General features: G+C 47.9%; 3 protein-coding genes and 1 pseudogene across 11 annotated transcripts; 1 reads left to right on the top strand and 3 right to left on the bottom strand.

Annotated features, from left to right (window-relative positions):
- Positions 1–20,148: 20,148 nt before the first annotated feature.
- On the bottom strand, positions 20,149–42,393 carry SLX4 (SLX4 structure-specific endonuclease subunit). Of its 4 annotated transcripts, none has more exons than XM_007181551.3 (16): positions 42,308–42,393; positions 40,198–40,351; positions 39,585–40,089; positions 37,923–38,144; positions 35,892–36,081; positions 33,898–34,110; positions 31,632–31,840; positions 31,202–31,524; positions 30,440–30,680; positions 29,946–30,034; positions 28,885–29,031; positions 28,026–28,195; positions 24,807–27,070; positions 22,698–22,800; positions 21,729–22,145; positions 20,149–21,270 (listed from the first exon to the last, which is right to left on the bottom strand). In XM_007181551.3, the coding sequence occupies exons 3-16, from the start codon at positions 39,928–39,930 to the stop codon at positions 20,874–20,876; spliced, it is 5,331 nt and encodes a 1,776-aa protein (XP_007181613.1). In that variant the 5' UTR covers positions 39,931–40,089; positions 40,198–40,351; positions 42,308–42,393; the 3' UTR covers positions 20,149–20,873. The 4 variants fall into 4 exon arrangements, with proteins under 4 accessions (XP_007181613.1, XP_007181612.1, XP_057385940.1 ...); XM_007181550.2 differs by having other exon boundaries at positions 39,585–39,981; XM_057529957.1 differs by lacking the exon at positions 42,308–42,393 and adding an exon at positions 41,929–42,291.
- Positions 42,394–42,452: 59 nt separating this feature from the next.
- DNASE1 (deoxyribonuclease 1) lies at positions 42,453–69,805 on the top strand. 6 transcript variants are annotated; one of them, XM_057529960.1, is made up of 12 exons: positions 42,453–42,575; positions 56,816–57,257; positions 59,461–59,613; positions 66,388–66,474; positions 66,933–67,080; positions 67,451–67,539; positions 67,720–67,803; positions 68,102–68,217; positions 68,416–68,528; positions 68,615–68,769; positions 69,140–69,236; positions 69,457–69,805. In XM_057529960.1, the coding sequence occupies exons 5-12, from the start codon at positions 66,934–66,936 to the stop codon at positions 69,508–69,510; spliced, it is 855 nt and encodes a 284-aa protein (XP_057385943.1). In that variant the 5' UTR covers positions 42,453–42,575; positions 56,816–57,257; positions 59,461–59,613; positions 66,388–66,474; position 66,933; the 3' UTR covers positions 69,511–69,805. The 6 variants fall into 6 exon arrangements, with proteins under 6 accessions (XP_057385943.1, XP_028022128.1, XP_057385941.1 ...); XM_028166327.2 differs by having other exon boundaries at positions 66,388–67,080; XM_057529958.1 differs by having other exon boundaries at positions 65,578–67,080.
- On the bottom strand, positions 69,766–124,297 carry TRAP1 (TNF receptor associated protein 1). Its single transcript, XM_007181959.2, has 18 exons — positions 124,153–124,297; positions 94,672–94,836; positions 93,702–93,784; positions 92,371–92,511; positions 88,102–88,173; positions 86,441–86,601; positions 85,517–85,626; positions 84,885–84,958; positions 83,932–84,087; positions 82,659–82,779; positions 82,141–82,210; positions 78,680–78,827; positions 75,958–76,143; positions 75,356–75,494; positions 74,870–74,955; positions 73,401–73,546; positions 70,268–70,340; positions 69,766–70,063 (listed from the first exon to the last, which is right to left on the bottom strand). Exons 1-18 carry the CDS (start codon positions 124,226–124,228, stop codon positions 69,962–69,964), a joined length of 2,109 nt encoding a protein of 702 aa, XP_007182021.2. The 5' UTR covers positions 124,229–124,297; the 3' UTR covers positions 69,766–69,961.
- LOC130704946 (tigger transposable element-derived protein 1-like) lies at positions 106,299–108,740 on the bottom strand (annotated as a pseudogene).
- Positions 124,298–125,823: the final 1,526 nt, after the last annotated feature.

Here is a 125,823-nt window from a genome sequence, read left to right as displayed (position 1 = left end):
CTTAAGAAGAAAAAAAAGAAAGAAAGGAGGAGCCAAAAGGGAAGAGAGAGCTGGTTCAGCTACTCAGCTACTTCTCATTTGTGTTCCTGGGGCCTCTGGGAAGCACAGAGGCTCCTGACCCGCAGGCAGCACTGTTTTCTGCTGGGAACAGTGATGCCGAGGCGCTGAGAGGCAGAGCCCCACCTGCTCACGTTCCTTTCCCTCCCTGGGGACTGGAGTGGATCCTGTTGCCAAGGCTGGCCGCCCCCATGTGTCCCTCCGTCAGCTAAGGTGGACACTTGAGGACCCTGAGCCCGCCCCCAGCCGCTCCTCACCTGCCCCAGGCAGGATGTCCAGCCCTCGGCAGCCCCTCCAGCAGGGCCCCAGGAACTCAGGGGGCGGGGGTCGGCCATCCTTTGTCCACGGGTCTAGGAGAAAACAGGGCGTGTGGCTGGGCAGAGGTCATGCCTGCTGCTTCAGGTGGCAGCAGCTCATTGAAACAGGTCGACCCGCACCCTCCAGCCCTGCAGCTCTCTGGGTCCCAATGTGATTCATTTAAGAGGGGGCCACTGGCTACAGCCCCTAGGATCCAACACACTCGCTGACCTTGGATTTGAATTGGGCTTCCCAGGCATTTTAACTTGAGATGAACCTTTCTACCTGGAAAATGCTAAAAGAAGCTTGGCAACAAGTAAAACAGCATTTTCTAACCATTCAGTTCACGGTGATATTGAAGAGTTAGTGCAATGAATTTGAGGTAGGTGGTGCGCAACCGAGCTGACTAAACTATTCTGGGAACTTCAGAAATAGGCCAGGGTGAGGCCATGCTCCTTACACTTTTTCAGGACCCTTCTGGCTGTTTTATTTTATTTTTCTAAATGTCAAAACCAAGGAGGAAAAAAACTGGATGGGGTGTTGGTTTAAGTCATGTTAATGTGCACAGATTAATGGAGGTATTATTGAGGTTTTTCTTTAGATCTTTTGCTAAAACTATATTTTTCTTTATCTAGATCTTGCCAATTTCTTCTTTGTGTCTAAGTATTTTTAAATAGTTCTTGTTGTTATTATGAATTTTGTTGGTGTCAAAGAAGGCAATTTTTGTGTATTTTATCTTGTATCCCACCAACATGTTAAGTAGTCACATTAGTTCTCATTTTTCAGTTAACTCTCTTCAGGCTTTTGGATTACTGCAATGCAAATAATTTCATCTCTTATTTTGAACAATTTCTCTGCATGGTCCAGCCCCACCGCTGCCCCCAGCAATGTTGAAGGACAGCAGTTGTAGCAGGCATCGTTTTCTTACTCCTGACTCTCCCAGGAGTGGTTCTAGCCCAAACCATTAGACCTGATGTTTGTGACCGGTTTCTAATTAGTTCTCTTCTCCTCTTGGAAAAGATTCCTTCAATTCCTCCTTTCTTATTGCCATTCAAGTAACATTATATAATACTTGTTGAAGGCTTACTGTGTTTCAGACATTCTGTTAAGCACTGTACTTACATCATTTCATTTACGCCTTGTAACAACTCTCATTACCATTACTTCTCGCATTTTATAGATGAGGACACTGAGGCTCAGAGAGTTTAAATGACTTTCTCAAGGATCCACGAGTGGGAAGCAGTTGTGTTGGAATAGAAACCAAGGCTTCACTGACAGCAACACTTGTGCTGTATAATCTACCTGCCTCTTAAGGTATGTTGACACATGTTATAAAAGTTTTAGGCATGTCTGTTAAATGAGCAAAAGACTTTTTAGCAATATTGATATAATTGCATGATTTACTTCCAATCATTCATCCAGCTGGCAGATATTTATAGGGGGCCTGCTGTGTGTTCCAGGCACTGGTGATGTAAAGGTGAACAATTAGACAAAGTTCTTACCTTGTGAGTGTGGTGGGGGTGGAGGATAATGACAGTAAAGAAGAAAGCAAGTGAATAAGCAAGGCAGTTCTGATGGTGATTAGTGCCTGAATAAAATAAACCGTGTGAGTGATGGAGAGGGTCAGGGTCCAGGGGGAGGGGGTGCTTTAGTTTCAGTGTCCAGGGAAGGACTCTGTGAGAAAGCTACATATGAGCAGAGATCTGAAAGGTGAGAAGGAGAGAGTCATGCAGAGAGCCAGGGGAACAGCAAGTGTAAATACCCTGCGTGTTAGAGCAGCAGGAAAAGGCCAGAGTTGCTGGAATGCAGTGAATGAGCACGTGGGCTCACAAAGGGGGTTGGGAGGGAAGCTCAGAGGGGCTTGAGACCTGGTCACTCCCCTAAGGAGTTTGGATGCGTTTGAGTGTGGTGCGAAGCCACTGGAGGGAGCAACGGGACTGATGTATATCAGATCTCTCCTTTATTTTATTTTATTTTATTCTATTTTTATTAATTAATTTATTTTGGCTGCGCCAGGTCTTAGGTGTGGCATGTGGGCTTCTTAGTTGAGGCATGCATGTAGGATCTAGTTCCCCAGCCAGAGATCGAACCCAGGCCCCCTGCATTGGGAGCGTGGAGTCCTACCCACTGGACCACCAGGGAAGTCCCTCAGATCTCTTCTTTAAACCGTGAACTACACTGGGACTTCCCTGGCAGTCCAGTGGTTAAGACTCTGTGCTTCCACTGCAAGGAGCACGGGCCTGATCCCTGGTCAGGGAATTGTATGCTGCGTGGCGCAGCCAAAAACAAAAAAACAAAACAAAACTGTGAGCTATGCTAATAGATTTTCTAAAATCAAACCAAACTTGCATTCTTGAATATAATCTTCCATTAGTATTAAGCTATGTATAACAGGGTGGGATAGCACAAAAATAGAAACATAAGTCAATAGAACATAATGAAGAGTCCAGGAACAAATATATATTTATATTATTTACATATGAAGGAATTTGGTAATATGACAAAAATAACATTTCAAGTCAGTGGTATTGGGCAGCCTATGAAAAAAATTTTTTTGAACTTTACTTCACATTAAGTGCCAAATTTAACTTCAGTTTGGATTAAATACAAAACCATAAAAACACAATAAGAAAATATGAGAGAATATTTTAAAATATTCTTTCAGTAAGGGAGGCTTTTTTTTAAGCAAGCCATAAAATCCAGGAGTCATGAAGGGGAAGACTAACAGATTTGCCTTAATTGAATATTTCTAAATAATAATAGATGCCACAAATAAAGTTGGAGGAAAACCTCAAGCCAAGAGTCAACATTTGCAAATATATGAAAGAGCATTAATATCTTTAATGTATAAAGAACTCTTAAAATCAATAAGAAAGAAATAGAAATGAATAGAAATAGAAATAGAAATAGAATGATGGACACAGACAGGTAATTGTGGACCCAGACAGAAATAGAAAAAAGGACATAGATAATTCATAGAAGTATAAGTGACTATGATATTGAAAAGATGCTCAATCCCACTAATGATCAAGAAAAAACAAAGCAAGGAGCTATTATAATGACATAACAGGCTGCATTGGTGAGAACGTGGGATTAGTAGGAATCTTAGTGCATAGCTGGTGGGAGGGTAAATTAGTATGATTCTGGATCATAATGTATCATTATCTATTGTCATTAAATATCTTTGATCCAGAAGTTCCACTTCTGGGAATTTATGCTAAAGAAATAATTGGGCAAGTGCACAGAGATGTGACTATAAGGATGATCCTGAAACATTGTTTACAACAACAAGAAATTGAAGGGGAAAAAAACTAAATTTCTATCCAAATAGGATTGGTGAAATTATTTTGGCGCAGTTAAACAGTGGAAAACTATGTGGCCATAAAAAATAATAAGGTCAAACTGGAAATGTCCACAGTGTATTTTTTTGTCTCTTAATGTTATAAAGGTTTTTTTTAAAATTCATTTATTTATTATTTATTTATTTTTGGCTGCGTTGGGTCTTCGTTGCTGCGCATGGGCTTTCTCTAGTTGTGGTGAGCGAGGGCTACTCTTTGTTGTGGTGCACGGGCTTCTCATTGCGGTGGCTTCTCTTGTTGTGGGGCACGGGCTCTAGGCACGCGGGCTTCAGTAGTTGTGGCGCACGGGCTTAGTTGCTCCGCAGCATGTGGGATCTTCCTGGACCAGGGCTTGAACCCATGTCTCCTGCATTGGCAGGCGGATTCTTAACCACTGTGCCACCAGGGAAGCCCTGTTATAAAGGTTTTAATCACTTTTTTGAGGTATAATTTTTTCTTAAATGAGAATCATATATATATATATTTTAAAAATTATTTATTTTATCATTTATTTGGTTGCACCAGGTCTTAGTTGCGGCTGGCAGGTTCCTTAGTTGTGGCATGCGAACTTTTAGTTGCGGCATGCACGTGGGATCTAGTTCCCTGACCAGGGATCGAACCCGGGCTCCCTGCATTGGGAGCATGGTGTCTTAACCACTGTGCCACCAGGGAAGTCCTGAAGTATAATTTATATAAAATAAAATGCACGCATTTCAAATAGAGTTATATGAGTTCTGACAAATGTATACACCTGTGTAACATCTACCACAATCAAGTCACTGAGCATTTCTTTCTCCCAAAAAGTGATCCCTCATGCCCCTTTGCTGTCTACCCCAACCACACCCCTCTGGCCCTGAGCCATCCATCTGCTTTTTTCACTATAAATTAGTTTTACCTTTTCTAGAATTTCAATTTTTTTTCCACTTTTTAAAAATTGTGGTAAAATTCATATAACATAATTACTATCTTAACCATTTTTAAGTGTACAGGTCAGTGGTATTAAGTGTATTCACACTGTTGTGCAACCATCACCACCATCATCCCCTTAACTCTCTTTATCTTGTAAAACTGAAACTCTATACCCATTAAACAACAACTCCCTATGCTCCCCTCCTCCCTAGCCCCGGGCAACCACCACTGTACTTTCTGTCTTTATGATTTTGATGACTCTAAGTACCTCATATAAGTAGAATCATACAGTATTGGTCTTTTTGCATCTGGCCTCTTTCACTGAGCATAATGTTTTCCAGGTTCATCCATATTGCAACATGTATCAGAATTTTGTTCCCTTTTATGGTTGAATAATATTCCATTGTATGTAGGTACCATATTTTGCTTATCCATTCACCTGTCAGTGAGTACTTGGGCTGCTTTTATGTTTTAGCTTTGGTAAATAATGCTGCTACAAACATGGGTGTACAAGGGTGAACTCTTTAAGACCCTGCTTGCAATTCTTTAGGGTTTATACCCAGAAGTGGAATGGCTGGATCATATGGTAACTCTATTTTTAATTTTTTGAGGAGCTGCCACACTGTTTTCCAAAGCAGCTTTAGCATCTACTTTCCCACCAACAATGCACAGGGTTCCAATTTCTCCACATTCTCACCAGTACTTCTTGTTTTCTGGTTTTTTGATAGCAGCCATCCTAATGGGTGTGAGGTGGTATTTCACTGTAGTCTTGACGTGTGTTTCCTCAATGATTAGTAATGTTGAGCATCTTTTCGTGTGCTTATTGGCCATTTATATGTCTTCTTTGGAGAAATATCTATTCAAATCCTTTGCCCATTTTTCAATCAGGTTGTTTGGGTTTTTTGTTGTTGTTGAGTTTTAGGAGTTCTCTATATATTCTGGATATTAAATCCTTATCAGATACATGATTTGCAAATATTTTCTCCCATCCTGTGGGTTGTTTTTGTACTCTGTGGATAGTGTCTTTTGAAGTACAAAATTGTTTAATTTTCATGAAGTCCAATTTGTCTAATTTTTCTTTTGTTACCTGTGCTTTTGGTGTCATAGCCAAGAAGTAATTGCCAAATCCAATGTTGTGAAGCTTTGTCCTCTGTTTTCTTCTAAGAGTTTTATTGGTTTAGGTCTTACATTTATCCATTGTGAGTTAATTTTTGTATATGGTATTAGGTAAGGATCCAACTTTATTCTTTTGTATGTGGATATCCAGTTTTCATAGCACCATTTGTTGAAAAGACTGTCATTTTCTGATTGAATGGTCATGGCACCCTTGTCAAAAATCATTTGACCATATACATGAGGGTTTATTTCTGGGCTCTCTATTCTATTCCATTGGTCTACATGTCTGTCTTTATGCTAATACCATACTCCTTTGATTACTGCCACTTTGTGGTAAATTTTGAAATTAAGAAGTGTGGGTCCTCTAGTTTTGTTCTTTTTTTTTTTTTAACACAGCAGGTTCTTATTTAGTTTTGTTCTTTTTCAAGATTGTTTTGGCTATTTGGGGTGCCTTGAAATTCCATGTGAATTTTAAGTTGGGTTTTTATATTTCTGCAAAAAAAAAATGTCATTGAGACTTTGATAGGGATTGCACTGAATCTGTAGCTAGCTTTCAGTAGTATTGACATTTTAACAATATTAAGTCTTCAAATTCATGAACATGGGATGTGTTTCCATTAATTTATGTCTTCTTTAATTCAGCAGTGTTTTGTAGTTTTCATTGTACAGGTCTTTTACCTCCTTGGTTAAGTTAATTCTTAAGCATTTTATTCTTTTTGATGCTATTGTGAATGGAATCGTTTTTGTGATGTCCTTTTCAGGTTGTTCATTGTTCATGTATAGAAATGAAGGTGAATTTTGTGTGTTGACTTTGTATCCTGCTACTTTGATGAATTCACTTATTAGTTCTAACAATTGTTTTGTGGAATCTTTAGGATTTTCTGCATAAAAAATCGTATCTGCAAACAGATGATTTTACTTCTTCCTTTCCAGTTTGGATGACTTTTCTGTGTGGCCTTTTATGGCCACATAATTTTCCACTGTATAACTTGGCCATAATAATTTTACCAATCTTCTTTGGATAAAAATTTCATTTTTTCCTCTTCAGTTTCTTTTTCTTACCTAATTGCTCTGGCTAGAACTTCCAGTACTATGTTGAATAGAAGTGGTGAAAACAGGCATCCTTACCTTGTTCCCAATGTTAGAAGAATCACTATCAGTCTTTCATCATTGAGTATGATGTTTGCTGTGGGTTTTTATTATGTGGAGATAGATTCCTTCTATTCCTAGCTTACTGAGTGTTCGTACAGTGAAAGGGTGTTCAATTTTGTCAAATGCTTTTTCTGTGTCAGTTGAGATATTCATGTGGGTTTTTTCCTTCCTTTTGTTTATGTGGCATATTACATTGGTTGATTTTCCTATGTTGAACCATCCTTGTATTCCGTGAATAAATTCCATTTGGTTTTTGTTGAAGATTTTTGCATCAGTGTTCATAAGGGATATCTATATTTTTCTTTTCTTATAGTGTCTTTGTTTGGCTCTGGTATCAGTGTAATGCTGGCCTCATAGAATGGGTTGGGAAATGTTCTCTCCTTTTCAACTTTTCAGAAAATTTTGAGAAGGATTGGTATTACTTCTTTAAATGTTTGGTAGGATTCACTAGTGAATATATATATATATATTTTGCCTGCACCACATGGCATGTGGAATCTTAGGTCCTTGACCAGGGATCGAACCCACGCCCCCTGCATTGGAAGCACAGAGTCTTAACCACCGGACTGCCAGAGAAGTCCCTCTTTTCTAGTTTTAGTAATTTGAGTCGTCTTTTTCCTTAGTCCATCTAGCAAAAGATTCGTCAATTTTATTAATCTTTTTGAAGAACCAACTTTTGGTGTCATTGATTTTTCTCTGTCGTTTTTCTATTCTCTGTTTTATTTTTATTATTTCCTTCCTTATGCTAGGTTTGGGTTTAGTTTGTTCTTTTTTTTCTAGTTTCTTAAGTTGTAAAGTTAGGTTGTAGATTTGAGATCTTTCCCATTTTTTAATATAAGTACTTATAGCTATCAGTTTCCTCCCTTAGCACCACTTTCACTGTGTCCCATAAGTTTGGCATGTTGTGTTTTCATTTTTATTCATCTCTGAGTATTTTTAAATTTTCCTTGTGCATTCTTCCTTAATACATTAGTGATTTAAAAGTGTGTTGTTTGGGCTTCCCTGGTGGCGCAGTGGTTGGGAGTCCGCCTGCCAATGCGGGGGACATGGGTTCGGGCCCTGGTCCGGGAGGATCCCACGTGCCACGGAGCGACTGGGCCTGTGTGCCACAGCTGCTGAGCCTGTGCTCTGGGGCCTGTGAGCCACAGCTGCTGAGCCCGCGCACCGTAATTACTGAAGCCCGAGTGCCTGGAGCCTGTGCTCTGTGACAGGAGAGGCCACCATGGTGAGAGGCCCGTGCACTTCAGCGAAGAGTGACCCCTGCTTGCCGGAACTGGAGGGAGCCGGCGCTCCGCAGCAAGGACCCAACACAGCCAAAAATAAATAAAAATAAAATAAATTTTAAAAAAATAGTGTATTGTGTAATTTCTGCAATTTCATGAATTTTCCAGTTTTCCTTCTGTTATTTATTTCTAACTTCATCCCACTGTGGTTAGAGAAGATACTTTGTATAATATCTATCTTTTAAAGTCTCTAAAGACTTAATTTGTAGCCTAACATATGGTCAGTTCTGTTAAAATCCCATGTGCAGTTGAAAAGAATATTCTCTTGTTGGGTAGAGTATTCTGTGTGTATCTGTTAGATCTAATTGTGTTAAGACTTCTATTTTGTTATTTGTCTTCTGTCTGGTTGTTCTATGCATTATTGTGAGTGGGTTATTAAAGTATCCAACTATTATTTTGGAACTATTTCTCCCTTCAGTCCTGTCAGTTTTTGCTTCATATGTTTTAATGGTCTTTCATTAGGTATATAATGTTTATAATTGTTATATCTTCTTGCTGTTTTGAATCTTTTATTAATATAAAATGTCCTTTGTCTCTTGTAACTTTTTTTTTTTTTTAATTTATTTATGGCTGTGTTGGGTCTTCGTTTCTGTGCGAGGGCTTTCTCTAGTTGTGGCAAGTGGGGACCACTCTTCATCGCAGTGCGCAGGCCTCTCACTATCGCGGAGGCTCCAGACGCGCAGGCTCAGTAATTGTGGCTCACGGGCCTAGTTGCTCTGCGGCATGTGGGATCTTCCCAGACCAGGGCTCAAACCCGTGTCCCCTGCATTGGCAGGCAGATTCTCAACCACTGCGCCACCAGGGAAGCCCTCTTGTAACCTTTTTTGATTTTAAAGCCTTTTTTGTCTGATATCAGTATAGCTTCCCCTACTCTCTTTTGATTACTATTGTCATGGAATGTATTTTTTAGTTTTTTTGGGTGGGGCCATGCTGCATGGCTTGTGGGATCTCAGTTCCCCAACTAAGGATTGAACCTGAGCCACAGCAGTGAAAGCCCGGAATCCTAACCACTAGGCCACCAGGGAACTCCCCATGGAATATCTTTTTTTGTCCTTTCATCGTCAACCTATTTGTGTCTTTGGATCTAAAGTTAGTCTCTCATAAAGTTAGACATCATGTAGTTGGATCACATGGTTTTCTCCATTCTGCCAATCTCTGTCTTTTGATTAGAGAGTTTAACCCATTTAGGTTTAAAGTAATTGCTGATAAGAAGGGACTTACTTCTGTCATTGTGCTATTTGTTTTTATTCTGCCTTATTAATTTCCCCCCTCATTTCTTGCATTACCGTCTTTTGTATTTAGTTGATTTTTTGTATTGAAATGTTAAAATTCCTTTTTCATTTCCTTTTGTGTATATATTTTAGTTATTTTCTTTGTGGTTACCATGGGTTACATTTAATATGCTTAAGTTATAATACTCTAATTTAAATTTATACCAGCTTAACTTCAATAACAAACAAAAACTTTGCTCCTTTACAGCTCTGTCCCCACCCCTCTTGGTTGTTGATGTCACAGTATTACACCTTTATACATTGTGTGCCCCCCAAACATAAACTAATAGTTTTAAAAAATTCTTTAGTCTCTTATATTATGTAGAAAACAAAATTTGGAGTTACAAACCAAAGATATAGTAATATTAGCTTGTACACTAATAATTGGTTTTTTTCTTTAAATACATTAGTATCTTAAATCATGTAGAAAACAAAAGTACAGTTATAAACCATTGTTACTAGCGTTTATAATTGCCCATGTGTTGACTTTTGTTGAGATCTTTATTTCTCCATATGACTCTGAGTTACTACTGTCTAGTGCTCAGGACTCCCCTGAGCATTTCTTGCAGGGAAGGTCATGGTCATGAACTCCCTCAGCTTTTGTTTATCTGGGAATGTCTTAATTTCTCCCTTAATTTTTTTTTAATAAATTTATTTATTTTATTATTTTATTTTATCTATTTATTGTTTCTGGCTGCGTTGGGTCTTCGTTGCTGTGCGTGGGCTTTTCTCGTTGCGGCGAGTGGGGGCTACTCTTCTTTGCAGTTCGCAGGTTTCTCATTGTGGTGGCTTCTCTTGTTGAGGAGCATGGGCTCTAGGCGCACGGGCTTCAGTAGTTGTGGCACATGGGCTCAGTAGTTGTGGCTCATGGGCTCTAGAGCGCAGGCTCAGTAGTTGTGGCTCACGAGCCTAGCTGCCCCACAGCATGTGGGATCTTCCTGGACCGGGGATCGAACCCATGTCCCCTGCACTGGCAGGCGGATTCTCAACCACTGCGCTACCAGGGAAGCCCCTCCCTTAATTTTGAAGGGCAGTTTTGCTGGATATAAGACTCTTCGTTGATAGGTTTTTTTCTTTGAGCTATTTGAATATGTCAGCCTACTCTTTTCTGGCCTCCAAAGTTTCTGATGAGAAGTCTGTTGATAATCTTATTGAGGATCCCTTGTGTGTGATGATTTTCTTCTCTCTTGCTGATTTCAAGATTGTCTTTGTTTTTTGAAGGTTTGATTATAATGTGTCTTGGTGTGGGTCTTTTTGAATTAATCTTACTTGGAGTTTGTTGAGCTTCCTGTATGGTTTACAATGTATTAAAAAAAAATTTTTTTTTAATTAATTAATTTTGTTTATTTTTGGCTGCATTGGGTCTTCGTTTCTGCGAGCGGGCTTTCTCTAGTTGTGGTGAGCGGGGGCTACTCTTCGTTGCAGTGCACAGGCATCTCATTGCGGTGGCTTCTCTTGTTGCAGAGCCTGGGCTCTAGGCATGCAGGCTTCAGTAGTTGTGGCAGGTGGGCTCAGTAGTTGCAGCATGCAGGCTCAGTAGTTGTGGCTCACGGGCTCTAGAGCGCAGGCTCAGTAGTTGTGGTGCACGGGCTTAGTTGCTCCGTGGCATGTGGGATCTTCCCGGACCAGGCCTCGAACCCATGTCCCCTGCATTGGCAGGCAGATTCTTAACCACTGCGCCACCAGGGAAGCCCTACCATGTATTTTTATGTGGGAAAAAAAATCAATGTGCAGAGGAGAATTATGATAGGATACCTTTATGTTTTAAAAAGAAAATAGGATACTGTTTTTGTCTGGCTAGAGATTAGCTGGAAATATTTGACAGTGGGATTAAGGAATTGTTTCTTATTTTGTAAATTTTGATTGCTTAGATTTTGCTAACTAATGTGTATTGCTTCCCCTCATTTAAATAGATTGCTTATAGAATTATAAAAGTAAAACATTAAAATCATTTAAATAATACAAAAGTAAGTAAAGTATATACCTCACTTCCACTCCCCAGGGGTGACCTCTTCTAGGTGATGATTTTTTTTTTTTAAAGTAGGTGCTAGTGCAATAGGGCAAATGAAAGAAATAAAAGACATCAAGATTGGAAAAGCAAAGAATAAAACTGTCACTATTCACAGTTGACATGACTGTATACTTTGAAAATCCAAAAGAATCTACAATAGAACTATTAGAACTAATACATGAACTTAACAAGGTTTCTGGACACAAGGTCAATACACAAAAAGATCAGTTATATTTCTACTTACTAGCAACACTCAAGTAAAAAGTAAAAATTTTAAATACCATTTAAAAAATCAAATATATAAGAATAAATCTAGGGACTTCCCTGGTGGTCCAGTGGCTAAGACTCCACGCTCCCAGTGCAGGGGGCCTGGTTTTAATCCCTGGTCAGGGAACTAGATCCCACACGCTGCAACTAAGAGTTCACATGCCACAACTAAAGATCCCACATGCTGCAACAAAGATCCTGCGTGCTACAACTAAGACCCAGCATAGCCAAATAAATAAATAAATATTAGAAAAAGAATAAATCTAGCAAAAAAATTTGCATGACCTCCACACTCAAAACTATAAAACAATACTAAGAGAAATTAAAGAAGACCTAAAGTAGGGATTTGCCATATTCATGGATTGAAAGACTCAGTATTATTAAGATGATCTATAGATTGACATCCCAATCAAAATCCCAGCAGGCTTTTTGGAGGGGGGTGGGGAGGGTGGAAATTGGTAAGCTGATTCTAAAACATAAACAAAAGACCCTGAAATAGACAAAATAATCTTGAAGAAGAAGAACAAAGCCTGAGGACTTACACTACACAATATCAAGACTTAGTATAGAGCTATAGGTATTGGTACAAGGGCAGACAAATAGACCAGTGCACTAGAATAGAGGGTCCAGAAACAGACCCACACATATATGGGCACCTGATTTATAACAAGGCCTCCACTGCAATTCAGTGGGCATTAAATTGTGCTGGCTAATGGGATATTCATATGGGAAAAGTGAACCTTGACCTCTACCTCACACCGTACACAAAACATTAATTCAAGCTGATCATAGATCTAAATGTGAATGCTAACACAGTCAAGCCTTAGAAAAAATACAGGATCAAAATATCTTTTTGAACTTGGTCTAGGTAAAGATTAAACAGAACACAAAAAGCACTAACCATGAAAGAAAAGAACAATATATTGAGATTCATTAAAATTAGGAATATCTGTTCATTAGAAGACAGCATTAAAAGGTGAAAAACCAAACCATGGACTAGGAGACAACATCCCCAACACATTAATCAATCAGTAAGAAACAGACACCTGATGATAAACTGAGCCAAAAATTGAAAGAATGTCACTGCAGAGAATATCATTAGTAATCAGAAAATGAAAATTAAGATCACTCTGGAAAAATGTTTGGTAATGATAAGACTAAATATGCATATTTCTGTGACCCAGTAATTTCCCTCCTGGGTATATACCCAACAGAAACGAGTGTTTATGTCCACCAAAACCCAGATCAGAATATTTATGTCAGCTTTATTCATAAAGTCCAGAAGAGTGGAAACAACCAATGTCCATCAACAAAAGATTGAGATTTTTTTTGGAATGTTCATACAATCAAATCCTACATCATAAAGAAACAGAATAAGCTGCTGATATCCTCAAAACTATGACTGACTCTCACAGACATTGTGAGTGAAAGAAGTCTGACAAAAGAGACACACTCTTGTGATTCCATTTGTAGGGAGTTTAAAGTCAGGCCAAACCAATCTGAAAAGATAAAAGTCAAAGTAGTGGTTACACTTGGAGGCGGTTCTGACTGGACAGGGCATGAGGGAGCCTTCTAGGGTGCTGGAAACTTCTATCTACTAATCTGGATGGTGTACACACAGGCGTACACATATATAAAAATCCATTGAGCTCTCTTTACTAAGTTATACCTCAATTTAGAGAACGTTATGCTAGCAGCTATCTAAACGTTCAAATGTATGTAAACCAAAATGAAGCACTGTTACTGCAGCCTGTTAGTGCATGAGCTGGGACACTCAGGCCTCTGTCCTGCTCTCAGGGCAATGTCAGGGTGTGGCCCAGGGCTGGACACAGCCTCCTGCATTGGATGTCCAGGTACACCCACCAGGTAAAAGACTATGCCTCGGTGGGGGTGGGGTGGTGGCCTGGAGCATGCAGGACCATGTTGAAGAAGGGCCAGGCTCAGTGCCTCTCAGCTCTGGCAGGACATTGTCTGGAGCACTATATATTTTTTTAATTTAAAATTTTTATTGTGGTAAAGTATACATAACATAAAATTTACTATTTTAACTATTTTTTAAGCATTCAATTCAGTGACATTAAGTACATTTATAGTGTTGTGCAACCATCACCACCATCCACCTCTAGAACTTTTTCATCCTCCCAAATGGAAACTCTGTACTCATTAAGCACTGACTCCCCAGCCCCTGGTAACCACCATTCCACTTTCTGTTTATATGAATCTGACATCTCTAGGTACCTCATGTAAGTGGGATCACACAGTATTTGTCCCTTTGCATCTGGCCTCTTTGAGCATAATGTTTTCCAGGCTCATCCAAGTTGTAACAGGTATTATAATTTCATTCCTTTTTAAGGCTAAATCATATTCCAGTTTATGGATGGACCACATTTTGTTTATTCATCCATTCGTCAATAGATATTGTACTTAGGTTGTTTCCACCTTTTGGCTCTTGTGAATAATGCTGCTGTGAACGTGGGAGTACAAATAGCAGTTCAGGGCCCTGCTTTCAACTCTTTTGGGTGTATACCCAGAAGTGGAATTGCTGGATTTTATGGTCATTCTATGGAGCACTATTTTTAAAAAGCCACTGCTTAGCCCAACTGCACAGAGATTTCACTGGTCTGGGGTAGAGCCCCCACATGGATGCATTTTAAAGCTACCCAGGTGATTCTAATGAGCAGCCAGAGTTGAGAACCACTGGGCCAGAGAGAGGCTAGGAAAGTGACAAAGAAGGGACAGCAGAAGGCGAGAGTGAGTGGGAGGAAGAGGCTGGCCTGCGTGTGCCTGGGAAGGTGGGAGGGTGAGCTCCTTGCCTCTGGGTCCCATCAGCCACTCAGCAGTGGGGCCAACATTCCCTCCTGATCAGACACCCATCTTTCTTGCCCCACTGAGCTCGCCTAGGGTTGCCAGATTTAGCAAATTAAGATACAGGACGCCCAGTGAAATTTGAATTTCAGACAAACAACAAATAATTCTTTTAGTATATCTTATGTACTACTTGGGACATGCTTATACTTAAAAAAAAAAAACCTCATTGTTTATCTGAGATTCAGTATTAACAGGGTGTTCTGTTATCTGGCACCCCTACGCAGGCCCCACTCAGATAAGAGCCCCCCCAACCTGGCCTTCACCTTTGGACACCTTGTCCCAGCAAGAACAGAAGAGGAGACCCCAGCAGTTGGCCCAGGAGCCACACCATTCCCATGACCTCCCAGAGCCAGCAGCAGCTGAGGGTGGCTACCTGGCCACCTGTGTGGACAGCCCTGCTTGCAGCCCCAGATGCCACCCTCACAGGGTGGAACCTACCACAGGCTTCTGAGCAGGGTGACATCCGGTGGCCACACATGCCACCAGGGACAGCCAGGTAGACCCTGCCCAGTGTAGACAGTCTCTGGTGAGCAGCAGGAGGCCTGAGAGCCCAGCTTAAAGGGAAGAAGACTGAGGGAGGGTGGGCCTTGGATCGCCTTGGGGGCTTTTAGGGCCAGAGGGCGGCCAGTCTGCAGAGGGTCTGTGCTGTAGCAGGCAGGGCAAGGCCAGACGCAGGGCCGGGGGTCCACGGCCACCTCCCTGGAGTAGGGCTTCCCCGCTCCCATGCATCCTCCAGTGCTTCATCCATGGGGCAGGACACAGCTAAGGGCCTGCGCGCCCTTGTGCTGGAATCACTCAGACCCTGTCCCTCAGGCTCCACAGCTGGGCTTCTGTCTCATCCCTGAGGCTCTGGCCCCGATTTCCTCATTGTCTCTGCCAACAAGGCCTGGCTTGTCCTACGCTTTCCTTCCAGGGGCCCCAGTCCCGTCTGCCAGGCCTGTGTGAGAGCAGCCGGCCTCCACTCTGCCCACCTGCACTTGGTGACTGTGGGGCCTGCAGTGCTGCCCTCCCTCCTGGGCTGCCCGTGTCCCAGGCCACAGCTTCTCGGATGTTCCTGTCTCCTGACTCCTGCCCCTGCCCCTGCCCCCCAGGGCCCGAGACTTCAGTTCTCAGCCCTCTTAGGTTGCGCCCCCCACCATGACCGCTGACCACCTGAGACCAAACAGCCTTTCCCAGAAGAGGGAGGAAGCAGTGCCTTCACCGCGAGACACGGCTCTCCTAACTTCACTGCCCTAGAACCCTCTTGGGGACCGGGACAGGCTGAACCCTGGGGATCCTGGCACCCCTGGGACGGAGGAGGAGGTGCCCAGCCTGCACCCCCACCTGGGAGCCAGCTGCAGGTTTCCCTGTAATGGCCAAGGGTGAGCCTAGGGCTCAGGGAAAGCATGTGTGTCCTTTGAGGGGACGGGGAAAAACCCCGGGACCCAGGAGCCTGGCCGCAGGGAAGGGCCCTATGACCAATAGCCACCCTGGACCCGCTCTATGGCACCTCTTCTGAGAAAGCCTCTGTGATTACCGTCCGTCTCAGAATGATGAACCTCACCTCCATCCGAGGGCGCAGCTGGGAGAGGCCCCTGGGGACTGCTCACCCAACATTAGGGCGACATTTATGGAGCAGGCACTGGGTGATAGACCCCCACCCCACCTGCACCACCTCCCTTGGTCCTCAGGACCCTGGGCAGGTCTGGTATTGTCCCCTCCATCTTAAGGGAGGAAGGGGGATGCTAGAATGGTGCCCAGGTCTGCTGATTCCAAGTTTAACCACTGGGCTGCACTGCTCAACATCACCTCTGCCTGCCTGCAGCACTTTCCAGCTACTTCCTGCTCCTCCTGTCCCATCATTGGTACCTGGGGTGCTGGGCTTTGTCGCCTTGGCCCATTGTGGGCTGTCCTTAGGCATCTGTTTGCTTATTTCACACCGTTATCTAGTCCTTCCCAGCAGCTCCTGGCACCCATGGGGACACCTTCCTGGAGTTGCCCCAGCCACCACTCCACAGAGTGGCTCAGGCCTTCAAAGTCATGGTCCTTTCTGCCAGCTGTCTCCTCTTCCTCCCCCATCCTGCACTGAGGCAGTCTGGACTCGACTTACCTCCCGGGCCTCATTGCCCCAGGGATGCCACCAACGCTGGGGGGCCGGGGGGGGTCCATCCCAGCGCTCCTGGGCTCAGCCCTGCTCCAGTGGACAGAGGCAGCTGGGTGGGTGTGAGGATGTCCTGGGAATCCCTGTGGCTGGTCACCTGGTCCCCGAGCCGTCAGGATCTGTCCAGGGCAGGAGTGAAGCCCTGTCTGGAGGGATCAGGAGGTGCTGACCGTGCAGGGCAGCAGGGCCGCGGCCTGCCAGCTCCCGCACTCCCCCGAGCCCACCGGCTGTCACGGCAGCCGGGGCTCCTCACCTCTTCCTGTGCCGGGCTCCACCTCAACCCTCCTTCCTGTCTGATTTCAAAAGCCAACAGCCTTACAGACAAATCAGTGAGCTGCAGCTGCCTCGGGCCAGCTCTCTGGCTTTGTCACCACCCTGTAAGTCAGAGGCAGGGGTGACGCCAGGGTCTTGTTTCAAGGACTGAGTGCCCCTGCAGACCTGATGCTCAAGGGAAAGTGGTCCAACCAAGGCCACAAAGGAAAACAGACTCACCATCAGCAGACCTTTGCTTTTTGGGGGTTGGTAGGGAAACCAGGCAAGCTTGGGGGCATTCAGTGACTTCCTCAAAGCCACACAGCAGGCAGCTGACCTCGCTGGGGCTGGAACTGCATCCTGCCACTCTAGGCCGGCATGCTCTGATACGGTGTGTGGCCCTCCTCACCCCTTCTTCTAACCGCCCTTGCTTTCCTTCTCTCTAGCACCCAACAGGCACCTTTGCCCCGGCTGTACCCCACAGTGTCTTCCTGAGTCAAGGGCCCCCAAGGCAGGTCAGCTGCACCTGAAACAGCAGAATGTGGCAGTTCACTCAGGCCCCTGGAGGTGGACCTCAGCACATGCGCTGCATTGATGGGGAAGGACACAGCCCAGAGTGAACAACATGAGAAAAGTTACAGTAGAGGAAAAATACAGGACAGCCTCTGGTGACAGGGAGCAAACCACGTCATGTGAAACCACTGAGAGAAGCAGATGACAAGGTGGGAGCAAAGTGATGGGGCCTCAGATTTTCTCAGCGAGCAGGTGGGAGCCAGCAATGGTTATAGAGCAGGAGAGTAGTAGGTTCAAGTGCATGTAGCAGCTTGTGTGTGAGGGGAGTTGGGAGGGGGCGTGTGCTTGTATTAGCCTGTCCTCAAGAGCCACGTGGATGATGGAGGGGAGGGTACCAAGGCGGCAGATCAGAAGTGCTTCATAGAATGCCATCCTCCCATTCCCCCCTCACTCCCTCTGTCCCTTCCATCAGCGCTCGCCAGGTGCTGGGGGGACACACGGTGGCTACCCTGGAGAAGCCTGCTGAGGCTTCAGGCAGGCAGAGTGCAGACTGGCGGCTGCAGCCCTGGCCAGAGGTGCAGCGAAGGCGTTTGAGAGCAGGCCGCCCACAGGATGTTGGAAACCACAGGGGCTGGGTGGGTATCTGTCACACGACAGAGGCCAGGAGGCCCCTCTGCTCCTCCCTCCACGGCTCAGGGTCGATGGATCCTGAGCACAAAAGGAAACAGCATCCTCTGTGGGGAATCTCGGGGCACCCCTGAGTCAGCACTGCCCCCCACCTTTCCTCCCCACCTAGAAGGGATGTCCCATGGCTGGGTAGGGCTGGGCCCCAGGCTCCCTCTGCCAGCTCCTCTAAGAAGTTCGGGGCCTTCTCCTGACTCTCCTGGGGGTTTTTGTACGTTTGGGGTGAGGTCTCCCGTGGTCGTTCTCACTCTGGGGCTTTCTATCCACCCAGAGTTGTGGTCAGCTGGGCAGGCCCTTCCCAGCTCAGCAAAAACCTGAGGCTTCCTGCCTGCACGGGCCTTTCTGGGGTTGTGCAGGCTGCAAGGCCCCCTTGCTGGGGCCCTGCTCAAGCTGGGCTGTGGCTGTCCTTTGATTGCCTTGAGTGACCATGTCCAGGCCGAGGCCAGGCCACAGGAAGCGGGACCAGCCCAGGAGGTCACATCACAGTGAAGCGTGGGTGTCTCATCGTTTTCGCTGATGGGTGAACGTTCCGCTGCCCTGGAGCTCAGCTCATGTTCTTCCTATGCTGAGTCCCCGTGGCGACTGGCAGAGCTTCTGCACGGGAACGCCTGTGCCTGCTGCCCAGAATGAGGCCATGGCCGCTGGCTCCTCCAGGCTCCCTGTGGGTGCTGGGAGAGGGCAGCTCATCATCGGCTCCTTTTCAACCAGTTAGCTGGACCTAATTCTCTAGCTCCTGAGTCAGGTTTAAATCCTCTGGAAAGGTCATGCTTTCCTGGGTGCCGCCGATTTTCTGGCTGTGGTGGTTTCTTTTCTTTGTGGCTGGTTTAACCCTCTTTCCTTGCTTTTGCACTGGCCGATCCATGGCCAGGCCCACTGCTGACCCCTGCTGGCCTCCGGGGACGCGCTGCACAGACCCGACGGGCCAAGGTCTTCAGTCCCCAGGCCCACCTTCCCTGCCTTTACCTGCTGGTGGCTTTTTATCAACTTTAACCCCTCCCCCAAAACCTCCTTTTCCACCTGGAGTTGGTAGCGTTCTTGGAGTCAGGACACTGTCCGAGGAGTGAGGCTCCCAGGCCTCCCCCCAGGGAGTGCACCCGAAGCTGCATGGTCTCCCCCGCGAGCCAGTGAGCAGGGTAAGGACCCTGGGTCGGCTCCCTCCTTCCTAACTCCACTTCATTTCCCTGACACAGCCCATACTCGGGAGGGGGCGTCAAGCCCTTCATACAAGAAACGCATGGTAGCTTCTAGAACAGGCCAGGCTCCATCTTCAGTCTGATCAAAGCGGTGTGATCTGAGCCGAGGCTTCCCTCTAGCCGTCTGCCCTTGGGCAGCAGACACGGGGAAGGCTGGGTCCCCTCCGCCTGGTCACAAATCAGGAAACACAGTATGTGTTCAAGAAGCCCCATTTCACCTCCCTGAATGCTGCACGCCGCTGAGGCCCAGTTCACAAACCCCCTTTTCCAGGAAGCTGTCCCTTTGGGCCATCTGAGCACTGACCCTCGCAGCTGGCACAGAGGACAGGCCAGTCTGTCTCCTCCATTAGATGACCGGAAGTGCCGGCCTGTTCCCCTTTCTCCACAGGGCCCAGCACACAGGCCAGAGCAGGCTTCATAAACTCATCCTGTTAAAATGCAGATTCTGACCCAGTGGGTATGGGCGGCCCAAGCCTGCATGTAACAAACCCCGGGCAATGCTGCTGGGCCTCGGCCTCTCCTGGATCATCGAGGGTGGGAGCTCAGCGCCTGCTGAGGGCTCTTAACTGTAGGCGTGCGGGGTTTGGGGGAGGGGCGCAAATGTGTGGATGAATGAGTACCTACGAACCAGAGGAATGAGCAGCAGCAGGCCTGGGCTCCCCCTTGAGATGAAGAACAGGCACAGGCCTTCGGCAGACACGAGTGTGGGGGCAGCAGGGGCACGGTGGGTCCCCTCCCCACGGCCCGTTTCCCTCGTTATTTTCTAGAGTACAGCATCCAGAAGGTTTCTATAAAGTCTTTTTGTTTTTATTGCACATCATATAAAACGAACTGCACTGTATTTAAAACAGACAAGACATTCACAAGGACGCAGAGACCCAAACTTTCCTTCTTTTCCAGCCCTCACCTGCACTCCACAGGCGGCTGCAACACATACTGGTGGAACCAGTTAACAAAGAACGTGCTTATTTTGGGGGCTTCAGAGCTGTACTGGGCCTTCTGTACTGTCCAATTCAGAGACTGCTGGTGACAATGACAAGTGTCTGGGCAGGACAGCTGGGCCAGCAGAGCACCTGGGGCCTGGCAGTGCAGGGCCTGTGGACAGCTGGTCTGCTGGTGGAGGCTGGGATTACAGCCCAAGTGCTGAGAAGGAAGACATGGGCAGGGGCAGCCTGGACCCAGACATCCACCTCAGGACACGGACACCTGTGACTGGTGGGCAAAGAGAGTGGAAGACTCGGCTGAATCAGGCCTTGCCCTGGCCAGCTGGCAGTGGCCCACCCCCTCCTGAAACACATGGGGCCCAAGGGGGTTAAAGGGAGACAAACTGTGGGCACCGATGGAGGGAGGGGCCAGGGCCCCTACATCCAGCGGACGACACACTCCGAAGGCCACTCTAGGATACGAGGTCAAGAGGAAGCCGATCTGGGTTGGTGCTGCCGTTATTCACAGGGGGAGCGGTGTGGTCAGAAAGCTCAGAAACACTGTGGGGGCCTGGCTGGCTGATGGGGGCCGCAGACCCTCACAGGCTGCTGATGGCCAGGGGTTGGGGGCGGGGGACAGGCCTGCGGGTTCTGACCCCCGTCTTCTTGCCCACGGGCTGCCGTCTCTTCCTCTCAAGCTTCTCCTTGCGGGCGGCAGCTGTGGTGAAGGTGATGCACTGGGTGTCCAGGAAGTCCAGCAGCTTCCCCGTGGCCACGTGGATGCCTTGCTGCTTCAGCTCGGCCTGTAGCTCTGCCAGCTCCAAGGGCTGGTACAGCAGGACCTTGCGGTAGAGGGCTGGCTTGGAGCAGATGTAATGCCTCACGGCCTCCTCTGTGGCCGCTCCCTGGATGGCCGCCTGCGAAGCACTGACACTCTCCTCATCCTCCTCATCTTCTCCTGCAGACTCCAAGGCCGCTCCAAACTCACAGGAAGAACTGAAAAGAACCAGACAGTAACATCTAGCAACACCCTTTCTTTCCAGCCTCTACCCCGAGACCAGGAGCTTCTTTGAGGGAAGGAGTGTGTTTCTGTGTCCCCTGCGGAGCCTGGCACGTGGACGACCCCCAGGGCAGTAGGAAGCCCCAGGCTGCTGTGTCCCTGGCACTCTAGCCGCCGGCCTGAGCAGGATCGCACCCTCAGCCAGAATCTAATGCCGAGGGCAGCCGTGCTAGGCTGGCCCTGCTTGTGAGAGAGGATGTGGAAGCCCCAGAGGTCTGCCCAGGAGGCCCACAGGGGGCTGACCTTTAACCCCACCTGGGTCTCTGGTCGTTCAAACCCAGAAGGCAGCTGGGATTTCTGAATGTTGGCCATCAGGCCTCGCTTATGCCAATTCTCAAAACTCACTTGTCAGAGGACCTATAAAGCCACTGGCCCTGTCCTTCCATCTGGTTACCTTTGTGAGCTGCAGGAGCTGTCACTGCTGTCTACAGAGGTGGCCATGGATTCCTGGGAGGCCGGTAGCTGGGTGTCACCATCAGGGCCTGGAGGCCCCTCCTTGGCTGGTGACATGCTCAGGGCAGGGATGCTTCCACCAGGCTGCATCTTTTGATGTTGGGGGCCCTTGTTCTTAGCAGGTCCCTTGGACCTTTGGGGAACAGGACCAGAAGTGGCCTCCAGCTGGGTGCGGCCAGCTGCCCTTGAAGCCTTAGAGGTCTTGGTGGTGTAAGTCTGGCTGCAAGGAGCCTCCAAGGGCATCTGTGAGGACTGGCTCTCTTCCTCGGAGTCTGACTCCAGTGTCTGGTGAGTGTACTGGAATATCTCCTTCAGTTTCAGGACCATTTGGCGTTTGGGCAGAGGGCGGACCCCAAACCTGAATGGGAAAACAGGTGAATGTCAGCAAAGAGCAAACAGTTATCAACTAATTAAACTAGTGGCTTTACATAACTGAATCTTAAATGCCTGACTTATGAGCATTCAGAGGTCAATATCTATCCTGCATACCCACTGAGCTGACTCAGGAATATTCCGGAAGGGCTATTCCCCCTGAGTTCTGAGTGGTGGTGGTAGCAGTGACCTCCCCAGTGTCCAAGGTGAACAGCAGAATTCATTGGAATGTGAGTTTTGATGTTCTTTTAAAAAATCAGGTGTCCCTCCTCAGACTGTTAAGGCAAGGGTCCCATTCCCATCCACACGGCACATGGAGACCTGCCACCTGATGGGTGACCTGGAGGAGTGTCATTTCTTGGCCCTAAGTCACTTGGGGAACAGTATGTGGAGAGCTGGGAGTCACGCACGCCCCCCCACCAACCAGAGGCTCCTGCCACCAGAGCCCAGAGCCGTTCTGCTCCCCGCTTCACTAAGCCTGGACACAGGCACAGGAGGGAGGGTCTGCTCAGAGCAAGCTTTCCAGAACAACACCAACCTGTCCAGTTCTTTCTTCAGCACCGGGGTCTCCATGATGGAATACCTTGGCATTGGGGTTATGGGCACTTCGGGGGGCAAGTTCTTCTTCCGATTAGCACCTTCTGGGTAGAACAAAAGAAACAAACGTTTCAGCACGAGGGCCCTGGATTTGCCTCTTCTGACCCTGATAGTGTCACTTAGAGAAATGCTGCCCTCGCTCCAGGACAGCAGTGATGTCCACCCTTCACTGTTTGACTCTGGAGTCCTGTCTTCCCATTGGAAAGCATCACACAGCACATGGTGAGGGCCACGGGCTTACGCGGTGCTGATGCTGTGAAGGGCTCGAAAGCAGGTAGGCGGTTGCCAGGGGCTGGGGTGAAGGGGCAGTGGGCGACTGCTAATGGGTGTGGGATTTATTTTGGGGTGATGAAAACATCCTGGAATTAGACAGTTGTAGAATACTGTACTAAAAAGCCATTGAATAGTACATTTGAAAGGGTGAATTTTATGATATGTGAATAACATCTCAATAATGCTGTTATTTAAAAAAAAATCAGTATTTTAAAGACAACTTAGGGACAACAAGTACATCTGGACTTTGGTTCTTATCCTTTTTATGAACATGGAGTCCTTTGAGATGCCAATGAAAACAACAGGATCTGTCTTGTGAAAAATGCACAAAATTCTTTATATCATTTCAGAGAGTTTGTCACCCTCATGAATCTCCCCTCAGATTCTGACTAAGGTCCCCTGTTCTCAGGTCTCCTGCAGCGGTTCTCACACACCACCTGGGAACCTGTTAGAAATGCAAACTCTTGGTCACACACCAGACCTCCTGAAGCAGCAGCTCTGGGGTAGACCCCGGCCACGAGTGTTTTAAGAAGATCTGCAGGCAATTCTGACGCCCACTCAAGGCTGAAAGCACTGGTTAGTGATGCCCAGCTGGTCTAAGATTTTAGGGGGACATGAAATGGCAGGTCACAGGCAGATGCTCTGCCCATAGGCTCTGCTTCCCTGTCACCAGTCACGGCTCAGTGTCGCCTGGTCCCTTCCCAGACTCTCCCTGGATCAGTCCAGCTGGAGGGGGTAGCGGTGGGGAAGCAGCACCTCAAGGGGCCAACACCAACACCGGGGGCCTTGATTTTCCCCTGTGACTGAAATAAGCTGGGAAGTGGGGTCCCTCCACCAGTGGGGCCGATAAGGCTCACAGCAGACCTCCCACACTCACCCCATCTGGTCTTTTAATTGAGATGAAATTCACATAACAAAATTTTAAAGTGAACAGTAGCACTTGGCACATTCAGTGTTGTGCAACCACCACATCTTTCTAGTTCTAAAACATTTCATCCCCCAAAGAAAGTTCCATGCCCGTCACTCCCTGTTCTCCTCCCCCACAGCCCCTGGCGATCACTCATCTACTTTCTGTCTCTATGGCTTTGTCCATCTGAACGTTTCATATAAAAGGAATCATATAATACATGGTGGCCTTTTGTGTCTGGCTTCTTTCACTGAGCAGCATGTTTTCAAGTTTCATTCTGCTGTATCTGTGTCAGTGCTTTATTCCTTCATATGGCTGAATAATATTCCACTGGATGGATGGACCACATTTATTTATCCACTTATCAGCTGATGGACATTTGGGTTGTTTCCACCTTTTGGCTGTTGTGAATATTGCTGCTGTGAACATTTGTGTACAGGACTCCTGATCTCAAATCCTTTGAATGTATATGTAGGAGTGGAGTTGCCTGGTGGTAATGGCAATTCTGTGTTTGACTACTTGAGGAACCACACATGTCTGCTCTTAAGGTGCACGTGAGGTGCCTGTCACAGCCTCTCGGAGGTGCTGGTCCACTATTCTGGAGTGGAGCCACAGACAGGGATCTTGAACAAGTACCCAGGCGAGCCACAGGATCCAGGCAGGTTTAGGAAGCCCTGACTTACTGGCTAAGGAGTGTATGTTTGACAGCAGGCCGATCCTCCCCAACCGTGGAGTGGGGTCAGGCAGGCAAGGGGAGGGCTGGCCGCGGGTCAGCAGGCCCTTTAGCATCACTGCCCCGCACTGTCGTTACGACCTTCCACGCCCCTTAGTGTAAAACAGTGTAAAAGACAACACCCTCCCACTACTCACTTGGCGTCTGTAACTCTTGCAATTTCTGGGCTCCATCCGCGCTCGGTGTCTGGGGCAGAGGAAGAGCCTCTGGGGACTTCTGTTCTCCATCCCAATCGTCCCACAGAGCTGAGTTCAGAAAGCTCAGCCTGCTGCTCCCAGGGGAGCCGGCCCCAGGGGATTTCTCTTGAGCCTTCCTCTGGCCAGTGCAGCTTCCTCGGATGGGGGTGGTGCCCAGCAGTGCTGGGGAGCAGCAGTCACCGCTGTCCGGGGCCCCCTCCACCCTACTGCCAGGGCTACTGGTGCTCAGGGGGCCGGTCCACTCGAGGTTCAGGTGGTCGATCGGAATTGGTGAGAGGGGCTCCACATGCCAACACCAATCGTCCGCTGGCATCGGGGGGTCACTACCCGGCAGGGGGATGTTGCTCGCCTTTCGGGAGGCCACCTCCTGCTCCTCCTCACTGTCCTCAACCTCCACCACTTCACTCGCAGTGGCCTGAACCCCTGGGCTCGGCACAGGCGGCGGGTGCCTCTGGAACTGCCCAGTGAGATCAGCGAGGCCTCCTGAGCTGGAACGGGGAGCCAGAGGAGAAAAGTACTGGTGGCATCTGGGGTGGGGACTGGACGGGCTTCTGCAGACCTGCCTTCTGCTGTCAGGGCTTCCGGGAGCGACGTGGCCCAGGAGTGAGGATGTCTGAGGCACGATGACCGAAAACTTACTCATGGCTTCCGGTTCGTCCCTGTTCTGTAACAGGGCCCTGGGCTTGGGCTGAGCCAGTGGGTCTGCTGAAGGCCTGGACCTGAGGCCTGTGATTTGGGTCTGCGATGAACAGTCACGGCTTCTGCTAGCCAGTGGGGTGGCGGGCACCAGCCACGAGGTATCTGTCGTGCTGTCCTCGTCGCCACTGATCTTGGGGTCGCAGAACAGCTGGGGGGTCCCTCTGTCCCCGACAGAGCCCCGGTTCCCCAGCGGTCCCTCCACCTCCTGCTGTAGCGTGGGCTCTCTTCCTGGTGGGCTTTGGGAATGTTCCTGCTCCGCATCGAGGTCAATGATGGAAAACAGCTCAGAGGACTTGGTGCTAACTTCAAGAACTTTCCTTTCTTCCGAGGGACCATTCAAAACTGACTTTATTTTGATTTGTTCCAGCTCCAGCTCTTCATCTGAATCCAATAAAAGGATCACCTCATCTTCTCTGTTCACGCTGGATGGAGAGTTCTGAGACCTGGCACTCAAGCAGCCAGGTTCTGACTGGGTTAGATCCATGGGAGGAGACTTTTCGGGGGAGATCAGGACCCCTTTACCTCTGTGTTTGAACACGGAACTACATTCCTTGTCTTTCTGGCCTGGATCCTTACGTGACATGGGAAGGCTTCTGGCCCTCTTTGGCTTTGGTGATGAGTTCTGGGAGGCCACCCTGGAAGCCGTGCCCTGCAACTGGGGTGTTGGCAGGGATAGGTCACTGGTGTGACGAGAACGAAGATGTGGCCGGCAGGGACTCCTGCCTTGATGGGGATGTGATGGGAAGAAGGGTGAGTGTGAGGGAGGTGCCTGCTGGTGAGCAGGGGGATGGGAACTCTCTATCTCCCTTTCCCATACGGTGCAGTTTCCTTCCTTGCGATCACTTGTCATCTGGGAGGGTTCAGGGTATCTGGCTTGAGGCGATGAAAACGACTGTTCATCATCATCAACATCAACTGAGCACAAAAAGGTGCTTTCCTGCTTCTCTGCCCGACCCCGGGCAGGGCTGGAAGAGTAGGGAAGAGCCAGTGCTTCCTTTGGGGACTCTGCTTTCTTCTCCCTGTCCAAACCCTGGTCCCCGGGGGGCAGGAGCGTGGACTGTCTCATGTTTTTCCATTTGTCTGGGGCCTCATCTCTTCCTTGCCCAGATGATTCCATCTGCTCTGCATTTTCTGACTGTTCTTTATTGCGAACGCTTGTGAGGATTCCCCCAGAAACTGGACCGTCCTCCCTGAGCTGGTCAGTTTCTTCCTCCATCGCTGGAGCTTTCTCCCCCTGGAGCAGCTTTCGCTGAGTAGCTGCAAATTCATAAATTTCTTCCATCTCTGCCTCATTCACCTTTTCTCTGTCTTCTTCTCGGCCCTCGGATATCGGCAGAGCCTCTGCTTCCTCCTCCTCCCCCCGCCACACTGACCGCAGGAGTTCTTGGAAAGTCTCCACTCTGCTTTCACAATCCTCGTCTTCCTGCTCCTTCTGCTGTCCACCCTCGGCATCCATCAGGACGGGCACCTGTTCGCACAGGTGAACAAGCTCAGTCACGCCAAACCTGCAATGGGAAAGCCATGCGTTACCCCACCCTGCGCAGAGGCGGCAGCTGGGTGTCCAGGTGCAGAAGGCTCGGGGCAGGAGCCCTCACGGGGAGGATGGCCGTGACTCACCCTGGCCTTTCCCCTGCTCCTCTACGGAGACGGTTCCCGTGCTCATGCCCAGCTATGCCCCAGGCTGCTCAGTTCTGGAAACAGAGCCTTCAAGGAGGGCCACTAACCCTGCTGTGCAGACCCGAGTGCAGGCTGAGGGGAAATGGCAGGGATGGGTGGTGCTGTGACCGGGAGAGCACCCAAAGCGCTGTGACTGATGCAAACCGGGACACCCAAACCTGTCACAGGTCAGCCAGGCCTAGGGCCACACCAGCCTGCCACCTGCTTGACGGCTCTGTGGTCTAATCGGTACCTTTGAAACCCCAGAGGCTGAGCCCATCCTTCCCAAGAATGCACCTGAGAGATGAGCAAGGTTTCATCCCACAGGCCCTCGAGCCTTATCAGGAAGTAAAACACCTATTTTTTGCTGAGCTACCTGCCACCTCTCCTGAGATACTGGTGTGGACAAACCAGGTAGGTGCAAATTCATGGGAGTTAGATCAAGCATCCTACTCACTTCCATCTTCTGGAACTTGGGAAAGGACGGCTGTTGTTCAGCTTTGGTGGCAGAACCACCAAGGAGCGGCAGTGTTTGGGGGCTGAGGTTGGGACCACCCTCTCATCACGCCCAGGGATCGAAAGCCATGGGGGGCCCTCCTCAGCCAGCACTTGGCTCTCCTGCAAGTGTTCATTCTGGCCAGACTTCCAGTCAATACACCCTGTTCAAGGTCACCACCAGGTATAAACTTGGGATTAAAAGGTACAGGAAGGACTCAGCTCTGACCTTCCCACGGGCCATCAACCAGATAATCCTTGTCAGTTAATGTCAAAAGCTGTGAAGTAAATGGGAAGAACAATCCGGACCTGTGGGCCAGAGAGCTCAGGTCAGGGGCCAGCTGGGGAGTAAGGGCAGTGTCCGCAGCATAGAGATAACGCAGGAACATCCGGGCAGCCTCGGCGCTGACATCACTCAGCAGAACGCGCTGGGTCCTCACGTCACCATCTTCTATTGCAAAGAAGCCTTCACTGTTTACCTGAGGGAGAAACGCGTGCAGAAGAGTTACCAATTGGACAGTTGTGACTTGGGGCAAAACAGACCTCAGGGAGGTTCTGGGAGCCTCTGAGCTTGTCCTAGGACAGGTATTAGCCAGTGTCACTCCATTTAGTTGGCCAGGAATTCTGCAGGTTAGGCCACAAAACTTGTCTGTTTCCAAAATCAAGTCAGTGATAGATGCTCAAGAACCCAGTCAGTCCCCTCTTGACAGGCATATCAAAGGCACTAGAACTTTCTGACGAGACTGACAGCAGTTTCTGGGATTCCTGCAATGCGATGTTCAAGTCAAATGCACAACGGCACAGAAATGTCACAGTAGCTCGACCTTAACAAGGTTCTTTATAAGACTTTACAATTATGCAAATAGAGGAAAAGGGAACAATTCTGGGGAAAAAAGGATTTTTATTCAACAGAACAAGAAGTCTGATGTTTCCCAAAGCTCATCTCCTCATAGAGCTTCCTGACCTCAAACCTGTCTTCTCCATGGAAGCATTACCTTGATGGCAACAGAGGAAGAATGTTCCAGGGCAGTGGGAGGAGAGCTGGGGTTGGGGGAGGAAAGGGGGCAGGAAGACAGAGGGAGAGGCAGGGCACAGAGGGAAGAAGAGGGGAGGAGGGAGAGGAGGGGGGAGGGAAGGGGGTGGGGAGGCAGCTTGGCCGCACACTTACGTGCTGCATGAGAAGTGGGCATCGGGCATAGAGCACAAACTTGTGGGCATAAAGCACCTCCCCGCCGTCCATCTGAAACTGGATGTCGCTGAGGTGTGGGTTGTTGACCATGGCACCGAAGTCGGCCACCAGCAAACCGAGGGCGAGCTGAAATGAGACGGGGAGAGCAGCCACTGCCACCTGTCGCCCGCCTAACCATGCAGGCCCAACTGACGGGGTGCAGGTGGCCAGTCAGGGCCCCGTGCTGCTCCCCACAAGGTCCAATGTTGGGCTCCACCTTTAAGTTACCTTTAGGCCCTCAGGGACACGGAACAGCAAAACCCAGTCCTTTCTAAAAATCTCCATCACACCCAATTCCCTGGCCTAAATGGGAGCCCCAGCCCATGGAGAGGTGTGCTTGATAGCCTCACCGGGATGTGGCGGCAGCATCAGCACCTGCTGAGGGCTCCGTGGGCCAGGAGGTGTGCGGCCCCACAGGAAGCTACCAGCCCAGCCTGCCGTGACAGATGGCACCTGAGCCCAAGCAGGTACGGGGCTGGCCGAGGAGCTCCGTGTCCCTCTCTGACATGTGCCACGTCTCCAGGGAGACCTTGGTGAGAAGTGCTTGGCTGATACCAATGCACTCACGGGATGACACCCACTCTAAGGAAAACCCAGCTTCTAACCCAATTTGTCACCAACACAGAACACGAACTATTAGCTGGAGGCCTCCAGGACTCACACATGAGGGCACAGCAAGTCCTGAACGAGTGAATGGAACTTTGAGAGATGGATGCTCAGAGCCGTCGGCTGAAGTGAGGCACCCTCACCGAGCAGGGGTGCTCCCCAGGCCCCAGGACAGAGCAGGCTCCCAGGGCCGGGCTACTGAGGTGCCCCAGGGTTCAGCGACAAAAGGGACAACAGCCTCATGGCAAAGCCCCGCTCAGTTCAAAGGCCGTCAAGGGGATCAGTGGACTCGAGAAGGGGCCTGGAGGCTGGCAGTGAGCTGGCAGCACTGAACACACAACAAGCCCTTCGGCCAAGACCATGGATGGAGCCGGGACAGGGCCAGACATTCTTACCGAAGCCTGGCCGCTCCTCTCCAGGCACTTCTCCTTGGCTGGCAGGACAAACCCAGTCAGTGGAAGGCTGCTGGGCAACAAGTCCATTCCTGAGAGGAGGATTTGCAGGTTAAAAGAACAGCACCTCCTGGCAACATCAACCACCAGGGAAAGAGCATCACCTGGGCTGACCCGAGGACGTCTTCATGGAAAGCGAACTGCCCACAGACCACCTTCACCACCACCCCCTCCCAACAGAGAGGGACTCGGGAGAGAAAGAGCCGAAATCAGCCCTCATGACCACTCGTTCTGGCAAAAGGCTCTGTCCCTGGTCAAAGTTGAAGGAAGACTATGACAGACTCACCTAAATCCCATTCACCTTTGAGGAAAAATGAAAGCACCTAGTGAGACTACATTCTCCCTGTCACATGGGGATAAGCCTGGCAACATCGGATCTGAGCAGCTGTCACGGCCCTGGTCCCAGGGAGGAGAGGCCCCGACGGCCAGTGTCTCACCTGTGGCCCCTCCTGAGCCGGCCGGGCCCCCGCTGCAGGGCCACGGGCTGGCGCTCAGCCCCTCTCCTGCCAGGTCCAGGAGGTCCTGCAGGGCCTGATGCTCCCTCTGGCTGGCGGAGGGCGCTGGGCTCAGGGGGCTGTGGCCCACAGGGCGGGTGCCATGGACGGCAAGGGGTGTTTGCACGCCAGGCTCTGGCTTCTCAGGCAGCTCCAGTGGCAGCGTGGGCTCCTGTGTGAGGCCCTGAAAGAAGTGGGAGAGCCAGAGTGAGCGTGTGGCTGCCGCAGCAGGCTCCCCAAGGGTGTGAGCCCCAGCCCAGCGCGACCCTGGGAAGCTTGTCACCATTGCTACCTGTCAGCAAGCTCGTCTGTCACAGCAGAGGCCATGCCTGTGGCCTCCACATCTGCAGAAGGGTTTCCAGGGCCTCCGCCCTCCTAGTATCGTCTGAATTGCTTCAGGCGGGTGAGTACCAATTCCAGACACCTGCATAGGCCAGTCTGGTTCCTGCCCTCCATCACAAGCAGGTCATACCCGGTCCGGGAGAAGGCCCTGGGACTCTGCATTTTAAACTCTCCAGGAACATAACACACTTGGGAACCAGTGGTCTCCCTGTTCCTACCAGGGGAACCATCTGGTTGCTGCAAAGAAAACACACTAGACCACACACGATGCTCCTTGGCTTCTCCCCCCTCCCATCTTCCTCCAACTTTCTGCCGCCGCCCTCTCTCCTGAGCCCACCCGTGCCAGCTCGGAAGGGAGCGCACCTCGGCGGGCCGCTGGGGCACCAGGGGAGGGACCAGGCTGGCCGTGTAGAAGGATTCCAGAGCCCAGGCCCCGGTCAGGGCGCTGCCCTCCCACAGAAAGTTCTGCTTTCCTCCAGGTGGTCGAAGACCCCGCCTGCCCTTTTCCAGCTCTTCCTTAAAAATTCTGCTCGCAGGAAGCGGTGGCGTGCCAGACAGCTCCAGCTCCTCTGCCAAGAGCTGGGCCACGCGATCCTCCATCTGTCTCCCTGTGGTCTCTGCGTCCTGGACTAACAACTGCGGGGGCGTAACGGGGGCTCTCTTCTTGCGGCTTTTCTTCTCTAGAGCTAAACAGAAGCAACACGGAGTCATCCTCCCCCCGAGGCCCCCAGCTGCTCCTTTAGCGGCTGCCGTGCGGCGAGGCTCCCCTGGCACCACCCTTGACCACACGTACCTGCTCCCGGTCTCGTCCTCCCAGAAAAAGCGTTTCCCAGCCTGAGTGCCGCCGGCACAGCCTCCTGCTCCATCTCGGACCGGGACAGAGCCATGGCCACCAGCAGGTCCTCGGACGGCGCCTCGGGCTTGGCGACCTTCCGCCTCTTCTGCGGCTCCTTCTTGGCAGTGGCTCCCTTCCGCTTCAGACCTCCAGCGTGATCCCTGAGGCTTAAAAGGCAGCCACACCGAAAGGTTAGTGAGGCTAGAGGTGCGAGCACTTCCTGTTATGAGGTGGTCCCCACTGGACCCGAGAGGGCTCACCCTTTCTCCTCGGTAGGGGGGGCGAGAGAAAAGGGATAAATGTGCAGACAGAAGCATCAACGGCTTCTGTACTCAGTCACTGTGCTCACTCTGTGCCTCACGTGAGCTCGCCTGATCCTGGGCCATGAGTGCAGCACAGTCCAGACATGGGAGGGTCTGGGTCCTTCCGGGTGATGCTGCCCAGCAGGGTTCTTGGCAGACACACAAAGCCGACAGCAGCACCCGCATACCCCAGACGTGGCCAGACCCTTCCGGTGGAGTCAGCTCCCCGGATTCCACCCACTTCTGCCCATCCATACCTCAGATGCCCTGAGGCGGACCCAGCCACACTGGCCATGAAAAGATCCCTTCCCTCCTGCGGGGGCCTTAGGGCGGCACCTCTGCCCAAGGCCTGAAAGGCCTCCCAGGTTAGGCCACCAATGTGGTCAGCTGACTCAGAGGTCAACGTGCAGCATGTCATTTGGGTTGGAGGATATTTATTTAAAGGATTTTCTGACTGGAGGGAACCTACACTGCCTGGTGAATTCCAGTGGTCTGGGTGAGAGGTGGGAGGTAAAGGTGAGACAGATGGAGAGTGCAGACCCAGGACCACCTTCCCTGCACCTCAGGGCAGTGTGCAGGAAGCACCTCTGGTTTGGGTAAAAGCTCGTGCTCTCCACCGGGCCAGGGATGGCTCCAGAATCTCAGGTATCACCTCAGAGATCTCAGCGAGCCCTAATTCAGTTCCAACCTCCTGGGAACCCTGCACGATAACCACAGCCTCCAAGAGGGGAAGGAGCCACCCTAACCTCCAGGCCCTGCTGGCAGCTGCTGCAGACTGTACCTCAGCCCAGCGGGCAGGGCCTGGGCTGAGGTGAAAGCACGCGAGGGGTGCAGGAGCAAGTGGGGTGCTCTCACCAGCATGTGTGCCCTGGCTGGGGAGCTCTGACTACCCCGGAGTCAAAACGCCCTGGGTTTGGCCGTATGGCAGGCAAGGCTCTTCGTTTGCTGTGGTTTTCTACTCTAACAACCTTCCAGAAGGACCCACACACATCTTGTCTCACTTCTTGGAGGTATTTAAAAAGCAGATATATTTTATCTGAGTAGGTAGCTTCAGTCTAGTCCTGCCAAAAGGCAAGCAATGGCTTAGATGACATCTATTCTAAGGACTTAAGGCTTCTGAATCTGTGATGCTAGTGTTGATGTGCTAAAATACGGACAGGCTTGCAGCTAAGAATCGACCACCCAGTCTCAGCACTGGCCCCCTTCAGAGGCCCATCACCTGCGTGCAAGGCAATGGCTGGAACAAACAGAGCCACTGCCCTCGGCCTTCCCTTTGCCCTCAAGAGCTGCCGAGGGAAAGAAGTCCCGAACCTACAGAAGTCCAGGGCCCGCGCTACTCTGTTCCCTGTAACACTGGGACCTACCCAGGCAACCACAGCGGCAGAGACGATGTGGAGGGAAGCAACCCTCTGCCACTTGTTTGTGGTTTGCATGCCAAGCACTTGTTTCTGGGTATCAGCAAGGCCTCCCATTCAAACACTTAAGCATTTAATTCATGCAAAAAAATAGGCCTATGGTTCTGTCTCATCAACTTGTTGAGCTATGCTGAGTAATCTTACATTAATAGTATGAAAATCAGACTACACTGAGCTGGAAGCCATGCTGTACCCCACACGAAATGGATGAGGTTAAGAGAATTATTGAATTCTTAGCTGCTCAGGATGGTGGGGATGGGTAAATCTCAGGAAGGCCCTCGTGGAAACCAGTCCAATCCATCTAGTCCATTTCAAAGCCTCCGATGATAGAGATCTGTCCCCTCCTCAGTCCCTGTGGAGACTATGCCCAATTTCTTCCCGAAATATTTCATCTCCAGAATCAGAGAGGGCTCTGTTGTCTTCCAACACTACAAAAGGCCTTTTTTCTTTTTTTTTTTTTAAGCAAATCAGACTACTTTGATTTTTCTTCCTTTTCATCTGACTCACCTCGATGCCAGTGTGCCAGAGGCCCCCTCGGGCTGAGCTGTCTGCAGCCGCACGGCCTGGAGCAGGAGCTGCGGGCCAATCTCCATCTTCACCGCACACTGTTTCAAGTGACTGATTCTGCTCTTTGGGGTGAGAAATGGCTTGCCGCAAATTGGGCATTCAGGGATCTGAGGCACGGAAGGTCTCAGTGCCTTTTCAGCCTCATCCAAGCACCTGGAGGAAGACAGCAAAGGTAGAAGAACCACCCTCCCTGGTAATATGATTGTAGATAGGGATTCATGTCAGCGTGGACATGCTGTGGGACAAAGCCTGTTCCCCCTGAGCTGATCCCTCCACACAGCCTACAGTCAGCCTCCAGACATTGAATTCAGGTTTCTGTTAGCAAAGGTGTCTGAAGAAAGCAAGGATACGCTAAACACAGAGTCATGGGAGTAACCATATGGCACAGTGATTCTACTCCTAAGTATATGCCCCAAAGAGCTGAAAGCAGATACTCAAGGGACTTCCCTGGTGGTCCCAATGCAGGGGGCCTGGGTTCCATCCCTGGCTGGGGAACTAAGATCCCACATGCCACAACTAAGCCCGCGTGCCGCAACTGGAGAAGCCCGCTTGCCACAACGAAGAGCCCACACAGCCAAAATAAATAAATACGTTAAAAAAAAATGAAAAAACCAGATACTTAAGCAAATACACGGAAAGCATGTTCACAGCAGCTCTATTCATAAAACCCAAAAGGTGGAGACAAATGTCCACCAATGGATGAATGGATAAACGAGATGTGGTCCATCCATACAGTGGAACATTATCTAACCTTAAAAAGGAGAAAAGCACTGACACAGCTACAGCATGGATGACCCTTGCCAACACTGCTGAGTGAAGGAAGCCAGACACAAAAGGCCATATATTGTGTGAGTCCACTTATGTCCTGAACGGGCAAATCCACAGACATAAGGCAGATCAATGGTTGCCAGGGGCTGAAGAAAAGAGGGAAATGGGGGTGCCTGCTTAATGGGTCTGGGGTTTATTTTAGGGGTGACAAGATGTTATCAAATTGACTGTGGGGACTTCCCTGGTGGCGCAGTGGTTAAGAATTCGCCTGCCGGGGCTTCCCTGGTGGCTCAGTGGTTGAGAATCTGCCTGCTAATGCAGGGGACACGGGTTCGAGCCCTGGTCTGGGAAGATCCCACATGCCGCGGAGCAACTAGGCCCGTGAGCCACAACTACTGAGCCTGTGCGTCTGGAGCCTGTGCTCCGCAACAAGAGAGGCCCCGATAGTGAAGAGGCCCGTGCACCGCGATGAAGAGTGGCCCCTGCTTATCGCAACTAGAGGAAGCCCTCGCACAGAAATGAAGACCCAACACAGCCAAAAAAAAAAAAAAAAAAAAAAAAAAAGATTACTATTAAAAAAAAAAGAATCCGCCTGCCAATGCAGGGGACACGGGTTCGAGCCCTGGTCTGGGAAGATGCCACATGCCGCGGAGCAACTAAGCCCATGTGCCACAACTACTGAGCCTGTGCGCTACAGCCCGTGAGCCACAACTACTGAGCCCATGTGCCACAACTACTGAAGCCTGCGTGCCCAGAGCTCGTGCTCTGCAACAAGAGAAGCCACCACAATGAGAAGCCCACGCACCACAACTAAGAGTTGCCTCTGCTCACTGCAGCTGGAGAAAGCCCATGCACAGCAACGACGACCCAACGCAGCCAACAATAAATAAATAAATAAATTTATAGGGAAAAAAAATTGTGGTAATGGCTGCACAACTCTGTCAATATATTAAGTAAACACGATTGTACTGTTCACTTTAAATGGGTGAATCGTATGGTATACGAATTATATCTCAATAAAGCTGTTTAAAAAGAAAAGCAAGGATAGATTGACACCGATACTGAGGTACTATCTCAAGATTCCCACCACGGCCACAGGAGCCCCGGAGCTGGTCACACCCACGGGAGAGGTGACCGCAGACAGGTGACGGCCGAGCTGCTCCTACCGGTTCACGTGCTGCTCCCTCCGTGTCACGGTCATAGCTGAGAGGTTCTTTTGACAGATCTGGCAAAAGAACAACCCCTTCTCCTCCAGGCTGTCATTGTGTGTGGATGCCCGTTCTGGCCCAAACTCGTGCTGGAGGGCCAAGGCCACTGCAGTGTCGCTCTCTGTGGCAGGGAGCCTGGGCCCAGACCCTGTGGAGGCACAAGCACCCATGAGGACCAGCTTATCCTCAGATGTCGAGGAGCACGGACACTGGGTGTATCGTGAGGAATCCAGACCTGGCACCACTTGGCTCATGTGTGGCCCCATCCAGGGAGACTGGACCCCGAGTGGGGCCCTGAGAAGGGTACTCCTTAAACTTTAACAGGTACAGGGACCCCCAGAAAGCTGGTTGAAATGCAGGTCCGGAGGCTGGCACTCTGGGGGCCCAGGTGGAGCCTGAGATTCTGCATTTCTGACAACTCCAAGGCAAGGCTGATGCTGCTGGTCCAGGACCATTCTCTTGAGCATCAAGGTACTAAAGAACTTGCCTTTCATTTCCCATCTCTGCTAAAGTCGGCAACCCTGGGCATTCCAGGTTTATAAGGCTTCTATTCCAAAAAAATCTAAGTTTTCTCTTCAAAGCTCAACCTTTCCTACTACTCTGACTTTTTCTTGCCCATCCTAGAAGAACCAGGTCAGAGTGAAATGCCATTCTCGGTTTTTCTCAGCATCAGACCAGAGGATGGAGTGACTCTAATCTTGAGATGGCTCTCAAGGTGGTCATGCCCACTGCTGCGGCCCTCTGTCACATCTGACGTTGCTGGAGCAAACCCTCGGCACTCATGAGGGATATGCCCTGAGAACAAAGCCAGAAAAGCATCATACTTCATTTTGGTCCAATGTTTTTTTTAAACAAAGAAATGGTTTATCTCTCCTGAGTATTACTGGGTATAATGTGACGATTTATGGAAACAACTGAGTCGCATGTAGGGCAGGTGCTGGGCTTATGCACTGGCTGAGTGACTCCTCTGCACCCCTTGGTGCCACGTGGACCAAGGACTGACGCCACAGCAGATGTCACATTGCTATGTCACCTGCATGGACCTTTGGGGTAGCCTGAGAATCCTCAGTAATCCTGAGGTGAAATCTGCAGGTACAGTACCAGGAGACTATGTATTTACTAGCCGTAAGTCTGTCAATACAGTTTCTTCCTATTTCTTTTCCTTTTGTATATTTTCACCAGGGATGAAAATTCCTATTGTTTAGGGGATAAAGTGTAGTACCACCTGACATTACAAGCCTCAAGAGGTGGTGTAACATGCAGTGCACGGCACTTCCCTGCAGGAAAAGGTTAAATGACAGCAGGAGGAAACAAGCAAATCCAGAAAGGGGGGAATTTTAAAAGACAATTGTCCTGGACTTTTCAAGAAGTTAGTATCGTGAAAAAACAAGGACAAGACAAGGGGACTGGTCTCGGGTCTAGACCAGAGAGACTACTGAGCCACAGCCACATGTGTGTGACAAATCCTCATTCAGAAAGAGAAGGAGTCCAGCTACAGAGGCTATCCTTGGGACAACCAGGGAAATTTGAATGTGAACTGATACCAGGCAGTGTTACGGAATCACTTGTGTTTATGGTATTGTGATTATATAGGAGAATCTAGGAGTGAAGCGTCATGATGTATATAACTTGCTTTCATATGGTACAGAAGAAACGTATATTTATAGAGACATAAAAAAATGTATGGCAAAATGTTGACAATTGTTAAATATAGGTTGAGGGCATAGGGACTTCATTGTAATATATTCTTCTGACTTTTATGAATGGGAAAATTTTTGTAATAAAAGGTCAAAATAAAAAAAAGAGGAAGCGGTACCTTGTCAAAGAAGCTAAGTGAGAAATGACCCAAGGGACCCTCTGTTCTCTGGCCAGACAGAGTGGCAAAGGTAGAGCGCCACCCCCAGCAGAGACACAATGAACACGGGCTCCTTCCTGACTCCCTTCCCCGAAAGTCATCCCTATTGGGAAGACAGAGGACTCCCATCATACCGTTCCGTGCCATCATCTCTTGAGGGCCCTTTGGGACGTTTTCTTCAAGTGCAGCCTCTAGGGAGCACCCTTCTGAACCGTGTTTCAAACGCTCGGGGTCTGCTCTCTTGAACTGCTGCATTCGCTGTAGCACCAGCTCTGCCGCCCGGGGTTTGGAGGGACTGGGCACCATCACAGTCAGACAGGAAGGAGGGGGCTGGGAGCAGCTGTCAGGAGCAGCCTCTGGCAAGGAGGAAAACATTCACATGCATCAGTTCTAGCCGGAGGAACCAAAGACTCTTCCAAAGTTTCAAACACCTCAAGTTTCAAAGGGGTCCTTTACTGACTAGTTTAGGTTTAACTCTTAAGTGTGAATAGTACTGATTGTTTTTTGGTAACCTCACTGTTTGTGGTAATATAAATACCCCTGTCATAAATATCTATGACAGGAGGGGGCATGGGGAGTGACTGCTATTGAACATGGGGTTTATTTCTGAGGTGGTGAACATGTTCTAAAATTAAGTAGGGGGGACGGTTGCACAGCTCTGTGAATATACTAAAATCACTGAGCCATACACTTTAAAAGGGTAAATTTTATAGAATGTGAATTGTATCCCTATAAAGCTGTTATTAAAGAAATATTAATGACAAACACTTATATCTTTCTAGGTCAGAAGTTCTCCTTTAACTTGGTGTCTGTAGATGACCTCCGGGTGGGGGACCCACGAAGCCCCTGAAGTTATATGTCAATTTTGCAGGTGTGTTCGGGGGTGCAGTGTTCTGGGGGAAATCAAGCATAGCTTTCACTAGACTCTCAAAGGGCGCATGAAGGACCAGTAACATTTCAGCAACATTAACAAAGCCTTACAACAGTCTCTTTACCACCACTGCACTGGGAGGTCATGCTGACCACATATTATTTAAGATCAGGAAGTGAAGGTGAGAAAAATTTAGAAACAGAACTCAGGAGCCCAAAGATCTTGTGCTGTATTATATATGCAAGACTGGTTTTCAGTTCTGCATGAAGAATGTATGCTAAGCATATGGTTTAGTACACCAAGGGCAGCAGGATAAGAAAGCTGCTTTAAACGAACAAACCAAAAAAAAAAAGAAGAAGAAGAAAAAGAAAACAATAAAAGGTGTTTGGAGGAGAAAGGAAGGACCAGAATATTCTCCTGGGACTCAAACCCACACGGCACCCTCGTTCTACCTTTCAGCAGCTTAACCAAATTGGCTGGCCCACTGCAACTTAACCACTTTGGAATGAACTCAAGAAAGTGAGAGAAGCAGCATTATTTTCATGTTCATGTAACTCATGTCAACTGTGTGATGTAAACATTAATAGGAAACTGAAAGAGAAGAGGGTCCCAAATATATCATGTAGAAAATTCACACGGGTTATATTTTTTATGACTATTGTTTAAAACAGGAGTTGGCAAACTACGGTCCTCGGGCTGGCTGCCTGTTTTTGTTAAGTGAAGTTTTGCTGGAACACAGCCCACTCTATTACATACCGTCATAGGGAGTTGAGTAGTTTGCGACAGAGACTGTACAGCCTGCAAAGCCAAAAAAATTTACTAGCTGGCCCTTTTCAGAAAGTTTTCCGACCCCTGGTTTAAAACAGTACAAATCACCTCTGGTTTCCTCTCTGGAAAAGCTTTGGCAGCCGTTTCAGCTGGTTACCTGTCTGGGTGCTCCATGCACTGTCTTGGAGCACAGCAGAAGCATGCACGCCTCCCTCCCCATTTTCAGGGGGAGCTGGTTCACTCTCTGGCCACTTGGGTGCCCCTTGCTTTTGAGTCCGCAGGACCTGGCTGCCAGAGCGAGTTTTCCTCTCAGTGGGGCCTTGAAGGGTTTTGCTCTTGGAAGCAGTTGGTTTGGTCCTTTTCAGTTTGCTTCTTATCTGGGTGCTGTCTGAGGCCTTTTGTGTCTTCCTTTCCCCCGACACTTCCTTGGGGCCATTCTTTTTCACCCTTTGGAAAAAGCTGGCACAGAGTTCCTTAAAGTCATCGTCTGACTCATCCATCATCTGACGGGTTTGAAGGCTTTCAGGCTGGTCTTCGGAGGAGTGAGGGTCAATCTGGGGTCATGTGGACAGATGAGAAAGTGAACCCGAGTGTGAGCCTAGCCAGGCCTCGTTCGCACTCGCAGCTTCATTATGGTTCCTCTCTACTTCTCACTGAGGTACCTGGAGGGTTTGCACAACTGAGCAGGAAGTACTGCTCCCCCTGACATAATGATTTAAAATGTCTTTCTTCAAATTGAACCTGTGTTAAACAGCACGTTTAAAGCTTACCTTTATTAAAGTTCACAGCTGAGAGCTTCTGTTGTCCAGTAGATGCCTCTGAGAGTACATGTGACCTTGGTGCTCAGGTGATTCTCCAAGATCTCCACGGTGATAAAGCACATTTGATTCATTTAATTTTTCACTCGTGGAAAACCAAAAGCATCTAAGTGCAATTAGACAGATATTGTCATTTTATGCCATTTCTTCCAGGAAGGTACAAGAGCATGTGGGGTATGAGAAAAGTCTCCAGAGGAACAATACCCCTGTCAAATAATCAGCTATAGCCTGGTTAGCACAAACTAACTGTCCTACAGGCTACCACAACACAACAGGGGAGAGGGATCTAAAAACCTGTCAAAGCATGTTCTTCCACAGGCAGAAAAATGTGTGCATCTTGGAAGAGTAGAGTTTTATTGAAGCCTAGGGAATAAATCCCATGAAGAGCAGTCACCACAGAAACAAGATGGCCCCGGAATCCAGAAAACCTATCTCTTAGGGCTGTGCTGGTCCAAGGCCTCCAGCTCTCAGAGGCTCTATCAGCAAGCAATGTAATGAGAGAGAGAAAGAGAGAATATGCACTTGAACGCTCACGAAGAAACAAAAGATAGGAACATAGCAGGCTCTCTTTCACTGATACAACCAATTTTTCCAAATCAGAAATAGGTCACTTTTCTCCATTCTCTCACCCCAGCAACTCTCCTAACTCAGGTGACTAGACTGCTGCTCATATGCAAAGGTTGGGCCTTATGGGCATGATTATTTATATTGGCACAGTTTAGTGGAGTTCAGAAATCAAAACTGAATAACCCAGTGGTAGAAAGTTCATTTCAAATACCATAATGAAATCTCCACTGTCCAAGTAATCCAATTAATCACCTAGTTTTCCAAAGCTGGGCAGACACACATACCTAAAATCTACTTTGCATAGCTGGCTCATTCTCATCTTACATCTCCTTAGAGAAGCTTGCTCTCCGTCTTTATCTAAGCGAACCCTCTCCACTCCCATTATTTTCTATCATTACATGCTGTTTTCACAATGGCACTTATCACAAGTTATAATCACATGTAATAGATTTATTGAATGCTTACTGAATGCAGGCAGTGGTCCCAAGTGCTTTACAAGTCAAACTTGTTTAATACTTACAACAACTCTACTGGGTACAATCTATTGACACCCTTTCTTTACAGCAAGGAACCAGGCACAAGAATGAGGAACTGACTCAAGTTGACACAGCTTTTCAAGTGGCAGGGCTGGGATCAAATCCAGGCAGTGTGGTTCCAGGGCATCAGCTCTTACATTTTTATTCATTTACTTGTTATCTGTCCCCTACTAAGCTCAAAACTTCAGGTTGGCACACACTCATCTCTATTTTGTATTCTCTTTGGCTGACAAGGTGCATGACTTGTAACAAGTGCTCGATAGTTATCTGTTGAATTAATTAACTGCAAAGAGTTTGGTACAATAGGGAGCGAAGAGGAAAGTGGTGGGAGAGAAGGCTGCAGGGAGAATCCGTGTCCGAGAGCCTGGGACGTTAGGCCAAGCAAACTGTTGGATGTGGGCGCTAGAGCAAACTCCACCCTCCACACTGCCCGGAGTCGCCATATCTCTGCCGATACTAGTTTAAAACGGTGCATCTCCTATACGTGCTCAATCAGTATCTGCTGAAGGAAGTAATGGATCCTACGAGACGGCAAGTTTCCAGAAGGCTGGGGACTGTGCCTACTCAGCTTTGTACCTACCGCGGCCGGGCTCACCGCAGACGCTGAAAGAAAGAATGGGCAGGTGCGGGACTGACCCCCCGCCTCGCCCAACCCGGTGACACACGGGTTGTCACCTGGGGAAGGGCTGCCAAGGACTCTGGAGGCTATAAAGACAGACGGCGAATTCCGATCGCTAGTCGGACCCCCGGGCTGTGCCCCGTGGGTATCCGGATCCCCCCACCCCTCTTCCGTTCAGACAGCCCTGGACTCCTCCACCCAAGCCCGGGTCCTGCCTCTAACCGCGGCTGGCGGCGGGCGAGAAAGCCTCTTCGCCCTCAGAGGAGCGAGAAAGGCCCGAGGTGGCTGGACCTCCTCTCCCGGGTGCAGACTCCCGGCCCCAAAACCCGGCTCCTCCTACCTCCCGCACCGCCGCAGCACCTTCTCAACGGAGACCAACGCGCCTGCGCCTGCGCCGCTTGGCGCCCCGGCGGCGAATTGCGTCTGCGCAGGCGCAGAGCGATCCACAAGGGTCGCTTCCCATCCTCCTCCGGGGCCGGGGCAAGCAGCAAAGAACCCGCCCACATCGCGCAGGGCGGGACTAGGCGGAGCTTGGCGCCCGAGGGCCATGTGGCTGCGTTTCTAGGCGGCGTCCGGCAAAGTCTATTAAGTGTTGAGGAAGACTTGGGGTGAGTTTAGGGCTCCGCCGCAGTTTTAAGTTGAAATTTGGGTGCACCACGGTTCACACAGGAAATGTATGCGGATTCATTGGCGGCCCCTCAGAGCGTACCTGCCTGAGGAGCCGACGGGTAAACGGAGGCGCCAGAGCTGGGGGCGGGGGGTGGGGGGTGAGGGAAGATCTTCCTGACACGCTTGCGAGCAGGTTGAGGCCTGGAGGGCGGGTCGCCCATTGCGGGCCGGGGCCGAGGCGATACCCACCCTCTCCAGGCTGCCAGGTGCAGGCTGTCCGGGCGTGAGGGGAACGTGAAGCTGGAGAGGTTCACCGCGGGCTGAAGTCTGAGAGACTATAAATCTCTTAAAGGTTCTAACTTCAACCTGGGGTTATTGGGAGCCGGTAAAGATTTTGTTTTTAAAGGAGGTTCTAGTTGCAATGTAAAAATTGATCTGGAGAGGCAAGCCCGGAGGCCAGGAGACCCATTAGGAAGCTGCTGTAATGAAGGCGAGAAATGAGCGCGGCCTGAATTAGGAGTTGGAGTGGGGGAAGGGAGAGATATTAAGACGTTTGAATTGCCGTGACCTAATTAGTTAACATTTGTAGGTTTTTGGAAAAAAAAAAAATTATAGGTTTCTGGCCTGAGCGTCTGAGTAGAACGTGGTCCTAGTTACTGAAATAATGAACATAGGAGAAAGAGTAGTTTTGGAAGGGAGCTAATACATTTAGCTTTTTTTCCTTAAGATATAATTTACATATTTTAAAATTCACTCTCTTAAAGTGTTGGTTATTAGTATATTCACAGGGTTTTGCAACCATCATCACAATCTAATTCCAGAACATTTTATAACCCCAAATAGAAATCTCTGTACCCCTGAGCAGTTACTCCTCATTACCCCTTACTCCCTCTGGCAACCACCAATCTACTTTCTGTTTCTATGGATTTGCCTATTCTGTATATTTTATATAAATGGTATCGTACAATATGTCGCCTTCTGTCTGGCTTTTACTTAATGTAATGTTTTTAAGGGTCATCCATGTAGCATGAATCAGTTCTTCAGTTCTTTTAATGATGGGGTAATATTCCCCTTTATGGATATATGACATTTTATTTATCCATTTATCAGTTGATGGACATTTGGACTGTTTCCACGTTTTGGCTATTACAGCTAATGGTCATGTGAACATTCGTGTATGAGTGTTTGTGTTTTTGTTCTCTTGGGTATCTACCTAAGAGTGATTGCTGGGTCATACAGCATTTAGTTCTGAGTGTTGTGTTTCAAATGCTAATAGGACTTCGAAGAACTTTCTGTGTATGAAGGTGCTAGGAGGTGTTACTTGCTCTCTGGTTTTGGAAACCTAAGTTAGTTTGTAATATGGTTTCCAACTGGATTAGCTAAGTAGACAGCACAAGAGTGGTAGGGGTGGAGTGTCTGATCTGTACCAGTGGGATATTAATTTATAAGAGGTGACTGGGTGAGAACACGGAGAAGCCAGTGCCATTGAAAGAAAAATGTATTACATTTCCAGAGAGAAGAGGGCATGCCATGCCACACAGGGAAGGTTTTGGTCAGGAGACAGAAGCAGGAATGAGGGGAAAGCCTAGGTTGGAGTCTTATTCACTGAAAAAGGCAAGACAGGGCAGGGTAAACAGTTTAGGACTAGCTAGTTTGAGTAATTATGATGGGCTTTGGGCTATAGGGATGGTCCCTAGTTGGCTGGTACCTGGCCTGGGATGATTCAGGGCAGGGGCAATATTGACTTCATCTGTGAGAGATAAAGGAATTGATGAGTGTGCATATGAGAGGCTGCTCCCAAGTAAATTGATTACTATCTTTGGGAATTAGCTAGTCCTGGGAAGGTTAGTCTCTTCCCCACCAGTGAGATTTTTAAGATGTCAAAACATCATACAGTACAGGGAAAAAAATTGATTAATGCATGGGGACATGGCTGGGATGATGTGAAGGACAGTTGTGAAGGTGATGCGTATTTTTCTCCAATTTAGGATTTAAATCTCTTAGAAGGCTGGGGAAGAAAACTCTGTTCCCTTTCTCCCCTCTGTCACCTGCTCAATCTGGCCATTTTAAGCAAAATGAATTATTGAAGTGTAGTTTAGAGAGGGGAGTGTTCCTTAAACCTTAGCTTCTCAACTGATTTACCTGTGGAATATTTTAAACTGGAATACTTGGACACCACCCTTAGACCCGCTAAATAAATCTTGGGTAGGGTTCCCAGCCTGTGTCTTTTGAAAGTTTCACAGATGATTCTGATGGTCTCTAAGTTAGAGACTGATGGTCACTACATTTAGCCAATACCTACTGAGCAAATCCTATAGGCTAAATATAAAAGAGATGCCAAAAGCTGAGTGAGGGGTGATTGGAATTTAGAGTTAGACATGATTCCTCCCTTCAAGGAACAAAGTTCTGGGGCAGCTTTCTCTTTGACCCAAGGTGAACCATGGGAGCCCCCTTGACCTGGACCCAGTTATTACTTAGCTCCAGCAGAAGCTCTGAGGTTCACACTCTTCCACTGGAATTACAGGAGTCACCCAGTGTGACTAAGCTGAGGGACAGTATCCAAAAACAATGTTATCGAGTCCATGTTATTTCAGTGGGAATACTGCATGTTTGCTCCCCGCCAGCATTTGTGGCAGAACTTCCCTGCCAAAACACTAAAGCCAGCGACATGAAGGAACATTTAATATATTAAAAGGTAAGAATTGTCCTTATGTTTGATAAACTTTACATGGTTTTTCAGAAAGAGAATAGATGCAGAAGTGTGTGGAAAAATTTAGACACAATGTAAAGAGTGTTATTCCAAGTAGAGGCTCTGTTTTCCAAGCCCATAGAAGCCCATAGGAGTAGATTTGGGGTCCAGGGGAAACAGGCAAAGGTTGAATATGCTATGATTATTACTTCATTACTCTCCTGGAATATTTCCTTTTTGGAAACTTCTGGCATCTTCCACAGAGTTAATGTTTTAAACAGTTCTGTGGAAGAAGTGAAAGGCCCTTTTCCCAGGTCTGTGGTTTGGTTATAAATCACAAAACCAAAACCTGCCCAGCTGCCTCTCATTTATCTTGGCAGGGGTTGGGGAGAGGGCAGATTGAACAAGGGAAGGGTTGTCTATATTCTCAGTTCTTTGGTCATATAAGCTTTTATTTACTGTTGTATAATCCTGTTTCCTACACTGCCAAAATTGTTGAAATCCAGAGGGGAAATGACTGTTTCACATGTCAAAGTGTACAAAAGTCATTCTAGGTTATGCTGCATTTCTGTCTACCACTGCTGCCATTTGTGTGATATATACTTCTGTTAATTTTGCTAGATGAGTTTGAGGGGAGATTGCATGCAGACGTACTGACCTCAACTGCAGAACAGCATTCTCCTTAATAAAGTTGATAATGCCACTCATAATTTTGATGTTAAAATTAAGTCATCTTCCACTTAATATTGTTAAGATAGCAATACTCCCCCCAAGCAATCTACAGATCAGTGTAATACCTGCCAAAATCCCAATAGCCTTTTTTGCAGAAATGGAAAAACTTGAAGTTCATATGGAATTGCAGGGGGTCCTAAATAGCCAATCTTGAAAAAGAACAAAGTTGGAGGATGCACACTTCTGATTTCAAAACTTACTTACAGAGCTACAGTAATCAAGACTGTGCTACTGGCATAAGAATAGACATTCAAGTCAGTGGAATAGAATTAAGTGCCCAGAAATAAACCCATACATTCATGGGCAATTGATTTTTGACAAGAATGCCAAGACCATTCGATGGGGAAACAGTAATCTCTTGAACAAATGATGCTGGGACAACAGAATATACACATGCAAAAGAATGAAGTTGGATCCTTACCTCATACCATATAGAAAAGTTAACTCAAAATGGATCAAAGACCTAAATGTAAGAGTAAAACCATAAAACTCATAGAAGAAAACCGGTAAATCTTCATGACCCTGGATTTGACAGTGGTTTCTAGATAGAGCACCAAGAGCACAAGCAAGCAACAAAAGAATTCAGTAGATAAACTGGACTTCATCAAAATTTAAAGCTTTTGTGCATCAAAGAGGACTATCAAGAGAGGGGAAAGAAAACCCACAGAATGGGAGGAAACATTTTAAAATCATATATCTTATAAGGGTCTGGTATCCACAATATACAAAGAGCCCTTACCACTCAACAACAAAAAGGAACAACCCAATTAGAAAATGGACAGAGGGACTTCCCTGGTGGTGCAGTGGTTAAGAATCTGCCTGCCAATGCAGGGAACACGGGTTCGATCCCTGGTCCGGGAAGATCCCACATGCCGCGGAGCAACTAAGCCCATGCACCGCAACTACTGAGACTGTGCTCTAGAGCCCGTGAGCCCTAGAGCCCGTGCGCCACAACTACTGAGCCCATGCACCACAACTGCTGAAGCCCGCGCGCCTAGAGCCTGTGCTCTGCAACAAGAGAAGCCACCGCAATGAGAAGCCCACCCACCGCAACGAAGAGTAGCCCCCGCTCGCCACAACTAGAGAAAGCCCATGTGCAGCAGTGAAGACCCAACACAGCCAAAAAATAAATAAAATTTTAAAAAATAATAATCTTTAAAAAAAAAAAAAAGAAAATGGGCAAAGGACTTGAATAGACATTTCTCCAAAGAAGATATATAAATGGCTAACAAGCACATAAAAAGATGCTTAACATCATTAGTCATAGAGAAATACAAATCAAAACCACCGTGAGATACCATCTCTCACCCATTAGGGCAGCCATTAAAAAAAAAGCCAAAACCCCCAAAACAGAAAACAAGTGTTGGTGAGGATGTGGAGAAATTGGAACCCTCATACATTCCTAGAGGTGCAAAATGGTGCAGCTGCTGTGGAAACCAGTTTGGTGGTTCCTTAACAGGGTAAACATAGAATTACCATATGACCCAGTAATTCTCTTCTTAGGTATTTGCTCAGAAGAGTTGAAAAAAAGGTGTTCAGGACAGAGTGGTGACTTCCAGGCTCCTCACATGCGGAACTAGAAACCAGAAGTCCTGTTGCTGGTAGATAAGAAAGCAACTGACCCTTGTATATTAATCTTTTTTTTTTAAATAAATTTATTTATTTATTTATTTTTGGCTGCATTGGGTCTTCGTTGCTGCATGCGGGTTTTCTCTAGTTGTGGCGAGTGGGGGCTACTCTGTTGCGGTGCACGGGCATCTCATTGCGGTGGCTTCTCTTGTTGCAGAGCACAGGCTCTAGGCGCACAGGCTTCAGTAGTTGTGGCTCGTGGGCTCTAGAGTGCAGGCTCGATAGTTGTGGCACATGGGCTCCAGAGTGCAGGCTCAGTAGTTGCTCCGCGGCATGTGGGATCTTCGCGGATCAGGGCTTGAACCTGTGTCCCCTGAATTGGCAGGTGGATTCTTAACCACTGTGCCACCAGGGAAGCCCCTTGTATATTAATCTTGTATTGTCCAACTTTGACATAGTCATTTATTAGTTCTAGGAGGGTTTTTTTTATTGATTCGTTGGGATTTTCTACATAGAGAATCATGTCATCTATGTACAAAGACTATTTTATTTCTTCCCTCTCAATCTGTATAACTGTTATCTCCTTTTCTTGTCGTATTACCTAGGACTTCCAGTAATGGGAGTGGTAAAAATAAGGCATTCTTACCTTCTTCCTGATCTTAGCAAGAAAGCATCTAATTTCTCACTGTTAAGTATGCTGTTAGCTGAATGGTGTTTCATCATGATAAAATATATGTAACATAAAATTCACAATTTTAACTATTTTTAAGTATACAACTCAGTGGCATTAAATGCTTTCACACTGTTGTACAACCATCACCACTGTCCACACAGTATCCACCTCCAGAACTTTTTCATCATTCCATTTTGGGGACCTAGAAGTGAAGTTGCTAGATCATGGTAATTCTATGTTTAATTTTTTGAGGAATCTCAATACTGTTTTCCGCTGTGGCTGCACCATTTTACATCCCTATCAGCAGTGCACAAGGATTCCAATTTCTCCATATACTCATAAAAACTTGTAATTTTTTAAAAATGATAGCCATTCTAATGGGTGGATAGTGATAGTTCATCACGGTTTTGATTTGCATTTCCCTGCTAATTAATGATAATGAGCATTTTTCATGTGCTTATTGGCCATTTGCATATTTTCTTTGGAGTAATGTCTTCAAGTCCTTTGCCCATTTTTTTTTTTCTTTGCCCATTTTTAAATTTGGTTGTTTGGTTTTTGTTGTTTAGTTGTAGGAGTTCTCTATATATTCTGAATACCAGACTGTAATAAGATAAATGATTTCCAGATATTTTCTCCCACTTCATGGTTGTCTTTTCACTTTCCTGATAGTGTCCTTTGATGCACAAAGGTTTTTAATTTTAATGAAGTCCAGTTTACCTATATTTTCTTTTGTTGGTGATTTTGGTGTAATATCCAAGAAATCACTGCCAAATCCAATGTTGTGCAGTTTTACCCTATGTTTGCTTCTAAGAGTTTTATAGTTTTAGCTCTTACATTTAGGTCTTTGTCCATTTTGAGTTATTTTTTGTTATAAAATGAGGCAAGGGGCTAAGTTTGTTCTTTTGCATGTGGACATCCAGTTTTCCCAGTACCATTTGTTGAAAAGACTGTTCTTTCCCTGTTGAATAGTCTTGGCACTGTTGTTGAAAATCACTTGACCTTATGCAAGTGTTTATTTTTGGGCTCTTTATTATATTGGTTTATAAATCTGTCGTTATGTTAGTATCACACTGCTTTGATTACTGTAGCTTTGTACTAAGTTTCGAAATCAGGAAGTTTGAGACACACCTCCAACTTTGTTCTACTTTTTCAAGGTAGTTTTGGATATTTGGGGGTCCCTTGAGATTCCATATGAATTTTAAGACAGGTTTTTCTATTTCTGTGAAAAAAAAAAAGTCATTGAGGTTTTGATAGGGATTGCTTAAATAGGTAGATAATTTCGGGTAGTACTAACATCTTATTAACAATATTAAGGACTTCCCTGGTGGTGCAGTGGTTAAGAATCCGCCTGCCAATGCAGGGGACATGGGTTCGAGCCCTGGTCTGGGAAGATCCCACATGCCATGGAGCAACTAAGCCCATGTGCCACAACTACTGAGCCTGTGCTCTAGAGCCCACAAGCCACAACTACTGAGCCCATGCACCTACAGCCTGTGCTCCACAACAAGAGAAGCCACCACAATGAGAAGCCCGTGCACTGCTACGAAGAGTAGCCCCTGCTCGCCGCAACTAGAGAAGGCCTGCGCACAGCAACGAAGACCCAACACAGCCAAAATAAATAAATAAATTTATTTTAAAAAAAAATTAAGTCTTTCAATCCGTGAACATGAGATGTCTTTTCATGTATTTATGTCTTTTTTAAATTCCTTTCAGCAATGATTTGTATTTTTTAGTTTATAAGTCTTTCACCTCCTTGATTAAGTTTATTCCCAAGTATTTTCTTTTAATTTATTTATTTTATTTATTTACTTGTTTTTGGCTGCGTTGGGTCTTCGTTACTGCCTGTGGACTTTCTCTAGTTGTGGCAAGTGGGGGCTACTCTTCGTTGGTGGTGCGTGGGCTTCTCATTGTGGTGGCTTCTCGTTGCGGAACACAGGCTCTAGGTGCGTGGGCTTCAGTAGTTGTGGCGCGCGGGCTTAGTAGTTGTGGCTCGTGGGCTCTAGAGCACGGGCTCAGTAGTTGTGGTGCATGGGCTTAGTTGCTCCGTGGCATGTGGGATCTTGCTGGACCAGGGACCGAACCCGTATCTTCTGCATCGGCAGGCAGATTCTTAACCACTGTGCCACCAGGGAAGTCCCCATATTCCCAAATATTTTAAATCTTTTTGATGCTATTGTAAATGGGATTGTTTTCTTAATTTCATTTTAGGATTGTTCATTGTTAGTGTATAGAAGTGCAATTGGTCTCTGTTACCACTGTACTCTATTATTTCCTTCCTCCAGCTAGCTTTGGGTTTAGTTTGCTTTTCTTATTTCCTTAAGGTGTAAAGTTAGTCTATTGCTTTGATATCTTTCTTTTTTTTTTATGAACTTATTTATTTATTTTTGGCTGCGTTGGGTTTTCGTTGCTGCGCACGGGCTTTCTCTAGTTGTGGCGAGCGAGGGACACAGTCTTTGTTGCAGTGCATGGGCTTCTCATTGTGGTGGCTTCTCGTTGCAGAGCACGGGCTCTAGGAGCATGGGCTTCAGTAGTTGCGTCATGCGGGCCCTAGAGTGCGTGGGGCTTCAGTAGTTGCAAGCGTGGACTCAGTAGTTGTGGTGCACAGGCTCTAGGGTGCTCGGGCTTCAGTAGTTGTGGTTCACAGGCTCTAGAGCGCAGGCTCGGTAGTTGTGGTACACGGGCTTAGTTGCTCCGCAGCATGTGGGATCTTCCCGGACCAGAGATAGAACCCGTGTCCCCTGCATTGGCAGGTGGATTCTTAACCACTGCACCACTAGGGAAGTCCATCTGTTCACTTTCCTTCATTCTTTTTTCTTTCTGATCCTCAGAGTCAATAATTTCATGTGTCTTCAAGTTCTCTGATTCTTTTGTCAGCCTGCTCAAATCTGCTGTTGAACCTCTCTATGAATTTTCTCATTCATTTATTATATTTTTCAGCTCCAGAATTTTGTTTGGTTCTTTGTTATAATTTCTCTCTTTGTAGATATTCTCATTTTGTTCATAATATCATTTTCCAGATTTGCTTTCCCTCTTTGTGTTTTCCTTTAGCTCTTTGAGCATATTTAAGATAGCTGTTAGAAAGTCTTTATCTGGTAACATAAGAACACAAGTCCATAAGAAAATCTTATGTTATGCTTCCTCCGGGATAGTTTTTGCCAGTTTATATTGTTCTTTGGATGAACCATGTTATCCTATTTCTTTGTTTGCCTTTTATTGTTTTTGTTGAAAGTTAGGTATTTGAAAAAAACAGCCACCTTTCCCTGTCCTTGCAGGCTGGCTCTGTTGTGCCTGGGCAGTCCTTCACTGATTGACTGGACTTGCTTTGAGCGTAGGGATCAGCCCAGGTGAAAGCTTAAGGTCGTCTCTGAGGATTTGTTTTGCCTGCGTCTGTGTGTGGCTTTTTTCATTTCCTCTTTATACACAGCTGTTTTTGAATGTCTTAACTTCCCAAGAGTCTCATCTCCAGCTTCTGTTTGTGGCCATAGGTTATCTATTGTATGTCTTCACTCTTAAGCTCTTGCTTAAGGCATCTCAAGAGTCTGAAATCCTTGTAGCCTTCATGATTAGTGCCTGTTGATTTTCTTTGCCTGAGATTCAAGTTAGGTGGACAGAGATCAGTCCTTCAGACAGTCCCAAGACTGGTTAGAACATTGCAAATAAGGTCAGCTCTGCCCGGGAGGGAACTGGGAACTGGTCTGCTGCCTCCTCTAGACCAAGACACTGCCATGCCAAGGCGGGTGGGCACTGATGGCACATTCATTTGGCTGCTATAGACGTTTGACTGTTCTCCAGATCTCCTGTAAAGTTAGTTCAGCCAGTTTTGGATTGTTTTTTGTTGTCTCTGTGGGAACAAGGGCTTAGAGCTTCCTAGTCGTCCATTTTGCTGATGTCACTCCTTACCTGTAGGTTTTTTGTTTTTGTTTTTTTAATATTTATTCATTTATTTGGCTGCGCCGGGTCTTCATTGCAGCATGCAGGATCTTTAGTTGCGGCATGCAAACTCTTAGTTCTGGCATGTGGGATCTAGTTCCCTGACCAGGGATCGAATCCGGGCCCCCTGCATTGGGAGCCACGGAGTCTTAGCCCCTGGACCACCAGGGAAGTCCCAACCTGTAGGTTTTTTTGTGCATAATCTTTATCATATTAAGGAAGTTCCTCTCTATTCTCAGTTTGCTGAGTTTTTATGGTTTTTTTTAAAACTATTGAATTTTGTGAAATGCTTTTTTTTAATGTGTGTTGTTATGATCATGTGATTTTTCTTCTTTGGCCTGTCAGTGTGAGAATTTATCTTAATTGATTATTGAATGTTGAGCGAGCCTTTCATACCTGGAGTAGATTCCACTTGGTCATGATGTGTAATTCTTTTTATGCAGTGTTTGGATTTTATTTTATTTTATTTTTTAAAATTTATTTTTGGCTGTGTTGGGTCTTTGTTGCTGCGCGTGGGCTTTTCTCTAGTTGCAGCGAGCAGGGGCTATTCTTCGTTGCGGTGTGCAGGCTTCTCATTGAGGTGGCTTCTCTTGTTGCGGAGCACAGGCTCTAGGTGCACGGGCTTCAGTAGTTGTGGCACGCAGGCTCTAGAGCGCAGGCTCAGTAGTTGTGGTGCACGGGCTTAGTTGCTCCGCGGCATGTGGGATCTTCCTGGACCAGGGATCGAACACATGTACCCTGCATCGGCAGGTGGATTTTTAACCACTGCGCCACCAGGGAAGTCCTTGGATTTTAATTGTTTATATTTTGTTGAACATTTTTGTATCTATGTTCATGAGACAGATTAATTTGTACTTTCTTTTCTTGTAATGTGTTTTGGTATTAGAGTGATGCTGATGTCACAGAATAAGTTAGCAAGTATTCTCTCTGCTTATACCTTCTGAAAGAGACTGTGGAAAATTGGTGTAATTTCTTGTTAAATATTTGGTAGAATTTACCAGTGAACCCATCTGGGCCTGATGCTTTCTGTTTTGGAAGGTTATTTGTTCATTTCTTTGGTAGATCTAGGCCTACTCAGATTGTCTCTTTCTGTTTGTGTGAGTTTTGGCAGATTGTGCTTTCAAGGTTTGGTTCATTTCCTATTAAGTCAGTGGTCCCCAACCTTTTTGGCACCAGGGACCAGTTTCGTGGAAGACAGTTTTTCCACGGACAAGGTGGGGAGGGAGGGTTGGTTCAGGTGGTAATGCAAGCAATGGGGAGTGATGCGGAGCGGCAGATGAAGCTTCACTTGCTCGCTAGCCCACCCACCTGCCTGCCCACCTGCCCGCCCACCGCTCACCTCCTGCTTTCAGCCCGGTTCCTAACAGGCTGCGGACCAGTACCGGTCCATGGCCGGGGGGTTGGGGACCCCTGCTCTAAGTTATTACATTTGTGGGCATAGAGTTGTTCATAGTATTCCTTTATTATCTTTTTTAATGCCCATGGGATCTGCAGTCATGTCCCCTTTTCATTTTGGATATTAGTAATATGTGTCCTCTCTCTTTTTTTTCTTAGTTCAGCTAGTGGTTTACTGATGATCTTTTCAAAGAACTATCTTTTGGTTTCTTGATTTTCTCTATTTCTTGTTTTCGACTTCATTGATTTCTCCTCTAATTTTCATTATTTCTTTTCTTCTGCTTACTTTGGAACTAATATGCTCTTCTTTTTTTAAAAAAATATATTTATTTATTTATTTTTGGGTGTGTTGGGTCTTCATTTCTGTGTGAGGGCTTTCTCTAGTTGCGGCGAGTGGGGGCCACTCTTCATCGCGGTGCGCGGGCCTCTCACCGTCGCGGCCTCTCTTGTTGCGGAGCACAGGCTCCAGACGCGCAGGCTCAGTAGTTGTGGCTCACGGGCCTAGTCGCTCCGCGGCATGTGGGATCTTCCCAGACCAGGGCTCGAACCCGTGTCCCCTGCATTGGCAGGCGGATTCTCAACCACTGCGCCACCAGGGAAGCCCGATGTCTGTTCTTTTAAATGTGTTAATATATGTCTTATGTCCCAGAATGTTGTCTATCTTGGTGAATATTCCATGTGAACTTGAGAAGAATGAATATTCTTCTGCATGAAGTAGTCTATAGATATCTATTATATCCAGTTGATTGATGGTTTTGTTGAGTTCAGCTATGTCCTTTTCTGCCTTTTGGATGTGTCCATTTCTGTCATAGGGGTGTTGAAGTCTGCAGCTATAATAGTGGATTCATCTGTCTCTTTTTGCAGTTCTATCAGTTTTTCCTTCATGTATTTTGAAGCTCTGTTATTAGGTACATACACATTAAGGATTATTATGTCTTCTTGAATAGTTGGCCCATTTATTATTATGTAATGCCCCTCTTTTTTAAAAAATAAATTTATTTATTTATTTTTGGCTGCGTTAGGTCGTTGCTGTGTGCAGGCTTTCTCTAGTTGCGGTGAGCGGGGGCTGCTCTTCGTTGTGGTGCGCGGGCTTCTCATGGCAGTGGCTTCTTTTGTTGCGGAGCATGGGCTCTAGGCACATGGGCCTCAGTAGTTGTGACGCATGGGCTTAGTTGCTCTGTGGCATGTGGCATCTTCCCGGACCCGGGCTCGAACCCGTGTTCCCTGCATTGGTAGGCGGATTCTTAACCACTGCACCACCATGGAAGTCCTGAGTTGTGTGATCTTTTTCAGTGTTGATCTGATGTTCATCTCATACTGTGTGTTTTTGTATTTCAGATATTTATACCATCTCTAGAAGTTCCATTTAGGTTTTTTTATAGCTTCCATTTCTCTCATTATGCTCATGTTTCCCCCTACTTTCCTGAATTTATGAAACATGTTTATAATATCTGTTTTATTGTCCTTGTCTGATAATTCCTTTATATCTGTCACTTCTAGGTCAGTTGCTATTGATTGCTTTTTCTTATGGTCATAAGTCATATTTTCTTCTTTTTCATATGCCAGGTATAGCAGTTGTCAATCCACCCTTCATCGCCGGCTTGTGATACTGGAACATTCCTCCCTTGCCAGCTAGCCTGATACTAACCTTTGTCAGTGGAGGGCGCTGGAGGAGAAAGGGCCTGTCATCCTGGTTCTTTGTGCTTTGCTCATTCCTGTTTTGTGACATTGGCTCACCCCCAGTGAATTTCTGTGGCACCTTCTCAGGCGGCTTCCTAGCTGCAAATTCAGCAGCACTTGCCTGGGTGCCAGCGATGAGGCTCTTTATATATTTGGAAGGGGGTAGGCACTTGCGTGGAACCCAGGCAAGTTCCATGGGTACCCTAGCTGGACTCCTGGCAGCTCTCTAGTGAGTTCATCAGCACCTCCACCCTGGTGGCTTCCCAGCACTCTCTGCAGACAGCTTCCCAGCTAATTCTGTTGGCACCCTCTCAGGTGGCTTTCAGCCCCCAGCCTTGGCCTGGGACAGCCCAGTAAACTTCACCATCCAGTGAGCTGTGATCTCGCAGCTCTGAGTCATTCTCTTTATACCTCCCTTCACCCTAGGGTATTCTATAGAGTTCCCTTTTGGTTCCTTTTAGTTAATTCCCTATAAATAGTTAATAATTCTTTATACTAAATTTCCCTTGTTTAAAATACCATGTGGTATCTGTCCCCTGGCTGTACCCTGATCGATAGACCTGGCAATTTCCTTATTGGCTACTAGACGTTGTAAATTTATGTTGTTGGTTGCTGGGTTTTGTTGTATTCCTTCAGATAGTATTAATCTTGGTCTGGCACCCAGTTAAGTTCCTTGGCATCAGTTGATCCTTTAGAGGATTGCTCCCGAGCTGCGTTAGGGTGGTCCAGAGCTGCCTTTGGTCTACAGCTAATTTAGCCTCATTACTAAGGGTGATGCCCTTCTGAGGATTCTACCCAATACCCTGTGAATGAGGAAGTCTTTCCATGGTGGCTTGTGGGAACACAGTTTATTCCCTTCCTGTGTGAGCTCTGGGGATTGTTCTGTCTGCTCCTTTCCAGGAGTTCTCGCCCCAGCCTCCTCACATAGTTTTTCTTACACAGGTACAGACTTGTCCTTAGCTGAAGACACGAGGGAATCCTCTTTGGATCCTGGAGCTCTGCTTTCTGTACGGCCCCCTGCTCCCCAACATTTTGCTGTACACATTCTAGCCACCTGGACCTCCCTGACCTCCTCAGTGTCTTGTCCACTCAGGAGACAGCCAGGTCTGAGTTTCCTTTCCCTGCACTGTAGTCTAGAAACTGCCTCAGCTATGGCTGGTCAGTCATAGGGCCCAGAGTTCCCTGGCGGTCCAGTGGTTAGGACTCGGTGCTTTCATTGCTGTGGGCCCGGGTTCAATCCTGGTTGGGGAACTAAGATCCCACAAGCCACATGGTGCAACACCACCCCCCCTCCCCGCCCCACCACAAACACACAAAAATCATAGGGCTCAGTGTGTTGGTGTCCCTTCTCCCTGGGATCACTGTCCTGTACTTATCCAGTGACTGAAAACCATCACATCATCTCTTGTCCAGCTTTCTTGTTGTTTAGGGCCCCTGTTACTCCATCTTGAATGAGTGAATAAACACACAAACAAATGCAACAGCCTGATGAAATTTCAGGACAAGTTGGTACCCTGTAGCTAAGTTGAGTGACATTATTAACGCTCCCTTTTTTCTTCTTTTTAAACCAGTCACGTGTGAATGGGAGCAGCAAGATGGCACAGGCTGTGAGGGAGTGACATGGTGGCAGTCTGGTGTTGGCTCCCCAGCAAATTTGCATTTTACCTGCTTTCCGCACTGTGTCATTTGTGGGCTGAGGCACCTGCGAAGATCAGTGCCTCCTCACAGGAGCCCAAGTGAGGAAACAGCCGATCACCAATGCATTTGCATAGGCCTCCTCTATGGCCTGCTACGACTTCAGCAGTCTTTGGACGATGGGGAGCCAGACCGACAAGGCACCCACCTCAGGCCCCTCTGGCCTTGGCCAGAGGACCAGGTGGGAGTGCGCTGGACTGGGCTCATTCCTGGCATCCTGAGGTCATCGCTGCTCCTGCCTGAGGCCCTGTCCCTTGACTGGCGGCTATGCTTTTATGCAGGCCCTGGGGAAGAGAGTCTGGAAAGCCAGCCTCACAGGTAAGCGGACATGTTTTCTAAGCTGGTATAGAAGTGGGGTGAGATCCAGTGCCATTCCCCAGAGCCCAGAGCCCTACGATTCCTGAGGAGGCAGAGGTCTCTGCGGCTGCCTTTCCTGTTCTCCTGGGGGCACATTCTCTTCTAGTAGCCAGGAATCTACATGCCTCAGGCCCCCTCACTGGGGCAGTGTCTGGACCTTTGGGTAGAGAAGTGGGGGCAGGGCCCTATGTCTGCCCACATTTGGCAGGCCCTTTGGGGAGCCCTCACACTGGTGGGGGGCCTGGGCAGGACAAGTGCAGCACCCTTCCCTCACAGCAGGCCCGATGAGGTGACTGCCCTGGAGGCTGGGTAGGGGGAAGCTGAGGCGCGGGGGGAGAATGGTTCAGTGGGAGCCTTTCTCCTCACATGACTGAGCCCCCCACAGGCTCTCACTGCATGTGTCCCCACCCCCAAGAGAAGCTGAGTTATAGGAACATTACAGCTCACAGCTTCCCGTGGTAGTGGGGGCAGGGAGAAGTACCCAGGGGAGCTCAGGGACCGTGGTCTTCTCCTCACTGGTGGGGCCACATTGCTCAATGTCCTATACTCTGAGGTCTGGAGATGCTTAGAGAATGGAGGGTGAGCAGAGGCTGATGATTAGTAGGCATGGTGACCAGGGGAGGTAGGGAAGACATGGTACCAGCCTTACCTAGCTGCTCATCCAGGAAGGAGTAGGCAGAGTTGGAAAGACACACTGCACTTGGGACTCAGGTCTGAGGGTCTGTGGTGAGAGCTGTGGTGGCTACTGCATCGTGGGGCTGTACCATACACGGGCATCAGCCCCTGGGGCCATAGATCCTCGTGAGAGTCCTGCTGGGCTCCGGCTCAGGCGTGGGCAGCCTCCTCCTCTCCATGGAGATGGGCCCGCACCACCTCCTCTCTAGGGTCAATCCTCAGCCTTTGCCTGGGACTTCCATGACAGGACGGAGTTGTTCTGAGCTCTCTGCTATCTGGCTGCGCTTTACCTGAGTATCGTTCTGATGGCCACTTACCCCACGGGAAGCCTCCTTCCCCTCTGCTCCCCTCCTGTTAGGAGCTGTAACTTTGGTGCTCCCTTATCACTCTTGGTTACATGTCTCCATCCCACCAGGATTTGGGATGTGGAGGCTGAGGAGCCTGGGCCAGTGGCAGAAGCCTGTTCCTTTACTTAGTCATCAGGGAGGACCAAGTTGGGCTCCTCTTGTGTGAGATGCTCACACTTAAATGGGCACAACCAGAGCAGCTGAAGAGGTTGGAGCATCTAAAGACATTGTTCTGTCAAAGTCCCTGCCTGACATTCATCTTTTCATTCAGCAAGTAGTTGGTGAGCACCTGTCAGGCCTTGTTTAGGTGCTGCTACATAAGCCCCAGCTTTTGTGGGACTTATGTCCAGTGGGATGAGACTGAGCATACATTGTATGTTAGATGTGATTGGTGGGCAAGAAAAAATAAGCAGGGTAAAGGAGATAGAACAGTGGGACAAAACCTGCTACTAAGTAGGATGCTATGGTAGGGTGACATCTGGGCAGAGGCTCAAGTCAAGGGAGGGACAAACCATGTAGCCATCTGGAGGCAGAGTGCTCAGGTAGAACAGTGCAAAGGTCCTGAGGCAGGATCCCCTTTGGGAAACATTGTTGAAACTGTCAATGTGAAATAAACTATAGTGTCTATAGATAAGCCCCGTGGCTGGTCCTGGGCAGGAAGCACAGCAGGTACTTACAGTTCTCAGAAACCAGCATTGCCCATCTGGCTAAGGGTGCAGAGTCCCCAGAAAGGAAACAGGCCTGGAGCTGGCAGTCTGCAGGCCCCAAGTCTTCTTCTCTAGGAGTGAGGTAGTAAACCTGAGCTGAGGACAGATGCTCCATTCTCTGAGGAGCTGTAGAACAAGTTTATGGAATATAGAATTGCTATGTCCTGACACTACGCCATCTTCACTTTTAGGAGTGGGCTGATGAGAACAAATGCTGTGGGTTTCAGACAGGATATAGAGATCTTCAGTCCCAGAGACTCTTGGTCGGGCAGGAAGGGATGGTCTGTTTCCCTTCTGGCCGCCTCTTATTGGGTGGCATACCTCTGCACAGGACATTTATAGCTCAGAGATGTCCACACGGCCTGCTAGTTGGACCAGCTTGCCTAGTTATCAACCATATCCTCTCCAGCTCTCTACTTCAGTGACTCATTCCAGGTAATGAAAACAGACTGCTTCTGGCAATGGAGTGGCTTATGGCAGACCAATGCCTGATGAGGACTCAAGGAACTGGCCATAATTCAGAAGGCATCTGCTTGTAGGACTGGAGCACTACCCTGGCACCCACAGCTCAGAGGGGAGCTTGAAGAGGTGAGTCCTATTTCCTGCACTGGCTTCTCCCTTTGGGGCTGGGCAGGGGCAGCTGCTCAGAGGCAGAGAAGCCAGAGGAGCTCCGCGTGATCTTGCGGGACTGGGGAGACTGAGCTGGGGGTTTGGGCCTGCTGAGGCAGTGGGACCTGAGGGCCAAGATCCCTGAGAGGAAGGAGGCCAGAGAAGCAGAAAGTGGCTAAAAAAGCAGAGCTGGCTTTTTGGCAGTTTCATGATGCTAGGGAAGAGTTCAGAGCCTGCCAAGGAGGAATGGCCCTAAGAAATACCAGGCTCTCAGCTTGGACCTTTGGGGACCACAGGTAGATTGGACTTTACAAGGACTGTGGAATGAGTTTAGCGTTAGCTGAGCCCTGGAGTGGCTTGAGGTGGCCTTCCCCTCTGCTGCCCACCCTGGAGGGAGACACCATCCTGATCCTCAACCATTCTGTCACACACAGTGCCTGACACTCTGTCAAGTTACTAGGCACACTGAGAAACAGGATGGGGGGAGTGGGGGGGGAAGAGTGACAGACCCACAGGAAGTAAGATATTGGAGTTAGCAGACATGGACTTTAAAATAACTAACATATTGAAATAGGTAAGATGGAGAGTTTCACAGAGAATTAGAATTCATAAAAGATTAAATGAAAATTCAAAGTGCAATAACTGAAATTTAAAATTCAGTAGGTGGATTTAAAAGTAGACAAGAGACAGCTGAAGAAAGGACTAGTGAACTGCAAGATAGATCAATAGAAAATATCTCTGCAAACCCCACCATGACCAGCTCACACTATCCTGTGAGCTTCCTTGTCCTGGGCCCTCTGAGCCCTTCTGTAGACCCGTTGGGCAGTGGCGGGGGGGCCTGCTGAGGAGACTTTGTGCTTGGGAGAGACTGAGGGGGCTTGGGAATTTGGGGATCGCTCTCCATTGCAGCCTTGTTGGAAACATTACCAGCACATTGGGAGTCTAGTCATTGGACCTCCATGACTCTAGTGAAATCTTTAAGGGTCTTAGGCAAAAGGGACATGAGCTTGTTTGTGCTCATGGGCTCAGGCTAAAGGTATGCTAATCTCTCCAACATACACCTTAGAAAATGCCTTTGGTGGGACGGGGAACCAAGGAAGGCTTGTCTGTGATTTGCAAGGGGTGTGCACATTGCTACTCAGGCTCGTGGACCATGGAACCCGAGTGCTCCCTGTTCCACTGACATGATGGGCACTGGCGTAGCTGGGGGTGAGGGAGCAGGGTCGGGGCTGTGCTGAGCTTGACCTTGAAGCTGTTGTGGATTGTAGCAGTTCACACGCATGTTCTGAGAAATTTTCCATCCTGGGTTAATGATTTCCTTATAATGAACAGAAATAAATTCAAGAGGGATGGTGAGCTAAGGTGGGGTCATGGGCCAAGGCCAGTGGCTGAGCTGAGAGATGACTGCTGACCTGCACAGGCGGTCTAACGTGGATTAAAGCAATGTCACAGCAAAGACATCGGCCTTTTATCTCAAGTAAAAGATGGAAGCCCCTTTGTCCTCTAAAATGCTCTGTCTTGGGGTCAGCAAACACCCCTTTTGAGGGGAGAGGAGGAATCCAGGTCAAATCTGGGTGAGGGAGGACACAACAGCCACTGGCTCCTGGGAGCTTCTGGTCAGCTCAGGACAAGTGCCCAGAAGCCACTTGGACGCCCTGCAGTGTCTCCTGTGCTTCAGGAGAGGAAGCCATGCTGGGTTCTCTCTGGAGGGTCCATGAGGAAGGGATGTTCTCTCACATGGGAGGTTGCGGGGCAGGAGGTGAGGAACAGGTGAGCACAGAGCCTTCTACCTTCCAGGCATTGTTTTAGGCCTGGTCAGTTGCATGGATGAGATAGACAAGGTCCCTGCTCCTGTGCAGATTGTCTTCTAGTCCAGAGGCCGCCTTCAACCGGTGTAAGCAAGTAAGAGCAAACACTAAAACAAGGAAAACAAATGATAAGGGTCATGGAAAAGATGACATTGGGACCACGCTGGTGGCAGGGTTGGGTTGGGAAGAGGGCAGCCTCCCTGAAGAGGTGATGGTGAGCTGAACTGGAATGACAGGGTGGGTAGCTCTGCGTGCAAAGCGGCGCCCTGAGCTGGCATCGCACAAGTCCTGGTAGGCCCCGGCTTTCCTCATAAGGACAATGAGAAACCGATGACAGATTTTTAAAAAAAATTATTTATTTGTTTGGCTGCATTGGGTCTTAGCTGCGGCACACAGGAACTTCGTTGCGGCATGTGGGGTCTTTAGTTGCGGCATGTGGGATCTAGCTCCCTGACCAGGGATTGAACCCAGGCCCCTTGCATTGGGAGCATGGAGTCTTAGCCACTGGACCACCAGGGAAGTCCCCCGATGACAGATTTTAAGCAGGAGAAAAAGGTGATCTGATTGCACATTTGCAAGATGTGCTGCGTGCTGTGTGGATACTTGGATTGTGGGGAGAGTTTCTGGGAGCAGGGAGACCAATGGGTGGATTTGCTTGTGTTCAGCGAAGGACAGGTATCACAGCTGCAGAACCAGAGGGGACTGTAGACTCAGGATGCATTTGGGGTGGGGCTGAGGGAAAGCAGGGACCCAAATGAGCCTCAGGTATCTGAGCATCTGGGTGGAGGCAGGGCCATAGTGGGAGGGGGGCATACCCACTGTGTATGTCAGATCTAGAGGTTCCCAAACTCGCAGTTCAGAGCACCTCTAGTTAAGGTTCAATAATTATTTTAAGGGACTCATAGGCCAAAAGAAGTACCTAACAGTTCCATTTTTAAATACATAAGTCCAAACAAGTTAAGTATTGACATCCTAGCAACTTACAGTAGATATTTGGAAAATAATGTAAACTTAAAATTTTTTTCACTTAATTTTTAAGTAACTGTAATTATGGGTGGAACGTGTGCCTGTCGGCTCTTCTTGAATCTTGGAATCAGATTGGACACTGCCACCCTTGTTGCTTTTTCCACATTGATTCTTGCACAGTAATTGCTTTTTCAATAACTGCCAGAAACCTAGCTTTGCAGACATGAAATAGCGGAAAGGAGTGTAGCAAGATATGATGTTGAAACCATGAAGTGTTCAGAGGTGTTTATTAGTATCACCATTTTCCTCAAAAGTAAAAGGCATCCTGCTGTGCCTGCAAGTTCACTGTGGGCTGGGGGTTCTTCAGTGCATTGTTTAGAAACTGCAGCTCTGTGCCCTTCCCTTTTCCCTCTGGGTCTGTGGACGTCCTCTCTCCTGGGCCACATGTTGGTGTGCAAGTCACCCCCCACCCCCCACCAGTTCTTTGGGATGGCTCACTGGGTCTTGTGGCACTCACTGTTGCCCTCACAGCCCAACAGCCTGCACATGGCAAATGTCCCTTTGAAGCTATTGTGTTCCCACCTTCGGTGCTTAGAGGATGTTTTTCTTTATCCTTTGATTTTATTTATTTACTTTTTATAAATTTATTTATTTATGGCTGAGTTGGGTCTTTGTTGCTGTGCACGGGCTTTCTCTAGTTGCAGCTAGCAGGGGCTACTCTGTTGCGGTGTGCGGACTTCTCATTGCGGTGGCTTCTCTTGTTGTGGAGCATGGGCTCTAGGCGTGCGGGCTTCAGTAGTTGTGGCTCACAGGCTCTAGAGCACAGGCTCAGTAGTTGTGGCGCACGGGCTTAGTTGCTCTGCGGCATGTGGAATCTTCCTGAACCAGGGCTCAAACCCGTGTCCTCTGCATTGGCAGGCGGATTCTTAACCACTGCGCCACCAGGGAAGCCCTATCCTTTGATTTAAAACACCTCAGAACTCAAGACCTGACTCCAACTTAATTACTTCAGTGTGATGCATCATTTCCCCTTCCTGTATCTGAACAGGTTTAGTTTAACTAAAGAGGGTGGCAGACTCTCAGGGTTGATGTAAAAATAGCTCACCCTGATCAGAGAAAGCGGTCTGCTGTCTGCACCCATTTCCCTGCTGATGTGACATTGAAAAATGCCAGCAGCACTGGGCTTCCTCCCTTCCCTGGCACCCATTCTGTCTCTGCTGTGGAGCTGGGTGCAGGAGGAGTGTACCCCTGACTCTGCCATTGGTGTTGGGTTTGGCCCTGTCACTTGCTAAGACCAAAAGAATGTGGGCAGAAGTAGCAACATGCAAATTTTGAGCCTAGGCTTCTGGAGGCATCATGTATTTCTGTTCACCTCTCTGGAAGTTTCCACCTTCCACCATGTTAGAAGAGCATACCCTGGCTAGCTGAAGCCCCTTCAGCTTAGTGCCTCCCCCCACAGAGGGAGGCCCAGGGAGCAGAGCCCTCCCAGCTAACCTACAGACCTGTGAGCATGAGAATAAAAAATGCATACTGCCATACGTATTGAATTCTGGGGTCGCTTGTTACACAGCAACAGCTGACTGATACAAATGGAGAAGACGTCCATGAGGGAAAGTTAAAAGGGTGATGGAAATATAACAGCTGTGAGAAGGTTACTGGTCTTAGGGATAAGATGAATTTTTAAGATGTGAAATGATTCTTCTGTAGAATAATGTTATGTCTGTTGATCCTTAAGACAAACCTAAGAGGAAAGCAGTGACAGTTTTATCCCCATTTTATAGATGAAGACATTGAGGTTCAAAGTGGTTGAAGGTGCGGTGGGTGAGCCTGGTCTAGGCCCCAAATCCCTGACTCCTGGGCCAGGCTCTTCCCAGCTGTGCTGCCTGCCTCTCTTGTGGGCCCGACTTAGAGCAACCAATATGGCAGCAGAGCTTGGCACTTCGTGAAAGTGAGGCCACTGTTGGGACCTTTCTTCTGACAGGTTGGGGAGGGAGGGCACCTCCCAGAGAAGGGGCAGCATTTGGTTGAGAGGGGGACAGGGGTGCCAACAGACAGGTGCCTGTGTCCCACATGCTGAAAACTGGGGGGTCTGGGTGTCTTCTGTGTGAGCCATGGCTTTGCCGCCTACTGGTTTGCTCTCATGCTCCCCTCAAAAGGTCTGGCAACTGTGTGTCCAGGAAAGATACCTATGGAAGAAAAGTGTCAAGGAACCTACACTGAATACATTGATGGTCTTACCTGGTGGTTGGGGTCTGGATTTTGACACACTTGAAGCCTCGGGGATTTTAAACAGGAGAGTCAGCAATCAAACCTTTGCAAAAGGCTGCAGTGGGGCTTCTGGCAGCTTGAGGGCCAGGCCACGTGGCCCCACGTTGTAGATGCCTTATCAGAGTACACACGAGCTGACTGGCATTCCTACTGACTGCTGGAGCTGTCCGTCAGCATGTTCTCATTACTTCAGGGGGTTCTGCTCTTGTTGAAGTTGGTTTACTTTCTGAGTTGCTTTTAATCCCTCTGTGTCCTACTTCATGACCAGCTGACCACATCCATGGCACTTTGATTTTGACCTTGGCTCCTGCTGACTGCTCCCCTCAGGCCCCTCCTGCTCCCTGACCCCCAGTCCCCCGTAGCCCTACACTCCCCTTAATACTGCAAGACCCTTCCTTTCCAGAGAGGGACCCAGCCTTCCCAGTTGCAGGGCTGTCCTTGGAGACCACAACCCCCAACCCCAAAATGGGGCAGAGCCCCCATGGATGGGGTGATGGGCTGAATAATACCCCCCAAAATATATCCATGTCTTAATCCCTGCAAACTATGAATTTCACACGGCAAAAAAGGATCTCAAGATGGGGAGACAGTCCTGGATTATCTGGGAGGACCCTAAACTCAATAACCTGTATCTTTGAGGGGGGAGAATCGACACAGAAGAGAAGGCAATGTAATGATGGAGGCAGAGACTGAAGTGATGCAGCCATAAGCCAAGGAACACCAGGAGCCTCCAGAAGCTGAAGAGGCAGGAAGGGTCTCCCCCAGTGCCTCCAGAGTGTGTGCAGCCCTGCCACACCTTGTTTCAGCTCAGTGAAATGGATTTTGGACTCTGGGCTCTAAGATTATTAGAGAATAAGTTTCTGTAATTTTAAGCCACCAAATTTGTGCTGACTTGTTACAGCAGCCACAGGTAATGAATACAAATGGGAAAGCCAAGGATTCCAAATGAAATGACTGGACCCAAGGCCTGGCACAGACCCTCAGCTGCTGCCTGACAGTGTCCTTATGACCCGGCCACTTCTGTCACCTGCGCGTGAAATGCACAGGCTCTCCACGAGAAGGCTTCCTGCTGCCTTGCTGGCAAGTGAGGTGGACTCTGCGGCCCCTGTCCCTCCTTGGTGCCCGGTGCCCACAGCCCTGCAGCCCCCGATGCTGCATCTCATGTGTGCCCTGTTGAGAGCCCCGACTCCTGGCCAGGGTGCTTGCAGCCCTCACAACTGAGGGATTAGGAAGCAGGGGTTGGAGTTGGTGAGAGATGGGGTCCTGGGAGAGCAGCCACCATGGGCTCCATTTGCAACATGGAGTGTCTGGCTTTGGCTGCTGGCTCCAAGGTCACCTCAAGTCCTGCAGCCAGGAGTAGCCAGTGCATCTGCTCCCCACCCCTGGGAGAGCAACTTGGGCAAAGGACACAGAGCCTTTGGCTTTTTTTTTTTTTTTTTTGACTTTTTAAAACCAAGTGCAAGTATCAGGTGCTCTTTACAGCAGCAAGGACCTGTACCTCTTGAAATAAACACATGCCAGCTACCCACCTGCTGGGAAAGCCACACAGGCAGCGCTATTGTTCTTTGTCCTCCAGGTGATACCCTGGTAAAGGTCACAGCTGCCTAAACCTTTAAAACCCCAGGTGGGACAAACATTTCCTGTGTGAGGATTTGGAGCTGCAGCAGCTCACAGTTGTGTTTATTAACACTTTGTGGATTTTTTGTTAAAGCAGCGAAAGGAGAAAATTGGTACCGAAGAGTATCAATTCTTGATTCTTGGCAGAATTCCTGTTGTCTTTGTGAAAGTCAAGTTTCAGGTGAGTGTGCCTGGTGCCCCAAGGGCTGTGTGACCCGTGGCCTGTGGAAGGTGGGTACCAGGCCCAGAAGCCCCGTGGAGTCCCTCTTGGTGACCGTGGCCACCCTGGGAAGAGCCCTGGCCAATCCCGGAGGGGAGGGTGGCTGGAGCGGGGAGGGCGGTGAGCTGGTGCCCCACCCACAGCGGCAGGGGCTTCCTAGGCTGGCGACCCTCACAGGGCCTCATCTGCTGGCAGGTGAGGAGTGAGAAGATCCAGTGCTTGTTACTTGGCGCTTGGTGTCTGGCTCTGCACACTGGTGAGAGGGCTCAGAGGCTCACCCTGGCCTGCTCAGCATAGCCCACAAAGACAGGGTTTACTCAGCCTTGGGCTCTACCAGCTCTGCCCAGCTGGACTCAGGGAGGCCAGGGTGCTGAGTCTGCCACCCTCAGGCCCACATGTGAACATTTCTCCTGCTTCAGAATGAGGGGTGCCAGGCTGATGGGGGTGCTGTTCGCCCTGGCTGGCCTGCTGCAGCAGGCCCTGTCCCTGAGAATAGCAGCCTTCAACATCCGGACTTTTGGGGAGACCAAGATGTCCAATGCTACCCTCTGCAACTACATTGTGCAGGTAAATCCAGGCTGGCCTGTCCCCAGGGGACTCAGGGTGGGGGAAGGGGAGGGCCCTCTAACAGGCCCTGGGAACCCTGGGCCAGTGGTCAGTCCTGAGGGTGATCGGCAGTGGTGGTGATCAGGGGAGGGGATTGAAAGCCTCTGGTCTCAGCCCACCTGTCAAGGGGACAGGTCCTTGTCACTGCTGTGCCGTGCACGGCTGGAGGTGGTGGGACGTCTGGCACGTCCCAGGCAAGTCCCAGGCCAAGCCGTGACGGGAAGGTGTCTGGGAGGAGCAGGTCGGCCCTGTGACTCACAGCAGGCAAGCTCGGATGCCTCAGTCTCCACCCAGCCTGCCCTGCTTAGCAGTACTGTGGCCTTGTCCCCAGATCCTGAGTCGCTATGATATCGCCCTCGTCCAGGAGGTCAGAGACAACCACCTGATGGCCGTAGGGAGGCTGCTGGACAAACTCAACCAGTGGGTGACAGTGGGGTCCCAGGAGGCGTGGATGGGAGAGGGTATGCCACTTCAGCAAGGCCCCAGAGATAGGGATGTGGGCAGGAGCCCTGCTATAAATGTATAGGTGGCAGGAGGGTCCCCAGGGACTCCCCCCCCCCCCAACTCCCACCGACCGGGACATTTGTTTCCTCAATCCAGGGATGACCCAAACACCTATCACTATGTGGTCAGTGAGCCGCTGGGACGCAACAGCTATAAGGAGCGCTACCTGTTCCTGTTCAGGTAGATTGGGTCACCTCCTCAGAGGGTGCTGACTGGAGGCTGGGGTGTGCTCTAGAGAGCCTGTGAGCCCCTCCCCTCCGGGTGTGGGGGCGAGAACTGGGGCCACAGAGCAGGGCCCTGAGCTGGCCTCACAGCCTGTGCAGAGGTAGGGAAACATGGCAGGAGCTCCAGGCCAGTGGGTCTGTGCGGTGCTAAGGCCGGGCCCCCTGCCCACCTGGACATGGCAGAAAGTGACTTTACCAAGACAAGGTGGTGCCCTGGCCCAAGGCTAACTGCCCTCTGGCCTGGCCTTCTGCAGACCCGACCAGGTTTCCGTGCTGGACAGCTACCAGTACGATGATGGCTGTGAGCCCTGTGGGAATGACAGCTTCAGCCGAGAGCCGGCTGTGGTCAAGTTCTCCTCCCCCTTCACACGTGAGTGCCCTGCCCAGCCCTTCCCAAGACACCTGGAAAGCTGTCTCGTGCTGCAGCCCACACCCTTTGTGCTTTGGTCTTACATTGGAGTTACTTAGGAAAACGTCCACCCTCAAGGACTGGCTCAGGTGTCCTCCACCCCAGCCCGACTCATGGCTGAGCCCAGCCCACACTGGCTCAGTGTGACTGTTTCCACAGAGATCAAGGAGTTTGCCATTGTTCCCCTGCATGCGGCCCCATCGGATGCGGTGGCTGAGATCGACTCTCTCTATGATGTCTACCTGGATGTCTGGCAGAAGTGGGACTTGGAGGTGAGGCAACCCCCCCCCCCATCCCCAGCATTGGGCTCTGGGGCCCCCATTCTGCCCTGGGCTAACCAGTGTGTGTCTCCTGGTAGAACATCATGTTGATGGGTGATTTCAACGCTGGCTGCAGCTACGTGACCCCCTCGCAATGGTCATCCATCCGCCTGCACAAGAGCCCCCGCTTCCAGTGGCTGATTCCTGACACTGCCGACACCACCGTTACATCCACGCACTGTGCCTATGACAGGTGAGCAGGGCCCAGGCCCACACTGATCCCACAGGCAGGGATGAGGGAGCCTCCATGACCAGCTTCAGAAATGGTTCCCAAGCCCTGTGACACACACCCTCCTGAGCTTCACTCAGTCCACTTAGGAAATGGAATGAAAGGAGCAGCATTTCTTAATTTGGGGGTGAAGCACATTTAGGGATAACACTACATTGGCAGGTATGTAGGTTGGTCAGTGGTGTGCAGTTTGGGGCCTAGGTTGCTCAGCTCAGTGTGTTGGGGTGACAGTGAGTGAGGAGCTGGGGGTACATGCTGGGATCCGAGGTGTAAGTAAGTGCACAGAGCTAGACAGTGGGCTGAAGGGGATCTTCTCTTGTGTCTGATGCTGCAGGATCGTGGTTGCAGGACCTCTGCTCCAAGGTGCTGTGGTTCCCAACTCAGCCGCTCCCTTTGACTTCCAAGCTGCATACGGACTGAGTGACCAGACTGTGAGTGTCCTGGTCACGTAGCTCTAATAGGGGCATGGGACACAGGAATATAGGCCTGGACCCACTGCTTTTTTCATTGACTTGAAAGAGCCACTTGTCTGTGGCCCTGGGTGCCTCTTGGTCTCCTTTTCCCAGGCCCAAATCCCAACTGGCCTCAGGAGCATGAGTGCAGAGTACTAGATGTCTGGGCGTCCCTGTGCTCATGGCTGTCTCCCCACAGGCCCTAGCCATCAGCGACCATTACCCAGTGGAGGTGACACTGAAGAGAGCCTGACGTGAGTGAGGCCTGGCTGGCGACCTCCGCTCTGCAGCCTGTTGCCAAGAACTGAGACGACACAGCCAAAGGCTGGGGACGGAGTTTAGGAAACCAGTGCCTGGTCCTGAGTTCCCCTGCCCCTCCCCACCACCGTGGCAGCTGGAATTAGAGGAAGGGAACGGAAGGTAGACTTTTCCTCACTGTACCCACTTCCATTGTAAGCTTGGAGGTTGTGTCACCAGAGCACCCCACCTTCTCAGTCTGGACAAAAAGTCTAAGAAATACCTTTTAAGTAAATCTCATCTCAAAAGCAGGTGTTCTCATCGGCAGCATCCAGTCCTTCCTGTGTCATCGTCCCCATTCCCTGCCCCCCACCATGACTGGTCTCAGGCTGCCTTGTCCCACGGTTCCATCTGTCCCCTCTCCTGCAGCCCTAACACTGCAGGAGGACCTGGGGCTTTCACAGCTGTCAGTGTCGGTCCAGGGCCTTGATGAGCAGGTGGTTCAGGCGGCTGACCATGGGTCGGGGGTCGTCGACGAGCCCCGCTGTGATCATGGCATTCTCGTAGATCTGAAAGGCAAGGCAGCACCTCGTTGTTAGTGGGAGGGTGAGCGAGGCCTGGTCCCAACCCAGGGACCTCAAAGAGAGAAGTAAGGAAGAGCATTGTTCTGTTTAAAACAGAGTTTTAGAGGAAATCTCAAAGGAAGAGGCAGCCTCCTGAAGCTGACAGCCCCATGCCTCAGTTTACTCTTCACATTTCTCCAGCAGACTCACCTGATCCACCAGCAGCTGGGCCAGGTCAGGCTCGCTATCTCTCAGCTGACTGAGCTTCTTGATGAGTGTGTGCCTGAACACAGAAACCACCAGAAGTTATTAGCTCAGGGCTGGGGGTGCACACAGCCTGACAGACAGACAGCCTCTAACTTTGTGTTCCTTCCAGTGACTTTTCTGAAATGTTGGGGTTATCAGGACATGCAAAAAAGGGTAATAGAAAGGTCCAGTATAAAAAATAAAGCACATAAAAAATTTTAAAATGATCAATTATAGATTATATACCCAGAAAACCCAGCAAAAGTTTTGATATTAAATTGATATAAATGAAACACTACTAAGGTAAAGAAAGATGAGTTTAATATATGAGAAGACATATGTTAGTTCTTGGATAAGTGGACCATAAATAGAAGTGAAACTTTCCTTAAATTAATCCACGTTTAATAGGATTCCTTTACATTAAAAGACTCATATCTAAAACATCTAGTATAAAATTTATAAAGAAAAGTAAACATGGAAGAACAGTTAGAGGAGGAAGTCCCAGTTAAAACATAAAGCTCCAGTAATTAAACACTTCTGGGAAATGAAAAGTAACAGCTCAGTGCAACAAAGTGGACAATGTATAAATGGCCCAATTCATATAGGAATTTCGTTAGTACCTCATAAAGACAGGATAACTGGGCCGCACCCAGGAAACAAGTTGGATTCCTACGTGATTCCTTGGACCAAAATAATTTCCAGAGGGATCAAAGATTAAATGTAAAAATCAAAAGCAAAAAAGTATAATACTAGAAGAAAACAGGGAAGAAGTATTTTATAATCTCGGAAGGGGAAAGCCTTTTTAAACAAAATACAAACCCAGAAGTCAGAAAGAAAAGAATAACTCTGACTACAAAAAAACTGAAATATTTTCTGCACAGGAAAAAATACAATGGGAAATATACATCAAAATTATAAGGTATAATTTTAAGAGAATGTCAAAAATTGATGTGTGATAAAACTGAAGGCACTGGGGAAAGGTTCAGAGGACAGCAGGAGTGTCTTTGGTCCCCGTCTGAGACAAGATGATTCCCTCCCCTCATAGCGCTGTTCAGAGTAGCAAACACTTTACAAAGCAAGGTGAGCACACTGCACAGCAAGTGTACCAGAGGAGGCCCCGCACAGCGTCTCTGAAGATACGTGAGGAAACGGGGGATTGGGGGGGGGGGGGAGTTTCACTGTGAACTCCCTTAGTTCTTTAGAATTCTCAACCATATGAACATATTAACAAATTTTAAAGCAAATTTGTAAAATAAGAGTCTTTTGGCAACAGAAACGAGCACTCTGCACAGCTATCTTACAAAACTGCTTTTGTGTCAGAACTAGTTAAGGCAAGGGGGTGTCCAGTCAGCGTCCATCTCTGTTGGGGACTCACAGCTGGGAACTGTGAGCCCATTACACAGGCCTGCACCCATTATGCCAACCTGCCAACCAGGACAGCTCCTTTGAGAGGCGTCCAACACTCTTTGTGGCCAGCCATGAGCCAATTCAGATCTTTCACCCAGTAATTGCATGGCTAGTAATTTGGCTCAGAAACTGGAAAAGGCACTTCCCCCTACTCGCCAGTAGTTTTAAGTAAATTAATGGTTCTAAAGCAACATGGAAAAATATTTATAGGTGAATAATAAAATTAGACATGTACTATATAAAAAAAACCAAAACCCACAATAAGACGGAAGTCCAAAAGAAAATATACCAAATAGGGTACAGTGACTGTGGTGGGGGTGAGACTATGGACTTTTCTAGCGTTTTTGGTAACTTGTTTATGTAACTTCATGTAAAAAATTACTGCTGTATACAAAGTCAATTTCCAAAAAAGAAACTGTCTCCATATACAAGTTAGAACATGAAATTTCAAAATACCCAATAAAAAAGACACATCAAATAACTATAAAAAATGTACAAGAACTCTAAAGAAAACATAAGTTTCCAAGAGATACTCATCTGAGAAGGCAGCACAGTTAACGGTGTGGGCAACACGGTGTTCGCATGGAATAAGATGAAACTAGAACCCCCCTTAGCCCCCAACCCCAGACAGGCCAGTTAGAGATGGGCTCAACCAACATGAAAGGCCAGAACTATAAAGCTTTTAGAAGGACATGCAGGAGAAGAAACTCATGTCTGGAATAGATGCTTTTTGGGGTCTTAAGAAATCTCTAACAAATGTATATACATTTGATTACATTAAAATTAAGAACTTCTCTTCGAAAGACACTTTTAGACAGGTGAAAAGAGAGTGAGAAAAGATATTTGCAACTGATAAAGTATATATAAAGAACTACCAATCAATTTTTTTTTAAAAGCCCAACGGAAAAAAGAACAGTAGCCTTCTAACTTGCAGGGACCTGGGTTCCCATGCTCTGCCCTCTGGAAGCAGTGGGCCTTACTCAGCCCAGCTGAGGATAAGGTGCTCTCACGCCTGGGCACACATCCTGGAGAAGCACATGCGCAGCACCAGACGGGGGACAAGAATGTTCAGAGCAATGTGTTCCCAACAGCCTCCAAATGGAAACTACCCAAATGTCTATCAAAATAGAATAAATAGTTGTGCTGAGTAGACTCATACCCTGTGATTCAGCTGTGAACAAGAACAAACTGTAGTCACCCCCACAGATGAATGCATCTGATCACACGCCGAGGGAAGAAAGTAAGGCTTCAAAGGGAACCCTTGCACAGGGGTCCATTCACGTGAAGTTCAGAAACAGGCAGAACTGAGCTTGTGTGTAATGACGCACAAGTAGCCGAAAAACCATAAAGCACAGCAAGGAAGTGACTGACGCAGAAGTCAGGACTATGGTTCTCCTTGGAGAGCGGGACAGAATTCAAGTGGGAGGAAAATAGGACCATCTGGGCGCCGGCAAGTTTCAGTTTTTTTAAACGTCACGTGGGTATAGTTTAATACAGTTCAATTACACGGGTGTTTATAAACATTTATCAAACTGTCCAAAAGCTTTATGCACTTTCTATGTGTTATAAATAAAAGAACACCCACTCACATACAATTTTAAAAGATTACCTGGCGGGTCAGAAATGAGCATGCCCATCCCCTGGGCATCGAGGGCCCTGGGCCCAAGAGGCCTGGAGCCGGCAGCCTCACCTGGGGTTGATTTCCAGCGTGGGCTGCAGCAGCTGAGCACGCTCCTCCTGGGTCTTGGCCAGCTGCTGCATGCGCAGGAAGTGCCGGGCGGCCCCCATCTCCAGCACCGTGATCATAGCAGGGTGGGTGTCCAGCCGAAGAGTCACCTGCAAGCAAGGCCGGGGGTGACGGGGGCCCTGGCAGGGTCTTGACCAGGTATAAAGCTTCCCCAAATGACAAGACAGGAGAACGCAGGTCTCCAGGGACGTACCCTCAACCAGCAGTGCTCCTCCCTCCCTCCCAATCACCTGCTAACGAGAGAGGGAGCCTGAATCGTACCCTGCTTGGGAACTCCCTCCTCTTCTACACCCCAAAGCTACCAATTTCTAACCCATCAGTTACCATCCAAGGTCCATCTTGCCTAGTGTTATCTGCACTTCTCTGCTTCACAGGGTCCACTGCCAAGTCCTACAGCGACTGTCTTAAGACCCGCCAGGACTGGCCACCCCATTTCCACTGGCCCAGCCTCTCTTCCTCAATCTTGTGTCCATCTTTCCTGCAGACGGTGCTCTCACCCACCCCCTCCCTGTGGCTCCCTCTGGCCTTTATTTCATCAAATACACCTTTTCTCACCAAGCCCCACAGGCTTCAGGCCTCCTGACTTACGCCAGAGACTCTCCTGGGCCTGCTGGGCCCATGGCCGCCCCCTTCCCAGCAGCACAGTAAGGATCCAGCTCCACGACTTCCTGACCTGCGGAAGCGCTCTGCCTGTTTCTTTCATAGGATACGGACAAGAATTCTACCTACCTCCTAGGCCACCTTAAATGAGTCACCGCTGTAAAGCACGGACATGATATGTGTGTTACACAAAGAAACCCCAGCCACACGCCTTGCTCCCTGCCAGGAAGCCCTCGCCTCCCTCAGAGACCCACTGCTACCTCCCGTGGAGCCCCCAGGTCTGCCCTCCTCTGCTCTCGGCCTTCCCTACCCTGCACACCTGCCTGTCCCTTTGGGGCCACTCCTGAACATGTCCCTCAACCAGTGACACCTGTTCCCTCGTGACTGTGTTTTTTCTCCTGCAGCTCAGAGCTGGATCAGTGAGTTCCTAGCTCACTAAAGCCTACCCAGAACCCCCACTGAGAACCCAAGCTGGACCGTACGCCCTTGTGTCCTCAGCCACTGCAGCTCCTCTAGGCCTGGACGAGGATGGCCCTGGGGAGGCCAAGTGGGGACATCTCTTCTCTGCTTCTGCCTGCCCACCAGGCCCTCAGCTGCTCACCTTCCACTTTCTTGGTTCCAACTGCTCTACAAAGTGGAGGCAAAGCCAAGCTTGCCCGCCCCGCCTCAGCAACTCCCCAGGCACATGTGGCTACGTGCTCACGAGCACACACATGCAGGAGCGGCAGCAACTAGAGCCGGCAGGCTGGCCAGCTGTGCAGTCACCAAGGGTCATAGTGGCTGGGTGGTGGCCCGTCTTTGGGAGGCCTCACCTTCACATTGGTGACACGGGACCCTAGCGCGTTTCTCATCCAGGCCATCAGGTCCTCTGTCTCCTTCTCTGACAGATGGTCGCCAGCTACAGGAGAGCAGAAGGGTGAGCTCGGAGGCTGTCTCCACAACTCCCTCCCCACAGGCTCCCGTCGGCAGGCTCCCTCCACCCCGCCAGCCACTGGCACGACAGAAGCTACCGAAACACTCTTCATCTAAAATTAAGCAGATAAATTTGGACCCCAGAAAGGATACTTTTGATTGCCTGAGGCCCATATAATTTTGTTAGGGCTTTAAAATGTCTGATTCTCTTAAGCTTTATCAATCTTAGGAAGGCAAGCTGAAAAGAAAACCCCATATAGACCCACTGTTGCAGAACGGAAGAGGCCATGTAGCAAACAGTGCCAGCTCCCCGGGCCTGCCTGGCCTCACCTGCACCCCAGGCCACCATCCACACCTGTGCCCAGAGAGAAGGGAAGCAAGCCAACCTAGGGAGCTGTCCTCAAACTTCTCCTCCTTGTAGTGGTCGACAACGATGTCCGTTTCCACAGACATCAGCTTCTTCTTGTCAAACTCACGAAGGTGGAGCAAGGTCAGCTCATCAAACTGCTCGTAGCAGAAGAGAACCTGTGAGGACCCAAAATGGCTTCCATCAGGCCCGGGGAACCCTCTGCCCGTGACAGGAGAGGGACATGGAGCAGGGGCTGGGGCTGCGGGCTGGGCCCAGCATCTGAGGGCCATGCAGGGGGTGCTGGGGTTCCTGGGCCTTGTGGACGCAGTGGTTTACAGATGGCTCTCAGGGATGCTCTGGCTATATCTTAGAAGCAGTGATGCTATTTATAGAGAAATCCCTGTGTCACCTCCTAGAAAGACCCAAACTAGAAGGCAGGCTTGGGCCCGGCTCTGTGACCCTGGATGCTGACTCTCACTGCTCGGCTCTCCCGAATCGTGGGCACATTCAGCCATTTCTCAGTGAGCATGGGGACCCTCCTTCAGTGCTCAGACCCCCTCACCCTCTGACCTGGCCCCAAGGGAAGGACAAGTGCAGGGAGGCCCGGTCGGGGCCAAGCCTGCCCCTCGGCTCACCCACCTCTGTGTTTTTCCACTTCATGGCCTCATAGTAGGGCGAGTGCTCTGCCAGGTGCCGGTTGGGGGCGCACAGGTAGTAGATGCTGCGGGTGCCGGCCTGCATGCGGCTGGCGTAGTCTGGGAGGCTGGTCAGCTGCCCAGCAGGCAGTGCTGACGACTCGTACCGCAGCAGCTTTGCAATATCCTCCTGTAGACGGACAGAGGCCAGATCACTGCTCATTCCAGGTCCTGGCTCTGAAAGCCTCCTGGCAGCGGGGCACAGACTTTGGGAGCCTTCAGCTAAGGGAGGAAAGGCTCTGGCTGGCCTCACACCCTCCTGGTGACCGTGTCCTGCAGCCAAAGAGGGCTCCTTTGGGAGCCTGGCCCAGGGACGGCGCCCTGGGCTGGCTCGGGCCCTGGGGAGCTCTGGGGGACTCCAGTGCTGTCCATTGGGCCCCATGTCAGAAGTTCAGGGGACCTCGGAGAGCACGTTCCACCACAGGTGGCCCAGGGCCTTGCTGAGAAGGCCTGTCCAGGTGAGCTGCACAAATGGTCCCAGGAGTGGCTAGGCCCTGTCCATGGCAGAGCCCACTCTGGACCCAGCATCCTCCCTCTGTCTTGAGTCACAGACCCTGTCTCTCGCCAAGCAGCGGACACAGGTGCGAAGTCCACACTTCCCAGCCCTCCTCACAGTCAGGGGACGAGTCCTGGCCCAGGGGGTACAAGCCAAAGTGGGGTGTGTGACTTGGAGAACAGGCCCTGAAAGGCGGGGCTTGTCCATCTGGTTCTGTCGGCTGAGATGTGTGTGTGACTGCTGGTGGCATCTTGACTCCATGAGGGAGTCGCCTGTAAGGACAGAAGCAGCAACAGGCTGGGGCCCAGCTCCCTGACGCACCAGCCTGGACGTGACCTGACAGTAAACTGCCTCGTCTATGCCACCGACTCATCTCCAACAACCCACGGTGCCCAGAGGGGAGGTCCAGATGAGAGAGTGATGTGGTGGGGATGAAAGGGGGATGAACAGGCAAAACCACGGATCTGGGAGCCCACCCAGCGAGCCAGGCTCTAGGTTCATAGGCTAAGCTCATGCTCTTGTGCATGTTACTGATTCTCATTAACAAACTGAGTCATGGGCTTCCCTGGTGGCGCAGTGGTTAAGAATCCGCCTGCCAATGCAGGGGACACGGGTTCGAGCCCTGGTCTGGGAAGATCCCACATGCCGCGGAGCAACTAAGCCCGTGCACCACAACTACTGAGCCTGCTCTCTCGAGCCTGCGTGCCACAACTACTGAAGCCCATGTGCCTAGAGCACGTGCTCTGCAACAAGAGAAGCCACCACAACGAGAAGCCCGTGCACCACAACGAAGAGTAGCTCCCACTTGCCACAACTAGAGAAAAGCCCACGTGCAGCAATGAAGACCCAACTCAGCCAAAAATTTAATTAATTAATTAATTAATTAATTAATTAATTAATTAAAAAAAAAAAAAAACCTGAGTCAGTCAGTGTTTATAAAGCACTTAGAAAAGCCTCTGGCACCACCTGTGTTCCGCTACCTACAAACACAGAGAGGAATGAGTGGAGAGTCTGAGCAGGCAGCACTTGGAGCCGCTGGAGTCCTCGTGCCAACAACCGGGGTTAGGAGGGCCCAGGGAGATGAGGGCCTGCGGGGAGCAGGCTGGTAGCCGCAGCGCCCAGCCCCCATCCCACCCTCCCTCACGGCCTGCAGAACGAACCCTGGGACCCCAGACGGTTGGTCACCCTCCTTCCCTGCTGCTGTTCTGGAGCAAAAGACGAAACCCTGGCGCTAGGAGTGACTAATGGGGACAGGTGTCTTTGGGGGTGATGGAAATGTTCCAGAACCAGGTGGTGGTGGACATACAACCTGTGAAGGTACTAAATGAACTGTTCCCTTTAAGAGAGTGAATTTTATTGTATGGGAACTGTATCACAACTTAAAAATGGCCAATAGGGGCTTCCCTGGTGGCGCAGTGGTTGAGAATCTGCCTGCCAATGCAGGGGACACGAGTTCGAGCCCTGGTCTGGGAAGATCCCACATGCCGCGGAGCAACTACGCCCGTGAGCCACAACTACTGAGCCTGCGCGTCTGGAGCCTGTGCTCCGCAACAAGAGAGGCCGCGACAGTGAAAGGCCCACGCACCGCGATGAAGAGTGACCCCCGCTTGCCGCAACTAGAGAAAGCCCTCGCACAGAAACGAAGACCCAACACAGCCAAAAATAAATAAATTAATTAATTAATTTTTTTAAAAAAGGCCAATAAATGTTTATGGAACAATCTCATCATTTTTAAGTAATTGCACAATTAACTGACTCCTGGCCCCAGTGGCACAGTGTTGATGGATTTCTACCGATCACATGATGAACTGCCCTGACTACACACACCTCACCTGCCCTCCCCACCCCGTGAACCAGGCACCTCTCCTGTCCTGACTTATGTGACCTCCCCAAGCCCCCCAGGCCCTTGGGGGAAGAGACACTAAATGCCTGCTCCCCTCCACTGAGGGCACTGGAGGAGCTGGGCATGTGCTCAAGTGCATGCCGGCCCTGCTGGGACCACCCACGGAGTCCAGAGGCCAAAAGCTGCACTTCCTGACCCCTGGGAGCGGTGACTGGGGTGCCTGGCTATGCCATTATCACGTCCTGGGAAGCTCAGGTTTCTGATCTCCAGCAGCTTCCTCCACAGCCCAAGGCAGCCCAGAGAAAGGCCCAGAAACCCAGACTCTACCTTGACCTCCTGCTCAGCCGTGGTCACGATGCCCTCCCTCATGAACAAGCCGTAATCTTCAAAAAACTTGGCATATTTCTCAGCATCTTTTTTACTCTGGTCAATGAAGAATTTTATTAGCCTCTGCTGTAGAACGCCCTGGAGTTTCCTATGAACAGAAAAGCATTTATCACAAATATCACAAAAGAGCAACTTTCATGAAATACAAACAGCCAGAAGGATATGAAAAAATGTTCAATCCCACTAATAATCAGAGAAGTGAAGACAACATACCAGAAAGTTACCCTTGGCCAACACCAGTTAAGGAGACACGCGCCCCCTAGAGTCAGGGATGCTAGCTGACACACAAACCCCCCCCAACCTTGTGAAGAGTGACCAACTATGGTTCTGAGATTACACCTTCATGAGTCACCAAGATTTATGGACCAGAAATTTCACTGTAGCACATAAAATAGAAAACAATTATAGGACTTTGCTGGTGGCGCAGTGGTTAAGAATCCTCCTGCCAATGCAGGGGGGACAGGTCCGAGCCCTGGTCCGGGAAGATCCCACATGCCGTGGAGCAACTAAGCCCGTGCACCACAACTACCGAGCCTACTACGCTCTAGAGCCCGCAAGCCACAACTACTGAGCCCACATGCCACAACTACTGAAGCCCCCGTGCCCAGAGCCCGGGCTGTGAAACAAGAGAAGCCACCGCAATGAGAAGCCCACGCACCGCAACTAAGAGTAGCCCCCACTCGCCACAACTAGAAAAAGCCCGCGCACAGCCAAAAATATATAAATAAATAAATAAGCTCTGAAGCAAGTTTAATTACAGAAAAGAAAAAAAGAAAACAATTATGAACAAGCTCAGTGTTCAACAGCAGGGAACAGGTTGAAATGAATGATGGAAAGATACACGGCCATTAAAGATCAACATCCTCTAATGATATGATCCTTAACAACATGAGAAAGTGCCTGGGTTGAAAGAAAAACCAGAAAAATCCCAATATGGATAAATTACAGGGTACATATATAAGTATGCAAAGACTATACATACTACTTGCTGTGCATTATATTTTTCATAATTAGGATCAATGCTGTATAAACAATGCGTACACTTTAACTTGGGTTTATACTGGATATACTATATGTACACTACAATTTTACAAAATTGGGATCTTGTGTATCAGGGTGTTTACAAGAGCACTACATAATGGCATAAAATCGTGAGCAACACTATTAGTGGTATTAGGGAGTATTTTTTTTTATTTCCTTAATATTCTGCCTTTCCTTTAAAAAGGTGAAATAACCATTTGTTTCCTTAATAATCCAGGGTAGGGGAACAATAATGTTTAACGTTCATTTAAGCTTCTCCTCTTCCACTGCCATCCTGAATAACTCAGTCCTTCAGCCAAAGGGCAGCACCTGCATCTGTGGTGGGGCAGCCACAGCAGCTAGGATGAAACGAAGAGGGTGTCCATGCAGGGGGAGGGTTGGAGGAGCCCGGTGTGGAGTGTCAGAGCCCAAGGACCTCAGAAGAGGACATCCAGACTGGGGACAGCGAGCAGCTGGCAGAACGGCTGGCAGACACCCCCTTAGCCCACCGTGTGGCATCAGGGCCCAAGCAGGTGAAGGAGCAGGGAGCTGGCGGGGCAGGGGGGCAGCAGCGATGGCAGATGGGTAACATGGAGGGGACTGATCAGAGGTAAACGCGTTAGGGAAAATCAGAGGCAGATTCCTCACTGTCAAGGGAAGCAAAGGCCAAGACCACGGCAGTGCTGGTTGGTATTGGGTGAACTCAATACAGAAGCGCTCAAAGCACAATGGCAATAGGTCAAAGGGCAAAGGAGTCAGCCTGAGTAGGTTCCTGCTGAATCAGGGACAGTTTGGGCATCAAAATAAACAGTGACAGTAACAGATTATAGCCCTTGAATAAAACAGGAAATCAAGTCATGCAAATCAGTTATACAGATATTAAGAAAAGCACATGCATATTGTAAGAAATGAACACATAGCTGTCAAATACCACCCCATTACATAACATCATTACTAATTACAGAGGGAAAAAGAGTAACTTCACATGAGCAGGCTGGCAGACACCCCCTTAATCAAGTGTCAACATGAACATCACCAGTAAAGGGACAACTCAAAGTCGTGCCCCACCTGACAGGATGCATCACTCTGTGCTACTCCCGCACCTAAGCATGAGGGAGCATCACACAATCTGTGCAGAGGGCCATTCTACAGAATCACTGGCCTGAAATCTTCAGAAGCATCCAGGTCTTGAAAGTCGGGGAAAGACTGTGGAATTCGGCCAACCTCCAGGAGACTGGAGAAACATGACAACTAAAGGCTTGTGTGACTCTGGACTGGACCCTCCTACTCTAGAGGACGTGACGGGCACAAGTGTGCAACGTGGATTGGTCTGAGGATGAGACGTGGCAGCTGCACCACGTCAACTCCAACTGACGGCTGTGCTGGCTGGGAGGAGACTCTCCTTGTTCTCTGGAAACACACCCTGAGATACCTGGGGACGATGGGCATAGAGTGGACAACTTACTCTCCCAGGGTTCAGGGGAAAAATGTACTTTGCATCAAGTTTCTACTTTTTCTTCCAGTTTCTTTAAAAAATTTCATTTAAGTCTGACTCTGCTGGTCAAGATGAGTGCTCAGACTGACAACCTAGCCCTGGAAAACCACCAGCAGTGACCAAGTGGCCGGACACACCCCCACCTGCAGCCTCGCATCCTGCCAGCGTCTGGGGTCAGCCCAGTCCCAGCTGCTGGGGGCAGAGCACACGCCTGAGGTCAGAAAACATGGGTTCAAATACAGGTTCACTCACTGGCAGGTGTGACCTCCCTGTAACTCAGTTTCCACAATTATGACATGGAGACCTAGTGGCTCCCACCTGCAAGGATGACACAGGCTGCACAGGAAGGGCTTGGTACAATCTGGGTGAGAATAAATGCTCAGTAAATAGCAGCTGCTGCTATGATCAGGATGGGGGAGCAGAAATTCGGCCACCCCAGCTCACGAGGATTCCAAGAGCAATGTCTCCAAAAGAGAGTTCGGTGCCCAGCCCTTGTCTCCTTCACACCATTAGTGACCTTCCTGGACCGAGGTCAGACGTTCTCCTGGCTCTGGGGCCGTCCTTTGCCTCGTCCACTCAGAGACAGCCCTGCATGGAACTTCCCCTGCCACGGCTGCCCCGGGATTGAGTGACAGGGATTGGCCAAGGGAGGGAACATCTGGAACTGGCCGCAATTCTCCTCAATGTCAGTCTCCAAACCCCTCTTATAAAAGCGTGAAGTAAAACACGGAGCAAAGCACACGTGACCTGTTCATATTCTCCAGGCCCACAGCTCCCTTGGGCACCTTCAGGTCCACCCTCTGCTCTCGGCAGCTTCAAGCCCACCTGGGCCTTCGTGGCAAAGGCGAACCCGGTGAGGTGCCCACTGTGTCCTGCGGCTCCTCACCTGATCAGCGCGCTCTCCTGGAGGAGCTCCCGGCTGAGGTTCAGGGGGACGTCCTCGCTGTCCACCACACCTGCGAGACACAGGCCGAGTGTGGGTAAGAAGGGAGGACGCTCGGGGGCGCCTCCTCCCAAGTCCCTTGTCTTCCTAGAATTCAGGCAGAGCCCAGGTCACAACCATGGGGTCGGAAGGAAAGCAAGCAAGGCCGGCGAGCCTTTGCCGGGACAGTTTCTATGATTTTCAGCATCAGTTGGACCCTTTTTCAAAACTACCTCCTGGGTTTTCTGTTCAAAATCATAACATATCATGGATAAATCAACCAAGACTAGTGTTTGGAAACAGGAAGCTCCCTGGGAGGCGCCACGCTGTGAGGACTCGGCTCACCAGCCAGCAGCTGCGGTGACCCGCCCTGACCCCGCACTCATCAAAGATGAGCCCTTTCCGATGGTGTTGGCATCTGGAGCAGGCAGCTGCTACTGGGCCTCAGCCCACACGGCTGGGCACAGACACTGGCACCGAACCTCGAATGAAGCGCAGCCACGTGGGCAGGATGTTGGTGGCCTTGGTCTGGATGAGGACCTTGCGGCTGTACAGCGAGACACTGGAGCCCAGCTCCCGGCTCATGTCAAACATGGTTGGTTTCTGGAGGCAACGAAAGGGCAGCGTCAGGTGGCAAGAGCAGAAACCTGTGGCAGCCCTGCCAGGAGGCAGAGCCTGCAAGGTCACGGGGAACCCCTTCCTAAGCCTACCTGGGCTGGGAGATTTGAGGCAGATGTGCGGTGTCCTGCCTGTGTCTGTCTGTTCAAAAGCCCAGAGGGGCCCGGGGAGGCCCCTCCCACCATGGCTCCTGGTGGGGTGGGGGGCCCTCTCTGGGCAGCTGCCGCCCTCCCCATAAAAACGATGACTTACATGTCCCTGCGAACAGAGCCAAGCCTGCTAGGGGTCAGGGGTCAGCAAACTAGAGCCCACAGGCCAAATCACCTGTTTGTATAGCTTAGAATGGCTTTTCCATTTTTAAATGGTTGAGGAAAAAGGCAAAAAAGGACATTTCATGATATGTGAAAAATACATGAAATCCAAATTCCCGCATCTACACTTTTCGGAACCCAGCCACACGCGCCCATCTCAGTGTGGCCTGTGAGCCTCCGCCACAGGGGCAGAGTCCTTGGTGGTGCGAGGCTGCAAAGCCCAAAGCGGCCGCTGTCTGCCAACCCTGCTCTAAACCAGCGCCTCCCAAGCTGCCGTTTGCACACACATCATGTTGGGATCTTGTTAAGGTGGGAACTGACTTGGGGGGTCCTGGGCAGGGGCCCAAGGCTCTGCACTCCTAATGGGCCCAGGGGAGGCTGGGGCTGCTGGTCTGCAGAGCACACTCAGCGGGAGGGTAGAACAGCTCTTTCCAAGATGGGTAACAGGCTCTAGTCAGTTAAAGCCAGGAAAGCTGGGTTCAACCCAAGCAGGTTTCCCCGCTGCAGGATTTGGTGGGGCCTTCACGGTGCTGCCCTGAGCCATGCGGAAGTAGGGAGAGCGCACTGCATGGAGACAGGACGCCCGCACCCGTCCACAAAGCCCAGGCCTGCCGGGCCAAACATCTCTGTTCAGCACCCCTCACTTCAACTTCTGTTCACCTGTCTAGACGTATAGGATTTTCTTTCATCCTGATGCTGCTAAGGCAATTTTTGTGATGTCTGTGCTGAGCTGTCACCATTCAGGGGAAGTGCTGCTGGTGTGTAAACCCAGGGAGCAGCGGACAGGCCCCTGGCAGCCCACACGGCAGGCCTGCACCCGGCTCACCGTTTCCGGCACGTAGAAGAGGCTGCGGATGTTGAGCGGTGCGTCCGTCTTGTAGTGCAGGGTGTAGCGGGGCTTGTCATGGGCCTGAGCGATGTAGCGGTAGAATTCCTCATGCTGACCCTTGCCCACATCCTTGGGGTCCATCATCCAGATAGCCTGGAAATGGAATGAACAGGGACGTTGTTTCAGACGCATCCTCCCAACAACACGTGGAGCTGACCTGGTGGAGCTCACGGGGCCCGGGTGCTGGCAAAGGAGCCCTCAGCATGACTGAGGGTCGGCCTCCCGGGCCCTCTGTCTCCAGCCCCACCCTCTCCAGCGCTGGACAGAGACACACAAAAGGCTCTGGGAACAGGCGCCCTGTCCCCAGCACAGTGTCAGGAAGAGCAAAGCAGGAGGCAGGGTCTGGACGAGCCTGCACGACGTTGTGACACTAGCCACCAACAGGTGAGCAGCTTGAGAAACACGGTTGAGCCACGCGCTGGACAGTTACTGAGCCGTGAAAAGGAACAGAGCACTGATACACCCTACAACCAGCATAAGCCCTGAAAACACAGTAAGAAGCTGCACACAAAAGGCCACACAGTGGTCGACTCCATTTTTATGAAACGCCCAGAATAAGCCAATCCAGAAAATGGACTGGTTGCCAGGGGCCAGGGCGGGGAGTGGGAGTGACTGCTGATGCGTGGGGTCTCTTTCTGGGGGTGAAACGTTCTGGAACCGACCATGGTGATGGCAGCATGACTGAATACACTCAGGAGCACGAAGCGTGTGCTGTGAAGGGTGACCCCCTGGTGCACATGGACCTGCCTGCACCCACAGATCTCGCCTCCCCCAGAACACCCAGTCCCCGGGCTCTGACAGCAACGCCCAGTCCCACCTCTGCCCCGCCAGCCTGACGTGGAGCGGCTCATCTCCACAGCCACCTGAGCCTGCAGGCAGCCAGGCCTCACCTGCAGGGTATTAATGCGCCTTCCGTTCAGGTACAAGGGGAAGCTGACAAATTTGCTGTACTTTGTCACCACGTCTGGAAGAGACAGAAAAAAGCAATAAACACGGGAAGCTTCTGTAAATGAAAGCTCTGGAAGGTGCTGCAGGGGTCACACAGCTCTGGGAGGCCTCGTCCCTGCCCTGCCCGCACACAGGGAGCAGAACTCACTCCCAAACCGGATCTCGAGGCCCAGGCCACCATGAGACACGATGCCTTCTTGGCGGCATAAGCAGGGTTTCACGGGCTAACGTGATCCCTTGAGAGTGCTGGGCACCTTCAGTAGCATCCAGTGAGACCTGGACAGAGAGGAGCACCTCGCAGCTGCACCCGCTCTGGTTGTCCGGGAGTCGGGACTTGGGGTGGGAGGGCTGGCGACATCTTACAGCACAGGCAGGACGAGCACAGGACCCTGCGCCACCAGCAAGCGCAGTGGAGGCAGTGCTGCTCGAAAGGAGGAGGGCAAACCTGACCCTGCCCCAACCCACGGCCAGCCCTGCGCCTGCGACCCCCGCCCCAAAATGTCCTAAAACGCAGTGGCAGGAGGTACCGCACTGACCCGCGCGCACGTCCCCAGAGGCCCAGGCTCCCGCTCACCTCGAACCCGAGCCTCGCTGGTGAACTCTCTGCTGTCTGCCCTGAGGTGGATGATGATTTTGGTCCCGGTTCTAACTCCTGAGGCTTCAGCGATTTCAAACACCCCAGAGCTAAGACGCGGGAGAAGGAAGGCGAGTTCTGCCTGTCAGTGCTGTCAAGTCCCACGTGGCAGGCAGGACTTGCATAGAAAGGAAGCTGGAGTGTCCCTCAGGCCGTCACACCTCCACCAGGGAGAGTGGCCGCTGGGGTTGGGGCACGGGGCTCCCCACTCCTGAACACGACCTCTCGGTCTCACACTCCCCTGAAGCGGCCAGGTGAGCGCCAGACTCCGGGAAGAGACCCCCGTCCTGTGCTAACTCCAAGCGCTCCGGACCCCTGGCCAGGCGCCTCCTCCCAAGAGCAGAAGCACACGAGGGGCACCTTGTCGATCCCTCGGCCCTGGTGACTGTGGGCCCCACTTTCACTTTTCCTGCGGGAAAGCAGGATTCAGAAATGAAGTTCGGGGGCTTGAGAGATAAACACTTAACCTTGGCTATGGTGGGTGCCATCCTCCACGAACAGTCGAGATGTCCCTGGACACCACAGGCCCAGCACACGGTGGAGACGGCGGGAGGCGGGGCAGCCAGGGAGCCAAACCCTGACCCCCACGAGGAGTCACGGACGCGCCCTCAGAACAAAGGCACCCGCCCCGGAGCACAGAGCAGGGACCCACCCGGCAAAAAAGAGTAATGGCTCCCCGAGTGTGGGGCTCAGGCCTCCCATGAAAAGCCCAGGACGGCACCCTGGTGCTTTCCAAGGAGCCTGGCTTCCCAGACCAGGCTGCGAGCTCCAGCTGAGTCCCACTCTGTGTGGCAGGCGACACTTGCCACGATGGCCCCAGGGCCCGGGGACACTCCGTGTGTGATGTGGGACCCGCTCACTTACCCGTCTGAAAGCCACTGGTACCCAGGGCTGCCTGCGTCCACCGAGCGAGAATACACCTCGACTCTGTCAGCCACCATGAAGGCCGAGTAGAAACCCACTCCAAACTGGCCAATGATCTTGCTGCTGGCCTCCGCCTGGCTCTGGAGCGCATCCAGAAAGGCCTGTGGAGTGAGACCGGTCAGAGGGGGGCGGCCCTGCCCCGGAGACCTGCCGTCTGCCTGCAGCAGCGCATCCATTCCTCCAGCGCAGTCTCAGGCTGTGGTTCACCCTCGAGACAGCCCCGTACGTTCCACCCTCTTTCCCCACAGAGGGCCCAGCCCAGAGTGGCCCCTGACGTTCAGGGGAGGAGACTCCTAGATTTGTGGGCAAACTACACACCAAACACATGCTTTTGTATGGTATCACAGAGCACTTAATTACTGTAACTCATGTAATCAAAGTTCCTAAAATTTAAAAATTAAGTAAAATGCATATCCTTGTTGCTATGAACACTGTTCCACAGACATTCTGTGGTGATGGAAATGTTCTGTGTGGTCCAATGTGGGAGCTGCTGACCACATTTGGCTACTGAGCACTTGAACTGTGTAGCTAGTGTGACGAAAGAACTAATACATTTTAAATTGTATTTAATTCTAATTAATTTAAATTCCTCTACTCGATATTCTGTGATAACCTATGAGAAAACAATCTAAAAAAGAATGATTATAGGTATATGTATAACTGAATCACTTTGCTGTACACCTGAAACTAAACACAACATTCTAAATCAACTATATTCCAATAAAATTAAAATATTAAAAAAAAAATTTTAATTCAAACAGCCACATGCTAGTAGCTACTGTATGTGATGACAGCACAGATTCCCTTCACAGAAATACAACCAAAAACGTAGTAGGGGAAACAGTTATGGTAAAGTCATTTTTTAAAGTAGAAATTTCTGTGAATCACTCTGGACTAACAATTAGACTGTTTTCAAGCACTTGGCATGAAGTGTCATTTTAGGCACCACTTAGGCCCACAAAAAAACAAAGAGCATTTGTTCACCCAGGAGAGGCACAAAGGCAGCCGAGGGACACAGCCTCTGTCCGGGGCTGGTGCTGGAGGAGGACACCTTGACCATCCCCCCCTTGTCGGCTTCAAGCTGCACCAGCACCCGACCACCCTGGAGCAGACAAGCGTGGAGGTCGCTTGTCTCCAGGCAGCAGTTCTGGAGAACAGTCAGCCTGCAACCCATGGGCCCCGCGGACTATCATGGACCATGCCGTCTCTGCGTCACTCCCTCCTCAAGCCTATGCAGCTCAAATAAATGCTAAGAAAGCACTTGGATAAAAGCGTCAGGAGGCAGAATGGCTGGCGTATCAGACGTGGACTGACGGGCTTTGAACTTAGGGTTGGCCAGTTTCTAGCTATGGGCAAAGTACTGACTCCATCCAGCAAATAACAGAAAGTGCCTCTGAGGTCCCCGTGATGACACAGTGAAATCCTGTGATAAAGGGTCCCCAATGCCAACAAGCTCGTGCCTGAGGACATTCCTCTGAAGCTGGTGTCCAGAGCATCTGGGACCTACCCTCTCTGGTCAGAACTGCCCTTCGAGGGGAGACCCTCGAACCTGAGAGGGGGAACAGCTGCAGCACCTGAGGAAAGGGCAGCGGGGGGCTTACCTTTGACCCCGACCTGGCAATGGTTCCCAGGTTGGACACCAGCTCCTCCTGTGTCATCCCGATGCCAGTGTCCTGAGGAGAGAGACAAGCTAAGCACCCAAGCGAATGCACCAGGGAGCCAGGATGGACGTGTGGGGACACCCAGGCACAAGTACATCAGTTACACTTGCCAGGCGGGCCCAGCAAAGTAAGAACACTGTCACCAGAAAAGGTGAATTCCAGCCACGTCAGCCAGGCCTCACTGGAGAAAACCTCACTAGAGGATAGACACATAGATTAAAGGGACAAACCAGAGTCCAGGAAGAGCTGCACAGACAGTGTCAGGTGATTTTTGACAAAGGTTCCAAGACAAATCACTGGGGAAAGGAAAAACAAATGGTGCAGAAACAATGGGACAGCCACAGGCAAAAAACAACTCTTAGACCTTCCCTTACATAGACACAAAATGATCACAGATCTAAGTGTAAGAGCCAAGGCTGTAAAACTTCTAGAAGAAAAGATAGGAGAAAATCTTTATCACTTTGGAATAGGCAGACTTTTTCGACAGGTCACTAAAAGCATGAAGCATAAAAGGAAAAAGTGATAAACTGGATTTCATTAAAAACTTCTGCTTTTCAAAAGCCACTACTAAGAAAATAAAAAGGCAAGCCACAGACTAGGGGAAAATATTTGCAAAAGTATATCTGATACAGGACTCGTACCTAGAATATACAAAGAACTCTTACAACGCAATAAAAAGACAAACAACCTGATTAAAAATGAGCAAGCATCTGAAAGACATTTCACAAGGAAGATATACGAATGGCAAACACATGAAAAGATACTCAACACCATTAATCATTAGGGAAATGAAAATTAAAACCACAATGAAATACACTGCTCACTCACCAGAATGGCTAAAATTAAAAAGACTGACAGTGACAAGTGTTGACAAGGATGTGCAGCCACTGGCATCCCAAATGCTGCCAGGAGTTACGCAGAATGGGACACCTGCTGTGGGAACATTTGGCAGTTTCTCATAAAGTTAAACAGACACTTTGCTTACAACCCAGCAATCCTATTCCTAGTTATTTACCCAAGAGAAATGAAAATATATGCCCACTCAAAGACTTAAATGTTCACAGTGGCTTTATTCCTAACATCCCCAAGTGCTCACCAACTCGTGAATGGACACATAAAACTGTGATGCCTCCACACAGCAGAGCACTTCTCAGTGACAGAAAGGAACAAACTACTGATACATGCAACAGCATAGAAGAATCTCAAAAGCACTGTGACAAGTGAAAGAAGTCAGACTCAAAAGACTACCTCTTGTGTAATTCTGTTTATATGAAATTCTAGAAAATAGAAAACCATAGTGACAGAAAGCAGATCAGTGGTTGACAAGGGCTGGGAAGGGCAGGGAATACTAGGGTGATGACATCAGTGGTGTGGGCGGTCCCATGACCGTGTATGTTGGTCCAAACTCACTGTACACTTGAACTTGGGGAACTTGATTATATGTAAAAATCATATCTCAATAAAGCTTCTCAAAACAACAGCAGCAGGACTTCCCTGGTGGCGTAGTGGTTAAGAATCCACCTGCCAATGCAGGGGACACGGGTTCGAGCCCTGGTCCGGGAAGATCCCACATGCCACGGAGCAACTAAGCCCGTGCGCCAAAACTACTGAGCCTGCGCTCTAAAGCCCACGAGCCATAACTACTGAAGCCCACGCACCACAACTACTGAAGCCCGCCCGCCTAGAGCCCATGCTCCGCAACAAGAGAAGCCACCGCAATGAGAAGCCCGTGCACCGCAAAGAAGAGTAGCCCCCGCTCGCCGCAACTAGAGAAAGCCTGCACGCAGCAACGAAGACCCAACGCAGCCAAATACAAATAAATAAAATAAATAAATTTATTTAAAACAAAAACAAAAACAAAAACAGCAGCAGCAAGCAAGGCACACACATGCACAAAGCAGAGCAAAGGAGTGAACAAGAGAGCACCAGACACCAGCAGCAATTCTGAGAAGCAAAACCAGGCCTGCTGGGAAGAGGCAGAGTCCACGGAGGCAGGCCCTCCACCCCATAGGATGCACGCCCCACAACCCCCCCGCCGCCCCATAATCCCAGCCAGCAGGTCCTAGAGCAGCTGTCTCAGGAACGTGGTGGCCCTCAGGCCCACTGCCTGATGAACCCCACTTCTGCCTTTCTAACTCTTTGACTTTAAACTGCTCAAAGGTTACAACAGCCGCCAAAACTATTGCTGCATCTAAAGTAAGACTGTTAATCCAAATACCAGGCTGTGATTAAAATATAGTACCAAAGAATATTCAATAACATGGGGAAATATGCATCACAAGAGTATAAGTATAGTTAAAAATGTGGGGCTTCCCTGGTGGCGCAGTGGTTGAGAATCTGCCTGCCAACGCAGGGGACACCGGTTCGAGCCCTGGTCCGGGAAGATCCCACATGCCGCAGAGCAACGAAGCCCGTGTGCCACAGCTACTGAGCCTGCGCTCTAGAGCCCACGAGGCACAACTACTGAGCCCACATGCCACAACTACTGAGCCTGCGTGCTGCAACTACTGAAGCCTGCGCGCCTAGAGCCTGTGCTCCGCAATGAGAAGCCCGCGCACCGCAACGAAGAGTAGTCCCCACTCACCACAACTAGAGAAAGCCTGCGTGCAGCGACGAAGATCCAACACAGCCAAAAATAAATAAATAAAATAAATAAATTTTTTAAAAAATGTGAAGAGTTACAGCTGACCCTTGAATAACACGGATTTGAACTGTGCGGGTCCACATATTCACAGATTTTTTTCCAATAGCAAGTACTACCTACAGTACCACACGACCCACAGTCGGTTGAATCCGTGGATGTGGAACAGTGGGTACAGAGGAACTGCGTAGGGAGACCTGCAAATGTGGAGGAACCGGGTATACAGAGGGCAGACTAGAAGTTATATGTGGATTTCTGACTCTGGGGAGGGCCTGTCCCCACCTCCCCAGTGTTATTCAGGGTCACCTGTATATTAAAAAATAATATATCATTTAAAAAATTTGTTTAGGGAATTCCCCGGCAGTCCAGTGGTTAGGACTCTGTGCTCTCACTGCCAAGGGCGCGGGTTCGATCCCTGGTCAGGGAACTAAGATCCCACAGGCCTTGTGGCGTGGCCAAAAAAATTTTTAAAAATCTGTTTAGATATGTAGACAAATGCATAGATCAAAACCCTAAATAGACACATACTAAAATGTCAACAGCATTTATCTTTGAATGATGGGGTGATTTTAAATTTTCTCCTCTTCAAAAAGGGAACCCTCTTACACTGTTGGTGGGAATGTAAACTGGTGCAGCCACTATGAAAAACAGTATGGGGGTCCCTCAGAAAACTAGAGTTGCCATGTGATCCATCAAACCCACTCCTGGGCACTTACCCAGACAAAACTATAATTCGAAAAGATACATGCGCCCCTATGTTCACAGCAGCACTATTTACAATAGCCAAGACATGGAGACAACTTAAATGTCCGTTGACAGATGAATGGATAAAAATGTGGTGTATGTGTATATATATATATATATATATATATAGTATACAATGGAATATTACTCGGCCATAAAAAAATAATGAAATAAAGCCATCTGTAGCAACATGGATGGACCTAGAGATTATCATACTAAGTGAAGTTAAATCAGAAAGAGAAAGACAAATACTATATGATATCACTTACATGTGGAATGTAAAATACAACACAAATGAACCTATCTACAAAACAGAAACAGAATCACGGACATAGGGAACAGAACTGTGGTTGCGGGGCGGGTTAGGGGGAGGGATGGAGTGGGAGTTTGGGATTAGCAGATGCAAACTATTATATATAGGATGGATAAACAACAAGGTCCTGCTGTATAGCACAGGAACTGTATTTAATATCCTGTGATAAACCAGAATGGAAAAGAATATGAAAAAGAATATATATGTATAACAGTCACTTCATTGTACAGCAGAAATTAACACATTGTAAATCAACTATACTTCAATAAAATTTAACAATAAATAAATAAAGCGTCTCCTCTTCTGCTTATCTGTATTTTCTAAATTTTCTATATTGAATGAGTGTTTTTATAGTAAATTAACAGTAAAGGTGGTCAGCAGGTCACTAGGAGCCTAGAGCCATGACGAAAAGGCAGCCCGTCACCCAGCCCAGTGGGTGGAGAGGCCCTGGCGGTCACCAGCACGGGAGGCAGGGTGGCGTGCCCCACGTCGGGACACTTGGATGAAGTACCTGGATCGTGATGGTGCCTTTCTCAGCATCAGTCTGCAAGTGAATCTCCATTTCTGGCAGCGTCTGGCCTTCAGACACCAGCTTATGACGCAGCTTTTCCAAGGCGTCGCTAGCATTGGAGATCAGCTCCCGTATGAACACCTACGGAAATGGAAAGAAGATGCCAACGCTGCAGGACCTATTTGGTTAGCAGCATCTGCAGCAACTGGTACAGGCTGGGGGAGAAATGCCACAGAACTGTTTAACCAGAAAGACGTCCTGCTTTCCTCAAAGGCAGTTTCTCCAGGGCAGCTCACAGAATGATTGAAGTTAGATCACATTGCCGTGACCCAACTTTATGTCGACTCTGACTCTACTGCTCCTTCCTCAACATCAAACCTGGAGTTAGGTGTCGATCTGTTAAGTTAATTCCAAACAAGGACCCTGTAAGACAACTTCTTTCTCAACTCTTGCCCAGGGATGTCAAAATATCCTCAAAACATATTTTTTCTACTCCATGAAGGATTCACTGACTTCATTTAATCTAATCACAAACCAGACCTACCATGTTCAGGAGAAAAAAGGGCCACAGACCCAACTACCAACCCGTGTCCGTAAAGCCCTTTACCTGCGACAGACCTTCCACTTACAGTCAGACGCAGCGCATGGGGAGAGGGAAGGAGGTGTGACTGACCCCAAGAGAACAGAAGCTGGATGTCACGGGGACACTTGAATATAGAATTTAACAGGACGAGACCTGGAAATATTCCCTGGAAAGTCCTTTCATTTTGGAAAGCTGTGCTTTACCCTTCTCAAATTCTTTGCATTTTAGCAAAAATGAGCATGGAAACGATGGTTCACCATGGCCTGTCACCCCTGAGCTTCATCATTTTGAGCTTCATCTCCTCAAAAAGGTCCTTGGCAGCTCCTCCCTGCTCTACTCCACACTGGGCCGGGGTCTTCCTCCTCCAGCCCCGACACCCCCACAGGCCACAGGTGGCGATGCCAGGTGATGAGGGGCGTGAACCCAGGGCCTCAGCACACATCGACAACACCACAGAGATGGACGTCAGCAGGACCCCACGGCAACACCTGAGGGACTTCTAAATTATCAGCAAAATTCATTAATTCCCAGGTTCAATCCGGCTCAAAGAATCACCTGCATATAGTTATCCATAAAACCCAACAGATTTTGGTAAAAATACTCTCACTGGGAGCCAAGATCAGGACCTGTCCAAATGTAATGCATTTTCACAGCTAATGTACTAGCTGGCACCTCCCTAGAAGAGCACAGAAACAGTTTCGCCAAAAGAAACCTTGCTAGCGCCGGGAGTGATTAGCAGGTACCGCACCTCTTTTCCGGAGTACAAGGAACGGGCAACGATGTCCAGAAGCTTCTTTGTCTCAGCCTGGAACTCATGTTTGGAAACAGAACCTAGTAATGAATCGCAGACACAACCAATAAAGTTTAATGTCTTTTTTCGTGGAAGAATATGCTATGTAAAACATTCAAAAAAATCTTTAAGGTAAGGAGTTTTAAACATGTTTCAAAACAGCGAACAAAAAAGAAAGAAAGAAACCAAGTGTCTGGGGCTCAGGCAGGAGGTCTTGGGAGCAGAACAAACCAGTGGTTCCCTCTACCCACAGAAAGGGGCGTAGGGGCACAAGCCCTCACCTGCCTCCCTCCCCGCAGCCCGCAGGCCTCAGGTCGGGCTACCTCCAGGGGCTGTGGAGGCTGGCACTTGACCCAGTCGTGAGGCGAGCTGGCTCTAACAACAAGACCCTGGATTCTATTCCTGAATACAGTGGTTTCCAAATTGATCATTTAGAGAGCAAAATAACAAGAAAACCTCACTTCTCCTCTTAACCCAAACATCAAATATTCTGTTGTCATCTCATTTGAAAGCCAGAAATGGACCCACTGCAGGACTGGCTCTGGAGATTGCCTTCCACACTTGCCAGGAATGAAGGACAACCCAGAGTGCAGTCCATCACCGGCGGGGCCAACACTGAGTTTACGTCCTGCTTCCATGATTATTAGCAGATGTGCCGTGAATCACCACTTTAAAGGGGCCCCATGCGAACTCACGGGTGACCACCAGAGGGGGCAAGATACGCCAGGATGGAAATCAGAAGTTCCTGAGAAGCCGGAAACGCAGGAGGCATTGTTTTGGGGAACCCTCCCTCCAACCAAGACCTTCCTTCGTCTGAAGCGAGTGGGTGGCTCTATCAATCATTGCTTCTGCCTCAAAAGCTTCCCCTCAAGAGCCAGCAACGAGCGAACAAAGACTTCCTGGACCCAAACGCAGCTACACACAGTACCCTGCACGGTCTCCGAGCTGCTGATGATGGAGTGCAGGGGCTCCTCCTTCCGGTCCTCAGCAGCCTGGGAGCTGAACGGCCGTCCAACGTGGGAGCTTGAAGCCAGGCTTTGCCTGGGACTCCAGGACTGGGCTGGGGGCCTCCAAGGACACAGAACTGGTTTTCCTGAAAAGACAAATGTGAGAAAGAATGAGAGTTAATAAGACTTCAGAAACAGAATATCCTAATTTGTTCACGTCTGGCAGATGCTAACGTGGAATTCTTTAAGGCAGGCTGTTGCTCGAAAGACCCAGTGTCACCCAGGAGAAATCAGAAGTGACAAACGCTGTGCAGCTAGCTGGTATTTTGGCAGGTAGTTCTGGTAACATATCCTCACACGTGGCAAATACCAAGAACATACGAGAACTTGGGGCAGAACCGCGGGAATGGGCAGGGGCCTTTTGACACCACTTCCCACTTACGTCCCCCAGTGAGATCGTGCACAAACCCACCAAACCCACACATGCCTCAGTGCTCACAGCCCCTCCCGGAGCCGGAAATAACGACAGGCTGGCCGGTCTTCTTACGGTGTAACTAACATGGAAAAAGGGAGAAAAAATACCCCTAAGAGGGAGACAAATCTTAAAATGTTGGTGTTCTCAAACAGTCTCATCATCTTCTAAAGACTCTTCACTGATTCTTTTCCTTTCCTTTTTTGTCCAAAACTGTCAGAGTTTTGAAAATTAGTGTATTTTAAAACTGCAAACCAGGGAATGATCTCCTCTACTTTGCAATCAGGAAGGGGATTCACAATGTCTCTTGAGTTGCTTTTCTGTAACTTCCTGTTCAGCACAGTGGACCGAGAAACCACTGCAAGGGAAGAAGGAAAACCCTTCCATTTGACACTGCTGTCCCCAGCCTGGTATGGTTGACAGACGCTACAGAAACACATGCAGAGGGACGTCCCTGGTGGCGCAGTGGTTAAGACTCTGCGCTCCCAATGCAGGGGGCCCAGGGTTCGATCCCTGCTCAGGGAACTAGATCCCACATGAATGCTGCAACTAAGAGTTCACATGCTACAACTAAGGAGGCCGCCTTCCACAACTAAAACCCGGCGCAACCAAATAAATTTAAATAAATATTAAAAAATAAAAAAGAAACACGTGCAGATACCTCCACTCTAACCGGCAGGATGGAGCCAGTCCTCACCAGCAGTCCCTGAAGACACTCGCCGGGGACTGGCATTGTTCAGTAGGTACTTAAGGCCCGACGTTTTCAAGGATACAGGTCAGACATACAAGACACTCCATGTGAAAGTCTAGGCCGTTAACAAACTGCAGCTGCCTGTTATGTAACTACATACGTGTGACAGTCAGAAAGGAATGATTTAATATGTCCAGAAATAACTTGTAGGTTTAAAAATCAACATATTGACTTCCACATTCCTACAAGGTATAAAAATCTGCCTTTTCTTTAAGCTTATTCTTGGATTTATAAATAACACAATGTTAGCCTTTACCTCTATGCAGAATACCTTTAAAACTACCCCATTTCAGAAAATATTCAATTTCCAAACAATCTAAATATTGATATTTAATTCTCTGGCCTAACTGTATTGTTCACCTTATCCATACAGCTTAAAAACAAAAACAAAAACAAAAAACCCACAACTGGAGTATTTCTTCTGGAATTAAATGGTATTTGGTTAGAGGGTTTAACAAACAGTCTGCACCAGGCCAGGCAGGGGTGCTGGGGTCGCTGTGATCCCAGCTGGTGCCCTGATGCAGGGCGAGCGATGCCAGTGGACTGTGGGCAACCCCACGCTGCCTCCCCTCCCAGGGACAGCACTCCTGGCCACATTCGGAGACATAAACAGGTTCCCCACAAAAGCTGGGAACCCTCTGCTTCAAAGTACGGTAGAACTTCAGGGTGAAATCAGTGAGACTGGGATAAAGGAGAGATGTTTGAGGGATGCAAGACCCGGGTTGGGCCTCAGGATGGATTCTGGATTCTAGTTCTCCATTGAGCACTACTCTGGACGTGAAAGAGTTTGGGCCACCAGAATTTGGAGTGATGGGGGAGGTCCCCCAGAAGAAGAGGGGCAGAAAGCCCGGTAAGCACGGATTGGTGGTGTTCCTGACCACGCCTCCACATAAGCCCAAAGATGCTGAAAGCATTTTAGAAATTCTTACATCTAATACTCCTCTTACCATGTTGCATCGGCAACCACTCCCTATCACGTGGCCTCAGGAAAGGACCCAGTGGGGAGGAGGGGATCATACTGAGTCTTCTTCCAACAGTGATATGCACGGAGCACTTATCCTTCTCCCCCCAGACCTCCCCCAGCTCTCCCAGTCCAAGGCCTTTGAGCAGGTCTTCCTGCCTGCAGCACTGTTCCCTGCAACCCATCCCTTAAATGTCAACATGTTATTCTTCTGACACCAATTCCATCTTGTTATTTATGATTTCTGAGGACTTATTCCTGAACGCAACCTCATCAATTCCAAATGCTTCAGGCTGGTCTTCCAGGCCCTCCACTAAGCAACACCCCAAACCTTCGGAACCTCACCTCCTTCCTCCCCAGTCCAGCAGGCCTGCTGACGTCCCATGCCCTGGAGGAAGGGCTCCTGACCCGCTCCACTTGCATACATTTGTTGAACTGACCCCTATCCCCACTTCCTGTCCTGCCCTTCTGCTCATGGTCCTTTCCTCGCCATCTGCCTTTCAGTGCCATCAGGAAAGAACAGGTTGCGTTTCCTCATGGTTAGCTGTAAACCATCCCTACCCCAAAGGAAACCAGAAATCACACAAAATAGAACAATTCAGAGGCTAAGGGCTCCTCTCATTTTCAGACTCCTTGAACTAACTGTTCTAAACCTGCTCTCACATGGGGGGAAGGGGCTACTGGATTATGGCTGGCACACTTTTTTATTTCCAGTCTTCTGTGTATAAATATTTTAATCAACAACACATCTTAGGGACTTCCCTGGCAGTCCAGCGATTAAGACTCCACACTCCCAATGCAGGGGGCCTGGGTTCGATCCCTGGTCTGGGAACTATATCCCTCATACCGCAACTAAAATAGAAACTGCATGCCACAACTAAGACCCGGCATGGCCAAATAAATAATAAATATTTAAAAAAAAAAAACAAAAACACACATCTCAGAGATCACTCTGTTTTAGTACATATAAAGCTGCTTACTCTTTCTAGTGAACAAATAACATTCGACTGTAATGGATAAGTATTTAACTAGCGCTCAACTGATGGATGTTTAAACTGTTTCCAGTCTGTGCTGTTAAAAATAATGCTCCAAAGTGATAAAGAGTTATCTATTGATTGCATGCTTACCCTTCATGGAAGAAAGGAGATACTCTTTTGTGCAAAAGAAACAGGAAGGATAAATGAGAAACTAATGAGATTGTATATTCGTTTGCTAAGGCTGCCGTAACAAAGTACCACAGACAAGGTGGTTTACAACACAGAAACTTAATCTCTCACGGTTCTGGGGGCCAGAAGTGGAAAACCGAGGTGTTGGCAGGGCTGATTCCTTCTGAAGGCTCTGAGGACAGTCTGTCCACGCCTCTCTCCCGGCTTCTGGTGTTGCCAGCAGCCCTGGGCTTGGGGCTGCCTCACTCCAGTCTCTGCCTCTGTCATCACATGGTTCTCTCTTCCCCATGTGTGTCTCCTCTGTGTCCAAATTTCCCTCTTCTTAAGGTCATCAGTTATACCGGATTTGGGGCTCACTCTAATCCAATATGACCTCATCTTATTATACCTGCAAAGACCCTACTTCCAAATAAGGTCACATTCACAGGTGAGGGCTTGAACATATCTTTTGGGGGCACACAATTTAAGCCATAAGAAACTGGTTACAAGGGCTGTTAATTTCCTGGGGATTGCTGTGGCAAAGCACCACAGGCTGGGCAGCTTTAACAACAGAAACTTATCATCTCACAGTTTTGGAGGCTAGAAGTGTAAAATCAAAGTGTTGGCAGGGCTGGTTCCTTCTGAGGCTGTGAAGGAGAATCTGTTCTATTCCTCTCTCCCAGCTTTGGGAGCCTCAGGCATTCTTTGGCTTAGAGATGACCACCTTCTCCCTGTGTCTTCACATCGTCTTCCCTCTGCTCGCGTCTGCCTCTGCATCCAGATTTCCCCTTTTTATAAGGACACAGTCATATTGGATTAGGGCCCACCCTAACGACCTCATCTTAACTTGATCTTCTGCAAAGACCCTATTTCTAAATAAGATCGCATTCACAGGTCCTGGGGGTTAGAATTTCAGCATCTTTTGGGGGACACATGATTCAACCCATAACAGATGTGTGGGAACAGAATGGAGAAAGAAGGTTGGGAATGGTGTAGCAGAGCTGAGGAGAACGTGCATTTCTGAGTATCCCTTTTCCCTCTGACTCTTAGAACCATGGTAACGTTTCACATACCCAAAAAGTAAATAGTTAAGAGCAACCAGGGTGTGTGGAGAACATAAAACTAAATACAAACAGTAACAAATGTGCACAACTATATTATGAATAACATAACTGTCCTGAAAGAACCTAAGTGACTTCAGAAAACAGCATTTGGGGGAAAAAAAAAAAAAAAGAAAACAGTACTTTGCACAGGTGACCCTTGAACAACGGGGGTGTTGGGGCACAGAACCCTCCGCCCCGCCCCCCGCGAAGTTGAAAATCCAAGTATAACTCTGCAGTTGGCCCTCCAACACAAGCACATCCACATCTGTGGATTCCAACCAACTGCAAATTGTGTAGTACTGCAGTACCTACTTAGTGAAAAAAATCTGCAAATAAGTGGACCCTCACAGTTCAGACTGTACTGTTCAAGGGTCAACTGTATATTGTAAAGCTGGGCTCAAAAAGGACAGCATACTGTTACTGTAGCAGAAGTGGTAGCAATTCTCAAACTGCTCTGTGTATATACTAAGATCAAGCAAGTGAGTACATTGTGACTCAAGTCAGGAGAAAGGAGTCAGGAAAGGGCAGGGGGAGGCCAGGGTGAACCCTGCTGTGCTGCAAATGGAGGCATCAGTGTCAGTGTAGAAATAAACACCGAGGTGCGTACACGTGTGTGACAGTGCACACACACGCATACTTCCTGGCTCTGTCCGGGGACACCCAAGCAGCAGTGAGCACACCTGGCACCAGGGAGAGCACCCGTCTTGGACCTGCCACTCCAAAGTCCCACACCCCAGGAAACGCCTTCATCCTGGGCAAACTGGGGTGTGTGGTCACCCTCCCTGGCACCCAGATCTTTTGTTTGTAAATACCATTCTCCAATAAAAGGAATCGAGGCCACTGGAGAACACACCGGATGAGCCCAGAATACCTGTGGTGCTAGAAAGTGAAGGACTCACAGATGACAGGACGCACCGAGAGGGCACAGGCTCTGAGCGGAAGGCACTCCCGGTGGCAAAATCTAGGACAAACTGAGCAACAACATAACGACAGTGGGGGACTGTCAGCTGGTGAACAAAGAATCCCCCCTCTTGGTTTCAAAGAGGGGACTGTCAGCTGGTGAACAAAGAATCCCCCCTCTTGGTTTCAAAGAGAGGACTGTCAGCTGGTGAACAAAGAATCCCCCCTCTTGGTTTCAAAGAGAGAAACAGTACTTTACAGTGAAGTAAGTGGCAGATAACCTTTAACTAAGCGACTGCAGTCACCATCATCAGGAATGAGATGTGTCCATATCCTGTAACTCCTGGTGGGGTGAGAGGGCACAGCCTGTTTTCTGTTGTGTTCTCGCCAAAACCACATCTCGATCTAATCATAAGAAAACACCAGACAAACCCAAATATATATACACGAAAGTGTCAAGGTCCTGAAAGACAAACACAAACTGAAGAGACACAAGTACAGGATGGAGGATCCTGGGCCAGCAAAGGACATGGATGGGAAACCCAGCTAAAGTCAGGTAAGACCAGCATATTACCGAGTAGTACTGTGTCACTGTTATTTCAGTTTTCAATAATTATACCATGGCCACAAAGATAGTAATATTAGGGGAAATTAAGGAAAGAGGAAGGGAAGACTGAGTACTATTTTTATAACATCTCTGTAAAGTAAAAAGTATTTCAAAATAAAAAATAGGACTCTAAGGAATATTCCTATACATGTGTCATTTCATTTATGCACAAGTATACATTTGAGTACACATCGAGAAGTGAAATCATCAGGTCCAAGGTTATGTTCAATTTAAACTGTGGTCAACGCTGCCAACTCACCCTCCAGAAACTTATCAGTTTACATTCCCACCAGTAATATTATGAGAGTGTGAATCACCCCACACTCTTGCCAAGATGGTAATGTTATAAAACTTTTGGATCTTAGCTTATCAGTCAGGTAAAAATTTTACTGTAGTTTTCATTTATATTTCTCTTATTATAAGCAAGATGGAGCATCTATCCACATTTTAAAATATTTTCTATTTCCTTTTATGTTAATGGACTGTTGATATCCTCTGATCATTTTCTACTGAATTTTTTTCTTATTGATTTGTAAGAACTCTTTCTATATTAAGGAAATTAGTCTTCTGTTTGTAAAGGACTTCCTTGCTCCAAGATTAAACACAATTTTCCTATGTCTTATTTTTCCTATTCCTTTTGTTTTTTTCCCCACTTAATACTCACAATACTTTTGAAAGGATTTAATATGTTGTTTATGATGGAAATAATATAAGTCCTCAGAGTTGGGAAAAGGGAAAAAATAAGCAATCCATATTTTCAACCACAATTTTAAGACTTTCCATTATATTCCAAGATTATATTAATCAACAGCACTATCAAGAGCAGATTTGATTTCAGGTTAACTGAACTTTCTACAGTGATTTTAAGAATAAACCAATAGTGCAGTAAGTCTGCCTGAACCAGATACAAACACACTATCTGCACAGTATCTGTCCTCATGTTCCCCCTACACCCTAAAGGAAAAACCACAAACCTCAGTGTCAAGCTACAATGTCTTAGTATTAATCTGTTTGGTGGTTTGGGGTCACAGAATGGGAAGCACTGATAGTTTGAATTTGACAACACACACACCTGCCAGTGCTCATGCTGCTTCCTCTACCTGCAACTTCTTTCCACCTGAACTGCTTCAGGATCCAGCGTAAGGCCCTCTCTTCCACCAGGCCTTCCCACCCCCCACCACAGTACACAATAATCTCTCCCTACTATGAATTCAGAGCACTTGTTTTCCATGCTACTAAATTAAAACTGCTGTTACAAGCCAGCTTGTGGGATTTCTTCTACTATTAACTTTTTCTTAATATATAACATCTCACCAAAGTACGGCAGGAACAAGCTTATATTTCTTAGCATAAAACTCTCTGAAGGCAAGAACAAACATATTTCTCTGTATGCCAAAGCATCTGATGCAGAAGTTTTTTTTTTTTTTTACAATCATGAAACTTTTTATCAGCATAAACATCGCTATACTCAATCAGAAGCCCATTCAATCAGCCAACAGATGGCAGTAGTGATCCACAAGGCCATTTTAACTAGTAAGCATAAATTAAAAATGCAACTGCCAACAGGGGCCTGCTAAGGAAGGCACATGAGTCAAAACACAATGGGTAGGTTCTTTTGCTTTGTTTTCTTAAGAAAAAAAAAAAAACTTTCTTATATATCAGCCATAGTTCTTACTATGGTTTTGCTTCATAATGGCATCCTAAGTTATGTACCTTAGATACAGACACATTATTTTAAGCAATTAGAAATATGCTGATTGTTTCTCTGGAATTACATATTCCAAATGGACAATCTCCCATTTTCTCAAGTGTGATATGGATAACAGCGATTTCACTTTTTGTCTTTATTACACAGAGTGCCACTTCCTGTATGGCTGAGGTGTATCCTACCAACCAAACCTGATAACAACCATGAACACAGGAACAACAACAAAAAGACTACCTGAAGGCTCTGGAGAATCAACAAAAGCAGGCAGATTCTGGAGAGAAGATATCTGGAAGAGGGAACAGCACAGAATGAGGGTGGGTTCAATGAGGGGTGGCTAAAACTCTAAGAGAAAACACACACAATGTGCACTTTTCTGGCCTGAAGAACCAGAGGAGAGATTTGGAAAACCACAGAAAATGAAAAGTGAAGGGAGGAAATCCCAGAAAGGTGAGTCAGAGATAGGGAGCCCCCAATTTGGGGAATAAATTCTTCTAAGTCTCTGGCTGACCTCCTGAACCATGCATATGTGGGGCAAACTGCAAGCAGCCCAGTTAAGGAAAAAAGTCAAACTGCTGCCTAAGAGAAAGTGTTTGCAGCTGGGGGCCAACCAGGTCAAAACCCACCTTTAAAACAACGACTACTCTTCAGAGGAATATAACAGAATCCAGAGATTCCACAAGGCAACATCCACAATGTCCAGGATGCAATAAAAAGTTACTCAATATACAGAGAATCAGGAAAATGCAACCCCTGCTAAAGAGAAGTGTCAGTCAATGGAGACTGGTGCCAAGAAGATCCAGATGTTGGTATCAGAAGACAAGGGTCTTCAAACAGCCATTATAACAATACTATATGACATAAAGTAAAATATGCTCAAAATAAAAGATGAGAAATCTCAGAGACATAAACTATAATAGAAGAACCAAGTGGAAATCCTAGATACAGAAAATACCATGTCTGTACTGGGCATATACCCTCAGAAAACCATAATTCAAAAAGAGTCATGTACCACAATGTTCATTGCAGCTCTATTTACAATAGCCAAGACATGGAAGCAACCTAAGTGTCCATCGACAGATGAATGGATAAAGAAGATGTGGCACATATATACAATGGAATATTACTCAGCCATAAAAAGAAATGAAACTGAGTTATTTGTAGTGAGGTGGATGGACCTAGAGACTGTCATACAGAGTGAAGTAAGTCAGAAAGAGAAAAACAAATATTGTATGCTAACACATATATATGGAATCTAAAAAAAAAAGAAAAAAAAATGGTTCCAAAGAACCTACGGGCAGGACAGGAATAAAGACGCAGACGTAGAGAATGGACTTGAGGACACGGGGAGGGGGAAGGGTAAGCTGGGACGAGTGAGAAAGTGACATGGACATTATACACTACCAAATGTAAAATAGATAGCTAGCAGGAAGCAGCCGCATAGCACAGGGAGATCAGCTATGTGCTTTGTGTCCACCTAGAGGGGTGGGATAGGGAGAGTGGGAGGGAGACGCAAGAGGGAGGAGATATTGGGGTATATGTACACATATAGCTGATTCACTTTGTCATACAGCAGAAACTAACACACCACTGTAAAGCAATTATACTCCAATAAAGATGTTAAAAAAAAAAAACCATGTCTGAAACTAACAAATTAACTAGAAGGCTTAAAAACCAAATGGAGACAACAGAGGAGTCTATGGACTTCAAAATAAATTGATAGAAATTATTCAATGTGAAACAGATTAAAAACAAATGAACAGGGTCTCAGATATATGTGGGACAACAGAAGTAAGTTTAACATACATGTAATTGGAGTCCCAGAAGGAGCGGAGAAAGAGAATAGGGCAGAAAAAACATTTGAAGAAATAATAACTGGAAAATTCCCCCAAAGTTGGTCAAAGACGTATTTACAGAGTCAAAAGTTCGATGAACCACTAGCAAGATAATATCAAAGAAAAACACCTAGGCACATCATAATCAAACTGCTGAAAACCAAATAAAAAGAGAAAATCTTGGAAGCAACCAGAGAAAAACAACACTTTACATGCGGGAACAATAACTTGAATGACAGCTAACTTTTCATCAGAAATAATGGAGGCTGAAAGACAATGGTACAACATCTTAAGTATTAAACAGCAGACCTGCACTAAAAGAAATGCTACAGTTCTTCAGGCTGAGAGTAAATGATATGAAATGGAAACTTGGATCTTCAAAAAGGAATGCAGAGCATCAGAAATGATAACCTAGGTAAACACAAAAGAATTTTTCTTTAATTTCCTTAAAATATATACAGCAATTTAAACCATTAATTAAAACATTATCTTGTGGGGTTTACAACATATGTACAGGTGATACATATGACAAATGTAACATAAAGGATGGGGTGGAGGGAGTAAATGCACCTATATAGTTGCAAGGCTTTTACAGTTTATATGGTATATTACAATACTAATTCTAAACAGACTATGAAAAGTTAAGGATGAACATTACACTCTCCAGAGTAACCAATAAAAAATGATGCAAAGAGGTATAGCTAAAAAAGCATTAGTAAACTAAAATGGAATTCTAAAAAATGTTTACTTGATCCAAAAGAATACAAGAAAGCTGGAAGACAGGGAAAAATGAGAGGGGACAAGTAACATAACGGTAGAGATAAATCTGACTATATCAATAGTTACATTTTAGGTCAATGGACTAAACACTTTGATTATAAAGGCAAAGACTGTCAGAATTGATAAAGCAAGACCTAATTATATGCTGTCTACAAAACAATCAATTTAAATATAAAAGCACAGATACACTGAAAGTAAATGAATGGAAAAAGATATGCCACATAAAAAGTAAGCATAAAAAGGCTGGCAGGACCAGATTAGATCAGACAAAGCACACTGCAAAATAAAAAGTATTACCAGAGAGGACTTCCCTGGTGGCACAGTGGTTAAGAATCCACCTGCCAACGCAGGGGACATGGGTTCAATCCCTGGCCCGGGAAGATCCCACATGCTGCGGAGCAACTAAGCCCGTGTGCCACAACTACTGAGCCTGCACTCTAGAGCCCGCGAGCCACAACTGCTGAGCCGACGAGCCACAACTACTGAAGCCCGCACGCCTACAGCCCGTGCTCTGAAACAAGAGGCCACTGCAATGAGAAGCCCATGCACTGCAACGAAGAGTGGCCCCCGCTCACCGCAACTAGAGAAAGGCTGTGCGCCACAACGAACAGCGAACGCAGCCAAAAATAAATAAATAATAGGGAAACATTATGAACAAATTTATGCCAAGAAACTTGACAACTTATATGAAATGGACAAATTCCTTGAAAAAAATTATCCAAAGTGACAGATGAAACAGAAAGTTTGAATTGCTTTATATGTAATAAAGAAATTGAATTTATTTGCAAAAGTATTTCTGTAATAAAATTCCAGGCCCAGAATTTCTATTGAATTCTATCAATCACATGAGGAAGAATTAACATCAATCTTACACAGTTTCAGAAAATAGAAAAAGAAGGAATTATTTCCATTCAAGTTTTATGATGACAGCACAACCCTAACATCAAAAGCTGACAAAGACATCACACACACACAATAAAAATACTACACCAATATCAATCATGGACACAGACATGGAGGTCCTTAATAAAATATTAGCAAGTAAAATCCATTAATATATAAAAATGATACTACATCACAACCAAGCAGGTTTATCTGAAGGATGTAAGGCTAGTTTAGCACTAGGCAGACCTTGGAGATTTTGCAGGTTCAGTTCCAGACCACTACAATAAAGCGAGTACCACAATAATAAAGTCACACAAATTTTTTGGTTTCCCAGTGCATATAAAAGTTATGTTTACATGATACTATAGTGTATTAAGTGTGCAACAGCATTATGTCTAAAAAAACAATGTATACACCTTAATTCAAAAATACTTTACTGCTAAAAAATGCTAACCATCATCTGAGACTTCAGCAAGTCATAATCTCTTTGCTGGTGGAGCGTCTTGCCCTGATGTTGGTGGCTGCTGACTGATAAAGGTGGTGGTTTCTGAAAGTTGGAGTACCTGCAGCAATTTCTTAAAATAAGACAATGATGAAGTCTGCAACATCAATCTCTTCCTTTCACAAAGGTTTCTCTGTAGCATGCAATGCTATTTGATAGCATTTTACCCACAGCAGAACTTTCAAAACAAGAGTCAATTCTCTCAAACCCAGCCACTGCTTTATCAACCGAGTTTATGTAATATTCTAAATTCTTTGTTGTATTTCAGCAATCTGCACCAGGGTAGATTCCATCTGAAAACACCACTTTCTTTGCTCATCCATAAGAAGCAACTCCTCATTCGTTAAAAGTTTTTTTTTTTTAAATAAATGTATTTATTTAATTTATTTATTTTTGGCTGCGTTGGGTCTTCATTGCTGCGCATGGGCTTTCTCTAGCTGCAGCAAGCGGGGGCTACTCTTTGTTGCGGTGCACGGGCTTCTCATTGCGGTGGCTTCTCTTGTTGCAGAGCATGGGCTCTAGGCACGTGGGCTTCAGTAGTTGTGGCACGCGGACTCAGTAGTTGTGGCTCGTGGGCTCTAGAGTGCAGGCTCAGTAGTTGTGGCGCACAGGCTTAGTTGCTCCACGGCATGTGGGATCTTCCCGGACCAGGGCTCGAACCCGTGTCTCCTGCATTGGCAGGCGATTCTCAACCACTGCGCCACCGGGAAAGCCCCGTTAAAAGTTTTATCATGAGATTTCGGCAATTCAGTCACAACTTCAGGCTCCAATTCTAATTCTGGTTTTCTTGCTATTTCTACCACATCTGCAATTACTTTCTCCACTGAAGTCCTGAACCCTTCAAAGTCATTGATGAGGGTTGGAATCAACTTTCTCCGAACTTCTGTTAATGTTGATACTTTGACCTCTTCCCATGAATCATCAATGTTCTTAATGGCATCTAGAATGGTGAATCCTTTCCAGAAGGTTTTCAATTTACTTTGCCCATATCCATCAGAGGAATCACTCTCTATGGCAGCTACAGCCTTACAAAACGTACTTCTTAAATTAAAAGACTTGAAAGTCAAAATTATTCCTTGATCCATGGGCTGCAAATGGATGGTGTGTTAGCAGGCATAAAAACATTAATCTCACTGTACGTCTCCATCAGCGCTCTTGGGTGACCAGGTGCATTATCAATGAACAGTAATATTTTTAATCTTTTTTTTCCCCCAAGCAGGTTTCAACAGCAGGCTTAAAATATTCAGTAAACCATGCTTGGGACTTCCCTGGTGGTGCAGTGGTTAAAAATCCGCCTGCCAATGCAGGGGACACGGGTTCGATCCCTGGTCTGGGAAGATCCCACGTGCCGTGGAACAACTAAGCCCGTGTGCCACAACTACTGAGCCTGAGCTCTAGAGCCTGTGAGCCACAACTACTGAGCCTGCATGCCACAACTACTGAAGCCCATGCACCTAGAGCCCATGCTCCGCAACGAGAAGCCACCGCAATGAGAAGCCCGCATGCTGCAATGAAGAGTAGCCCCTGCTCGCCACAACTAGAGAAAGCCCATGTGCAGCAACAAAGACCCAACGCACCCAAAAATAAATAAATAAAAAATAAACTTATATATTAAAAAAACCCATGCTGTAAACAGATGTGTTACCATCCAGGCTTTGTTGCTCCATTTATACAGCACAGGCAGAGCAGATTTAGCATAATTCTTAAGGGCCCTAGGACGGTAAATGAGCACTGGCTTCATTTTAAAGTTACCAGCTGCATTAGCCCCTAACAAGAGAATCATCCTGTCCTTTGACATTTTGAAGCCAGGCATTGACTTCTCCTCTCTAGCTATCAAAGTCCCAGATGGCACCTTCCAATAGAAGGCTGTTTCATTTACACTGAAAATCTGTTGTTTAGTATGGCCACCTTCATGAATGATCTTGGCTAGATCTTCTGGGTAACTTGCTGCTTCACCTTGCACTTGGATGTCATGGAGACAGCTTCTTTCCTTCAACCTCATGAATCAACCTCTGCTAGCTTCAAACTTTTCCTCTGTGCCTTCCCCTCTTCTCAGCCTTCATAGAACTGAAGAAAGGTAGGGTCTTCCTCTGGATTAGGCTTTGGCTTACAGGAATGTTGTGGCTGGTTAGATCTTCTATCCAGACCACTAAAACTGTCTCCATATCAGCAATCAGGCTGTTTTGCTTCCTCTTCACTCATGTGTTCACTGGAAGAGCACTTTTGACTTTCCGCAAGAACTTCTCCTTTGCATTCACAACTTGGCCAACTGGCACAAGTGGCCTAGCTTTCGGCCTGTCTCGGCTCTGGACATGCTTTCCTCACTAAGCTTAATCATTTCTAGCTTTTGATTTAAAGTGAGAGACATGCGACTCTTCCTTTCACTTGAACATTTAGAGGTCATTGCAGGTTTATTAATTGGGCTAATTTCAATATTGTTATGTCTCAGGGAATAGGGAGGCCCAAGAGGGAGAGGGATGGGGGAATGGCCAGTCGGTGGAACACACAACACTGATCAAATAAGTCTGCCACCTTATATGGGTGTGGTTTATGGTGCCCCAAAACAATTACAAGAGCAACATCAAAGATCACTGATCAAAGATCACCATAACAAATATAATAATAATGAAAAGGTCTGAAATACTGGGAGACACAGAGACAGGAAGTGACCAGATGCTGCTGGTAAAATGGTGCTGATATGCTTGCTCAAGGCAGGGTGGCCACAAACCTTCAATTTGTAAAGAAAAGCAATATCTGCAAAGTGCAATGAAGCAAAGCACTATAAAGTAAAGTAGGCCTGTAGACAGTCAATCAATATAATTAACTATACAGTACAAAAAAATAACAGCAGCAAAAGAAATGGTACGAACAGGCTTGGAATGAAGGAGTAGTTGACAGCATGGGTACTACAGCAACCTGTAGAGGGCCAGCCCACCTGCAGGAGGAGGAAGCAGATGCTACAATATTCTAAGAGATTGTCACCACTGTTGAATGCAGGCCAAGATCCTCAGAACTTTTAATTTTTCAAAAGAAATAAGAAGCTCAAATATTTATGTCAAATCTGACTTCAAATGCTTGCAATTACTCTCTTTTTTTTTTTGGCCGCATTGGGTCTTCGCTGCTGCACATGGCTTTCTCTAGTTGTGGCAAGCGGGGTCTACTCTTTGTTGCAGTGTACAGGCTTCTCATTGCAGTGGCTTCTCTTGTTGCGGAGCATGGTCTCTAAGTGCGTACGCTTCAGTAGTTGTGGCACGTAGGCTCAGTAGTTGTGGCGCATGGGCTTAGTTGCTCCGCAGCATGTGGGATCTTCTCAGACCAGGGTTCAAACCCATGTCCCCTGCATTGGCAGGCAGATTCTTAACCACTGCACCACCAGGGAAGTCCCCCCTTTTTTCTTTTTTAATTAATTAATTTATTTATTTATTTTTGGCTGCATTGGGTCTTCATTGCTGTGTGCAGGCTTTCTCTAGTTGCAGCAAGCGGGGGCTACTCTTTATTGTGGTGCGCGGGCTTCTCATTGTGCTGGCTTCTCTTGTTGCGGAGCATGGGCTCTAGGGGCATGGGCTCAGTAGTTGTGGCATGTGGGCTCAGTAGTTGCGGCTCGTGGGCTTAGTTGCTCCACGGCATGTGGGATCTTCCCGGACCAGGGCTCGAACCCGTTTTCCCTGCATTGGCATGCAGATTCTTAACCACTGCGCTGCCAGGGAAGTCCTGCAATTACTTTTAAATATGTTTGGACCAATCAAAATTTTTTTATAGCCGGAATTAGTCTGTGGCTGCCAGTCTGCAACTCTCTTCTAATCTGAAAAATGAAACCCATGAGAAAGTTCACCAACAAAGAGAGAAAGCTTCGAAGAAGAGGCTCCCACTCTCATTTGGTAGAAATGAGTCAGGGAACAACTCTCATAGAAAAAGTAGATGATCTTTATGACCTTGGGGTAAATGGCCAAACAGTAAATATTTTCAGTTTTTTGAGCCATGGTGCTCAACTCTGCTGTTGCAGCAGGAAAGTGATCACAGACAATACATGAAAGAATGGGCATATCTATGTTCCCATAAAACTTTATTTACAAAAACAGGCAGTGAGGGAATTCCCTGGCGGTCCAGTGGTTAGGACTCTGCGCTCTCACTGCCAATGGCCTGGGTTCAATCCCTGGTTGGGGAACTAAAGATCCCACAAGCCGCGTGGTGCGGCCAAAAAAAAAAAAAAAAAGGCAGTAAGTCTGGTTTGACCCATGGGTCTTTTTTTTTTTTTTTTTTTTTTTTTTAAAGCAGTGGTATTTTTTTTTTTTTTTTTAATGAGGATCTTGAATCAGATGCGTATGTTTGATTGATTGATTGATTGATTGATTTTGGCTGTGTTGGGTCTTCGTTTCTGTGCGAGGGCTTTCTCCAGTTGTGGCAAGCGGGGGCCACTCTTCATCGCGATGCGCGGGCCTCTCTCGTTGCGGAGCACAGGCTCCAGACGCGCAGGCTCAGCAGTTGTGGCTCACGGGCCCAGCCGCTCTGCGGCATGTGGGATCTTCCCAGGCCAGCGCTCGAACCCGTGTCCCCTGCATTAGCAGGCAGATTCTCAACCACTGCGCCACCAGGGAAGCCCGACCCATGGGTCTTAAGTTTGCAGAACCCTGAGGTAATTCACAAAGGAAAAGACTGGTATGTGATGAAATTAAAATTAAGAACTTCTGTTCATCAAAACAAACAAAACACTTCACCCCTCCCCCCAAACAGACACCAAGCCGAGAGTGAAATGGTGAGCCACAAACTAGGAGAACAGATTTGCAGTAATTAATTGACAAAGGATTAACTAATGAAAGATTAGCACCCATAAAAAATACATACAGAAGTACATAATAAGGGACTTTCCTGGTGGCGCAATGGTTAAGAATCCACCTGCCAATGCAGGGGACACAGGTTCAAGCCCTAGTCCGGGAAGATCCCACATGCCGCGGAGCAACTAAGCCCGTGCGCCACAACTACTGAGCCTGCGCTCTAGAGACCGTGAGCCACAACTACTGAGCCCACATGCCACAACTACTGAGCCCGTGCGCCTAGAGCCCATGCTCTGCAACAAGAGAAGCAACCACAATGGGAAGCCCGCACACCACAATGAAAAGTAATCCCTGCTCACCAGAACTAGAGAAGCCCGCGTGCAGCAACGAAGACCCAACGCAGCCAAAAATTAAATAAACAAATAAATAAATTTTAAAAAGAAAAAAATACATAATAAGGTCAATGAATCAAGAAGAAAAAATTGGGGCAAAGAAAACATAAATAGCATTTCACAGAAAAAGAAACATGGCCAATAAACCATGGAAAAAACTTTATCAGCAATCAATTAAAATCACAACTGAAACATCATTTTGTAACCATCAAATTGACAAACATTTAAAAACGTCTGAAAATCCCAAGTGTCAGTGAGGATACAGCACAGCGGCAACTCTCACAGAGTTGGTGGAATGTAAATCCAGACCCACTCTGAAAAAGTCAATTCTGGAATAAAAACACATACCCTAAACCCAGCAACTCCACACCAGTTACATACCCTACAGAAATGCATCCATGCCCCCGTGGGCAAGATGCCTGCCCAAAGAGATGCCCAGCGCATCTATAAAAGCCCTGCACTAGAAATAGCTCAGATGTCTGTGCCTGGGATGGAGGAATAAGCTGCAGCACATTCCCACAATGGAATATTATAGAACAATGAATGACATGGGTAAATCTTAAGATAATACTGCTTCACTAACTGAACATGTCGCTTAGGTACTCTCTGATGTGTATCTTATAATCAAAGACACACAAGACACCATTTAACACTCACTAGACTTGCAAACATTAAAAAGTCTGAGAACACCAAGCACTGGATGTGAGTGTGGAGTTAAGGGGACTTTCGTTGTCTGCTGGTGGGGTACGTATAGAGAAATACAATTCTTCTTGGGAAATAATTTTGCATTACTTAGTAAGTTGGAGCATACCAAACGACCCAACAGTACATATATTTAGGGCTATGTCAGGAATCATCATAAAGAAATGAAGGCGTATTAACACAATGGAATAAGCAGGGACAACTAATGAACATTACCATGGATAAAGCTAAGAAAACAATGTTGACCCAAGAAAGCGAAGTCACAGCAGAATATACACAGTATGATTTCAATAAACTGTGTGTATACATATACATACATGTGTATATACATATACACACACATGCAGCAATAAAAAGAAAAGCAAAGGAATAAAAACCAGAAAATTCAAGTCAGTAGTCACCTCTCGGAGAGACAGAAGGGGACCCATCATGGAGGGGCACACAGTGCCTTCGAGGGACTGGTCATTTCTATTTCTTAAACTGGGCAATGGGTATTCATTTTATGCTTCTTTTAGAAACTGCACATATGTATTATATGCATTCCTTTCTGGATGGGATGTATTTCACTAAAAGAAGAAGAATGAAGCAAGGAAGGAAGGAGGGAGGGAGGAAGGGAGAAAGGAAAGAAGGAAAGAAGGAGTGAGGGAGGGAGGCAAGCTTTGGTGGGGGACGGGGGGAGGTGCGGGGCTAGCCGCCAGCTTCAACCCCTCTGGGTCACCTTGAACTTGCAAACAGAGAGATGTACACAGAGGCTCTGGGAACCAGGCCTGACTAAGCAGAGGAGCTCCCCGCAGTGTGGTCTGTGGGACGTAACATAGCCGGGGGGCTGGGTCTCCTTGAAGCCCACCTAGGGTCGTATAAGCCTGAGATATAGCCCAGCCTGCAGGTCTGAAGTGAAGGCAGCTGCAGGAAAAGGGACTCAGGCAGGGCCTGGCAGGCCTAGCACAACTCAGTCAATACTCCCTGAGCAAAAGCCCCCACTTCGGCATTTTGCTCCAATTCAAACCACGGTTAATCTTCACCAGCTCAGATGAAGAGAGGGATGTCAGCAGAGCTGCACTGTATTACTTTCAGAAGCAACTCTCATACAGTATTTCTGGTAACCCTGTGGGGAAAGCACTCAGGGCAGCAGAAAATGGCCTAAGTCCAGTGTAAGGTGATTTGGCCATATCGGTCAAGATTACAAATGCATATACCTTCTAATCTGGCAATTCCATTTTGGGACTTTACTCTATGGATACAGCTGAACCTGAATATAAAGACAGAGATGAAAGGCCATACATTATAGCAAATGCCTGGAAACCACCTAAATGTCCATCAACAGAGGGCTAGTAAATAAACTATGGTGCCTCCTGACATGGGACCACTACTATGATGTGGCTACTTAAAAAAAAAAAGAAAGAAAAAAGAAAAAAAGAAAAAAAGAATGAGAAAAGTCTCTATGTACTGATACAGAAAGCTCTCCAATATCTATCAATTGAATAACAGAATACAGAGAAGTGTATATCCCAGCAGAAGAAAGATGTGTATCTATACATACTGTATGCATATAAACAGTGGCAGGATATACAACAATTAATAATTGTGATGACCTATGAAGGCGGGGAGGGGAACGGTGGAGAGGGGGACGAAGCTGAGAGCAAGACTTCTCAATGTATACCTTTTTAACCAAATAAATATTTAATTACTCAAAACAGTAAACTCTAAAAAAAATGTGGCTGTCGCAAAAGGGCTAGCTCCTTCCCACCAAATGTCAGTGTCAGGTTCATGAGAAGGCCTATAAAAGACACACCAGATGAGGTTCCAGTGTAGGGGTCCCCCCAGGAGTCAGGGGCCAGTGACCAGGCTGAGGGCCATCAGTAAAGGGTTAGTAAATAAATTACATATATATGTAATGGAATACTCTGAAACAGAAAAATGAAGCAATTGTGGGTGTAAAGTGTCCTGATGCTGAATTATCTCTAGGATACATTAAGAAAAAACCTGATCCAGAACAGTGGTTTGCGTATGTTATCGTGGTGTTTAAATACACATACATATATGTGCGCTTATTCTCATAAGCCAAGCATATCTCTGTGAGGACACCCAAGAAACTGGCTAAGGGGGCTGCCCCCAGGAGGGGAACTGGTGGTTGAGGGTAGCAATTGAAGAGATGTGCTTTTCACTGCACATATCTCTGTATCTTTTGAATTGTGCTATGTGTATCAATAACTTATTTACAAAACTATTTCTAAAAATTACCCAGGGCTTCCCTGGTGGCACAGTGGCTAAGAATCTGCCTGCTAATGCAGGGGACACGGGTTCGAGCCCTGGTCCAGGAAGATCCCACATGCCACGGAGCAACTAAGCCCCTGCGCCACAACTACTGAGCCTGCGCTCTAGAGCCCGCGAGCCACAACTACTGAAGCCCGTGTGCCACAACTACTGAGCCCGCATGCCACAACTACTGAAGCCCGAGTGCCTAGAGCCCATGCTCCGCAACAAGAGAAGCCACCGCAATGAGAAGCCCGCACACCACAACAAAGAGTAGCCCCCGCTCTCAGCAACTAGAGAAAACCCGCGTGCAGCCACGAAGACCCAATGCAGCCAAAAATTAAATAAATGAATAAACAAATTAAAAATAAATAAATAAATAAAAATAAAAATTACCCAATTACAAAAAACATTTTAAAAAATTTACTAGGCATATAAAACACATTTACAAAGGGATATAAAAAGCCTGGGGAAATGTCCTTGAATAGTAAGAGTAAATATTTAAAGGTGCCAATTCTCTAAATTAGTCTATATTTTTAACATGATCCCAGTGAAAATTCAAACAGGATTTTTTTTTCACTATTCAAGCTAATTCTGAAATTCATATGGAAAAATAAAAGTGCATACATAGCCAAGACATTTTTGAAAAACATGAGGAAATACTATTATAAAATACTAAAGCACATTAATTTAAAGCTACAGTATTAAAGTTAATTTCTTCCCTCATTTAATCAAAACAAATTCCAGATGGACTAAAAATGAGAATAAAAGCTAAAAGTACAAAAAAAACAAAAAAAGCTTAAAAGTACTAAAAGAAATTATAAGAGATATTTTAAAAACAGCTTTGAGATATAATTCACCCAGTTAAAATGTACCATTCTATGGCTTTTAGTATATTTACAAAACCAACCTCATTATCTAATTGAGAATTTTTTTTTAAAGGGAGGAGTCAAGACCAGTTACTCTTCTATCTATCTATCTATCTATCTATCTATCTATTTATTTATTTATGGCTGTGTTGGGTCTTCGTTTCTGTGCGAGGGCTTTCTCTAGTTGCGGCGAGAGGGGGCCACTCTTCATCGCAGTGCGCGGGCCTCTCACTGTCGCGGCCTCTCTTGTTGCGGAGAACAGGCTCCAGACGCGCAGGCTCAGCAATTGTGGCTCACGGGCCCAGTTGCTCCGCGGCATGTGGGATCTTCCCAGACCAGGGCTCGAACCCGTGTCCCCTGCATGGGCAGGCAGATTTTCAACCACTGCGCCACCAGGGAAACCCAAGAATATTTTTAACACTCCAGAAAGAAACTCCATACCCATCAGTAGTCACTCCCCATTCTCCCTGCCCCCAGCTCCTGGTAACCACTTTCTGTCTCTATAGATTTGCCTATTCTGGACATTTGCCTATTCTGGACATGCTACACATGGTCTTTTGTCTATGGCTTCTTTCACTTAACGTAATGTTTTCAAGGTTCATCCACATTGTAGCACATAGCATACCTCATTCCTTGTTATGGCTGAATAATATCAATTATATGGATAGGCCACATGATGTTTATCCACTTACCAGTTGATGGACAATTGGGTTGTTTCTGCTTTTTGGTTAATATTACGAATAATGCTGCTATAAACATTGTTGTACAAGTTTCTGTGTTTTAAATTCTCTTGGGCGTAAACCTAGGAGTGGAACTGCTGGGTCACATGGTAAGTCTATGCCATTTGTCTATATCAAAGTCTGTACCATTTGAGGAACTGCCAGACTGTTTTCCAAAGTGCTGCACCATTTTATACTCCTGCCAGCAGTGGGTGAAGGTTCCAATTTCTCCACATTGTCATCGATGTTTGTTATTGCCTATGTTTTTTTATTATAGCCACCCTGGTGGGTGTGAAGTGCTATCTCATCATGGTTTTGATGTGCATTTCCCTACCTAATGTCTAATGATATTGATCACTTGAGATCTTTTTCCTTAATGACTTAAAAGTAAGGGAACTCTGCCCAAACAAGACACGTAGCCCAAGAACCATAAATTTATGGACCACATAAAAATTAAAGTCAATAAAGTAGACCCCTAAACAACAAAAAAAAATTGTAACTATGTGATGTGATGGATGTTAACTAAACTTATTGTGATCATTTTGCTATACAAATATTGAATCATTATGTTGTACAGCTAAAACTATGATAATGTTATATGCCAATTATATCTCAATAAAAAATTAAAATTAAAAAATTTTAATGAATAAATAAAGACAATGAGGGACTTCCCTGGTGGTCCAGTGGTTAAGACCCCACGCCTCCACTGCAGGGGGGCACAGGTTCGATCCCTGGTCGGGGAACTAAGATCCCGCATGTCACAGGGCGCAGCCAAAAAACACCAAAACAAAAGGTAAAAAAATAAAAATAAAAACAACAGGACTTCTCTGGTGGCGCAGTGGTTAAGAATCCGCCTACCAATGCAGGGAACATGGGTTTGATCCCTGGTCCGGGAAGATCCCACATGCCACGGAGCAACTAAGCCCGTGCGCCACTACTGAGCCTGCACTCTAGAGCCCGCGAGCCACAGCTACTGAAGTCTGCATGCCTAGAGCCCGTGCTCCGCACCAAGAGAAGCCACCGCAATGAGAAGCCTACACACCACAACGAAGAGTAGCCCCCGCTTACTCCAACTAGAGAAAGCCCGCGCGCAGCAACGAAGACCCAATGCAGCCAAAAATAAAATAAAATAAATTTATTAAAAAAAAATAAAAACAATGGGCAATAACCACACTTAAAAAAATTAAAGTCAATGGGCAAACACACTGGAGAAAAAAAAGTCTGAAACATGTGGCAGAGGGCTAGTTTCCTCAACACAGCAAGATCACTCACAGATCTACAAGAAAAAGACCAACAGTGCAAGAGGAAAACGGCAATTCACAAAAAAGAGAAACATCAATGGCTTTGAATCATAGAAGAAGATGCATTACCACATTCATAGCTAAAGAATTGCATTTTAAAACAAGATAGCATTTTCACTGTCAGACTGACAAACATTTATAAAATAGTTATGCTAGCACTGGTGAAGGTGTAAAAAACTGTTGGTGGCACTGCCTGTGATTTCAAAAAAAAACCAAGCCTGCAAACCACCTAAAGGTCCCTCAGGAGAGGGTTAAGTGAAGGAAGGGGTACCACACTGTAGCTCCAGGGCTCTGGGCGTCTAGATAACAGCACGTGCAAAGTGTGAGGGGCAGACTGCACACAGCCCACGACCGGGGCAGCCCTTCTTCATTCCCGAGGGAAGGATGGTGTGGCCACCCGTCGCTGCAGAGGCTTTTTCCGGAGCCACTGGGCAGTGAGCTGAGACAGTGTGGAAGATTTTTTCACTGTACCAGTCTGTTCGGGAAAACACCACTACCCTCTCACTAATAAAAATGTAGAAATAATTTTTCTCAGGAAACTCCTATGAAGTTAGCTTTAACTCTAACTCCCCATCTTATCACCAGCTGCCCACATCTCCCCGTGAAGTCACACGTAGAAGAAAGCAGCGCGACTCTAACCTGACTCCACTCAAGAGCGCCCCCAGCGCGGCCCCCGCCTCCTTGCTGTCCTTCCAATACGCCAGCCCGTTCCTGCCTCAGGACCCTGGCACCTACCACTCCCTCTGCTTGAAATGTCCTGCCTCGGACACCTTCACCTCTTTCCAGGCTTTGCTTAAACGCCACCCTGCACGTGAGGCCTCCCCTGACTGCCCCACTTCTACTGCGATCCTCTTTCTGCTTTGGTTTCTTCACACGACATCCATACAGCACGTACTTGTCTGCATCGACTCCACTCCATGTCAGAGCCACAGAGGGCCAGGACTCCTGTCCGTCTCATCCCACAGCAGGCACTGCAGATGTTCGTTTAAGGAACTGCTGCTGCCACACTATGGAGCAGATGCTCCAGTGGCCTTGACCGTCTCATGTCTTTATTTTTCCTACGATCACCCTAGAGTTGGAGCAGGCCCTTGATAAACACATGGTCATTTTCTCAGAAGGTACAGCCACAGGACACAGTGTTTCTCAGAATGCAGGTCAAGACTGTTGGTTATGAAAGCAATTCAGTGAGCTAAGTCAGAATTTTTTTTTTTTTTAGTGAAACGGAAAGTAAAAGAATGCACATAGCATGTGACTTCCCTGGTGGCGCAGTGGTTAAGACTCCGTGCTCCCAATGCAGAGGGCCAGGGTTCAATCCCTGGTCAGGGAACTAGATCCCACATGCATACTGCAACTAAGAGTTCACATGTCACAACTAAGGAGCCCGTGAGCCGCAACTAAGGAGCACGCCTGCCACAACTAAGACCTGGTGCAACTAACTAAATAAATAAATACTAAAAAAAACAACCAACACATAGCATAATACATGTAAGTATTTACAAAACTCTTTCAGCTAAGTATGTACACGTATTTGTACAGTATACGCATACTTGTATAGCAGGTCACAATGTGAATGCATTTCTTATCGGGAGTACATGACAAAAAATGCTTGAAATTCACTCATCTAATATCAACCTAAACATTTCTAAGTTAAAGCTTCACGTTCTATAAAAAGTAAAATTTTTAATGTTTACTTATAAAGTTTAAAATTCTGTAAAGGTACTTTCAGATCAACGAAAAGGAGAATTAAGCCTTTCCCCAAAAGGGAAAATACAATACTGGAAAAACTGTAGTTCTTTGGAATGTAGCCTGTAACTTTTTTTCCAGAACACCTACAACTATTTTACCATAGTTTCATGCTTGTAAGCATGAAATTCTCTGCTTTTCAGTATAAGTCAACTCGGATGGTTTCATTATCTCTCAAATTTCACCAGATACCACAGGTTAGCTATTCGCATCTGAAATTTCTCCTAACATTTTGTTTCTTAAGTTCTGTAATCATTTGAGGTAAGATTTAAGTATATCAATATTCTAGACAGAAAGTTCTTCACTTTCTATTTATACATCAAATAAAGATTTGGGGACTTCTCTGGTGGTCCAGTGGCTAAGACTCTGCACTCCCAGTGCAGGGGGCCTGGGTTTGATCCCTGGTCAGGGAACTAGATCCTGCATGCCGCAACTAAGAGTTCGCATGCCACAACTAAAGATCCTACATGCTGCAAAGACGACCAGGCTCAGCCAAATAAATAAATATTAAAAAAAAAAAAAAGATCTGTATTCCCTCAAAATTTTCTACGTGCGTTCCTCTGGAATTCCTGAACATTTTCACTATTTCTTAAACCTTACTGTGTTTCACAGCCTGTTTTTTTTTTTTTTTTTTTTTTTGGCTGTGTTTGGTCTTTGTTGCTGCACAAGGGCTTTCTCTAGTTGTGGCGAGCAGGGGCTACTCTTCGTTGAGGTACATGGGCTTCTCACTGCAGTGGCTTCTCTTGTTGCAGAGCAAGGGCTCTAGGCGCGTGGGCTTCAGTAGTTGCGGCTCGCGGGCTCAGTAGTTGTGGCTCGCAGGCTCTAGAGCACAGGCTCAGTAGTTGTGGCACACGGGCTTAGTTGCTCTGCAGCATGTGGGATCTTCCCGGACCACGGCTTGAACCCGTGTGCCCTGCATTGGCAGGTGGATTCTTAATCAGTGTGCCACCTGGGAAGTCCCTTCACAGCCTGTTTTAATCGTTCTCTACTAAGCAATACTGATACTCTATCAAGAAACATCAACTCCCTGAATACAGAGAAACACAGCAAAACCAAAAGGGAGGGGCATCTCTGAAGAGTCAAAATACAGGACACAAAATCCACATGCCAAGCTTCAGTTAAACAAGAATATTCTTTCCCCATCCAGAATTCTCCTCTCCTTTAAAAAAAAAGTTGCTAACAAGTTTTATGATCTAGTTTCCCAACCCTCAACTAAAAACAGAAAGGAGGAAGGAACCTGGCGTCAGAGGCCTGGTAAGTTAAAATGAGAGTAACAGAGGCTAAAAACACAGAAATACTCAGGATGCAGTTTCAGTTTGGGACATTTTATAGACAAAGGAGCTGTCACATCCTAGTGGTCCTGCAGAGGCCTGTGTATTACAACAGAAGACCATAAGTTAACATTCATAATGACCCTGAAAAACATCAAAGAAAGGTTCTGTCATGTTTCACCTGATGATTAAGTCTTTTAGAAAGACTTCTAATCATAATGGTTGAAATGAAGTGTTTTACTACTTTGCAAGTAAGTTTCAGGGAAAATCCCTCTAGGCACTCCATTTCCTGCAAATGCTGGAATATTGGTATGTATGAACTTCAGTGCTTTGCTCACTCCTTCACAGCACACATCGGTTCCCTCACTGCCCCGGTCCTTTAGGAAGACTTGTACCCTTCTATTTTGTTCTTAACGGTATTGCTATATAGATTGTTCTTTTAAAATATGGCATTCATTTTGCCTATCTCAAAATAAATTTCTAATATTCTAATCACATTTCTTGATTATACAGCTGCTAAATAACAGCCATTCTTTCAAAATTAGTTACATCCATGACTCAGCTACACCTGTATTCAACTTACTTATACTTTGGGCATCAAAAAGCAGATGGAAATAATGCCCCCAAGTAGACACTGGTTCTCCAAGCTACAACTTTCATCGTCTGTAATTCCTAGTGGCTTCAGCAGAAATAACCAGCCATTCCAGAAATATCCTGGAATCTACCTTTACTAAATGCTACAGAACTATAGGTGAGTCTCCGTGTGGACGAAGCAAACAGCAGCTTCCTAGTAAAAAAGGCTAGTGTTCTGTATCAAGGCTGAGCAGAATGGTATTTAAGAAAAATTCTAGCTGCTGCAATGAAAGCACCAAGAACCCAAACCAAGAAAACCCTCTGGCTCTGAACTTAAAGTATCTCACTTGAGAGTGAAGTGGATACATTTTCATTGATCATGAGTCAGTACTTTGGTTTGAGACAGACAAGCAAACACCACCACTGGCCTCTGTAATAGTCTCCTTTGTCCTGTTACAACCTGGTATTTGACATCTGGGAGCGAGAACTGTCATTTTCCTTCAGTGTTTACTCATAGCCCATCTTCCTCAGCTTGAAGCTGCTTGCCAGAGGGGAGCAAAACACCTGGGGATCTTTCTTTTGTCTTAGTTCTGATCAATTACTCAGCCAGTAACTAATAAGGTCTTTACTAACCTATTACATTTGGGTTGATCTTTTGCAGACAGCACAGATAACTCAGGCCCCTCATCCTAACCAAGTGTCCCACTGCCTCCTGGACAGCTGGCCACACATCCCTCCTCTGTCCATATGCTTCTCTGGTGCTAGCCCTAAGCCCCAGGACCATGGTTTACATAGACGGCACTGCCATTCAGGGTCTAAGCAGTTAACCATTGAAACCTTTGTCCTCATGTTAAATTAGCAACACCCACAGCTGCTTTACTGAGAGAGTGAAATCTGACCAGCAAGTGCTACTCGTTCCATCCCCAAAACAGCCCGGCAACACCAGAAATTTGCCTGAATTCTTGTGAAGGTTGCAGCACAAGAGGTGGAAGGGCAGAAATTAAATAGTATGGGCCCCACAGTGAGAGCAGAGGGAGGAAGCAAAATAATAAGTACTAAATGGGCGTTTGCAGTTGACAGGGTTCAGGTGGGGCTCGTTTTGGAGAATGACACAAACCTGCAATGATTTAGCCCTACAACAGAGAAAGCTCACTCTTGTGACCTTTCTGGTGCTTGGAGCAGACTGCCCACCCCTTACAACTCCCCAAGGCAGAAAATTCCAATAAGGCTCCAGCTTATAGAGAACAGAAAAGTCATAAGATGTTAACTCAAGCACCAACCAGTCCTACTGTGGCTGGCTCATGCTCTCGTTCTTGCAACGCCAACCGTGAAAATAAGAATGGTGCAAAGAATGAATTACAAACACACATGGTCAGAACATCTCAGAACATGGGAAAAGAATCTTAACCTGCAGAGAGCAGGGAAAAAAACAAGTTGGCTACAAAAAAGCACAAGAATCAAACTGATATGACTGCTCACCTTTAACAAAGTTGCTGGAAGACAACATAGCAATATCACTCTTTGAAGGAAAATTATTTTGACCTGGAATGCAACACCAGCCAAACTACAAGTATGAGGTCAAAATAAAAATCTTTTTAGACACAGTGGGGCTTAGAAAATTTACAACCCATTGACTTTTTCTGCAAAACAAACACAAGGGTATATACATACTCTGCTAAAACAGGAAATAAATCCCAAAAGGAAGGAAGATGTTGAATACAAGAAACAGTAATAAAACCTACAGTTGTCTTATCTGCTAATGCATGATATTTTAAAAAATCATTGTTTAAAAAGAGACTACACCAAAATTTAAAACTCAGGTAACAGAAAAAGCCGTAAAAGACATGAAAAGGAAATTCACACAAGATATACAAATGGCCATTAAACAAATGAAAACATTCTCACTGGTATCCATGCAAATATAAGTTAAACAAGACATATATAGGTTATAAAACATGGGTTTGGAAAAGATCTAATCCCAGTGTTGGAGAAGATGCCTTGACATAGGTGGTCTTATTCCCTGCTAATGAGAATATAAGCTGATAAAGCCTTTTTGTACAGCAATTTGGCAATATCAGCTAACATTTCAAATACGCACAGGCTCTGAACCATCAATTCTAAAACTCTAATTCTGTAATTCTAAAGAAATGCCACACATGGACACAAAGATTAAATACTCGCCCATTCTACACAGCACTGTAATGACCCCCCCCAAAAAAAAACCAAAAAAAAAAAATCTGGAAATAATCTTTATTACATCCGCTAATAGGGCAATGTTAAGTAAATGATGATACGTCCTAACACAGAATACTATGCGTCCATTGTAAAGCCGTAAACCCGTGCATACTGACAGAAAAACATATGTAAGCCATTCTGGAGCTTAAAAAAAAAATCTGTAGCACAATGTATATACGGTTTAGGCCTTTTTACGTAAAAATAGACGTGTGTATTTATATGTGTGTAACTAAGCGTACAGAGCCTGGAAGCAACGCCAAGACGTTCACCCGTGGTTACTTCCGAGTGGGGAGTGAGAGCAGAGACTGCAGTCATTCTTTTTTTTTCAACACTGATTTGAGCACCTACCTACCAATTCCAGGCCCTGGGGATACGGCGGGCAACAACCCAGGGTCCACGGGCTGCACGAGAGCCCAGCGTGCCGGTTCTCTGGTTTGCTGCCGTGCGCCGGGCCGAGTGGGCACTCAGGTGTGTGTCGAATGAACGAGTGACCAAGTGGCGTATGCGTTATTCGTGTATAAATCAACTTGGGGGAGGGTAAGAATAAAAACACAACTAAGGGACTGAAGTAATCACCCTGGTGAAGCCCCTTCCCAGCGCACACGCGCCCTTCGATTCCAACTCCCCGAAAGTGCCTTCCGCTCCAGAAACGAGGAGCCCGTGACCCCTCCGCCTCAACCCGGCCCGAGGAGCTCTTTGGAGAGAAGCCTCTGCTGCAGTCACGCGGGCCCGGGCTCAACCCCGTCACCTCCGGGGAAACCCGGCAGCCCGGCGCGGGGCCGAGCCAGGTGACACCATGACGCACCGAGAGCTCAGCGTTCGCCGCTCGCGGCGCCTTGGACGCGTAAACCTCACAAAATCTCCCACGCCGAGCAAGGAAGAGCCGTCACCGCGCCTCCCACGGAGAAAAGGGGCTCGGGACCCCGAGGGCTCCGCGCGTCTCCGTCCCCGCTCGCTTTCCACCCGTCCTGCCCGGCCGCCCTCACCTCCCCGGGCGACCGCCAGCGCCGGGGCCCGCAGGCGGCAGCCCCACAGCAGCAGCGTCCGCAGCTCGCGAGCCATGTGTGTCCTCCTGGGCGCCCAGAGAAGCCAAGAGTGCCGGGGGCGAGGCCGGGGCGGGGCCTTCTTCGGGCGCGGCGTGGTGACGTCACGGCGCGCGCCCGGCTGCCCGACCCGCTGCCTGCTCCAGCGGGTGGGCGGGGCCCTCTGTGGCTCGGGCTCGGGCGCGGTCCGGCCGCGGTCCGGCCGCGCCGGGGCAGTCGGACCTGGGGGCGGGACCTCCGTGACCTTGTGTCGCGTTGTCAAGGGCGATGGCCGTGCGCGCCGGGCCGCCGGGGCACTCGTCCGCCGCCAGCTGGGCCTCGGTTTGTGCATCCCAGAAATGGGGCCGATGTTAACATCCACCTAGAAGCATGTGAAAAGGCGGCGCCGGGGCAGAAGCAGTTAACATCTCCGGGGTCTTTATATAAGTCTCGGGCCAACGGTCCAGACCGCTGGAAGTCAGTCTCTCCAAACCAAGACAAGCCAAATAGCTAAAAAGAATAAAAGGGAGAATTTCAGGCTTGACTTGTCTACACCAAAACTTGGGAGCCAACGCCCACCAGCAAGACTGGGCTTATTCATCATTCCAATTCTCTCGCCCTCCTGTAGGTAAGAGTCTGGTTGGAGATTCGGACTATCAACTTCCTTTCTCACAGAGAGTTCCAAACCACGTAAAATGCAGATTCTCCGGCACCGCCTGAAGTGAGGCTCAGGCAGCCCCCTAGATGATTATGAGGCACACTGAAGACTTGCTGCCACGATCAAATAATTGCACACAAACGGGTTACTCGAGATTGTGACAGGATCTGCTAAGGACAGAAGCCAGGAGAGTGTCCCCCAGTGGGGCCTGGACATAGCTGGGGCCACGGGAGGGGGTGTGACAGGGAACACTTGCAGGTGGAAAGTGGCATGGATGATCCCCAAGTTCCAGGCTTAAGTAACGTAAAAGAGGTGGGCAGATTTGGATGGAAGAGCAGGAGTTCTCTCACCTGGAAGACTCCATCAGCCTCCTAACTGGCTCCCCATTCTCTGCACAGCAGCTGATCATACACACTCCTCAGTCAGGGTCCTCCAGTGGTTTCCCTGCACATAATCAATTCCAAACCCCTTCTGCCTTGGCCTCCAAACCCTGCATAACCTGACCCCGACATCACTCCCTCCCTCACGACACTCCAGACACATGAGCTACTCCCAGATATAGTGTTCCCAGGATGCCGCTGAATTGAGGGGTCTCAGCCTCACATTTCATGTGTTGTTCACTCCACTCAGGAAATCATCTCTTTTGTAAGAGCTGACACATTGATCTATGGGGCAATAGATCTAGCTTGGGGAGCCCTCTTATTACAGGAAGAGGAAGTGGTAATTGGCAAAGGGAGGAGGGAAACCTAGGCTTCAGTGAAGGATGGCGGTGGGTGGGGGCTACTAGGGCCCTTCTGTCCTCTCTCAGCCTGTGGCCTTCAGAGACATAACCTCAGCCACAGATATTTGTGATATTGGGTCCCCTGGTAGCCCAAGGAACTGTGGTTTTTTAAAGTGCACACGGGGGCTTCCCTCGTGGCGCAGTGGTTGAGAATCTGCCTGCCAATGCAGGGGACACGGGTTTGAGCCCTGGTCTG

The sequence above is a fragment of the Balaenoptera acutorostrata genome, chromosome 15, assembly GCF_949987535.1.
Source record: "Balaenoptera acutorostrata chromosome 15, mBalAcu1.1, whole genome shotgun sequence".
NCBI classification, from domain to species: Eukaryota; Metazoa; Chordata; class Mammalia; order Artiodactyla; family Balaenopteridae; genus Balaenoptera; species Balaenoptera acutorostrata.
This window is presented reverse-complemented; position numbering and strand designations above follow the sequence as displayed.

Bases quoted from the DNA above. Each gene is read 5' to 3' on its own strand.
- SLX4 (XM_007181551.3), bottom strand. From the start codon at position 39,930: ATGATGGATGAGTCAGACGATGACTTTAAGGAACTCTGTGCCAGCTTT. The intron at 30,681-31,201 runs GTGCGCTCCCTT...CACTTCTTTCAG, and splicing joins TGCCCCAGCGGCCCGCCGAG to GGCCTCACACAGGAGCCCAC. The intron at 29,032-29,945 runs GTAAGAATGTCT...GTCTCATTTCAG, and splicing joins AGAGGAGCGGCCAGGCTTCG to CTCGCCCTCGGTTTGCTGGT.
- DNASE1 (XM_057529960.1), top strand. From the start codon at position 66,934: ATGAGGGGTGCCAGGCTGATGGGGGTGCTGTTCGCCCTGGCTGGCCTG. The intron at 68,218-68,415 runs GTGAGTGCCCTG...CTGTTTCCACAG, and splicing joins GTTCTCCTCCCCCTTCACAC to AGATCAAGGAGTTTGCCATT. The intron at 68,529-68,614 runs GTGAGGCAACCC...GTCTCCTGGTAG, and splicing joins GGCAGAAGTGGGACTTGGAG to AACATCATGTTGATGGGTGA.
- TRAP1 (XM_007181959.2), bottom strand. From the start codon at position 124,228: ATGGCTCGCGAGCTGCGGACGCTGCTGCTGTGGGGCTGCCGCCTGCGG. The intron at 76,144-78,679 runs GTAGAGTCTGGG...GTCCGTCTACAG, and splicing joins CGGCTGAGCAGGAGGTCAAG to GAGGATATTGCAAAGCTGCT. The intron at 70,341-73,400 runs GTGAGGCTGCCG...TTCTGTGTTCAG, and splicing joins ACGCTGGAAATCAACCCCAG to GCACACACTCATCAAGAAGC.